Source organism: Malaclemys terrapin, chromosome 8 (genome assembly GCF_027887155.1).
Source record: "Malaclemys terrapin pileata isolate rMalTer1 chromosome 8, rMalTer1.hap1, whole genome shotgun sequence".
Lineage (NCBI taxonomy): Eukaryota > Metazoa > Chordata > Testudines > Emydidae > Malaclemys > Malaclemys terrapin.
In genome coordinates, this window is record NC_071512.1 from 11353217 (window position 1) to 11497395 (window position 144179).

The following is a 144179-nucleotide window of genomic DNA, read 5'->3' on the forward strand; positions in this document are numbered from 1 at the left end:
CATCATGCATCAAAGAGTTATTTGGCGAATAGGCTCTTTGTGTGTGGAAAGGTGTCTTTCTTGTTTTGATAAGAGAGGTTCACAAGCATACAAACAGGATAAACAAATCTACTCGTTAAATTTGCTTTGAATGTACATCATTTTAGCCCTGTTTTGCAGACTTGAGAGTGTGAATAACATTGAAATATCTTATGAGTACTATTAGTTACCAAAATTTGTATTTTTTCCATTAACTACAAACACCAGAAGCTAGGAGACCTTTTCATCCACTTCCTTTCTGCTGTAGTGGCCACTATCAGAAGAAGTCCCATATTGGATGATTATAGAATAACTTGCCGATAGTTATCTGGGGTCAGGAAGAAACCTTGCCTAACAGTTGGTTTCTAACCAGAAATGAGAAAGTTTGTCTAGTATACATTTTAAATCTTAGGTAATTGTGGGTGTTCTCATACATTCATGTTTATATGCTTTTGAATCACGCTCAGCTCTTTGCTGCCTTGCAGCAGTGAGTTCCACCAGTTAATTATACACCATGTAAAAAGTTATTTCTTTTTATTGATTTTGTTGATTAAATGCGTTGCTTTTCAACTTCTTGGGGCACCCCCTTGGATAACCATAAGTGCCTGATGTACCTTTTTTCCCCCCTCTTTTGGGAGGCAGTGTGACCTAGTGGATAAAGCACTAGGTGGAGATTCAGGAGACCTGGATTCTATTTCTAGCTCTGCTCATTGTTTTCTGGGAGCCCCTGAGCAAATCACTTCATGTAACATGGGGATAAAGATAATTACTGCTTCTGTAATGGCCTTTGAGCTCTAGGGCTCAAAGGAGCTAGGTATTATTTCTGTATACTATTTGTTGCTTTATACAACTATATCACACCCACTCTTAGACTCAGACTCATAGACTTTAAGGTCAGAAGGGACCATTATGATCATCTGGTCTGACCTCCCGCATGATGCGGGCCACAAAGCCGTCCCTACCCTTTCCCTTGACTCTGCTGTTGAAGTCCCCAAATCCTGTGGCTTAGAGACTTCAATTAGCAGAGAATCCTCCTGCCATCGATCCCTGCCCCATGCTGCGGAGGAAGGCGAAAAACCTCCAGGGCCTCAGCCAATCTACCCTGGAGGAAAATTCCTTCCCAACCCCAAATATGGCGATCAGTAAAACCCCGAGCATGTAGGCAAGATTCTCTGGCCTCACCCTCATTTGCCATTATACTCATTACCTGCCATGGCACACTGTTCCTTTGACTAAAATCACGTTATCCCCTTAAACCATTCCTTCCATAAACTTATCTAACTTAATCTTAAAACCAGACAGGTCCGTCGCCCCCACCGTTTCCCTCGGAAGGCTGTTCCAATATTTCACCCCTCTGACGGTCAGAAACCTTCGTCTAATTTCAAGCCTAAACTTCCCCACGGCCAGTTTATACCCATTTGTTCTCATGTCCACATTAGTACTGAGCTGGAATAATTCCTCTCCCTCCCTATATGCCTCCTCTCTAAGCTAAAATAGTCCTTTTCATATGGACATATTTCCAGGTCCCTAATTATTATTGTCACCTGTCTCTGAACTCCTTCTGTTTCTACTATATATTTTAATTGGGATGACCGGAATTGCATGCAGTATTCTCAGAGAGGATGCCCCTTCTATCTATATAATGGCATTGCAATATTTAAATAGTGTATAGAATATATTTTTATAGGTGTACAAAGATATTTTCTTTTGTTATTTGACCAGCTCTTGTAAGTATCCAAATGAACCCAAACCACGAAACCTTTGTGCTTCACTCATTTTTAGTATATATCAAGACTGGGCTCTTCCTTTTCCTTGCACTTCGGGAGTTCAGCAAGACCCTGGCTCTATAGTACAACGCTCTCAAACCTGTGCCCACCCCCAGTCTGCACTTGAATGGCAACTGCTCCAAGAGTGACTTATAGAGCTGAGCTGCTGAGGCCAGGCAGTGGCAGGAAACACATGTTAGAAATTAGTATGTGTCTGGTACTGTCTCCTTTCTCTGTTTCTCCAGGTGGCTGAGCAAGAATGAGAGCAAGAACATTTTCTGAGGCTGACCCTGGTTAATGTGAGCATAAATACAGGGTTAATGCCCAAAGGATGGTTGATGAAGAAAAGTAACCACGATGCGGAAAGTAATTCAAACAATTCCCTGAAAAATGTGCACCTTTGGCTTGTGTTCCGACAACAAAGAGCAAGGATTACTGTGAAATAGGAGACGAGCATGTGTTATGTTACTTATTCCTCAGGAAGTAAGTCAGCACCATCAAGATGTTAAAACTCTTAGTGAAACTAACTCTGTCACTATTTTTAATCGTACATGATGCCCAGCGTAAAAGATGGTGGGTCCAGTCCCCTCTGTTTGAGTACAAATGGCTTTCCTGAGTGGACAGATAATGGTTTCTTGAACGCTTACAGTCTGACATATCCTTAGGGCTTTCTAAACCTGCTAGAATGGAACAGAGATCCTGCTGCTAGATGTTTCTTCATAGTCAACTGCATAGTCATTGTGCCTCCGTCTTTGGCCTTTCAGTAAGAGTGCTCTCTCTCCTCCACGTGAAAGCCTTCCAGTTACAGTATATTGAACCCAATTCTTCCACGTCCAACATACATCACATCCGACTTCAAACAAATAATGACAAACATTCACGATCAATTAAATGCGGATACTATCAGTCCATGTTTCCATATTTGCTAAGCTTTCAGCTGCAGGCAGAGACACATAGGAGTTTGCACACTGTGAGTGCCCAGTAGTATTTATTAAAAAAAAAAAAAAATACATTGGCACCTTTACTCACATTGAGTAGCACCTTACTCTACAGGTGGGATTCACAAAGAGAATTTAATGGGAAGCTAGGTACTTAAATACCTTGTGAATCCCACTGTACAAGAAGCTCACTAAAGTCAAGGGGACTGGTCTCAGAGGAAGGTGCTATTCAACACCAGTAAGGCAAAGTAAGGAACATGGGGGTGGGACACAGAATCTAGTCCTCAATGGTTTGAGTGTTAGTGATAAGAAGAGTAGCCGCTAATAATGAAAAGAAACATTCACATAACATTTGGCCAAACGTAGGGAAAAAGCGGAGTTCATATTCATTCTGGCACCAGTTGTACATGACAGATTTACAGCACTGTATGTGGATGAGCATTAGGAAATGAAATCCTTTCTCCGCACAGGCGCTTTCAGCATGAACAATAGGCAAGGATATGAATACTCCTAACATTGCCTATAAATCCTTATTGAAGGTGTACCAGGCAGAGTTAAGAGAGTGCTTGCTTGGTTACTACAATAGATTTCAATTCATTTCAGGTGAAATGAAATGGAAACTAATACAACATAGGTTTCTAACCAGTCTATAATGGAATATTCTCTCTTAGAAAACACAAAAATATATCCCATGCAGCTCCGCTGTCATCTTCAGAGTGCTTTAAATGGAAATACATCTGAAAGTCTTAATGTTTTAGCGTTCCTTTGAGCAACTTACTTCTCCCATTTTAGTGTTATGTCATCAGAGTGTGATCACCAGGAGAGATAGGATTCAAAGCCAAAAAAGCATCCGGGCTATGGAGACATGTATCCTTACTGTTGGCCAGTTGTTGTGTCGAGCTTCTGCTACCCTGTGCTCCATGGGATTCTGGCATGCATGAGCAGATTTAGATACATGAAATACTGCTAGTAGACACCGACGCACTGCTCTGACTGTCCTAAATGATACTTAGAGATTGTAGATGAAGGGATTGATTTCAATCTAGAGCACCTAAAATTACACACCCCTCTGTTATCCCCTTAAACTGGGGTAGGAGACCCCCACTCCCCATCTACCCAATATCCCTAGAAAACACATGGGCTTTGCAGCATGCCTGGGAGTTGAATAAATCTGATGGTCCAAATGAGGGGAAGCACACTTCATAAACAGGGGGCTTTGATGAGAACGCCCGGCCGCCACTTCCCCCCTGTTTATTATGAATTCCAGCTTAAGCCCGTCTGACAATCACAAGTGCAGCAGTACGGCACCAGCAGAGCGGGAGTCTCTCAGCTAGTCAGGTCACACAAATAATTTAAGACGTACAGGCTACGGCCAAGGCCTTGAATTCCACCCAGAAACATCTTGGCAACCCGTGCAGATCCCAGCGCTCTGCTGTAACGTGCTCCTGGTGTGAAACGACGCTTAACAAGTGGGCAGCTGCACTCAGTTTCCAAGCAGTCTCAAGAAGCAGCCCCATGTTACAGTAATCCAGTCCGGAGATGACAGATGCATGAAGAGAGGTAGCCTCATGCACATCGGAAACAAATGGCCACATTCATATCGCCAAGCACAGATGGGAAGAAGTGATCTTGGTGATGGCTGATATATTGGCATCTAATAGCAGCCTTGGGCCTAAAAAGCACATGACAGTTCCAAATTTTTAAGCATATTTCTGGACAATAAAAATAACTTGCAGGAAATATATGTAATTTTCTTGCTTAGATTCTCTCCCAGGAGAAAAGGAAAGGGGATTCTGTTGCCCTCCCAGGAGATGAGCAGTCCCTCTTTCCAGTATCTGTGGGCGAGACATACTATAAATGTCTAACTGTCCACACAATACCATTGATGATCCACAAAAACCAGTGATGGTAACAAGTGTCTTCCTTAAAAGCAGAAGGTGGAGCATAGTTGTTTCAGACATTAGGCTTTGAGCCTAACCAATATTGTGACTCAGGGCAATGACTAAGCATTGTTTGGATTTGGATCAAAACTATGGGATGTGTTTGGATATGGGTTTTGTTCAGACTCATACCTTCTAATAATACCCAGCTTTTATGGAGCATTTTTCATCAGTACATTTCAAAGTGCTTTATCCCCATTTCACAGATGGAAAAACTGAGACAAAGAGATGAAATGATTTGCTTAAGGTCATCCAGCAGGCCAATAGCAGTGCCAGGAATAGAGCCTAACTCTCCTGAGTCCCCATTTAGTGCTCTAGCCAGGCCACCCTGCTTCTTGAACAGACTATAGATATTGGAGTTGGCTGAAAAATGGGGGGGTAAATCCAGGATTTTTTTTTAATTTGCCATCCAGCTCTAATGAACATATATACACAGGGCCCACTTTAATAATGTGGGACCCACTTTCTGGTGCTCCAGTTTAATACTATGCTGTGCTCACTTCAGGTGTCTCAGTAGCCATCTGACCCTTCAAATATTGGACAAGGATGTCTTATCAAATGCCCATGTTTTAAAATTGGGCTGCCCATATTTAATGTTCAGGGACATTAAATATCAACAAAGCTCACTTTCCTCTTTCAATCTGAAGGAGTCAAAGGAAGAAAGAACCCATCCCCGGTACCGTGCTTTACTGAGTTTGTCACCCTTATTTGAACACTGGAATATTTGAAGACATTCCTCAACCGCTGTATTACAGTGTTAATAATCTATTAATTGAAAGAGCACATAGATTCAGGCTTCACAGACTTTCTAATCATCCTGTATGCCCTGAACCATACTTGAATGAGGATAACCTTTTCCTGACGTTCTGCCTCAGGAACCGAAACAAGAGAAGTCATCTATATAAATAGAACAGATTGCTCTGATAGCAGCTAACAGACCCGTGCTTGTGGAAACCATGTGCATTGCAGACAGAACTGGATGGTTCCATAAAGGAGTCTGCACACCTCATTACTGTAAACGAGGAATAACCGGCTAGGAGGTATTACTGCTGAAAAGGATCTGGGGATTATAGAGGATCACAAATTGAATATGAGCCAACGAGGTAGTGCTGCTGTGAAAAAGGTTAATATCATGCTGGGGTGTGTTAAGAGGAGTGTCATATGTAAGACACGGGAGGCAGAGGTGCCAGAACAAGGGGGGGGCAAGGCCCTCCCACTTTTGAAAGTGGCCCTGCCCTGCCTCTTCCCGCCCGCCCCCACCCCCCAGCCAGACCAGAAGCTGGAGCCCGGCCCGGCCCAGGTAAGAGTGGCCAGGGAGCCTGGGCAGCCGTGGACCCTCCACCCGCCCTGGGCAACGGGCCTGGGGAGTGGAGAGATGGGCTAGGGGCTGCTCTCAGGGCCCCCACCCTGGCTCCAGCTTCTCTTCATGCCAAGACACCAGGGGAGGGGCAAGGGAGGGGCCATGGAGTGGGTGGGGCCTCATGGGCCCCCCACTTTTAGGAAGAATTCATCGCCCCTGATGGGAGGTAACTGTCCCACTCTGCTCGGCCCTAGTGAGACCTCTGCTGGAGCACTGTGTCCAATTCTGGGTGCCATACTTTAGGAAAGATGTGGATAAATTGATGAGAGGAGAGCAACAAAAGTAATAAAAGGTTTAGAAAACCTGACCTATGAGGAAAAGTTAAAAAGACTGAGCATGTTTAGTTTTGAGAAAAAGACTGAGACAGGACCAGATAATAGTTTTCAAATATGTTAAGGGCTGTTAAAGAGGACTATGATAAATTGTTATCCCTGTCCACAGAAGGTAGGACAAGAAGGGAGATTTAGATTAGATATTAGGAAAAGCTTTCTAACTATAAGGGTAGTTAAACTCTGGAATAGGCTTCCAAGGGAGGTTGTGGAATCCCCATCACTGGAAGTTTAAGAACAGGTTGGACGAACACCTGCCAGGGATGGTCTAGATTTACTTGGCCCAGCCCCAGCACAGAGGGCTGGACTCGATGACTTTAAGGTCCCTTCCAGCCCTATATTTTCATGATTTGCCACTGATTCTTGTAGCTAAAGCAGAGGAGATTGATGTGCAAGACAATCGTTATAAGCAGAGCTGTGAGAACCACCAATTTTTGGTTTGCTGGCTGTTCTGAACTGATTTTTTTCCCCTTCAGATCAAACCAAAACCAAAATGTTCAGCAAATCTAAAAAGTCAGAAAAATTTCATTTCGGGCAGAATAAAATATTTTGTTTTGATTTGGGGGCATTTTAACTTTTATTTATTAAAGCAAAGGAAATGAAGGGCTAAATTCAAAAATCCAAGGGAGGAAGAGGTGCCCTCCTCCAGACTTATAACCAACAGCATAGCAGGGAGGACACTCCCAAGTGGGACTTGAACGCAACTCTCTCCTTTCCCCGATAAATGCCCTAATGACAAAGCTATAGGACAGGGATCGGCAACCTTTGGCATGCGGCCTATCAGGAAATCTGCTGGCAGGCTGGGATGGTTTGTTTACCTGCAGTGTCCGCAGGTTTGGCCAATTGCAGCTCCCACTGGCCGCAGTTCGCCATTCCAGGCCAATGGGGGCTGCAGGAAGTGGTGTGAGCCGACGGATGTGCTGGGAAAGACCCACCCCAGAATCTCTCCTGTTGAAACTGTTCCATTTTGTATAAGCTACGTAAATAGTCACAGAGAGAGAGAATGAGAATGACTCTATAACCGAATGGTTATAAGGAGGCAGCAGCTCCTCCTCCTCGGTTTTATGAATGGCATCTAAATCCCCTTGTAAATCTAGCCCCTCTCCCCTGCCAAAATAAATCAAACTGTTTCTTTTCATTTCAAGTGAAACAATTTGTGGAAATTCACATGAAACCGCAAATGTTTTTGGTCAAATGAATCTGCAAATCTCAACAACAAAATATTTCTGGCTGAAAAATTTCGCCCAGCTCTAGTGATAATTTGGAATTAAAAAATGGAAAACAAGAGCTAACTTAGCTTTCTGCAATGTCTGGATTCTGCATTTTCTCTGGACTCAAGGTTCTTTTGAATCAGCGGTCAACTTTCCCAACTAAAGCAATGGAGAAAAATATAGCTACGGTTGCAAAAACTAGAAGGTACAGGAAAGGTTCATAGTTTCAACGCATTCAAGTTTTAATAGCGGAAGCTGGTGTAAAGACGACTCTGCTAATATACAGGTTTACTGAAAGAGTTTGTTTTCAGTAAACTACACTTATTTTCTGAAAATTACTAGAAAAATGCTTTTTATATAAGAATAAATTAGATTAAACCAAAGGCTTCGCAATTAGAAGTATGTAACGTGAGCTTGTCAGAGAGCACCTGGGATTTAGATGTAAATATTTCAGTTTGAAATAATTATGGAGTATTGACACAGAGAATTAGAAGTGCAATTCAGCTTGGATGAGTGCCCATCACTGAAGTCATCACTAAACACTGAGGGACTGATGCAGCTAAATTAGTATCCGAGACTGCTGGTCCAGAGAAACTCCACAGGCCTGTACTGCTATTTAATAGTACAGGACATTACTTTAAACCAGGGGTATCATTTCCTATAGGGGAAAGGGGCAGTTGCCTCCCCACAGATCTTGGTTTGCCCCCCTTCCCGACTTTTCATAGGTTTATATGTTCCCCTGACTTTGCAGGATATAATAATTTCTAAGTGAGATTTTATTTAGAAATTTAAGGTAATTAGAGTAAAAAGTATTTATATGCAAAAGGTGAAAATCTAAATGAAAAGTTTTTGGATTTTTTCTTTCTTGTCAAAAAGAACAGGAGTACTTGTGGCACCTGAGAGACTAACAAATTTATTGGAGCATAAGCTTGCATGGGCTGCAGTCCACAAAAGCTTACGCTGAAATAAATGTTAGTCTCTAAGGTGCCACAAGTACTTCTGTTCTTTTTGCGGATACAGACTAACACGGCTGCTACTCTGAAACCTACCATTTTTCTTGTCAGTTCCTGAAATGTTTTGAGATTTACTTTTCATCCCATTTCAGGACAAGCAAATTTTTTGAATTGCGTCAATTTTCCTGGGGTGAGAAAAGGATACAGCTGGGCAGCAATGGTTAAGTACAGGGGTTCTCAAACTTCCTTGCACCGTGACCCCCTTCTGACCACAAAAATCACTACACAACCCCAGGAGGAGGGATGAATCTTGAGCCCGCTTGAGCCACAGGGAGTGGGGAACCTAAGCCCAAGGGCTTCAGCCCCAGACAAGGAGCCTGTAACCTGATCCCCACCGCCCAGGGCTTTAGCAAGTCTAAGCCAGCCCTAGCAACCCCATTAAAACAGGGTCACAACCCACTTTGGGGTCTCAACCCACAGTTTGAGAACCGCTGGTTAAGTATAATAAATTGTTAACAGAGGCTTTTTCTTGGGAGCTGGATGCAATTTGTATTCTTTTTAATTCATGTAAAACGCAACAGAAGGTCCTGTGGCACCTTTGAGACTAACAGAAGTACTGGGAGCATAAGCTTTCGTGGGTAAGAACCTCACTTCTTCAGATGCAAGTAATGGAAATCTCCAGAGGCAGGTATAAATCAGTGTGGAGATAATGAGGTTATAAAAGGTGCCACAGGACCCTCTGTTGCTTTTTACAGATTCAGACTAACACGGCTACCCCTCTGATACTTTTTAATTCATGTTCATTAACTGAAAATTTACACTTTGAATTTGAAAAGTGGCCCATTTTACTTATATCACATCATCTTGCATTATTTGTAATTAATTTTGGAATGCCATTCATTTTTAAACAGAAAACCACCAGCTTTTTGAGGAAAGGGAAATTTGTTTCATTTTGGTGCCATTTTCACTTCATTATTTTATCTTTATGTAGCTACAACGTAGAGAAAAGAAAGGAATTAAAATACCTGTGCCTGAGAAAGATTGGCCTAGGGAGGTTTTAGGAACATTTAATGTTTTGAATGGTCCAAAATGTGTGAAATTCAGCCTGGTCAACGTATGGCCCTGTTTCAGCAACGTACTTAAACACGTGCCTACCTTTAAGCATTGAGTAGTGGTGTTGACCTCAGTGGAACTACTCAGGGGTTTAAAGCTCGGCATATGGTTAAGTAACTATGTAAACTGGGGCTTAAGTGGGACTTATATGGTGTCTAGACCTTGTGTGAGCCATACCATTGCTTTGATTTGCACCAAATATTCTTATAACCAACCAATAGCATCTCTCAACTTAAAGAGAAATACACTTAAAGGCAATAGATGAAAAGTTATTGTTGAGAGATTAGTTTCCTTTTCCCCTTAAAAGGAGCAGAATGCTATCTGTGAATTTTGGATACTTTCGGACAAGGGTTTGGATATGAACACTGCCACTTGCAGTGAAAATTGTACAACAAACAAAAGCTTATGGAGCTCAGTTCTGCAAAGCACTTAAGCTTGGGCTCAATTTAAGTACATGAATCATTCCACTTTCTTGGTGGAAGCCCCTTTGCAGAGTTCATTTAAAATGGCGGCTGGTCAAAGGACTAAGAAGTCTACAATAAAGAGCAATCCCTGCCATGGCAGGGAGATGGACAAGCTGATCTAATAGGCCTTTTCCATTTTTAATATTCTGTGGAGAGACTGAAGCCGTGCAGCAAGGACCTAACTTGGAGAAAGCGGAGATTTGAATTGGAATCCAGTGCTGAATTTGCTAGCTCAAAGCCATCTCAAAGGTCTGTCTTTTTGGGGGGTGGTAGATAGTTCTCATTTTGATGTAGTGGCTTTCAGCAGATAGCTCACCAAAAGGAAAAAAAGAGTGACAAATGTTAAAGCATCAGTTTAAAACTGTATTTTTCTTCTCAAGCCCTATTGCTTCACTTTCTATTTTCCTTGATGTACCGATACAGTAATTTCATGGTTCATATTGTCCTCATAAGTACTCTGCAAGCCTTTGTACAAAACTAGAGTCAGTGCTTCTTCCAAAGGAGTTGGAGCAGAGTTAATTAAATTCTACATGTTTGCAGTCCTGTGATTTCTCTTACCTTTAACGTGAACTCACATACGGATTAAAGTGAAATAAAACCTACAATTTGAGTTCAATTCAAAGCTGATTGGAAACATGTATTACCTTTCCTTGACCCGGCAGTGAGAAGGGAAGTTATTATAGTTCTTTAGTGAGCTTGTAAACTCTTTAGTGCTGTGGCAGTTTTAATCCTGCTGAGAGAAAATTTGAGCTGGAGAATAAATTGCTTCCATTTTATTTTTGTTTTTTTACAATCACAGTTTAGATAGCAAATAAGCAGCCGGTTAGTTTGGAATCAACTAACAAGAACATTGCAGAATCCAGACGGTGCTTTCAGTTTGAATACTAAATAACTATAATTAATAAATAAATGCCCCAGATCATTCAAATTACAACATACAAACATGGGCTAGAAAAACTGAGACATTAAGGGCTCAGTTACATAGTGACCATGTGGCTGTTTGTCCAGGAAAAAAAACTAACTTCGAAATGGACAAAACTTCCAGTTATCACTTTCTAATATTGTTCAAACTGCAGCTGGAATTTTTCATGCATTCTTTGGAAGTTTGCACACATTTTAGTGTCAGGAAAAAAAAGAAAAGAAAAGAAACTGACCACAAACATTGGAAGTCAAAACTTTACTGTGGAGTCAGTGAAATCCTGGCTCTACTGAAGCCAGTGGCACAATTCCTATTGACTATAATGGGGTTCACCTAGAAAGTCTGAGTCAGACTAAATATATTATAGAATGTCTCATTACATGTAACAATGTCATCACACACTCTACTGTAATAGGGTGACGAGAGAGCAAGTGTGAAAAATCGGGACGGGGGTAGGAGCTATATATAAGACAAAGCCCCAAATATCAGAACTGTCCCTATAAAAATTGGGACATCTGGTCACCTTATACTGTGATGACCCACTGGAGCACCACTGGCTGCTGCAGCTTGTCCTCACATTGGTACCCAGACCCCAGGATGGCAGCTATACCGACCAGCACATACCAGTCTTGCATGATCTCCTACATTACAGAACTTGGACTGCTCCATTGATCAATATATTAGTGTTTGTAGGCCACGATCAGCTGCTAGCGGGGCTTAAGAACAGTGTGGGAAAGTTCTTCTATGAAGCTGTGATAATTTACACCATTTGAGGATCTGACCATAACCTGTTAAAACGAAGCAGATGGTCCACTGATTAAGGTACTGGACTTGGTGTTAAGAGAGGTGGGTTCTGTTCCCAACTCTATTTTTGACACGCTGAGTGTCCTAGACAAATCACTGAAAACCAGATTTGTAAAGGTATTTAGGTGCTTAAATACCTTTACAAACCTGGCAATTAGTCTCTGGGTGCCTCAGTTTTCTTATCTGTAAAAGGGAGCTAAAGTGCTTTACAGTAAGTAATATTGAGACACATACATGAAAAGTCTTATTAGTGAGTTTCAGTCTTACAAAATAGGGATAATCTATAATGTTTCCTTTCATTCAAAATAGATTTATTGTGCTACAAAATGGAAACACAAAGTACTTCATAGGAAGAACATAATTGTATGATGCATTTTAGTATGGAGGAGAAGGAAAATATTGGCATCTAAATCAGATCAGACTGGAGATGATTCTATGTAAATAGAGCACTAAAAGAGAACTACCTGGATATGTTTTCATCTCTAACATCTGTTCCTTCTGACATGTACAGACTTCAAGGAATAATCTGCTGTCTTGGGTGCATAAAGCTCTGATAATGAAACTATAATATCAATATAAAAAAATATCAGTACTTAGTACTTTACAGAGGTTAGCTTACTAATCTGTGAGGTAGGGAGTATTATGAGCTATGTGCCTCACAGAAAAATCTGTGTGGGCAAGTGGGGAATGAAGACACCAGGAAGAGTTTTCCATTGGAGAGGCTAAGCAGGGGGGTAGAGTGGAAGTAGGTTGCCACTCTTAGAATGGGCAAGGGATTTGGCCCCCAGAGATTTCATGGAGTCTACAGGAAGCCACAGCAGTTATGTTGTGTCTCAGTGCCAGTGAGCTGGCGCCAAGATGCTTTGGTTCCCTCCAGATGGGAGCATGTCACCAGGAAATTCACTGCCTCCCGCCACTCCTACAATGTTTCTCAGTGCAAAAGTGGCAAAGCAGAAGAGTTAAATCAGACTCAGGCAGATTCATCCCTGGTTGCCAAGAGGCAACAACGTGTTTTCTCCAACCAACCCTCCTGCCCTCGCCTCACGTACAGATGGCTTTCTGTGGGGCTAGAGCTGCGTCCCTCAGGGCAGGCAAGCTAACCCAGCATTATTCCTCTCATCTTCTAAATGGAGAAACAGAAACACAGAAAGGATAAGTGACTCGCCACAAACCGTTAACCCAGAAAGCGCTGTAAAGGCTAAAGCAGATTTCAATGACCGTAACTACAGTGCATGATAAACTTGATATGGTGGAGCGGTCCCACAAAACAACATCAGCCCCAGGTTTTACTAACTTTCCAACTTGTCCCAAAAATAGATTACTGTAAATGGGGAGGGACAAATCTTTGCCTAATGAGCAATGATAATGCTCCGGCCTTTGAGAGGCATTCATCCAAGAAGCTCAGAGGGGTTTACAGACATTAAATTTCACCAAACCCTGTGAGCTAGGTAAATATTACACTCGCTTAAAAGAAAGGGAAACTGAGGCACACAGCATAATGACTGGACCAAGATCACAGCAGCAAACATAGGAACAGAACACAGGATTCCAGGCTCCTGATCTCATTTTCTAACCACTTGGTAACATCCCTTCCAATGTATTCGTGTACAATAACTTGCCAATAATCATTATTAAATGGCCTTTTCATCCATTAAATCTCGAACCATTTTAGAAGGGAGGGAGGGATCATTCTCCCCATTTATACAGGCATGCAAAATGAGGACCAGAGAGATTAACCTGTGACTCACTGAAGGTCAAACAGAAGAACTCAGAAGTCCTGAATCCCATGTTTGATCTATTCCAGCACGCTGCCTTCCTAGATGAAGGTTCTGGAATACAAATCTGCAAATGTTGATGATTCTAAAGTCCTGCTCCAGATGACTCCAAAATTTGCCAGTTGATTCAGAAACTATCACCTGGATTTTCTTGCTATTCATACTAGATAAAACACAGCTGTTGTTCTACAACGTGCTAAGTTGTTTTGTAATTGATTCTGGATCCCCATTATGCCCCCACCCCCAGGTCATGCACTGGGGTCTCATCAGCGTGAGAAAAAAGTTCTAACTACAAAACTTCAAATTCCCCCCCCCCCCCCCCCACTATATCTGCACCATTCCTAGAAGAGGACAAGGCCCAGTACAAATCCTGAAGGAACTCAATTCACAGTCTTTATAGAACAGGGTTTATTGATGCAAAGTATCTCAGGTACGGATGTTACCAGCTAACTACACTCCCACTGGCCCCAATTTTGCTTTAAATCATTAAACAAGGTCTGGCCCAGAATTCCTAACCCCTTTGATAAGTGAATGTAAACTACACCAATCCAAAGGCCCTGATACACAGCCAAAGCTAACTCGTTAGTACCAAAGAAACAGCAGTTGTAACACCAGTGTTTTTCTTGAAATGCTGACTGCAGTGGGGATATTATATGAGGAATGTTTAACTGGAATATAATTTTTACTTGGTAGGTAATAAGCCTATGAGGTCTATAATTGCTTGGGTCTTACAGATGGCAAGTTATTCAAATACACTTACTAGTTTTGCATACCTACCACTGCCTGGTGGCCCTGCAATTCTCAGAGAGACAAAGGGAACATTTCTGTGAGTGAGAGACAAATCAAAAGTGCAGCCTAGATATGCAGAATGGAATGACTAGGTCTGTGCTCATGTTATGGACTGAAGTGCTGACAGAACAATCCCTGCTGTGTCTCATCCTTACCCTGCAAAGAGAAGGATACCTCCCCCTCTCCTCAGCTAGCTCCATGCAACCCTCCCATCCCCAGAACCTGCCTGGTTCACCTCAAGACTGTTCTGTCTTTTTGTACCTTTATCAGCTGCCATCTCAGAAGTGAGCTCTGCCTTTTCTCTCCCAGTTGGAAACATGGGGGGAGGGGAAGAGTCATTTGTTGTAGATTTAAAGTTTTAAAGAATGGATTTTAGAGCAGGTGAGGATCATATGTTGACAGCATCTTCCCTGTCATGATTTCAGTTACGTTTAAAAAGCATCTCTTTCGAGAGGAATTGGGAAAGCACACTGTTAACTTGCTCCATATCATCGACACCCAGGCAAAAGACATGGAAGGCCAGGATAGCACCTGCCCTGGGTCCTGAACACACTTTGTTCAGGAAATAGAAAGTGGCCAACACTGTGAGTTGAAGTGGAAGAGTCCACCTGATCATTAAAATGCTCCCCTGCTTTGCTTGTTGTTACAGCCTTTGGTCCAGATTGCATGCAGCCCACACATAATTTCATAGGGCTGGAAGGGTGAACCAAGACACACCCCACCCTGCTCATTGCTTGCAGTTAAATGCCACAGTCTAGCCCTTAATGTTACTAACCCCCACCCCAAAGAAGGGTCCTTTAATTTAGTGATCATAAAAGTGAAGCTAATAGCACCCGCTAGAGCTAATGCTGCACTCTGAACAGAAGGGAAGGTTGGGAGGAATACACAAGTGTAGGAACATGGAGGTCACTCCAAGTGTAGGAACATGCTCACTGCTAATTCAGGCCTTGGCCTTGCCCACATAGGATGCAACATCAGTATGTGGGAGACGGGTGGAATTAATTGTCATACCCAGTGAACATAAAGGAATGAAGTTAACAATGGCACTTCAACCGGGGCAATTGGATAGGCTGATTGCCATGGTACCCAGCATTAGGGTAACCTGCGGCCGCGGGCTACATGCGGCCCATCAGGGTAATCTGACTGCAGGCCACAAGACATTTTGCTGACGTTGAACATCCGCAGGCACCGCCCCCCCGTAGCTCTCAGTGGCCGTGGTGCTCTGTTCCCGCCAATGGGAGCTGTGGGAAGCGGCGGACAGCATGTCCCTGTGGCCTGCCACTTCCCACAGCTCCCATTGGCTGGGAACAACGAACCACAGACACTGGAAGCTGTGGAGGGCCATGCCTGTGGACAGTCAATGACAGCAAAATGTCTCGCAGCCCACAATCAGATTACCCTGATAGGCTGCATGCGGCACGTGGGCTGCAGGTTGCCCACCACTGAGCTAGAGTGTCAGGCTATGAATACTGTGTGATATGTCAAGCTTTAACAAGACGTTGCCTTGGCCTAGGGACACCTTTGTACCTCTGGACACCTCCACTAGCTTCTTAATTTACATTTCTTTTCTGACCCTGCTCGTTTTCCCTTAGGATCATCATTAGAACTGTGAAATACTTTCTGGAACATTAGAAACAGACCTGATTCTTGATGTGCTTGTTTCTTTGAAGGAGGATATCTGGTTCCCATTTGTACCCTATGTGTGCAGGGATATGGTTATGGATAATATGCTGTCTAGCGATTGCAGATTGAAGTAAATAACTCTGTGATACACAGAAAATACACTGAATTCCTGCTGCATATAAGGCACATTTCATGCCTAAAATTTAGAAATGCCCCATTATTTGCTGATTGCTCTCCTATTGGATGTGAACATCTCTTGGCTGGATAAACAACTGACGTGAAAAAAGCGGATAGAAGAATGCCTCATTTGACAAAGAAATGAGACCTGCATTTTGTGGCTTTGTTACCTAATATAGAAATACAACTAAACCTGGTGAAAGATTCAGCTCCAAGTTGAGATAATTACTCTTTGGTTCCCTTCTTCTCACTACTATCTTAAAACACACACACACAAAAGTCAGTGTGGCAGACATGACTACAGTTAGGGACTTTCTCCCATGACTATTGCACATTGCAACCTCCCCCTGATGTATCCATGTCATATTTATTCACAAGGCTCATATTCTGCACTGCATTTTTTGGATGGCCAAGGTTCATGCTACAGATGGCCCAAAACCAGAACCTTGAATCTGAACCCCTTTGGATTTCCAGGGGATTGTATTAGAATCCTCAGATCCAAGCTCACTCCCACCCACACTTGGCTCTGAGCTGGAGCTAAACCACAAGTGGCCTGTTGCCACTTCCCTCTTCACATGCAGCAAAAATTAGTGAGAATGGCTCAAAAGATGTTTGGTGTCATTGAATAAAACTCAATTCTCCAAAGGCTAGCCTGAACCTCATCCACAACTGGAATCTTACTCCAGTTCTTCAGCCCATGTCTAACCCAGTTCTATGACATAACTTACATAATAACAGGATCAGTTCTGGGAAGAAATATCATAGCTTTTTAATCACACAGGGGGAAAGGTGCATCTAAAAAACCCACTATCTTCTTTTACCCCTGGACAGAGAAGAATTCTCTTCCTCTCACAGAGTATAACCTGGGTGAGGGGGACACTTAAGCCAAGCTATTACAGCTTCTTCCAAAATGGTCATCTGCCCCCCAACTGAGTAATTTCATTCCCCAACAAAGTTTTATCTATGCATGTCTTTTATGAACCAGTTGGCACTGCCACTTATCCACCTCCTCCTCACAAACCCTGCACTTAGTAGTTTACAAACAGGAGTCAGTCCACCTATCCATCAATATGCTTTTCCAGCCCCTCTCCCCCATCAATAGAGACTCTACTGCCCCCTGCAACAGAGACTAGAGCCTTTATTCAAAATATAAAAGGAATGCATCTTCACCTTTAGGGCACCTCCTCATGCCTGGATGCAGCATTGCAGGGGACTTCATCTCTCAGACCCGGCCTCCAGTAGCCACTTCCATCATCCCAATGGCCAGGCCCAGCTGGTGTCTTCTCCCAGCTTCCTCTCTGGGTTTTCTGTGGCTCAGACCTCCAGCCTTCCAAAGTACAAAAGGTCCAACTTCAAGTCTAAATCAAACACTTAAATTAATAGTCCTTTGGCTCCACTCAGGCTCCACTGAAGTCTTCTACTTCTTAGCCCCCTGCTGAGATGCTCCTCTCTTGCTTCTTCCCCAGCAGGATACCCCTATTGCTTCCCTTCACCAGGGATCCTAGCAGTTTACCTCTGAAGATCTCACTGCTCCTTTTAGCCCCTACAACAGGTTGCCCACCCCCAGGAATCTACTGTGCTCCCTGTGGGTCTCTTTCTCCTGTTGCAGGCCCTAACTCAAGGCCTGACCCTGCAGGAAACCTACCCTGTTTCCTATGGGTACCTCACCCTGACTTACTCAGGATCTTCTCCAAAGGGAACTTCCCTTGTTCCTCCCTCTGCTTCATTCCCAGCCCTAATTAAGTAACGCTGTCCTGTCCCTGCTTCACCACCACTGCTGGAGTCAGCCTTTCTAATTAAGCCCCGTTACAGCCAGCTGGGGTCACTAATTAGCCCTTATGTTCCCAGCTCATCAGTGAGGCTGAAAGATCCCTGCAGATTCTTGGGCAAGGCAAAACTCAGCTTTCTACAGAGGGCTAGCCAGCCCATGACATCAAATTTATTGCAAATCCCCTGATATGCCAGTCAGTCGTGCGGTTCTCATGTTATAAACAGAGCATGGTCAAGGATCTGTTTAACAAAACCAACTAAATATACACACACAGATGGACTCTGACAGGGAAAAGTGTATTTAATTATGGGGCATTCCTCAGTTTTTAGGCCTAATGATTGAGTGCTCCCAGAAAGAGCTAAAATATGTAAAATAGATAGAATATGTTGTTTTATGTTAAAACGCACAGAGATGGAGTGCCCTTCCTTGCATGCTGATCTAAGCGTGGTCTTCCGCACCTCAGTTTCCTGGCCGGCAGAGAGTGACACCGGACAATATGTTTCTTTCTAGCAGGTCAGTGACTAACCTCAGAAGAGCCCAAGGGCAGTTTCAACCTCCACCTGCATCATGTGTGTCACACACCCCTCTCCATCCTTTGTAGTTTAAAGAAATCCTATTTTATAGCTATCTGAAGTGTAATTTTGCTCATGTCCTACAATCTTGCCATTCGTTTTGAGTTAAATATCAAACAGATGTGCGTCCATTTTAAAAAAATGTTTAATATTCGAGAGTCTGGCCTCATAGACTAGGAATCAGAGGGGTAGCTGTGTTAGTCTGGATCTGTAAAAAGCAACAAAGAGTCCTGTGGCACCTTATAGACTAACAGATGTATTGGAGCATAAGCTTTCGTGGGTGAATATCCACTTCGTCAGACGTCTGACGAAGTGGGTATTCACCCACGGAAGCTTATGCTCCAATACATCTGTTAGTCTATACGGTGCCACAGGACTCTTTGTTGCTTTTTATAGACCAGGAAAGCCTTCAAGAAATAGATAAAAAGGTATATTAGTACATTTTAAGGTGATTTTAACTGTACATTGTTCATCATTAAAGGAAACAGATCCAGCAAGCACTAAAGTGACAAGTGGGGGTTGGGGGAAGCTATACGGTATTAGTTTGACATGGAAATTAGACCTGGGACAGGGTGGAAAAAAATCCACCTGGCAAGTTTTTTTAAAAGGCTATTCAGATTCAAAGGTCCAGGGATAGATCAATTGAAGTAACTGAAGAAACAGGCAAGAATAAAAGGCACATAGGTGTGTGGGCTCTCTCTCTCTAAGACAAACCACTGATTACCAAATATCTTCATGGAGAGAGTGGCAGCTTTCAGGCTAGTTTTATATCCCATGACTAATGAGAAAACTGCAGAGCATTCAGGTTTTTCAAAGCCAGTTCTTGGCATTTGAATAACTCATTGTGGCTCCAATGAAAGTATCAATCAATCCAGTAAAAACTTCACCTCAGCTCTCTTCCTGGCTCTGCATATATGGCTGATGGAGAAGAACTGCATTAAACATTCCAATCCCCCTAATATTTCTTGATATTGCTCACGTTTAAAGTTCAAGATTAAGTTACCCGACTCCCATAATCTATAACAGCCATCTCCTCTGTTGGTTAAGGCTGAAATTAAAGTATTTCCATGTGTCTGGTTGAATTTCTTTACATGTAGTAAAGAACATTCTTCACTGACACAGGACTTCAAATTACATTTACATTCCCAAAGGCGGTTTGCATAGCATTATTTTGAGGCTGTGTCATTTGAAGTCTGTGGCACTGGGGAAGAGAGCTGACACTGTTCGGGAGCAGCAGGGCCACTGGTCCTTTACAAAACTGGGATTGTCTGCTTGTGCAATCCATGGAGATGTAGCTAGCTATCACTCCACTGGACTGCAGCAGCAGCAGCACCTGAAACAGGGAATCATCTGAAGTCGTTTTACTTCATGAGTGCTTAAAGGAAATTATCATGATCCTATCCAATTCATTTTGATAGTTCAACCAACCACCTAGGAGGACCAGATGTCCTGATTTTATAGGGACAGTCCCGATATTCGGGGCTTTTTCTTATATAGGTACCTATTACCCCCCACCCCTGTCCCGATTTTTCACACTTGCTATCTGGTCACCCTACAAGCACCAGAATCTGTATGAATAAGAGATCTGAGAGGATCTTGCTGTGTAACTCTGGGCAAGCCACTTGGCCACAGTCTAACCCTATACAAAATACAAACAAGGCACAGCAGAGGTTCAGGTCAACTTTGCCCTTCCCAGATTATGTGCTGCACCAGAGGGCACGGCATGGCCCCAGCACAAGTTACAGCAGCTGGTACCTATGGGCTATTCTGCTTTGTATGCTGCCCACTACCACTGCCATCCCCAACATGCCTCTCCAACTGGATCAGCGCACAATGTGGGACAGGGGAGGGCTGCCTGATTTGGTCCTGCATCACCCATGCATTGAGGGAATTCCTCTGGGGGGCATTATGGTGTTCAGAGGCTGGAATCCAACCTAAGACCTTTACATGGCATTTGTGTGCCTTTTAGTAGTGGTCAGCACAAGAGTTGGCTTCCGCTCCACTTTTGGTCAGAGCCTAGTAAATGGACTTTAACGGTGTTTCTCATTTAAACAAGAGACTCCACCATGCATTGCGAGCTTCATTTTGAGAGAGAGTCTTTGCCAACAGACCAGTGGAATCACATACATCAGCTTCAGGCATGAACACAGCTTCATTATTAGCATTAAAATATTGTCACTCATTCATTTACAGTCAATACATCCCACAAAACAATAAAACAGTAGGATGAATGCTGAAGGCCCGATACGTTTTTCCTGTTTGTGTAATAAATTATTAAGCTGTTAAGAATACTTCTGTGGATACATCCGCAGGAACCACAAAAATCTGGGTGCAGCCATTCTATATCAGTGTGCCCCAGTGGGTATCTGTCCACACAGTGGGGTGAACCATCCATGCAGTGAGTAGTTGGGGATTCAGTTGTCTAATTTGCATGCTCAGCTCTGGTTACAGCTGGTGCACACGCATTTTTGTAGCTGTAACCATTGCGCATTCTTTCAAAACAATAAAACTTGGCCATGCGTTTAAGAGGGTTTTAATGAGTTTTCAAATATAATTTGAGGGAAGTTTACCTTTTAAAAAAACTCTTCCTAAAGCAATACAGCAAAACGTGTAACATGTGAACTACTTCAGTGGGGAATCAGGTGGTTTTAATTCTTCGTGAGAGTGTTGGTAAGCTTTTGGGGGGCACAGATTATGATGGATTTGGAACTGCTCTGTAACAATTTATGAAAACTGTATGTAGGCCTAGGTATTGGGATGTTTCCTCTATAAATACACTGCTTACTGCAATAGAGAGTCTGTCTGGAAAAACGGGCAGGAAGCAAAAGGATGGCCCAAAGTCAGCCACCCCTCAGGAAACAGTTATGGGCTATTAAGGGACAAAGCCAGAAGCCTTGGCTCTCGGGACTCTGGCTTGATCTGCTCCTAAGCCTACAGGACTGGTTTGGACCTGAAGGGTCACAGCATGGGAACAGAGAAACCAAAAGAACCATAGTGGGCTTTCAAAAGGGACCCTCTCTCAAGAGACAGATCGTAGTTGTTTGGGGAAACCAGACTGAGAAACAGCCACTGTCAGGGGGTTTCTGAAGAAGTTAGGCCTGCCTTGGTTACCATGGGGGTATGGTAAACCTTTAGGTATGAATGACATGTGTGTAGATTGTTTGTTGTTTTGAAATCCTTTTTTCCTCTAATGTTTTGTCCTGATTACCAAGTGCACTGATCACAGATTCCAAAAAGAAAAATCACAAGTGCCCAAACATGGTCAGACCTGCAGGAGAAGAACAGTGGACACACAGGAGATGTACATACCCCAGAGCCTAGTCTAAGAGTGGGAGAAATTCCACTTGAGGACAAGGAAGGGGATGAGGCCTAACATCTGAGGAGGTGCACTGAGAAAGACCAGAGAGGGGACAGAGGGCAGCTAGCCCTGTAACTGTGACAATTCCTGTATTCTGTTCAGTATAGAGCCCATTATTGGCACTTAGCAATAAATAATAACAGTGCATTTATCTCTATTTTCCAGCAAAAGAGTGAAAGAATAGATATATCTATATGTCTTCTGCTTTGCTTTCTCTCTGATAGATGTTAAAGGATATTTCAGAATTATCAAGTTATGTATGTGTTAGCTAAAAGTCTAGCTAGCTAGCTATTTATACCATGCTCAACACCTCGGTATCGGAGAATCTGCATTCACTGAGCCAGACATTGCACCACTCTTGATCTCCACACACCATCTCTGTTGAAGTTAATATGAATTTCCGGTGGTAATCAAGATGCCCCAGTGTAAATGTGTATACTTAGATCCATAGATTTTAAAGCCAGCAGGAACCATTATGATCAAGGAACACCTGTTTCCATGTTGATAAGTTTAGTACAAATATACTTACCGAAGCACTGGCGGTATCCACTCCATATTATCCACTGTGGGATCTTCAGTCATTATATTACTATTGTTTTTGGATATCTTCGCTTGCATAAGACCAGCTCAGCTCTTTGAAGGTCGTCTCACGTCTTTATTAGAACCCAATCCAATTCCCATTGAATAGGGTGACCAGACAGTAAGTGTGAAAAATCGGGACAGGGGGTGGGGGGTAATAGGATCCTATATAAGAAAAAGACCCAAAAATCGGGACTGTCCCTATAAAATCAGGACCATCTGGTCCACCCTACCAGTGAATAACCTAGAGTTAGATCGGACCCTTGGATATTAGGCTTGGATGTTAGCCAAAGTCAAGCAGGAAAACAGAAGAAGTGCAGTAGAGTATGCAGCCAAGTAGGGAAGCCAAAAATACAATCCACCAGGATCTAATGGTGGTTTCTAAATTCAGTTCATTAAATCAGGAGGATCCCATAAAACTAGCTTTTCACCCTTTCCCCTAACGATTGAAATAAAACAATGAAATTATCGCTGCTCGCTGTACCTGTTACTTAGCTCAGTAGGATTTTCCCATCCTCTGCCAAGAACAAACATAACAGCTGCCAGAATGTCAATGTGTGGTACTGAGCCATGAGCAATCATTGATTCCAAACCATCTCCTCGTAATCCTTGCCTCCCCACTAGAGGAGTTATTCATCGGATAACCAGAAACACCTGGGTACAAGGAATTTCCTGTTGCAATTCAGCCTTAATTTCCTCAGATAGTAAAATCCTAAGGCTCGCAAAGGTGAAAGAAACCAGCAGTCAATCAAAGTAATCACACCACCATCACCACAGCAGTGACAGTACATTCTAAATTAAATTTTAATTCCCACCTGATGGTTCACTATGAGTTACTTTTATTCAAACCATTCATCTGACCCACCTCTGTATTTCAGATGATTTGTTGGGGTCCCTTTAGTTATTAACACCATTCCAAGTACCAGAACCGCCGTCTCTGTATTTGTGATCAGAATTGAAGTGGGAACCAAAGAAGAAAATTTACGTAGACATTAGCCCTGCAGCTATGATAAGACTAGACTGACAATCTAACAATGTGGAGCAAGGAACAACAAACTATTCTTGGGCACTAAGTGGGCAGAAAAAACCATATCACCAAGGTACAAAGGTCAATCCTCCATTTAAAACATGAAATACATTGAGATAAAAATGAGAACATTTGTTTAAGTCTGGAGAAATGAGCTCCAGTCCTGAGTTAGATCATGAATGAAAATTAGTTTGGTCACATTATTCTTGTCGCTGGTAGGGTACACCATGAAAACAATCCCCTAGTTTGGCACAATTCCACTTGACTTAGTCTCTGCTTAAATGAATATCAGGATCAGGTTTGAGGTGTGTTGGCAAAGCTATCTGGAGGAACTTTGTGTAGTGCTTGTTTCAAACCAGTGGGTTTATCCTCGCATCACTTTAATAAGTAGTATAATGACTCGGACGGCTTAAAGGCCATATTGTCAAGGGGATCTCAATGTGACTTCTTGTTGTGTATGCTCATAACTGCATGCATAATCATTCACATGCACAGAATTAGAAGCTGTGTTCGGAAATTTTGTCCCTAAGAAAGTTGAAGAAAACAAAAACAAAACACTTTCAATAGGTCTGCAGGAATTCTTGAACCAAAAATTTCTATCTCTGTTTTTTATTTGATGAAAATGCCAATCTATATAGTTACAAAGTCTATCGAAAATAGATTGTTTAGCCAAGATGGTTGCTAGCAGACTATGCTTTCACCATGCAAAATTAGCAGTTTTGAAAATAATTCAATCTTTTCCCTTCGATATAATTATGGAAAATGGTACAGCTGCCGACAAATTCTGGTACCTTCACAGAGATACAAGGCAATAACCCTGTCTAGCATATTAATAGATAGCTGCCAATTATTCATCAAGACAGTGAAACACCTCCTCATTTTAAAGATATCCCTAGGTCTGATATGTAGCACCGAAAGAACAAACATTTTAACAAAATATATTGCAGTGCCAGCATACCCACAGATCAATTTAATGTGGCCTTTCTGATACAGGGGGCTTTCGTGCTTATTGGGTAGAAGGCAGGTACATAAATCTTTTAACCCTATTAAAATCACATTGGACCGAAAGATGCCTGACAAGTTAGTAGCCTGCATGTGGTACTTAAAAAAAAATCTCTTAAGAGATATTACAGTGACAAGCTTTGAAGAAAAGTGTTTTAAAGGAGCCAATATATTTACATTTGAAAATCAACTGCTGAGCAGAAGGAACAGCAATTTTCAATCACTGGTTTGATAGCTAAATTGACTTTATATCACTTGAATATGTCTTAGTGGTGTCAGTGCAAAGCAGCTGAGATAATATCCAGTATCAAGACAAAGCAATGAGAAAGGGTGCATATGGAGACAAGAAACACAGCATCATCCGAAAATATGTCTATCAAAACCACAAGAGAGAGTGTCTGAAACCAAGACAGAGGAATCAGCAACCTAAGGAAATAGCTTAAAATATTTTGCCAACAGTAAAGTTATGTTCAGAAATGAAATGAAATTCACATTGGAAAATGGAATCTGAAGCATAGAGAGAGAAAGCGATCCAATACGTAGACACAGGTCTTTTCCACTTCTGATTTCTATTGGTTACTGCAAATTAAAAATATAGGAAAGAGAGATTCTCAGGGCCATTGTGATATAAAATATGTATCCACAGGAAATCTGCCAACCCACTATACAGGGAGGGAGGGAGAAGTGTGTCATAGGTTGTGTGTTCTATGCCCATTTTTGCACTCTGAAGGCCTGATTTTCCATGGCCGTGCACCTTATGCAGTCATTTACATGAGCGCACAGTGAGTGCTACCAAGACAGAATGGGAGCATTTTAAACCTACTTAGCACACATCACTATTGGAACAAAACACATAGGAATGTTGGCTGGGTCAAGATCTGCAAAAAAAGATTTTCCTTGAAAACAAGTGCATTTCCCACAGGCCACACGTGCAACCTATATGTCAGTGATAACAAGCTGATTGCAGGGGATGTGCTTGATGGGCTGTATTGCATATCTACAACGGTGCCTTTTGTGCATTTAGCTATTTTTTCTTATTGGTGCAGTGATATGCAGTATCAGTAGGTGAGCATCTTCACCAAACAGAATGTAAAAGGGGAAAGCTTAACAGAGGGTACGAGTTGGCAAAACAAGGAGCAACGTGGTAGGAATACTAAGCACAGCAGTATGGAAATAGTTAGGGCCTTTTTAAAGGTCAGGAGATCTTTCTCCCTTCCTCAAGCTTCTCCTCCACGTCTGTTTACGTAAGGCTGAGGAGCTTTTTAAAGAAAAAATTAGCGATTCTCTGGGTGGGTTTTTCCAAGCTTCTGGATGTTTGCAGCACACTAGGTTTGCCTCCTGGCCTCTTTGAGAAATGTTTATCACTCACTATTCTAAACAAATTTCAAAGCATGTGTGAGTTGCCAAGCAACAAAAGAAAGTTGGCTGCAGTTTCTTGAGTATGAGCACAGTAAATTGGGTGTCACTCTACTTACTGATAATTTGCTTAATTACCTTCAAGGAAATGTCTGACGCTAAGACCACAACAATCACTTCTGCTTCCACAATAGAGGATCCGATCATGGTTCCTTTCTTTTCTTCTTCTCCCTCCCTGCTACCTCCTTTGTCAACCACTGTAAACAACACCAGCCTCCTGCCTGTCACTCAGGCCTGTAACCTGGGCATCACCTTTGGATATGTCTACACTGCAATTAGACACCTGCGGTGTTTAGCAGTGGTGTAGACATTCAGGTTGTAGAGTCCAGGCGCCAGCCTGAGCTCAAACGTCTACACCTGGATTAAACAGCCCCTTAGGACAAGCCCTGTGAGCCCAAGTCAGCCAGCACAGGCCAGCCACGTGTTTTTAATTGCAGTGTAGACACAATTTGCTCAGACCTCTCTCTAGGTCCTCACATCCAGGTTATGTCTAAGTCTTCCTGATTTTTCCTTTATAACAGTGGTTCTCAAAGTCAGTCTGCCACTTGTTCAGGGAAAGCCCTGGTGGGCTGGGCTGGTTTGTTTACCTGCCGTGTCCGCAGGTTCGGCCAATCGCGGCTCCCACTGGCCGCAATTCGCCGCTCCAGGCCAATGGGGGCTGCAGGAAGGGCGGCCATCACATCCCTCGGCCCACGCTGCTTCCCACAGTCCCCATTGGTCTGGAGCAATGAACTGCGGACAGTGGGAGCCGCGATCGGCCATGCTGACCAACAGAGTCTCATTGTTTTCTCATACCCCCGCCATCGGTCTGTATCCATCTTATACTGGCTTATACTTAGATTGTAAGCTCTTTGGGGCAGTGTCCATTTTTTTGTTGTGTGTTTGTACAGCGCCTAGCACAATGGGGTTCTGGTCCATAAGTAGGGCTCCTAGGTGCTGTGGGAATAATAATAATAATGTGTACGTCTAGCCAGGAGTGAAAGTAACTTAAGGGACTTACCTGTACGCAGGGCCGGGGTCCTGAGCAAGGTGTGGGGGGGGGCTTGGGGAAAAGGGTGGGGCCTTTAAATCCCTGGGCCCTTTAAATCACCGCCGTAGACCTGGAGCTCCTGGCCGCCGCTGCTACGCCGGGGCTCTGGTGGCAATTTAAAGGGCCTGGGTCTCTGGCTGCAGTAGTGGCGGCCGGGAGCCCCGGGCCCTTTAAATCACCGCTGGAGCCCCATGATAGCAGTAGCTGCAGCGGCGGCTGGGAGCCCAAGACCCTTTTAAATTGCCTGCCTGGGGAAGCTGCCCAGTGCCGGTACGGTCAGCTGTGTACTGGCTCTTGCCAGTATGCCCTACCAAACTGTACCGGCTTACTTTCACCTCTGCATATAGCATCTAGTGCAATGCAGCCTCCGATCACAGTGGGGATCTCTAGGCACTACTGTAATACAAATAATAAATAGTTTAATTAACTGGGGGATGCACAGGACTCATGGGAGCTGGAGTCAGGATGCCCACACTCAGATACCACTAGAATAAACATGAGAAAACTACACAGAGCGATGGCAATTAGGTCACCTGCCTTACCCACCACACACATCCTCACTATATATTAGTGTTGCTAATTATTAGTATTACTGTAACACCCAGAGGCTCTAACTGAGATCAGCTCACACAAGGAGTCTGTGCTAAAGCTGGAAGTTGAACCCACATCTCCTGAAGCCCAGCCCAATGCCTTAGCCACACATCCGTCCTTCCTCTTACTACAAGGACCTTTTGGAACAATTTTCTTTTGGTCTTATTGTTATGCTCTGTCTCCAGCAGTATGGGAGCTAAACCACTCAGCTTCACTTTAAGTTCCTGCGTAGCCAGCCTACTCACCAGATGGCACATCATTAATGGCATTCTAGGCCACACACCCCCGCAATGGTCCTCTTAGTTTTAATTCAAGTGGATGAATTGTGAAGTGTCATGCATGCTATTGGTGTAACACACATTAATAATAACTAGTGTTGCCTCACACGGCTTGTCCCTGCTGATAGTCCTGATGCAACCATTTCCTATGCGCTAAAGGTGGCTACTTTTGTGTCCTCCATTACCCATTGTAGAGAGGTGATGTCAGGAGCATCAAGGATGGCTTGAAATCTTTATAAAATTTAAAAAAATAATTTTAATCCCCACTAGAGGGTGCAGAGAGTCAATAAAAGTCAACCACTCTCTACCTTATCACTGGTCTCATCTTGAAAGGCATTCTCCAGAAACAGCACGGTCCAAACTGCCTAGCTTTCCTCCTGCAAATCCCTTCTTCACAGACATGTCTCTTGTAAAGCCCTACATAGATCGCCAAGATTTACTCTCTGTATTTGGGTTTGTACTATCGCCCAGTATATTAACAAGGCCTGAACTGTTTTCTCTGTGCCTCAAGTAGATTTAAAACTTTCTTAGGCAGAGACCATCTCTTCCTATATATCTGTTACAGCACGGAGCAGAGGCAACACTAGAATGACATTAATGATGCCCTTATGGAAACGTCCGACATGATTTAACAGACATTTCCTTTCTATAGGTGTCTAGAATCATGGAATTTAATAGGACATCACATCCTTTCTATATGATAGGATGGTTCAAAAACTGTATAGAAAAGAGATAATTCTCACTTCAATTTTGTTGGTTTTTAGAGTAATTTCTGCTTTGCAAAATTATGGCTTCATACCCCCCATTTCAGGTTTCTGAACCTCTAACCATAAACTAGGAGTCTCCCATTACTATGGATCAAATATCCAGTGTCAGTGAGCAAATTATTTAAAAGAGGGTACGAAGCACATGCAGCCTTGATTTCTCTAACATAAACACGACAGCATGTAAATTTAAAAACAAAACCCTACCAAAACAACACCCTCTATTGCACAATTCTCTCCCTGGGGAAAGGATGAGACAGAATGAATCATACATGATTCATGTTTAGTCACATAGCTTGATGCACTACTGAAGGCATTCAAATGCTACAGTCATGAGGGTGGTATAAGATCCTAAACAGAACAGAATGCAATTCATCCAGGAAGCTTGCAAGAAAATCAGGGGTGCAGTAACCTATTAGTGAAAAGAGTCCTAACTTGTCAGTCAGAAAACAGTGCTCCAGAATATCTACATCTAAACAGTTCTGAAGAGTTTCCAGCTCTCTAAACACAAATCAAATCCAAATAGGAATGATGAACCAAACAACAGCATTCATTATTTTTTATGTTGTCATTTATTCTGAGACATGTAATGAATGTAATAATAATAAATAATAATATACACACACACACACACACATATACATGCACACATTTTCAATAAAAATTTCAAAGTACCACAATCAAAGATCAAATTATCTTATTTTCACCAGGAAAAGTACCTGAATTCAATTTTTTTTTAAAGGATCTAGATTTATTCTAGATATAAATTTGGTGCTGGCAGCAATACTGAGAGAGGTTAAATGGTAAAGAAAACTAATCTTTTAAGGTAATATGAATCATAGAAAAAGAGGTAGTGGTACAGTGATAAAAATCACAGCTGTAATTTTTCCCCTGACAGAACTGATGCCTACAGGTTAATCTACACCACTGCTGGTGCCTCAATATTACAGTGACGGGCGTGTTATAACTGTGATTGAGTTGGAGCCTGCAATTTCTATAGGTCTTGCTTGTGAAATGAAGATGAGAGAGAATGCAATCTGCTCCACAGTAAGCAGTTTGGTATGGCCCTTGAGCTACTACCAATAGGCTTACAGCCCTAAAGTGACACCCTCCAGATAAAAATCACAGGCCAAATTGCCTACTGGTGTAAACTGGAGCAGCTCCATTATAGTTGGTGCTCCAGGGCCGGCTCCAGGCACCAGCACAGCAAGCTGGTGCTTGGGGTGGCCCATGGAAGGGGGCAGCATGTCCAGGTCTTCGGTGGCAATTCGGCGGCGGGTTCCTCAGTCCCTCTTGGATGAATGAAGTGGCGTGGGAGAGCAGCCGACGAAGTGCCGCCGATTGCAGCTTTTTTTTTTTTTTTTCCGCCACTTGGGGCAGCAAAAAAACTAGAGCCGGCCCTATATTCGATAAAAACATTTGCTTACCTATGTTTCTAAGATCACCTTAGATTAATATAGTTGAAATAATTTTAAAAATCGAATTAAACTGTAGCTATTTCTATTTATTGTATGCATTTCTGTCAGCTTGGAAAATAGTAATAGAGCAATCACATCATTTTTATTTGTAGTCAGTTGCCAGTAAACCAATCTCCCGATGCCAAATGTGAGGTGTTCAAAAGCTAGATCCAAAATGTGGGGGCTCCATCCCCTCTATATAGTTCCTGGTCACTGTGACATTCAGATTCTTATGCTTTAGTATAAGACTGCATGCATCTGACGAAGTGGGTATTCACCCACGAAAGCTTATGCTCCAATACTTCTATTAGTCTATAAGGTGCCACAGGACTGTTTGTCGCTTTTTATAAGACTGCAGTATTTCAGTTGCAAACACTTATAGGAGACCATTTGCTTCTCTAAAAAGCTGTTTCCACTGGATTTTTTTTTTCCAATGGTGTAAATATTAGTCTTAAGTTTTGTAAGAGCCAGATTTTAGGGTCAAATCTGAGCTGAAAAATATATTAGAAAATTACTAGTTTGCAAAAACTCAAATGCTCATTCTCATGCAAGATATATATAATGACAATTAAACCACTGTGGCTCATTTAAGCACAGGACGTTTTTAATCTGAATGTCTTCAAATCTATTTTAGGTACTTACTTGGCCCTCATTACCACAGCATCTGAGCAATCCGCAATCTTTTATATACTCACCCTCACCTTCACCCCCTCACTGCTACCAACACAGCACCATGTTTTTTGTCTGATAATTGTTGTGCCTTAAACTCACTTGCAATGCATGTGGAGTTTTCAACACTTTCATTATGTGGTATTGCCAGTGAGTCCTTCTCAGTCTTTTCTTTTTCTCTGGTAGGTAACCCTTTTAGGAACTAACAAGAAAACTTGCAATCAATAAGTTAGTTCAGCAGAATCAATAAGTGCTTTTTTTCCCTTTTATCTGTTCGCAGAACTATATTAATTGACCGCTCACTTTCTTTTTCATTTAGGAATACAGATAATTATTTAACCCTTCCACATGTGTCGATATTTGTGAGATTAATAAACTATACATGCCACCCTTTGAAACAACCTATCAGGCTTACAGCTAATGGAATGTAAAGTGATCTTAGGGTTCTTTAGAACTTTCAACATTTCTAAGCCATAGGAGGTACTTTTCATGATAAAATTCTGAACAAGGGCTAAAGAATATGCATGGCTCTGTCTCTCTCCTGTTTAGACTCCACCTGCTGGTTGAAACTGTTAACTTCATTTCTTTACATTAAGCAAGGACATTAGCCGAAAGAAAGGAAACTATTTCCCCTCAGTATTCCCAAAGGGTGGCTTTGTAACACATCTCATCTAAAATATATAGATCAAGATTTTATAAAGTGACTAGTGATTTTAGGTACTCAACTTGTGACACCTTAGAGGGACCCAATTCAAAACCAATAGTCACTTTTGAAAATCTTGCCCACACTATCCAGGAATATTCTCAAAATTCCATGGGGCTGAGGAGGACGAAGATAGTTATGAAAATAATCATGAATTTGCTAATGAAGTTGTGAGCTACTAGTTTGAGTAACCAGGTATTTGTATCCAAAAAACAGAATGCCATCTCTTGCCAAGTACATTTTCCCCAAATGTATTACATATAATTTCTTACTGATTTATATATACCAGATACATACATACGGAACACATGATATATACATATGTTAGTGATGGTAGCATGTTTATTTCAGGGTGTTGACACAAAGATATATATATTTGGGGTTCAACACACCTGCATTTTTTACAAGATCACACATTGAAATTAATTTGTTTGCATTCAAGATCAATTTGGATTTTCTAAAACCTTTTTTTTCCTTTCAAAAAAGGAAGTTTAGTGGAAAAATAATCTATATCAAAGTTTAAAAAATGTTAGGCATCCAAAATGCACAAGTAGGTGAATTTGTTTGCACAAATAAGCAATTTGCATGTGCAATTACGGTATTTTAGCATCCAATTGCACACCTCTCATTTCTGAAAACTGGCCCTATGTTAGAAGAACATTATCGTGCTAATGAGATATACAAGCTGACAACTTGAAACACACAAGTGTCAGGAAATTTAGAAGTTGATTTAAAGGTATTTACCAGAGCTATAGGAACTACACACAGTGAATTATTTTAGTTCTTTTTTTCTTTTAAAAAAATAGACTTTGATTTTAGTGTTACATACTCAATTATTCAATGAACAGTTTATGTGAACATTTTTCAACCTATGCATCGTTTGCAAACTATCTGCCATCATTATTACTTTGAGTATTATTTGTTTTTCATAATTCAAACTGTGGGATTGGTCACCACAATCACATGGGATTGTTTCTACTGTCTGCTTGGTTGATTTTCAAACCCTGAGAGAGCCTTCAAGATGGCCATATGAGATGTGAGATGGCCATGTAAGATAAATTGAGATACATGGTTGTTCTCATTGATATTCACATCACTTTCTGAAAATATTCTTACAAACAAAATATTCTTACAAACAAAAACTTGATCACATGCATTTGCAGAAAGCAAATAGGAGAGGCCGTATATCCCAAAGTGAATGTGAGGGGTTAATTCAAACAAGCAATCACAAATACTTTGCTGCTGCATTAACCTAGCTCTTGTATTTACACTATGTATGACATACGCCTACTCGTCCCTAATGTGCCAAAGCCATGTGATAATAAGATGTAAATTGAAAAAATATTTCTCCATCTGTCTTCAATAGCTGTTTGCACAGATTCACCCTGGTGACATTCCCCTGTCTTTGTAACAGGTAGGACAGCATAGGAGTAAGTCATGTAGGATGGTAGGGTCAAAACATAGGACAATGGGCAACTTTCCTCGATGATGGACAACAAACATACTTCAGAGTAGCAGCCGTGTTAGTCTGTATCCGCAAAAAGAACAAGAGTACTTGTGGCACCTTAGAGACTAACAAATTTCTTTGAGCAGAAGCTTTCGTGGGCTACAGCCCACTTCTTCGGATGCATAGAATGGAACACACAGAAAGAAGAAATTTATACATACAGAGAACATGAAAAGGTGGAAGTAGTCATGCCAACTGTAAGAGGCCAATCAGTTGAGATGAGCTATCATCAGCAGGAGAAAAAAAACGTTTGAAGTGATAATCGAGATGACCCATAGAAGGTGTGAGGAGAACTTAACATGGGGAAATAGATTCAATTAGTGTAATGACCCAACCATTCCCAGTCTCTGTTTAAACCTAAGTTAATTGTATCTAATTTGCATATTAATTCAAGTTCAGCAGTCTCTTTTTAGAGTCTGTTTTTGAGACTGGGAATGGTTGGGTCATCATACCAATTGAATCTATTTCCCCATGTTAAGTTCTCCTCATACCTTCTATGGGTCATCTCGGTTATCACTTCAAAAGTTTTTTTTCTCCTGCTGATGATAGCTCATCTCAACTGATTGGCCTCTTACAGTTGGCATGACTACTTCCACCTTTTCATGTTCTCTGCATGTATAAATTTCTTCTTTCTGTGTGTTCCATTCTATGCATCTGAAGAAGTGGGCTGTAGCCCACGAAAGCTTATGCTCAAATAAATTTGTTAGTTTCTAAGGTGCCACAAGTACTCCTGTTCTTTTAACAAACATACTGTGTTGCTGAAGTGTAGCACCCTGACTATCCCACCCAAAGCAGGACATATAAACACACTACTATCGATAAACCTGTGGAAGAATTAACACAGTCGTTGGATAGCCCCATGTGAGTAAACTCTTTTAAAACACAAGTTCTGAACAGGTAACAAGGCACCAAGGCTTTTATTCAGAAATAACTGGTTGTGGTTCGTACCCTGAGCCATCTGTTCGCTGTCAGTCCACACAGCATATTTTGAATTAACAGTGCAATTTACTGGGGCCTGCTGACCAGTTAATCAGCATTGCTAGAAGTTTTAGCTGGCAAGAGAGGTTGGGCAGTGCAGCACAAGTGAATTACTCAGGTAAGAGATATTTCAACCCCTGTTTCCTTTTTTTTTTATTAAACTTTTCTTATTTCCATATAATTTGGGGGGGAGGGAGGAATCTGCAATCAGGGGACAGACATTTCACGACATCCAGATTTTTGGAGACAGGCCAAGAACAGCACCAGAGCTTTTCATATAGATTACGTCATCTCATTTATATTCATTAATACAGCTCTTTCAATATGAAGTCTTTATATAGATTTTTAGCCCCATGTATAAGACATCTACATAGAGAGTGACACTGTGGATATCACTTGCACATTAAACGAAGGTAACAGCAGTGTACAGTACTGTGATGACCTCGGGTTTCTTTTGACCCAGTTTCGAATACCTTCTGCCACCACCAAGCTTCTCACTTGGAAATTTTATCTCAGAGCACTTCTCCCTCTTCTCCTTTGTTACAAGAACTCCGTGGCCAGGAGCAGGAGTCCTCTGATAGGCATGGTAGGTGTTCAAAGGCCACTGAAGAGATCCCCATTCATTCCAGCTCCACTCCAGACTGAATTAACTAACTTGTAATTTAATTTACAATTATTTACAAACCTATGAATGAACTCTGGTACTGACCATCTGGTAGTGCCCACTGGCCTTTTCAAGCCCCAGAAAGTCCCATTTCATACCTAAAGTTCAGGCTTCTCTTTCATATACAACAGAGTCCGATGTTCTCCCTACCTGGTCTCACCACTGCTGTCTCCACTATTCCTCCACTCCTCAACCCCCCAATACCATGTCCATGAAGCATTTTCCTAAATGGTGGGGTGGCGGCATGGCTCAGCACTGCTGTCAACTTGAACCTGTGTCTAACAGGCACAATTGGGACCACAATCCTTATCTCCCCATCACAAACAAGTTCACACCCCATTAAATTAATTCTTTCCATGCCCCTTCCTCTCTCCAAAGAAAAAAATACATCAAAAGAATCCTCTAGGATTTGATGAATTTATGGCACTGTGTCTAATCCCAGTACATTAGCCTTCAATAAACTCCATGTCCTTCGTTTTCTGTGCCAGTTAGTGACATTCATGTCTGCAAGAAAGGTCTTGCCTCGTTTCAAGACTGGTTTGCTAAATTCATGGGATGAATGTGAAAACCTTCCAGTTTCATTGCTAGCACTTTGTTGTGGCTTACTGCAATTATCTTGACTCTCTCGTGAGTTATGTTCTATCAAATACCTGATGTCCAGCATGGATGGGGTTTTTTTAAATTTACTATTGCTGAGAAAGGTGATCTGATTTTGCTCTTGCAGGCAAATAAATGAGTCAGTTTAAACAATACTTTTTTTATTTGAAATGAAGTAAGAGCTCACTGTGCCTTCACTAAGCTCAGGGGTTCTCAAAATATTTCATATCAGGAACCACATTTTAATACACATTGTCTCCTGGATGCCTCCCTTTGCATTTGCAATCACTGAGACTCTCTCCTCTCATTTGGAATCAGGTAAAATCCCTGTGTCAACTTCAGCTATTGCTTACATGGAAAATTAATGTCAGGAAAGTAATATATGTTAATAGGATTTAGCAGCTGAAATAAGAAGTATCAGCTAGTACCATGTGACCATCCAGCTTTCCACAGACTACCCCCAAGTGCTTGGCAGGCCACTATGGTTCCATGGGCCACAATTTGAGAACCTCTGACTTAAATTATTATTAAATGCTGGCTCTTACATTCTATACGTTTTTAGCACAACATTGGAATAGTAACGAACTTTTCCCTGCCACTTTACATTCAAAAATATTTGTATAAAGAACTGATTTTCAATACATGCCAGCACACGAATCTCTCTGCTATATGTGAAACCTGATTCAGGTCACGTATGTGTGGCTGAACATAAGAATGATAAATATGATGAGAGACAATTCTTTATTTTTTGTGCTCTGATCCCAGTAAGAACAGGCCTCTTTTGCATTGGCTATGAGGCCAGCAATTAGACTTCCTGGTGCCAGACTGTCAAACTCATTGTAATATTGCCACACAGTCAGGGCCGCCCAGAAAGGGGGGGTAAGTGGGGCAATTTGCAACAATTTTTTTGTTTAGTTCTACTCATAACTATGTCTATCTACCAGGCTGTCAGAATGAATGGGGATAGAAAAGAAAGCTGAACAAAGGTCCACAACAGTAAAGTATCTGACTTTGCTGCACCTAACCAAAGAGTGAGAACTGTGTTTTTCTCCAACAGAAGGTAATCCTCAGTGGGGAATAAGAAGGCAACAAAATAAATGTCCTCTATCACAAACTGCATCTGAACTAAATACAATATGGCAGCTCCTTCCAGCAACAGCAGGCTACTAGAAATGTAAAGTGGAGAGCACAGTAAACCTAATCATTGCACTTAGAGATTCATAGATTTTAAGGCCAGAAGTGACCATTAAGATTACCTAGTCCAGGGGTTTCCAAACTTGGTTCGTGGCTTGTTCAGGGTAAGCCCCTGGCAGGCCGTGAGATGCTTTGTTTACCCGAGCATCCGCAGGTACGGCCGCTCGCAGCTCCCAGTGGCCACGGTTCATCGTTCCGGGCCGGCCAATGGGAGCTGCGGCTCTGAACTTTGTATTTTGTGATGGCATTTGCACATTGCATTGAGGGCATTTGTACATGATATTTCAGCAGATTGTTGCAATGTAATAAAATCATATCAAAAACTCCTACATTAGTATAACAAACATACACAAAAATCCAATGATGACAAAATCCCTAAAGTTCAGAATCTGGATAAATATCCTAAAATGCAGATCCTTTTCTAAGCCTAGGGGAGCTTCCACCATACACAGCCCTTCCCCCCACTACAACCATACATCCACTGCCTTTTCTATCCCAGAGTAATGTTCCCATTTCTATCTCCCCATACAGTGTTAAAGGGCTAATGCCAATACCCTCAATTCAAGCTGAATAGCACCTTATTCCACAAATAGTCCCACTGAAGTCAACAGGAGTATTTACAGATATTGATCCTAAACTATTCATGGAGTAAAAGTTGGAGGTATGAGGGACTGTAGATTATAGACACTTTAAATTTATGTTACTGGATCTTAGAGCTTTGGATAGATGCTTTTTAGCAATATAAATCTAAATAATTACACTGCAAAATAAGCAGAGGGAATAAAACCGGTTAAGCCCTATATTTGGTTGATACTTGACGCATTGTAGTGTTTCCCAAATTTTTGAAAGCTGCGGTTAGCCTCTCCCCACTCCCTGCCCTTCAGGCAAATTAAACCCATTGTGCCCTTCATGTGTTGTTAAAAGAAATCCAAAATGAATGGTCACTTAAGTAGATTGGGTAGACCTTCAGAATATGATGATTTGTGTTTTGATGAGATAGTTAATGCTGACATTTAAATGAATATCAGTGGCCTTTGAGTTGCCATTGAAATAAATGGGGAAATTCATAACTCAGTGCTACTGTTTCAGGCTCTCTGCAAACTCAGGAAGACGTCACTGCATCGGTTACACTCAGGTTATGTTTTAAAGGTTTTCTTCACACCCATAACAGCTAGAGACTCCCTTTAAGAAAACTAAAAGATGAAAACCTACAGAACAACTGAGATGCCCATCTGCATCATCCTCCAAGCTTTGTAAAATGCTGTTGGATTGCTATCAACTCCCAACAGAAAGTCATTGTTCTGCTTTTTAAACATTGGCAATATTAGTACTGTATAACATCCTGCCAATAGCAATTTTTTAAACTAAAAGTTGTGGGTCACAACAGCAGGTTGGGATGGGCAGAGAGAGGTACTGGGAGCATGAATTCTGTTCTGTGTGAGGGAGGAGATGCTGCCTGGGTAGCATTATCAGTAACAAGGGGGATGAGATAGGTTCTGGAGTAGATAAGATGAGGGGATGGGAGGGAGGTGGTGGATGTGGATTACAGTTAGGGCAAAGTATGCTGTATTCTTGGCCATATCTGCAAAACACTACAGACAGTCTAGGGGTGTATCTGTGTCCTTATGGAAGTTAGGAGACTGAATACCTTTGTGAATCTGGGCCAACGTGCTTGGCTATGCACGATCGTGATATTTTCTTTAGCAGGGAGTCTTTGTCAAGAAAGACCGAATGTATCATTAGTGTTTGATTTACAGTAGCAGTCAGAAAGTGCAGTCGTATCAGGGTCTCCTTTGGCTGTGTTGTACATATACGCTAGAGTAGTTAATCTATGGAACTCATTGCCACAAGTTACCATTGGAGGCCAAGCACTTAGCAGGATTCAAAGAAGGACTGAATATTTACATGAGACCATCCAGAGTTATAATAGTAAAGTTTTTAAAACTCCAACAGTTTGGAAAGGATATAAACCCATACGCTTCCGGGCATAAACCAATCTTTAACTGTTGAGGGTTAGGAAGAAATTTTCTCTATGGGCAGCTATTAAGTGCCTTCTGCAGGGTTTCTTATACATTTGGTGCTGGTTAGTGTTGGATAAAGGACACTGGATTAGATGGACCATGAGTTGAAACCGGTATGAATGTTCTTGTGTGTCCTGGACCAAAGAGCTTTCTGTTGGCTGGCAGGTGGCATGTCTCTTATATGAGTCACTGAACTTTGCAGCTAGCAGTGTCTGCCTCACCTTAGTCCAGCCCCCACACCGCAGCACCATGGAGAGAAGGTGGGAGGGCTGCTCTCACAGAAGGCAGTAGGCATTTCGATGCAAAAGAGAGGAAATGCTCTGGTTAGATAGTGGCAGCAGCAGGAGGGTAAACTGTCTCAGCAGGCTGTCAAGTGTTGGGTATCTCATGTGACGGTCAAGGGGCTCCAACTCTCCTCACCTTAAAAATCGCCATTGAGGTGCCTGCTGAGCCAGCAGCCTCTTTGCTCCCTGATCCCCATAGGGCAGCAATCAGGGTGTGGGAGGGAGCACAGCCAGGAGGAGGCAGCAAGCATGGGCCCCCAGGTGCATTCAGCTCACTGCACACAAATGCCCAGCAGCCCCAGTGCCTCCCCCAGGGATGCAGCCTATTGACTCCTGCAGCCATGAAGTTATTGCTCCATCAGGGTAGCATGCGGGCCTGGCAGTGCACGGAGGGGGCAGGTCCTTTTGGGAGGCCTGTGCAAGGAAGGGGGAAGTGTTTTCCTTGTATATGGCCCTCTCCCACTGCATAAAGACCTGTCACAAGCTGGAAGGGGGGTAGGTAGCAGCAGCGGGGGCTGGGCAGGAGAGGGGCAGGTGGCATTGGGAGGGGTGCATGTCACAGGCACAGACAGGAGGGAGCTTTGCCTGAGCAGTAGGGCACAACTGCAGCCCTTGTAATCGCACACACACACACCCGCCCCTCCCCGAGTGCAGCACTTCCTGGGCTTCAGGACATCAAGCAGAGAATGAGACAGACCCACAGCCCTACCTGCCTCTCTGTGCTGACCAGTTGATGATGCAGTAGGGAGCAGGCGGCACCCCAGGAAGCGGAGCAGCAGCAGGCACGCTCCTCTTGCATGGCGACAAGGTACACGCAGACGTGTTTGCATCTCTAACGCAGAATTCCTCTTGGGAGCTGTGTGAGGAGGCAGGGGGTGCGGGGCAGTGTGGGTGGCCATCGCCACCCCGGGTGAGGGTGTGTGTATCCTGTGACTGTGTGGGAGAGAATTAGAGCCACTTTCTTCTAACACTGAACAAGGAACTTTATTCAAATACAGAAACGTTTCCCCTCAGCTTCACTGTAGCCTTCTGCTTCCAATCTCCCCAGCCTCTTTAGTAAGGAAGCCAGACAAGATTTAAAGAAACCGAGCACACTGTGCTGCAACACAAGGCGTGGGTAGCGGCAGGGAAGAGGGAGAGAGGCAGTCTTGTGGGGAGGGGTGCTGAGGCACCTTGCTGTGTGCTCCACACCATATTAGTGGGGGAATTCCTCTGCTGTGCTGACTGCCTGGCTCTAAGTGGGAGAGGTAATGAGGCGTTGTCATGAGGACTAGATTGTGCACTACATACTTTTTCAGATGATGGAGGGGAAGAGGCAGGGGGTGCTGGGCAATGCATGCTGAGTCGATCACAGCAGGAGGAGAATCCCTGCAAAGGGAGGCACGAGGTGCTGAGTTAGGCCCTGCCCCAGGGGAAGGGGTATATAGGACCGGTCTGTATTGTAGGGAGCAGCAAGTGTTGCTGTGCTCGCCCCCCTGCGTGAGAAGCAGCAGGAGTTGGCACTGGGGCTCTGTGTTTTGCCCGCAGTGCGGGTGGCAGGCAGGAAGAGAAGCAGCTAGAGAGGGTGTTGGGCTCTGCGGTGTGCTGCTGCACATTCTGTGGGTAGGGGAGCTGTGGGGGAGGGAGGGAGAGAAAAGAGGGGGGTTGGGGCCTCTAGGGTTTTGCACTGTGGGTAGGGGAGCTGCAGGGGGAGAGGGAACAGGGCTATTCCATGAATGTGATGGCTGTGCATAGGGTGTGGGGCAATGCAGGGGCAGGGGGCTCTGTGCACAGGGTGGGTGAAAAAGGAGGGTCCGGGGCGCTGTGCACAGGGGGAATGGCAGGGGGGCTGGGTGTTCAGTGCACAGGGTGGGGAAGAGAATCAGGGGGCTGGGGGCTCTGTGCACAGGGTGGGGGGGAGAATTGGAGCAGAGGGCTCTGTGCACTGGGGGGCAAAACAGGGGGGCTCTATGCACAGGGTGGAAGGGGAGAAGCGGGGGCTCTGTGCACAGGGTGGGGGGAGAAGCAGGAGGCTCTGTGCACAGGATGGGAAGGGAGAAGCAGGGGGTCTCTGGGAGAGGCGGGGGTCTCTGTGCACAGGGTGGGGGGGAGAAGCGTGAGGCTCTGTGCACAGGATGGGAGGGGAGAAGCGGGGGTCTCTGTGCACCGGGGGAAGGGGCGGGGGGCTCTCTGCACAGGGTAGGGGGAGAAGCAGGGGGCTCTGTGCACTGGGGGAGGGGCGAGGGGCTCTGTGCACTGGGGGAGAAGCAGTGGGGCTCTGTGCACAAGGTCGGGGGGAGCAGGCGGGGGGCTCTGTGCACGGGGCAGGGGGCTCTGTGCACAGGATGAGGGGGAGAAGCAGGGGGGCTGTGTGCACTGAGGGTGGGGGCATGGGGCTCTGTGCACTGGGGGAATGGGGGCTCTGTGCACAGGGTGGGGGGAGAAGCGGGGGGCTCTGTGCACTGGGAAGGGACGGGGGGCTCTGCACAGGGTGGGGAGGAAAGTGGGGGGCTCTGTGCACAGGATGGGAGAAGCAGGCGGTCTCTGGGGGAGGCAGGGGTCTCTGTGCACAGGGGGAAGGGGTCGGGGGCTCTGTGCACAGGGTGGGGGGAGAAGCAGGGGCTCTGTGCACTGGGGAAGGGGGGCTCTGTGCACAGGGTGAGGGGGAGAAGCAGGGGGGCTGTGTGCACTGAGGGTGGGGGCAGGGGGCTCTGTGCACTGAGGGTGGGGGGAGAAGCGGGGGGGCTCTGTGCACTGGGGGAGCAGGCAGGGGCTCTGAGCACTGGGGGGAGAAGTAGGGGGCTCTATGCACTGGGGGGAGGGAAGAAGCGGGGGGGCTCTGTGCATGGGGGGGGAGAAGAAGCAGGGGGTCAGCGCACTGAGGAAGGGGCGGGGGGCTCTGTGCACAGGGTGAGGGGGAGAAGCAGGGGGGCTGTGTGCACTGAGGGTGGGGGCGGGGGGCTCTGTGCACAGGGTGAGGGGGAGAAGTAGGGGGGCTCTGTGCACAGGGTGAGGGGGAGAAGCAGGGGGGCTGTGTGCACTGAGGGTGGGGGCAGGGGGCTCTGTGCACAGGGTGGGGGGAGAAGCAGGGAGGCTCTGTGCACTGGGGGAGCAGGCAGGCGCTCTGAGCACTGGGGAGAGAAGTAGGGGGCTCTGTGCACAGGGTGGGGGGAGAAGTAGGGGGTCTGTGCACAGGGTGGGGGGAGAAGTAGGGGGTCTGTGCACAGTGGGGGGAGAAGTAGGGGGGCTCTGTGCACTGGGGGGGAGAAGTAGGGAGGCTCTGTGCACAGGGTGGGGGGAGAAGTAGGGGGGCTCTGTGCACAGTGGGGGGGGAGAAGTAGGGGGGCTCTGTGCACTGGGGGGGAGAAGTAGGGAGGCTCTGTGCACAGGGTGGGGGGAGAAGTAGGGGGGCTCTGTGCACAGGGTGGGGGGAGAAGTAGGGGGCTCTGTGCACAGGGTGGGGGCAGGGGGCTCTGTGCACAGGGTGGGGGGAGAAGTAGGGGGCTCTGTGCACAGGGTGGGGGCAGGGGGCTCTGTGCACAGGGTAGGGGGAGAAGTAGGGGGGCTCTGTGCACAGGGTGGGGGGAGAAGTAGGGGGCTCTGTGCACAGGGTGGGGGCAGGGGGCTCTGTGCACAGGGTGGGGGGAGAAGTAGGGGGGCTCTGTGCACAGGGTGGGGGGAGAAGTAGGGGGCTCTGTGCACAGGGTGGGGGCAGGGGGCTCTGTGCACAGGGTGGGGGGAGAAGTAGGGGGCTCTGTGCACAGGGTGGGGGCAGGGGGCTCTGTGCACAGGGTGGGGGGAGAAGTAGGGGGCTCTGTGCACAGGGTAGGGGGAGAAGTAGGGGGGCTCTGTGCACTGAGAGGGCGGGCAGGGGGCTCTGTGCACGGGCCAGGGAGCAGCAGGCGAAGCCGCGAAGCGGGAGGCCGCGGCCCGGCAGCGAACAGGGAGGGGTGGCGGCGGGCGGCTCCGCACACTCTGGGCACCGGGCAGGGGGCGGCGGCAGCCCCAGACCAGCCGGCCCGGCCTGGCCCAGGCGGGGAGGGGATGTGACGAGGCGCTCGCGGTGCATTGTGGGAAGCCACCCGGCCGCGCTGGGGTTGACTTGTTCCAGTTCACACGGCGTCGGGCTGAGCCCAGCGAGCGGGGCGGACACACGGACCGGAGACATATCGCGGCGGCGGCGGCGGCGGCGGGGAGCTGCCCGGTAAGTGCCGGGCCGGTTCGCTGCCCGCGGGCGCGTTACCCGGGCGGGGGGCGGTTGCGCTGTAACGTTCCCGGCTCGCCCCGCACCTGGGCTGCGGGGATCTGCCCCGCGCCCTCGGGTTCCGCTCCTGGCGGCTCAGAGCGGGGGCGTCACTGAGCCCGTTGGCAGCTGGCGCTCAGGGGAAGAGCCAAGAGCCTCTTGGACCCCGTCCTGGGGGTCAGTGGAGGGGTTCCTGGCTACAGCCAACAGCCCCTTCTTCCTGGGCTGCCTTGCCTAAAACCAGGAAATCAACCCCGTTCTCCCCAGGGTGGTGGCCGTGGGATTGTATTTGTATTGGCTCCCAAGCAGGGGGATGGGAAAGGTTGGAAGGAGTCCAGATCACACCCGGAATTATACTATGTTGCACAGTGATTTCAATGCATGTGTAGATGTTGAAACAAGCTCTTCCCCCAATTTCCTCCTTCTTCTCCTTCCCACCGGGTCATGGGACAGGAGAAGATTAATGTGTAGCCGACTGCCAAAAAGAATGGCTGAAGAACAGTGGGAAGACATTTTTTGGTACATTTCACTTCAGCCCGAGGAGACAATGGCACAAAGTTGTTTATGATTGCACAATGGGAAGGATGTAGCCTAAAAAGAACAAGCTGACATTTTAAAAACCTAGAGGAACCTCGAAGTTGAAGAAGTAAATATTGTACAAGGAATGGATACTGCACCCATTATTTTAGGACTGTCACTTCTTTTAAAGCCTGTGCAAATCTTCCCGGCAAACACCTTATGATCCATGCAGTGTGCGCCTGGGTGTGGGTGTTTCTCACATGGGCTGCACCCTAACTGCATGTTCTGTATTGCATGCTGCAGGTGAATACAGGTTTCTCAGTCTTGGGAATAAGGCATAAGACAATGTACATGGATTTAACTGGAAAACTGAAGGGTATGCATGCATGTGAAGAAGAAAATAGGAGGAACAAATGCACACAAATTCTGTGTATTTAATCTCACAGTTGTCTTTTTGTTTGCAATGCAGTCTTTAAAAGTAACTTTTAGAATGCCCCCATTTATAGTTGTAGCAGACATTTGGGGCCAGATTTCGTTCAGTTAAACTGGTGTAAATCTGAAGTGACTCCATTTATATTGGGGTTTTTTTTTGAGTTATGTTTGAATGGTAGCACCTTATGATTTCATATTTTGACCATTAGAATGAGTGCAGCAATTTTTCCTAAGATTATAGTATGGCTGTCATGTAGCAACAGGTGTGTAAGGAACTTTACAGCCGAGGCACCTCCCCCATTCCTAAAGGTTTGATAGAAATAAATGAGCCAAATAGCAAGTTAGTGGGTAATTAGAGAATCAACAACTAGGTTCTTATGCACAGAATGGAAATAAGAGATTTAGGCATAAACACAGCAATTACAATTTCTCTGACAAGCCCATTTATGTTATTTTAAATGCTTGTTGGTTACTGGGAGAATTTATACTGAGTAGACATTAGACAGCATATGTAATCAATTACAGAACAATTTCCCTAGACTGTTGGTGTTTTTATTTTGATTTTTTAAGCAGTTGAAGGAATTACCTTTAAATGTTTTAGGGCCAAATTTTAATTCCAGGGCACTTTGTTGTTATGATATAACATGGCAAAAATGGTGTAAAAAAAGTGAAACCTTTTAGGCCATTTGAACTCCTAAGTGAAAACTTTATTTTAAATAAAATATGCTTTTGTCCGTTGAGTTGAATGCAAACTATACACACCAAACCAAATTCTGCTCCAGCTTTACAGTGGTGTAACAGAGGAGAATTTGACCAACTGACATTAACACTGGAAGGTACTTTCAGGTGTTCCTGATTTTAGCTTAGTGTTAGCAAAATTATAACTGCTACAAACATCAATGTTTAGAAATCAAACATTCAAACATTTATATAAAGTGAAAATAAAATTCTCTTGGTGCTGCAGGGCAAATTCCACTGAATAACAGGGAGCTCCTTAAAAAGACCCTTTCGCTGCTGGACAGTTGGAATATTAACACTCCAGAAAAGTAATTTGGATCGAAATTTCCCTCTCACACAATAAGGAAAAGGTGATGTATAGTTCACCCTACCATTTAAAGGCCCCAGTCAGTCCCCCTGCTCTGGGAGGAAAGGAGAAGGCCTCAGAATTTTAAGAGCTCTGTTGAGAAGAGAGGCACTGGCCCAGTCAGAAATCTGGGCAGCATTATGCTTGAAAGCAGGCACAATGCTTTCCAGAGGTCTAAGCTGGGGAATGGGAGCATAGCTGCTACTCCTCTTTACCCAACCATCCCTACTGGATGTTGCTGGGGTAGAATAGGAGGGAGGGATGGTACATGGTTCCATCTCCTTCTCCCTTCCCAGCCCACACTGGAGAGACTAATGCCAGCATTTGCCTTATATAGGTAGTTCTTAACAGTCAAAGGAGTTAAGAGTGAGGATCACATTGTGCCTGGCATCTACTCAGAGGCAGGTCCTTGTACCCTCTCCTCCATTTGTGCACAGGGCCAGGCAGTATTCGTGTCTATTTTTAAAACTTATTCTACCTCAGGATTTTGGCTGAGACTCATCCACATCAACTGTTTATTGCATTTTTGCCTGCTTCCAACACAGTGGTTGTGGTGAAGGAGTTTCTGAAACATTCTTTACCTGAAACACATTGTCTTTCTGGACATATATCCCCAGTTCTTAAATGGTTCAATGATTTAAAGTCCTCTCTGTCTTAATTTTATGCCTGCTCATGTACATACAGCATTTCTCTTCCAAGAGGCTTCTTTTTTCCCCGGTGTCAGCATTTCCAAGAGTGGTCAACAGAGACAACAGTATATTTACATTAGTCTAATTATTTGCAGCAAGAAATGCCCAGCTAGGAATCCTAGCACGCTGTTAATACCATTCACACAGCCTTATTTATTTATTAAAAAGGGAGCAGTTGCCTAAATATCTTGCAGCTTTGTAAAAAGCCCTTTTGTCAATATGCTAAAATTGTGTAACTATTTTTATTCTTGCACACAAACTTAGTGGAAATAAAATGACCATTAGCGTAAAAAAAAAAGTAAGTTACCTTTGTTAGAAATACTTAGACACTTTCATTTGTTATGGAACCTCAATAAAATGGACAGCCATGGAGCACTGTAGTTGAGGAGAATTTGTCTTGATAGAGTTCCTTTATAGATGAATCAATTTTTAACTGTATATTTTGGTGCAATGTTTTTAGATTAGAAATTAATGTAGTAGTAGTAGTAGTAGTGTATGGGGTTTGTGCCCATTCTTATAACTGGATTCTTCCATACTGATTGCTGCCTCTTCATAGGCCAAAAATAAAAAAGTTACTGCCTCACTAGAGCACTTAGTTTCATGTGAAATCACATTGTTATATCAAACCATTGCTTGCTTACTTGCTGATATAACCCTATTTATTATTTGTATTACTGTAGCTCCTAGAAGTCTTAGTTCGGGACCAAGAATCCTATTGTACTAGGCTCACATATTCGAGACCATTTTATTCATGCTTTTAGACACTGTGTTTTATAAAGTATTCCTAACTAGCTTCTGATAGGGTTACCATATTTTGTGCCTCCAAATGGAGGACACTCCACAGGGCCCCGGCCCCGCCCCCAACTCCGCCCCCTCCCCAAAGTCTCCGCCCCCTCCCCTGCTTCCCGCGAACATTTGATTCGCGGGAAGCCTGAAGCAGGTAAGGGGGAGTGTGGGGGGAGGAGGCGCGGCCCAGGCTGGCCCCCCCGGCAGCTCCAGCCTGGGTCGGCTCGGGCCCTGGGGTGCCAGCCCCCGCCCAGCACTGCCGGCCCCCGGCGGCCCAGCACTGCCGGCCCCGTGGCCCAGCGCACCCCCCCGCTACCCCGGACCGGCCCCGCGGCCCAGCGCACCCCCCGGCGGCCTGGACCGGCTCCCAGCCCCGCGGCCCAGCGCACCCCCCCGCTACCCCGGACCGGCCCCGCGGCCCAGCGCACCCCCCGGCGGCCCGGACCGGCTCCCGGCCCCGCGGCCCAGCGCACCCCCCTGCGGTGCCTGGACTGGCTCCTGGCCCCGTGGGCCTGGCCTGGACCCCGGCCTGGCACCGCGCCCCCGGCTCCCCGCCCGGCCCGGCACCATGCCCCCGGCCCCACACCAGCCCCGGCCAAAGAGGCCCCGGCCGAGCCCTCCCTCCCTCCCGATTTTCCCGGACATGCCCGGCTTTTGGGGATTTCCCCCCGGACGGGGATTTGAGCCCCCAAAAGCCGGACATGTCTGGGAAAATCCGGACGTATGGTAACCCTAGCTTCTGATTAGCTGAAGCACAGAGCAAATCTGCTGTCAAAGATTCAGAATGCAGCTTTTCAAGAGTAGTACAGTGAGCAATATATGGTACATCAGATGGAATGACAGCATTTACATTGTTACTCATTTGGGATGATGGAAAGAAAATGAATAGTATTGCAGCAGAATTAATCTCTGCTGGAGCAAAAAACAAACATCTCTCTTTTGCCTTGATGGTGAGAGAAGGAAGGTGGGAAAGGTAAATGCCCTGCTTCATCTTGATATGTATCCAGTTGCAGGAGAACATTATCCTGTGACAACATTCCCCTTGATATGCTTATATAAGAGCTAATGAAATCTGTCATCTTTGTTTGGTGAATGCAATTAACATGTGGATGTAAGCATCTAATCATACTAGTTACTGTCTCTGACCTGATTAGTATGAATGCTACTTGCTCGACTAAAATAGCCACTTAAGAGTCAGCACTTGGTGACTATCAGGACTGGCCTTATCATGAGGCGAACTGAGGCGGCTGCCTCGGGTGCCAGACTGTGGGGGGAAGAGGGGGTGCCACTAGGACCCAGAGTGTAGAAAATTGTGTCTGCTGCTGGTGCATATGTATTCTCTCTGCTCTAGATGCACAGAGATGGTGGAGTGCTGTGCTGGAGGAAGGAGGGCACAAGAGCCATGGCAGGCAGGAGAAAAGATGAGGATGTGAATGGTGAGGAAATGCCTAATCTTCCAGTTAGTCAGAGTGAAGGTGACCTGGCAGCTACTGCAGCATCCATATCTCCATCTCAAATGGAAGTAACCATGCACATTCCCAAAGAAAGGTGTAGATCAGAGAAGAGTGTGGTGCAGGTGCAAGAAACAACTGCTGCTGAGTTTAGTTCCTTAAGTCTAGATGATCCAGGACTGTGGACCCACTTGAGCAGTAGCCTGAGGGACTTCCTTGTACTGCATGGGCCACAGCAAGTGAAAAACTTCTATTTTCATTGTCTTTGGGGAACATGAAGTTTCCATCCAACACATTACTGGCGTGAAATCCCCAATGGTGACAAAGTGGAGAGGCCATGGCTTATGTACTCAAAAATCCAGAATGCTGCATACTGTTTTTGTTTCAAACTCTTCCAGTCTAATGTTCCAGCCACATTAGGTTCTACAGGAACAAAGGACTGGAAAAATCTGGCTAGAAATCTGGCATGCCATGAGAAGGCAGCAAATCACCAGAGAGCATTCCATAGATGAGACTAAGGTTAAAGGCCACCATAGGTTGAGATGAGACTAAGCTTAAAGGCCACCATAGATGATCAGCATCAAGATAAGATTGCATCACAGTCTCTTTACTGGCAAAATGTTCTGAAAAGGCTCATTGCCATGGTGAGAATGCTTGCTACCCAAAACCTAGCACTGCGTGGCACTTCAGATCAGCTGCATGTGCCAAACCATGGAAACGTCCTTAAAATTGTGGAGCTGATGGCTGAGTTTGATGCTATACTCCAGGAGCATCTAAGAAGAGTCACCATCCAAGAAATGTACACACACCACTATCTTGGAAAAACAATTCAAAATGAGTTCATACAGTTACTGGCAAAAAAAATCAAACAGAAGATTGTGGCAGATCTGAAGTCAGCAAGATATTACTCTGTTATTTTGGACTGCACACCTGACATCAGCCAGACGGAACAAATTACTCTAATGGTGCGTTTTGTAACAACAACAGAACCTAGTGAAAATGTCCCTGCAGTGGTGACTGTCGGAGAGCATTTTCTAGAATTTATTGACATTGATGATACTACAGGAGCTGGTATGACAAATGTGATTCTTAAAAAGCTGGAAGATACAGGAATTGTGATAGCCCTGGCCTCTCATGTCAGCTACGATAATGGTGCCAACATCAGAGGAAAGAACAGAGGAGTGCAGACACGGATCTGAGAGTTAAACCCTCGAGCCTTTTTTGCCCCATGCAGTTCTCATTCATTTAACTTGGTGGTCAGTGATGCAGCATCAGCTTCTAGTGATGCTGCTGAATTTTTTAATGTAATTCAAAGCATCTATGTATTTTTCTCTGCATCAACTCATCGATGGCAAATTTTGAAGCAACATCTGGGACTATCCTCTCTGACACTGAATGCCACACAATGGGAAAGTTGAGTGGAGATGATAAAGCCTATCAAACACCAAATTGGGAAGATAGATGATGCCCATAGTTGCCATTATGGAGGATAATGCTATGACAGGAACTGTTTATGGGAGAACAGTGGCAGAGGGAAATGGAATCACCAGAAACATACATAACTTCAAATTTTTGTGTGGCTTAGTGTTGTCTCATGACACATTGTTTGTTTGACAGAAATGTTGTAAGCAAGAGACTTCAAGGTGTTGACCTTGATATATCTGGAGCAATGGAACAACTGGACAAAGCAAAGTCATACCTGCAGTCTTACCAATCAGATGAGGGATTTAATAACGTTCTGAAGAGTGCACAGAAGTTGGCAGAGGGACTTCACACTGAAGCTATTTTGTCACCCATTCAAGAATACAAGAGTCACTGAAGAAGAAGACATTTTGATTACGAGGCATGGAGAAATCCCACAAGAGACCCCAAACAACAATTCAAAGTTGAATTCTTTAACCAGGTGCTAGATTGTGCAATACAGTCAGCTCAAGAACGTTTCATGCAGCTCAAGGAACACAGCAGTATATTTAGGATGTTGTATGATATTCCAAAACTCCTCACTATACCTGAAGAAGACCTACACCAGAAATGCAGAGCACTAGAGACAGTTGACACATGATAACATGCACGATATTGATGCGAGTGATTTAGGTAATGAACGGAAAGCCCTTTCAAGATACATTTCAGCAGGATCAACTCCAAAGGCTGTTCTGGAATATATGTGCACAAATAAGTTGACCACCCTCTTTCTAAATGCTTTTGTTGCTCTGTGCATACTTCTAACACTTCCTGTAACAGTTGGTAGCTTCTCCAAGCTGAAATTAATAAAAACACATCTGTGTTCCACAATGACACAGGAGAGGCTGGTCGGCCTTGGAACCATCTCAATAGAGCATGAGCTGGCCCAGACTGTGGACCTTCATCAAGAAGCAGTTCAAATCTTTGCAACGAAGAAGACATGGAAAGCACCACTTTGATTATTCAAACAGATAAAAATGCCAGTGTTTACTATGCAGACAAGAAAAGTTACATTTGCTGTTCAAGTGTTTGAAAGTTAAGTATTACTTAAAATTTTTGAACAAGGCATTTTAAGTTGTTAGTTCTCCTTTATTGGGGTAGGTAGCAGAGCAGTACCATGAGAGGAGTAGAACAGGAAGAAGGCAGAATTGAGATCTTTCAAAGTTTTGGACCAAGCGAAGGGGCATGCGGGCGTCATTTGAGCTCCCCGCCTCAGGTGCCAAAATGTTGTGTGCCGGCCCTGATGACTATTAATAGCAAGTTATCAGCTTGACCCTCTTACCAGACATTAAGTTAGTATTGGCTAAACTAATGTCAAATGCAGGGTATGACAGCCACCTGTTATTATGTACCGTTTTACCAAGATGTGCAATGTGTAATATGATTTGTATGAAGCTTAGGCTTTCAAACCAGGAAGACATCAGTGTGCATCTGGAGTGTGTATTAAAAGTGTGCCTTTGACTGCAATGTATACATTCTTCACATGCAGTGTTGAATTCAACCAAGAATATCCTAGACAGTTTTAAGCAGAAATTAAAGAAGTAGAGCTGAATTCTCCTGACTTGCATAGGTACACCTGCATTGAGCCTATTGACCTCAGTGAACTTAAAGCTGATTTACACTGCTGGAGGTCAGAGAAGAGTAAAGGCCATCGCTTTTGTTGTTCTTTTCTTTCTTATTAGTTATGGGGTGATGGAATCCTCCTTTAAGAGCTTGATCCACTGAAGTCAATGGGAGTCTCACTATTGCCTTTGATAGTTATTGGTGTAAACATTAAGCTTTAAGAAAATTCATGGCTGAACCACTGTCTGGTACGTTATTAGGGATCTAACTCATCTAGTCTGTTTTTATCCTTGATCCAGAAGTATCTGTAATGTAAATCTCATACTTTTGCTCTATGTCAGTGTGTCACAGTCAGAATAGAGAATTGTATTCCCCACACATTTGGGGAAGTTTGCCAAATATTGCAATAGAAAGGCAGTGGAGAAAGAAGAGGAATGGGCCTATTACATGTATTCTCTGAATTGTTTTTCAAATCTTGTAACAACTGTTGAGTGCACTGTGAAGTTCCTTTTGGTTAGCTTTACCTTGTGTGACCACTGACTAGCAGTGACTCAGCAAACTGCTGTAGGTTTCATGAAAGTTGGCAGCATTTCAGAGTTTGTAGTTTTACAGTCAAACTGTTTGTGAGCACCATGTAAAGTAAAATAGAATTTTCTTCAGCATCAGACCTATAGTCATTCTCTTAAACATACTTATTGAAAATACAGATGTAATTTTGGCCATTGCAAGTTAAATCCGTTCTCTGTCCCCTGCCCTCCAGTCTCTTCCAGTCATGTACAAGTTATACAACCTGATTAGCACAAATCCATAGTTAGAATGGAAGGGATCTTTTAAAACCTGCTTATTTTTATTCCTTTTATGTTAAGCAGATGCCAGAATAAAGGAGGGTATTAGAGCTTTAACTAGGAATTCCCTAAAACTTTTTTGCATTTACAAATTGAGTCATTCCATGTATACATAGAACAAATAAACTCTTCTTCTCTGGCTTGCACTATATTTTTCTGGTTAGGTAATCTGTGGTTGTCTGATCACCTCACTGTACGCTTATTTTTTGATTCTCAGTGTAGGTCCATGGTTACCATTAATGTTAGCAGGAGCTACTTGTGGTCATGCAGAAAGTAGTGTTAAAGCAAGCGTAACATGGTACTACCCATTGTGTATATATATCACTAGTAGCTAAGATCCCATGCTGTCACATGGATGTGGCAGTTAGGTCAAGTAATCCACCATCTGTGCATTCTCCCTCATACAGCCAATTAAACTGTTGCATGCAGACTAGCTGTAGAGTAATGGTGGTGGTTGGTTGAGTTATCTCTGATATCACAATGGTCTAGCACTCTTGGCATGGCTCAGATACTCGTCTTGCACAGGTTTACATCAAAGTTAAAATGGATCACATCTCCATCTCTCATGAGTTGAGTCATTTTCTTGGTGGTAGAAATAAAAGTGTAATGCCATGTGGTCCCATTGTACTGTACATTGCGGCACTCTACCACGACAGTCCGTGTAGGTCTTCAGTTTGTATTTTTAAAAATCAGATACGCTGTATGTAACGCCAATTCAGTCAAAATGTCAGAAAAATTCTGTTTTGCTACACACTTTACTCTTACGAACTGGGCTCCAAGTGTTAGCCACTCAGGGCTAGATCAACCCCCATTGCCCCACTCCCAGTAAAATCCACAGGGGCACTAAGGGAAGGAAACTTGAGACTCTTTCAGATTCCCCTCCAACCATTCCGAAGGAGAGACTGCCCCATGGAGTAAGTTGCCAGATTGCATAAATCTGGAGATCGGAGCCACCTGCAGAGAGGCTTTCTGGGAACTCTGGCATCTATTTCAGTGAAGCCACATTGCCAGAGAATGGGAGCCAAACTACCAGGGTTTCCATGGGCACAACTGTCCCAACATCTCCTACATGGGGGAGTTTCTCAGCTCAGACAGGACACAAAATATAGCCTGAAGTGGTGTTGGGTTTTCCTAAGAAACTCCAGGGGGCTGCTGGGAAGATGTGCTCCCCTGTCCAATACCTCATTGCTACTCACTGACCTATCCTGTTCCATGTGGTAGGGGTGAGACATGCACAGAAGTCCTACCCAAATTCTTCTGCCCATTCTCTGGGTGTCAGAGCTATAGGAACAAATATACAGACACAACCATTTGGATTGTATATTTTTCAAAAGTTTCTAGAGGTCAGAAAATAGTGTTTGAAATTAATTGTTTGGCCAAGTATAAAAATCTCCCATATACCAGCCTTTAAAGAGGTATAGCATACTTCAAACCATAAGTAGTGCCACTCTAAATTTCACTAATGAGTAAAAGGTCCATTGCAGGTTGGAGTTTTTCAAATTGATGAACAGGAGGGAAACCTTAACCTGCTAAGCCAGACTGGGCACTAAAGAGATAAAGCCCTTGGAGCCGCTCCTCGTAAACTGCTATGGAGTAGATTGGCAGAATAAACCTCAGCCCAATGGGTGAAGTAGACTCCATGGAACATTCATATACCCCTGCCAATTGGAGGGTGAGTGGAAAGGAGAATTTATTCAGCCCCAGCATTTTTACAGAACTGGGAAGTTCTGCTTCACAGGGGTCCTCTATATAGTTGTGGAGGAGCCTAGATTTGCCTCTAAATAATAACCATTTAGAAGCAAGGATAAGGCATCACAAGATGCATTTTTTCACTTATGGCCGTTAATGTTCAGTTTTCATTTATGACCATGCTTCATTATTAAATGTTATGTTCTGTTGTAGAGTTGGAAAAATGAAGTCCTGGTAGTATGACACCACACTACAGCTTCAGCTAAGAAATCCTTGCTGAGAGACTGTCAGATGTTTGCATATTTTAAATTGTGTGAATCAGCAACGTTTACCTGTATTTATAAAATAGCTGGTATTTTGTTTTCCACCAATAGCTTTGTTTGAAAACTATTTACTGAAGATTCCAGCATAGAATAGCACAAGCCTAAATGTTGCTTTAATTGAATTAGAAGTACTTCAGAACATGCCATATACTTCTGGGATTTCTTATTCATAGAATCATAGGACTGGAAAGGACCTTGAGAGGTCATCTAGTCCAGTCCCCTGCACTCATGGCAGGACTAAGTATTATCTAGACCATCCCTGACAAGTGTTTGTCTAACCTGCTCTTAAAAATCTCCAATGATGGAGATTCCACAACTTCCCTAGGCAATTTATTCCAGTGCTTAACCACCCTGACAGTTAGGAAGTTTTTGCTAATGTCCAGCCTAAACCTCCCTTGCTCCAATTTAAGCCCATTGCTTCCTGTCCTATCCTCAGAGGTTAAGAAGAACAATTTTTCTCCCTCTTCCTTGTAACAATCTTTTACGTACTTGAAAACTGTTATGTCCCCTCTCAGTCTTCTCTTTTCCGGACTAAACAAACCCAATTTTTTCACTCTTCCCTCATAGGTCATGTTTTCTAGACTTTTAATCATTCTTGTTGCTCTTCTCTGGACTTTCTCCAGTTTGTCCACATTCTTCCTGAAATGTGGCACCCAGAACTGGACACAATACTCCAGTTAAGGCTTAATCAGCGTGGCATACAGAGGAAGAATTACTTCTTGTGTCTTGCTTACAACACTCCTGCTATATACATCCCAGAATGATGTTTGCTTTTTTGCAACAGCGTTACACTGTTGACTCATATTTAACTTGTGGTCCACTATGACCCCCAGATCCCTTTCCGCAGTACTCCTTCCTAGGCAGTCATTTCCCATTTTGTATGTGTGCAACTGATTGTTCCTTCCTAGGTGGAGTACTTTGCATTTGTCCTTATTGAATTTCATCCTATTTACTCCAGACCATTTCTCCAGTTTGTCCAGATCATTTTGAATTATAATCCTGTCCTTCAAAGCACTTGCAACCCCTCCCAGCTTGGTATCATCTGCAAACTTTGTAAGTGTACTCTGTATTCCATTATCCAAATCATTGATGAAGATACTGAACAGAACTGGACCCAGAACTGATCCCTGCGGGACCCCACTCATTATGCCCTTCCAGCATCATTGTGAACCACTGATAACTACTCTCTGGGAATGGTTTTCCAACCAGTTATGCACCCACCTTATAGTAGCTCCATCTAGGTTGCATTTCCCTAGTTTGTTTATGAGTATGTCTGTTATGTTTATTCCTTGCTTTCAATAAAGGCCATCTTTTTTACACACCATAATTAGCCAGCTGGCAATGGAGACCACCTACTTCCACACACAAAAGTGCCCCTGTGGGGAAGAAAAATTATATTTCTCTACTTCTGCTTTTCAATTAGAAAATGAGAGAAACCAAAACCCACTCAGCTTTTTTTTCAACTTCCTCCCCTGCGTTTCCAATGCTTTGGTTTAGTAAAAACATGGATAATATTTTGTTAAAAGTTTGGTGGAGTTAGCATCTGTAGAATTGATGGAAACCCAAATTGAGACTATTGACTGTAAAAAAATATTTGCTAATAGGGCTCTAGTAGGTAGAAAAATGTTTTTACAATTCCAAGTTGGAGCCGACAAAGAAACCACACCATTTTGCTAAGCGCATGCAACGAGACAGCACTTAGTAGATGGTACTGTTTTAAATCCAATTTTGAAGTTGATGTTTTAAAAGGGGATGTAAACTAATTTGGTCAGTGTCCCCAAAGCAACAAGGCCAGCTTTTGCTGTCATATTCACTGAGGAGCTGTTATGGCAACTGGCTCCGTTAGGTGGGAGCTAGCAGAAGTGGTTTGATATTTTTTCCCCTTCAAGGTTGTCTGACTTTGTTTTTGAACAGTCAGTTTCATAACGCTAATATAACCTGTGTCCAAGTGAATAGTCTAGAGCTAGATTCTGTTTGCCTTCAGCAAGCAATAAAACACTCATTGATTTCACACAGTCTTTCATGCAGGTATTGAATTGTTGAGTAATAGAGCCCTCTGTGAAAGGGGGAGGGAAAGGGAATGCTCATTAGGTGTTTAAAATAAGGTCTTAGTCATAAGAAGTAATCCTGATTTGAGACTGATGCAATCTGGAGCTCAGTGACTAGTTGAGATGTGAAAGTCTGCAAGGTATGTCAGCACACATCAGAAGTCATATAGCCAAAGTTGCAGAATTTAAAAATATGGTTGCGTGAACCTATTTTGCCTAATTTTGAACTCAGTCATTGTGTGTTCACAAGTTTGACACGCATGTTATTAGGTTTGTGTTCCACTGTAAAGAGATTGCACAGAAATAAATAATCCAGCAGATTAACAGAATGAAAAATGGAGCAGAGAATTGGCAGAGTGAAAAATAAACTCAAACTGTGAAAAAAGGAGAGAAAAAATTGCACTGAAAAACCTGTCTAAAGGGTGCTCATTTGTGCCAGACTGGATTTGGGGCAGCAGATGGAAGGACTAGGGGCTCTATTGCTAATACACCATAGGTTTCCCTCTGTCTAATAAAATATTTTTTTAAAACTGAATCTCCTTTCTGAGGAAAAAAAAAATCTCATTACTATATGTATATAGTATATAGCGGGGCGGGGGGGGAGGGGGAGAAGAGAATCAGACTGATGCCTGAGCCCCACCGCCCCGTACGGTGGGGTCAAAGGCCAAGCCCTGCCGTCCTGGGGAGGGGCCAAAGCTTGAGGGTTTCAGCCCTGGGATGGGGAGTTGTAACCCGAGCCCTGCCGCCCAGGGCTGAAGCCGAAGCCTGACTCCTGCCACCCAAGGATGAAGCCCTTTGGGTGGTGAGGCGTGGACTTTGGCTTCAGACCTGGGACCCAGCAAATCTAACGCCAGCCCTGGCGACCCCATTAAAACGGGGTCGTGACCCACAGTTTGAGAACTGCTGATCTGTGCTGAGGTAGGACCCTTTATACCTAGACATCTGTTGCTTGTATATCTGGCCTTTACAATAATTTAATCTGGATAGGCATTAGTGCAGGCAGTTATCCAGTTTTGTGCACACACACACACAATTCTGGTAATTGCACCTGCACATTAGCAGCACAATTATATACTGTAGTTTGAAAATCTAGCCAATGGCTTTTTCCATCAGAGTAGAGGTTTGCTCAGTGTCTTTGATCAAAATTTTCCCTCCCTTCACTCTCAAGCCCTGTTTTACTATGACTGCCATGATCCACCTCAGAGATGGCAGCATTCAGTGATTTTTATCTATGGTAAAATCCTTTAGGATCTTCAAGGATGAGAGGACGCTCTAGATGAATGTAAATATTGATAGGTCTGATTTCTCACCAGCCAATCTCTGGATCACACATTTTGTATTATAAACAAAGTTATGGCAAGTAAACGTCACCATTTTTAAGGAGTATCCACTACAGAACAACTTGTAAAACCTTATGTGGATATGTTGTAGGCACTTCTGATACAACTTTCAAATGCCAACTTCAAAGTAACAGTTCAGCATATGACATTTTAGCAGTCAAAAAATCTGTTGATTTTGTCACTGATGGAAAAAATGAGTTATTCTGGCATCCATGGAAAGAGTACAATAGTTATCTGAAAGCACAAGTGTTGTATTCCTTACTGGTAACCTTATCTTTTCCTTTGTTTACAGTGTACTGTTCTAGACCCAATATAGACAAAATGTCCAGCAGGGGTGGAAAGAAGAAGTCAACCAAGACTTCCCGCTCAGCGAAGGCTGGCGTCATATTCCCTGTAGGAAGAATGCTACGTTACATTAAGAAAGGTCACCCGAAGTACAGAATTGGTGTTGGTGCCCCTGTGTACATGGCTGCTGTACTCGAATACCTTACTGGTAAGTTTAATAGAACAATTCAAAATAGCAGCGTTGAGAATGAATTCCTACACTATACAAGCAATCAGGAAAAAAATGGCTTTCCTGATTTATGAATGGCTAAAATAAGATCTAGTTTGGTAGTACCTATTGGCCCGAACTACCAGGTCCAGACCTAGATCAAAGTTTCCTTATTTTGATGACATTCCAATCCAGCGTTTTGGTTTAGTCTCATAGACTTTAAGGTCAGAAGGGACCATTATGATCATCTGGTCTGACCCCCTGCATGCTGCAGGCCATAAAACCGTCCCTACCTCTTCCCTGGACTCTGCTGTTGAAGTCCCCAATCCTGTTTTTAGTGACTGTTATAAAATCCTCATCTTGCGTATAGCCTTTCTAAGGGATTCTCATGGACCTCAGTGAGTGTTAATTGAACCCTCAGTGCTGTACTCCTGTTTGCTCCCACTCTTGCACCTAATCTTTTTGTTCATGTTGTATTTGTCTGTTAGAATGTAAGCTCTTTTGGGCAGAGAACTTGTCTTCTTCCATGTTTATCATAGAATATCAGGGTTGGAAGGACCTCAGGAGGTCATCCAGTCCAACCCCCTGCTCAAAGCAGGACCAATCTCCAGACAGATTTTTACCCCAGTTCCCTAAATGGCCCCCTCAAGGAGTGAACTCACAATCCTGGGTCTAGCAGGCCAGTGCTCAAACCACTGAGCTATCCCTCCCCCCGCATTGTACAAACATGAGATGTATCTTAACTTCCAAATTCAATCCTTTTTGGAGGTGAACTGCTCATTTTTGCTGATTATGAAGTTGAGACATGTGCTTTACTGTTAGACTTCATCAGCAAACTTGTGCTTGTGCACTCTGTCCAGCTGCACCAAATCTGCACAGCTTATTTTCATTTATAGTCTTTCTATTGCTCCCATCATTGGAGTTCACAAGGACCTTAGAAGCAATTAAATTATCCTCACAATGCCTTGGTGGGGTAGGGAAGTGTTATTTTCCCCATTTTACAGATTAGGATTTTGAGTTGCACAGAGATTACATAACTTTTCTGTGGTTTCATAGGATGAGGCAGAACTGGAAATAGACTCTGGATCTCCTAAATCCAAGTGCAGTTCCTTACCTACAAGACAATCCTCCCTGTCCTACAAGTCTTAGAAGTTTCACATTTGCTTCTAAAATCATTCTCCCTCTGGCATTAACTTGAAATGAATCTTAAATGTAATGGTTTCAGGTTTTTAGGGCTAATAAATTTGACGTTTTACACTGAATTTAAATAATCAGGAATAAACCACGTGCTCAGATTGGTTTATGGATCCTGTGCACATGGGTTAGAAGCTTCAACAAGAATCAAGATTCAGCAGAGCCAACTTGGTGCAAGAGCTCTGAATTACTAGCAGTAAGGGCAAATGAAAATCCTGCTTTGAGTCTCATCTCTCTCTGTCAACACTTCCACATAGTAATTGCTTTATTTGGTCCTCTGCGAGTGGTCAACGGCTGATGCTTTGGAGGAAGGTATGCCATCTCTATAATTCACTTGATCAATTGGGCAAGAGGTGGAGGAATTAATTTAACTGCCTTTTCATGAACCTTGCAGCATGCAGTAAAGCATGTGACTTAAGCCTGTTTTTTGTTTTTTTTTGTATTTTGTTTTTTAAGTTAAATTGATGTCGCTCTCACCACCAAGACTACTCCTGCTTGTGGTGATCTCAGAGCAGCTACAGACACTGCCACAGCAGATGCTGGAGGTAGGAGACAGTGAGTGAAGTCTAAAAGCATTCTACTTCAGTGTGGTTTTTCTTTTTTTAAACCTCAAAAGGAACTTACAACACATCAAATTCAAAACGTTCACTCTACATTGTTCCTCCTTTAGTAGCAGACAACCGTTCTGAGGCATGTCTGTTGACCAAAATATCAATTGTAGACCTGACTTTTCGGCCTGCCTCTTGGAGAATTCAGTCTCTCTTTAGAACATAATTTTCAAAAAAGACGCTTAGCAGATTGATGGGTGATTTTGTCAGCCAGTGGTTCATTTAATTAAATAGCTAATAGTACAGGTCTGTTAGAGTTGTAATTGTTGCTGCACTTTTAAGGATAAATTTAATGTATATTTAAAAAACTGAATAGATATCACATGGGCAATGTGTGTTAATTCATATTCAAAAGACAACATATGCTGCCAGAATCCTTCAGTTACCTCCCATTGAATGTGTGTTTATAGAATAGTTTTATAGCATTATTTTTTCTTGATTTGCCACACTTGACGCAAACTTTGCTACTGGTTACATTCCGGTTGGCACAACAGGGCTATCAGGTGTCCAAACTAAATGGGTGTGTAACACTGTATGTTCATACTATCAACTTGCTTTTATATGCTAAAAATAAACCCACTAAAATGTTATCTGGGTTTATATTTTAAGCTTTTTATAATATTTTGGACTACCTTAAGTAGTTCTGTCAATTTTCTTTTCATTCCTACTAGAATTTTATATCTCTTATTGGAATCCTCCTTCAGAGAGTATAGATATAATTGTACTAGCCCCCCCAGCTGTAAGTTCCTGACTCCTGGGAGCATTCTGGGTACTTTTTGCATCTCAGTCATTTCTTTGCAAGAATGGAGCATGATAGTACTAATGTGTCTTCTTTCTACCAGCCTTTTACGTGGTATTAGAACAATTTTCTGTGGCTTCTGTTTATTAGTACTTCCGTTTGCACAGCCCATAGTTGTTTGCCTGTTTTTTTACTGGTGAGTCATTTGGCATATTGCTTGCTAACCTCTGAGAATTGAAGACATATAAGAACTAGTAATTTAAGGAGTTATTGGTAGTCAGCCTGATTCACGTGCATAGAAACTATTTCAATTACTTTGTTTTTCTGCCAGCCACCAAACCTTCCCTGCCTTTCTATATTTTCTTGCAGATTGATTGTCTTCTTTTTTTTGCTGGATTTCTTCTTTAAAAGAGCTCTTAAACTCTGTGGATTCCCTTTGAAATGAAATCCCCCCACTCCCTCCATTGAGGCTTCACCTGAGCACCCCCAGCTGAAATGTCCCTTAAGAAGAAAGAGCTTTGAATGTTGTCCTTTTAAGCAGAGCAATACAGGTGTGCTTGAGGTAGTGCTAATGAGCAGCACATGTTACCATTTAAATGCTTGACTTAAAGGCTTTCCAGGGCAGGGATAGCTTAGGCAATGGAGAAGAGAATGGGAAAGGAAGAATGTTTCTTTAACATCTGTGCATTCTGGGAAACCTGATTGCAGGGGATAAAAGCCCAGCTCCCAAAGAAGTGATCCTAGAAGGAGGGGGGAGAGGGAAATTGAAGTATGTTGAATTTCTTGTATGCTCATGTAAATTACCTTTACATTTAAAAAACCATATAAACATATAGGAGATAGACCAGTTTATTCCAAAGCAACTATATTCTCTACACTAAGGATTGTGCAGGGAGCGTTAGAATTCTTTTGCTGTAGTTTTGTATCTCTTCTTGCTCCATGAGGTAGTTTTTGTTACCTAATCGCTAACATTTCTTCTCCCCTTTGAATTGTAACAGTCCTGTTTCTGCCATTTCTATTTGTATCAGATATGGCTGTTCTTGTACTCTGTTGGATGTTCTGAGAACTTTACAAACTTTATGATTGGTATACCCCTTCTAGGTTAAAGGTAGTTAGTGTTGTCTGCTGAAAAGTAGAAGAGAAATATAAAACAAAAAAGTTCGTTGCCACTAAAGAGCTTTTCAGTTAAATGGAATGTCTAGAAATGCCCCATTAGCTTTCAGCCAGTGGTATTGTATAAAGAGGACACGGCGACAGTCAAGAGAAAAGGCTAATGGAATTTTGAGATTAGGTTTTGTACATACAGATTACGGCTCTTATTTCAATCCTTTAGCACTCAGACTGGTTAAGAGCACAGTAGACATGGGCCCAAGCTGTGAAGTCTAATTTTGGAGTTAGATCTGAACTTGCCCAAAATTTGGATGCTCAGATCTGAGGTTTTGGTTTGGCCTACTGCAGAGAGGAGGCCTCAGCTACAAGGTTCAGTCTGTGCTTTGAATTTCCTAAAGTTCACAGCTATTTAGGTTTAGGGTTCTGATTCAGGTTCAACTCTAGTTAAGAGTTATTCTTTATCCCCTTGGCACCTTGAAGGATTTAGTTTTACCATGTTTGTATTAGCACTTCACCCCCAGACATACTGTACTGACACACTGTATTTGCATCCTTTTTTTTCTGTCCCTATCTTGATGCTTCCCAACCTATATTTTGTTTTCCGTCTTTCATTACTTACACACACAAACTTTCTGAGCATTACCACACTGCCACTAACAAGAAAGAATATGGCCCCTACTTTGAGCTGAAAAACATGTAATTTTGATATGCCATTTTTCAACTTGAGGGATAGAAAATGTACCATGAGTGTTCTAGCAGCTCCTTTGCAAAGGCTATCGGGTACATCTTCCATGCAGCCTTTATTTTTCTGCAGTAAAAAAGACAGGAAAAAGGAATGATCCCTTCACTACTCTAAAAGTTGATTCACAAAATACTTGTGCTTGTCAGCACATCCAACCTACATAGGTTTCTACGAACATCCTTAATGCACATCTTTATTGTGCATTTCTTTCAAGGAAATAATGCATAACATCTACAATGCACCAGAGGCTAAAGCATGAGTGGGAGAAGGAGGAGGTGCAGGCATATATTTATTTTGCCAAAGGGTCTGAGGCACATGGCTGTGAACACACCAGCCACACACTAAAGCTACGATATGAAATGAGTACATCAGTTCTACATGGATACTTCAGCATCTCACATCATCATTTTGTCATTCATGTTTGTGACATCCCCTCCTGCGATCCAGGCTAGTTCACACAGTGCTGCCAAATATGCCGGGGAGCTAGGTCAGGACATCCAAAATGCTTGTTCATGCTCCAGAGCCAGTTATGTGGATTACAGACTGGTTCATGTGATGGTAATAATCTTAAAATCCTTGAGGAGTCTCCTCACCTTATCGTGGCACTGGGGGTGGCATGTTGCTGGCTTCTCTCCCTTATCCTCTTTAGCAGGAAACTACAATCCACCATGCCCCCAATTTCCTCTGTAAACTAGCACACTAGTTCTGGAATACCCATGCCTCCAGTTGTCTTGGCATAAGAGATTATGGCAGTCCAAGAAGTCACATATTGAATCTTGGGTCTCTCAGGCAGGAGCCCCATTGAAATGATGATGTTCTTGAACTGGCCTAGCCTACACCCAACCACGTATTTTTCCTTCGGGCCCATAATTTGCAGGAGTTGTTACGTCTGTATATTATGAGTATTTTGACAGAAACAGAAAGACATTCCTTGACCCTCAAAAAGGAAAACAGAAATCTCCCGTGCATGCTTTAAAGGCAGCAAGAAACAGTCCTAGGTGATTTTTTTTTGTTAACTGGCTCCTCTACACAGAAAACAAATTTCAGTTGCCAAAATGTCACACCATATGAAGAGAGGGAGAAGTGTATAAAACAGCAGGAGAACAGGAATACAGAAAAAAAATCAGACCTTTAGATTTATGTTTGTTCTGCACTTACCGAAGTCAGGTAGGAGAGAACTTGAAATGTCTGTTTTTTCCATTATTTTTTTTTCTTGACTGGATTTTATTATCTGTCCATGTATTTTGTTAAAATATAAAACAAGTACCTTCTGAATTCCAGAGCTAAAATTCCATCTCTGGGGTTCTGGTGACTTGAGCTTTGTTCTCATGGTTATGACATCAGTAGAATTTCTCAGTGGAGTTTCAGGTACTCCAAGTCAGTTGCCTGCTGTGTCTTCTTGATTCATTTTAGATGTGGAAAACTATTCCAGGCCATTGACTGACTGAAAAATAAATCATGTTCAAGTCCAATACATTTAACTGCTCGCCCCAAATGAACACTTTGTATGATGTCCAAATTCATTAACTTGAACTGCTGTTCACCTCTTGTGTTCTGCTTGCTGCTCAAAAACTACACAGGCTCATAAAATAGGAATACAACTTAAATATATTTTATTTTTCAAAGCAAATGCCCCAGTGAACTTTTTTCTGGGGGTGGGGAGAGAAAGTGGGTAGCCTAGCATTCCACAATAAATAAATAAATAAATCAGCTGTTTAGAAGCAGACTGGAGTTCCAAGTTTTCTACAGGTTATTGTTAATTGTAGCACCTGAGGGGTAAAATTATCCATTGACTGTTCTTTTGAAACAGTTAAAACATTTTTATCTCTAGCATGATACATTTTCTTCCATTCAAACAGGCAACTTTTAAGAAATGATCCCATTTTTGGCTCTGCTGTGATCTGATTGATTCTGGCATAAGCCATGCACGCCAAGGCTAGACTTAAGCATGATCAACTTAAGAGACTTCTAGGGTCCGCGTGCTTCCTTCAGAATGGGAAAAACTGAGAATTCAGGGGAAACAGTGTCGCTAATCATACACTAAGTGCTGTCTAATGCACAGTGCGAACAAACTGAAAAAGAAAAATGTGTTCCTCTAGCTTCTTTGAGTTCTTTTTTGTATTGCAACTAGAAAAGCACCATTAAAGGTTGATGTCCTTTTTTGATGTTTGCCCTAAAAAGGGCCATTTTGTTTGAGATGGTTGCTTTTTAGGCCACGAGGCCACTGATCGGCATTCAGACACCACGTTGGTGACATTGGTCATGCTGAAGCACTTAACAGAGGAGTGGATGAAGGTTGCCATCTTCCTCCCTTAAGCTCTAGTAACCTTAGCTGTCCTTTGTAAACATTCACAGACAGATGTGTTTTTTTTTAAGTTGATGGTGTCTCTTACACTGAGTTGTACCAGTGCCAGCCATGGGCTCGCTAAAGAACTGTAGTGGCAAAGCTTCTTTGTAACATTCCACTTTCTGTGTTGGTTCTGTGCCATCCTCCATAGCAGAGGTGAGACTGTCACAGTTACTTTAGAAAGCTTTATACTTGTAAAATGTGCCTGTTTAACTTTAAAACTTTGTAATGTTATCAATTAAATGTTTAACAGTCTTCCCTTCCAGCCCTATAAATGCATGAATCAGAGTGCTTCCGACCTATATAAATGAAGCATTTCCTTTCTCCTATAAGCTTTGCTCACTTTGGCGCCGATCCTGTAAACACTTGTGCACATGCTTAACTTAACACACAGGAATAGTTAATTTCAGCTTCCCAGAACAGTGTGTAGTTTGGACTGTTAAGTAAAATAATGAAAACAAAACGGTTTCATGTACTAAACCGTCATAGTACACAATGGAAAATGCTAGTAAACAAAGCTATAGTTCAAAGTATTAACTTACCCATCACAAACCAGATTTTGATTTATCTTTTTGGAACAGTGTATGGGACAATACATATGGTTGGCTGCCTTCTGATTTCAATCATTGTGATTTATTTCCTCCCTTCATAAATATTAGCCTTGGTTAATATTTACCTCCTTGAGTCTATAAATCATGATATTGACAGCAGCAGAAGTTGATATTTATTTATTTTAGTGGTAGTATCACATTTATTACTTGCCTTCTCTTCCCTCCCCCCACCCCATAAAACTTCAACACAAAATGAAAACTGGTATATTTTGCTTTACATTCTTTTTTTCTGTTCTAAAACCCTGCCTGATCTTGGAAAAAGGGTATCTCTTACTATTGAGAGAAATCAAAAACCATCGTTTCGTACAGTTTGTGGTGCCTCTTTTCACCCCCTCCCCATTTGGGACTGACATCCCAGGACCGAGGAGTGGGAAGAAGGAGGCCATCCATTGTTGTGAACTGTGTAAACGTTTCCTTTATTCTACACTTCCTGCCTTTGGAGGGCAGTGCCCAGGACTAAGCCACATGCAGGCTTTGACTTGTGACTGAGGCTTGGTCTACACTACCCCCCCTAATTCGAACTAAGGTACGCAACTTCAGCTACATGAATAACGTAGCTGAAGTCGAAGTACCTTAGTTCGAACTTACCTTGGTCCACACGCGGCAGGCAGGCTCCCCCGTCGACTCCGCGGTACTCCTTTCGCCGAGCTGGAGTACCGCAGTCGACGGCAAGCACTTCCGGGTTCGACTTATCGCGTCCAGACTAGACGCGATAAGTCGAACCCAGAACTTCGATTTCCAGCCGTCGAACTAGCTGGTAAGTGTAGCCAAGGCCTGAGAGGACAAACTCTTTTTTCTGAATCTCATTTAGTATACACATATGGGATTATGCAAAGGTGTGTACACACTTCAGCTGATGGCTAGACAGCTCCTCTTCACAAGTTAAATTTGCCATCAGAATGACAGTTTATGCAAATGCAACTTCTTTTAAGTCAGCATGTCATTTTCCCAAATGAATTTGCTCTGAATGAGTCAATATTTAAACTCTGTCCGGGCAACATATTTTAATTTGTGATCTTGAACCCCACATTAGGCTGCCAGAGAGAAATGTAATCTGAACACAAGACTAGAACATCCGAGTTTTAATCTCTCTTATGGCACACATTGAATGAAGATGTTACAGTAACCCCAGCTTCCCCACCTTTTAAAATAGGGGGTAATACTCACAAAGGTCTTGTTAATGTTGATAAAGTATTTTGAAGAAGTCAAGTGAAATAAAAGTATTTCTGAATCAGTAAAGTCCAAAACCTGTTAGAGAAGCAAGCATATTTAATTCTTGTGTGTGGAAGAATTGCCTGTACTTTTGTGCAGATGAAGTTCTTCGCTGGCCCACATTGTGAAGGCTCCCAAACCTATTGCTGCATCTCCTCCACTTTCTTGAAGGTCTGTGATCATGAAAACTTTTTAATGGCAGATGGATTTGATCTGCAAAGTTGAAATCTGGTTGTGAATTTACCCAAAATTTGAGAGTGCCTTGTTCAATGGTTGGGGATCCAGATCATCATCATGATGAGAGGCCCTAACTTTGAGGTTCAGGTCAGAATGTTGGTTCAATTTCTGAATCCTCCATCAAAGTTTGAGATGTTCAGACTTGGACTTTTGGTCACATCATAGAGAAAAAGGACAGTTGCACAGTTTGTATCTGGATTTCTAGCCAAACTTTCTCAAAGTTTTCAGATCTAGGATTCTGGTCTTGAAAAAACTTCTTCTAATCATTTTCCTTCTCCAACAATGTTGTCCAAGCCCCTTTGAGCTACAGTGACCCTGGGCTTTACTCCCTCCACACTAAGAGCTGACTAGTCCCCTGAGTTTAGTCAGAAGACTCCAGTCTCTGGGCCTATCAGTCCAGCACTTGCTTACCATGAGCACCAACTTCATTTAGAAGAAAAGAAATCAAGGTGATGTACCACCAGAAGAACACCCAAAGTAGTAAAATGTGGAAGTTTGCAACTTAACTCAAATGGAGAGAGAGACCAATTGTGGCAGTGTTGGCTTAAATATGCTACATCGTCACCACTGCACTGATTGTATGAGATGAGCAGGACAAAACAATACTGTATAACCACATTAACATTCACTTTCAGAATAACATACAAAGATGTACCGAGTGCAAAAATTTGTGCTTATTATGGCCTCCAAGAAGAGTATCTTTTGATACAGAAAAGATTTGGGGCATGGAAAGGATGATGGGATAAAATCACTTTTTTATTATTAAAAATCAAAATATTCTCAATCATTAGATCTAGTTTCTTTTTAATCTTAGAGGCAATGGCTAACTGAAGTGTAGCAGATACTATGGTGTGAAGAATGGTATGAAACTCAGAGCAAAGCAGTAAAAATATTATTAGACTTAGCTAGATAAATCTTGACTTTATAGCTGTAAGAACTCTGTTAGATTAGTGAAGTCTTGAGGGTTGACTTATGATCTTACTATGCACCAATGCCTTGCTATGCCTAGCATGCTTTCACGTTATCACAGCACAGATACGCACACCCTCTGTACACACACATATTCCATGCATCCTCTCTTTCTGCTCAAACACAGAATACGGAAACTCTCCCTTTGACATAAATTGAGCCAAAAACCAGACATTCAGTATGAGGTCACCTGCTTTTCTTTCATTACTAATGCCACTGGCATTCGCTGTTTCCCCAAACTTAGGGCTTCAATGGATGATTGGCATCTACGTGTGTGTGTGTGTGTCTAAATGCAGGTTTATTACATATGCCTGCAAAGGTCAAAGGCTAAACCAAGACCAAGTCTTAAGACATTAGTAGTCCTCTGTAGTCTGAACCAGCTAGGCCAAAACATACTGCTGTACTCGATCAAGTAACGTCTGGCAGCAGTTAGGTTAATCATGTTTGAATACATTTTTTTAAACATATGTAAACTGTTGAGAGTAAGTGTAAACTACTAGGGAGAGGAAACACCACTGCAAAAAAAAATTTTTTTTTAGTTTGAGTTAAATAGGAATATGCCAAGGTGAGGGAAAGGAACTGTTCTGTAGGCAGGATCTGAACATTGCATATCAATTTGCATTTAAGCTTGAATTCGCTGTCAGAGTGCCCTAAAAGCTGAACTACTTGCACCTTTTTAAGTGATTAACCTGGAACTTTAAAAAGCCCGACAGTTGAATGATATTGATGCTTACAACGAATAATGGATAGCTTAAGAGTGTAGAAAGGAGAAAAGAGCTGAACAGAAGTTTGAGTCAGATCAGAACGGTTTAAGTGGAAGTGGCTTTTGTGGCCTCAGCTTGTATTTTATGTAAACATCAGTCTGTTATCTGCCTCACAAAACTTACAATAACTTGACAGAGTTACGTTTTTGCTCAACAGGGTCCAGTTTTGATATAGCCCAGATGCCAGTGCATGAAGGTTTTTTATCACGTTCCTAAGACTATGATTGCCTTGTTGAGGGTTGAGGTTAGTGGGTGAACACCAAGGCTTGCACAGAGTTAAAAAAAAAAAAAAAATCCCTTTAATAGATTTTTACTACATCAGATTTCTCTGACTTTGAGTCAAGGCTGAGAATTGTTGTATAGGAATGTGGGGTGGGGGTGAGGGAGAGAGTTATTAAATGATTCTACCGTTGCTGTTAAGACTAGAGGTTCCATGGGGGATTGACTGGAATATGTAGGGGGAAAGAATTCAGGAAACTCTTAACAATCATACTTGATTGGGGTTGATTGGGGTAAAACCTTCTGGAACCATGTAAAACAATTCTGAACTCAGTAAAATGCTGATGGAAGGATTAATTTACAGAAATACAATAAACAGATTCCTTGTCATGTTCTTGGCTTTGTAGCAAAGACATGTTTTCTCAATGGGATTACACCAACATTCACTTTTCTTTGATTTCTCAGTGTTGTTTTTAATTTTCCTTTGGTTAGAAGAGAAGCTTCAAACAATTTTCAAAAGTCTCTGACTTCTTTTCGTTGGAAGTCCTTTATTCAAAAATTGGCTTTGTCTCAACATGTCACCTGTTAGCTGTTACAAGCTGAATTTGCAAAACTATGATTTCATCTCCCTGAAGAGAAGGTGGACAAAAGGCTTCCATACAGCAGAAATCATTTTAAACCAAACAAAAGGAAAAATCGTTCATCCAAGGAACTTGGAGAGCAGGCCTGTCAGCCATATTCACATTCGGAAAGCAAGGCTAGAACCATGAAAGCCAGCCAAATGGAAAGGCTTTGTCATTTAGACCAGAAAAAACTTTAAAAGACTCACATTCAATAAGGAGAAATAGTATTTTTTGTTGAAGATGAAAATATAGAAACCACCCACCATCCAGAGGGAGGGGAATGGAATCAAATGGGTTTTCATCCAGGTCAAATGTTGCTACTGTGCATGTTTCATTTAGGACTTCAGTGACTTGTTTTATTTTAACCTCAGAAAGTTCAGTGCTTGTTCCTAAATTCTTTAGACCACGGCAGAACAGTGAAACACCATAGTGAAGAAAAGTGTATAAGCACACAACTGGTTTGTGGAACACACAAATTAAACTATTTCAAGAGAGAATTTTGTGAAATGCCCAAGAGGTGAGCAATGCTGAGTGTCAAAGACTCATCCCAATCCTCTAGGATGAAAATTCACTCGGAAAATCACCCTAGAATACGCTTTCTGTGAAGATTTCTAATACAACTTGATTGTGGTTCAGTAGGAAATGCTGCGAGAACAGCTTTTCCTGTGGTCTTATCTCTGACTTATGTGCAGAGGTGCCTTTTGTTTTCGCTTAAAACTTTTTTTTTTTAACTGAACTTTTAAAAACCTCAATAGCCCAAAAAAATTAGTTCAGGTTTTAGGAACAGGCTCAGACCAGTTTTTGTTACCCAAATCCGTTTGCCCAGTTCTAAATTTATAAGGGAATTTTTTTCAGCTGATACAAATGATACAGATAGTCATGGACACAGCATCTTAGCTGGATTGTATTTACGAGAAATCTTTGTAACTTGCAAGACTCCACGTTCTTCCAATTATTTTAAAAATCTTAATGGACAAAATATAAATTAAACAAACCAACATGTTCACATTACAACTTATCTCCAAAGGCACTCCACTTTTTTGTTCATAACCAACCATTAAAAACAGAGTCACATGATATCCAAACTGGTGTCTTGCATTACACTTTTCTTCCCCAACAATACACCTATCTCAGATGTTCTTTTACTGGAACAATGTTATTTTTAAATCTGCAACTACAATAACACATATTTTTTAAAAAGGGAGGGGGGGACTGATAGACCAGGTGTCTCAAAGAAAAAGGTTGAGACTCTTTCCCCCCAACACGCTATAAAAATTCCACAGCCCACAATTTTTTGTGCATATCCAGTAGATTAAAAGCCATGGCTGGCGTTGGGGGCTAGCAAGCAGGGCAGTTGCCCAGGGCCTCCTGCCGCATGGGGCCCCGCGAAGCTAATTTGCTCAGGCTTCAGCTTCGGCCCCAGGTGGTGGGGCTCAGGCTTCAGTTTTCTGTCCTGGGCTCCAGAGAGTCTAATGCTGGCCCCTCTCTGCTTTATTTTGGCAGATCCCCAAAACCTGCTCGCAGTCCCCCCCCCCCCCCCGGGTCCCCAGACCCCTGGTTGAAAACCGCTGTTCTAGAGATCTATTTTTTAACCCTTATGTTGATTAGCTCTCGATTTTCAGAGGGACGCTGGATGAGAGAGCTCTCCTAAGCTTGCTTAAGGATTGCAGAATCAGTCCCTTAAATGTTAAACACCTCCTGATACTTGTGTGTTCCTGACTGAAACCTTTTTTTCCAAAATAAATATTTTGATATGCGATCCTTTTAGAAGGTGTATCTCAGATCTACAGCATCCTATGACTCTTTACATAAGGGTTGCTATAGTAACTATCCATCTGGAAACAAAATGCTGGAGTAAATAAATGACTAGAATAAAGGTGTGGCACATCTAGCGAAAGCCTCAGTCCTGTTTATTTACCCTCGCTTTTGAAAACTGCTCTAAAATTATGTTGTTCTTCCAGTTGGGTCAATCTCTGTTTCTATGCCTTGCCTCTTCAGAGATTGGGGCCCTCTTTGATTTCTCTCTGTTGATATGCTGCCTTTTAAGGGAGTCCCACCTCTCTGACGGTAATCGTGTACCAGCCATTAGCAGGTCTGGAATCTGTGCAGGATGAGCGCTACCTATTAATCAACACACAGTAAACGACTGCCGTGATTGCACTGAAATCTGGGGATGCCGAACATATTTGGCCCTTTGTCTCATTGAAATCTATGGGGAAAAGAAGGAACTTGTTGAAAATGTTAGACTCCTTTCTAGCCTTCCCCATAAATTCTGCCTATGGCACTGTTCAGAATGACTGTATTTTTTTTTAAAATGGATATATGCTAGTGGATAGCTTAGTAGGCTGAGCATCAGGTTGGAAAGACCTAGACTCTTTGAAATACGAGGTGTGAAACTGAGCCAGCAGGGTCGACTCAGCTTTTAAGTCTTGTGAGGTATATAAATGGAGTATCCTGCAGTTTGTGTGTGGATCTTTCAGAAAAGCCTTAAAAACTAAGCACATGCCTCTTTTGCATGGACACTAAGTGCTAGATGTTCAAAAAGAGGAGGCCCATCTCTACCTGTGCAATTGCATGCTTAGATTTGCACATGCATTTACCATGCACCATGGACATGTGCAGCACATCTTGAAGAACAACAGTTACAGAAGGTTAGTAACCATTTTTTGTATGTGCAAATGGCCAGGTAGGCATCTAAAAATGCTCATTTGTATGCACAAATACCCAATTTGTGTGTGTCATCATAGCTGTGCAGTATTTTTACATCTTTTATTTTAAAAGTGTGTTGCTAAACATCTAGTGGCACTTTCTGAAAGAGCAGGGCTTTGCCCCAGCATGTCTGTTGGGAAATGTCCTACTTTGGTTGTTAATCGCCTAGTCCCAAGGTAGCAGCAGTTCAAGCAGGGCTGTATGTAGTCTGAAGTACAGTGGGTACACCTCAGGGAATTACGCAAGTATGCGCCTGTGTAATTTCACGCATAAAACGTCTGACCCTGCATTGTCACATAATATTCCTTAGCAGACAAAGACTATGAAAAATGTTGGATCACACTGAGAGTCAAGGGAGCATTGTCCGATTTTTGCCAGAAAATGCCATGACAAAGATCCCATATTGCAAATATACCCGCAAAAGAGAGAGTAAAAGATTTTCCTCGACAGGTATTGGAAGATGGAAGAAAAGTCTTTTGCAAAACATGCAATGTTGTTCTGGACCATCAGAGGAAATCGACAATTCAGACCAACTCATCCAATCACAGAAGCATTTAAATAGAAAAGCTGCATTGCATGGAGAATCACAAAAAATGCAGTGTACACTTTCAACATGTTTCAACACAACCACAATAGCACAACATGAGTGCTTAGATATTGTCCGTGACTGTATCTTAACATGAGCTGCTGCAAACATACTGTTATCTAAAGCAGACCATCCTTCAATATTCCAATTTCTAAACACTTGAGTGAAGAATGGTTGTGCAATTCCAGGATGTTCCCAGCTTCAAGAGGCAAATCTTACAGATGTCTACCACACTGAGAGAAATAAACTTAAGGACAAAGTGAAGGATAACTACGTGTCAGTTGTATTCAGTGAAATGACTGATGACGAGGGCTGCTATGTACTTAACATTTTATTCACACCAGTGGTGAAAGCCAGTGCTGGGAAGGGGTCTTCCTATCTTGCTGACATGCACTTCTTGCAGAAAACAAATCACAGCACTGTGTCTCAAGCAGTCATTCAAAACTGTGCAAAGTTATGAAATTGTATGTGGTTGTGTTTGACACGGATATGCCGCATACATGAAGAAAGCTTCTTCATGTCTGGTCTGTTTCCCGGTAGCATCCATGTAACATGCTTTGCTCACATAATCAATCTGGTGGGGGACAGTTTTTTGTAAGCCATTTGAGGATGTCAGCTCACTGGTAAAAGCTTTCTCACAAATGTTCTATGTGGCAGGGGACAGGAAAATGAGGTACTTAAATTACCTCATGCAGAAAGTTCCCAGTATAACAATGGCACCAGACCCAGTAGCAACTAGATGGAACAGCTGGTTTACTACTATTCAGTACCAAGAAAAGCACTTTCAATATCAGCACAGTTTTGTTAAAGAAGAAATGGAGGTGTATGACAACTTGGCACCATATTCATTGCAGGAACTTGAGAGTGCTGTCAGATGAAACCCAATGTTTAATGCTGAAGATTGTGTTTTATCAATGAAATGTCAAGCCAATCGTTGACCTAATGGCTATACTTGAAAGCCAGAGACTGTGCACTCTCTTTGCTTTTCAGAAAATGGACGAACTGCTGTTTTTCCTTGAGAGAGACACTCAGTTTTTAGAAGAAACCATTCAAAAGTTTCTCAGGGCCAAAGATGTTAACAATAACAACTAATCGAAGTAGCTAGTTGGTACTCCTGTTTTATTCGTCTGTTGACAATTCAGCTGAAAAGCTGAAGAAGTACATCTGTGATACTGAGAGTGGGCAACGCTCAATTAAGTTCCTAAAATGCATAAGGATTTTCAGCCCCAGAAGAGTTCCTGTAATATCTCATGTGAAGAAGGATTACACCTCAATTCCTGGCTTCAGTGACATTTCAGCAGAGGAGTTTGCTTTGTGTACCGGGAAGGTGGCACCCGACATGATCCAGAGAACTCTGAAGTCACAGAAAACTGTTATCACCATGTTTTGATCATCAACAGCCGACCGTCTTCCGAATTTGAAAACATTAGCTTTCAGATACATAAATGCTATAACAAACACAGCTGATGCTGAGTGCAGCAACTCACTGTATAATCTTGTCCTCTCCTGTCGGAGACATTCTCTTTCGGAAGACAAACTGAAAGAGCTGGTGTTCCTTTCTTTCAATCTTGGAATTAAAAAGATTTTATGTTAACAAAAAAATCCATTGGTTTAGTCTTATTAATGCTTTTATTTTATTTTATTTTTACTTACTGTGCTAATATTTTGGTAAGCAGTATGAGAGAAGAACCCAATATAACTGCACAATAATTTTGTTACATTGCACAGTACTTGAGGTACCGCAAGGACTCAAAGCATTCTCTTGTTTAATTGGTTTTTTGTATTGCACTTGGACTTGGAAAAGTTGTGAGCATTTAAAGTACTGCAGAAAAAGGGTTGTTTTGCTGAAAATTATTTAAAAAAAAAAAAAAAAAACTAACCTCAGTTTAACAAGTCCTTATTTAACAACTTCATTTAGTTTTAAAAATCACACCTTCTAGGACAATTTTCTTATTCAAGGAATGATAAAGCACTACAGTAGATTCTATGATAGTGGAATAAATCTCTTTAATTACTCAAATTTTGTAACTGACAAAAGTGCACTATCCCCAGGTTACTATGTGAGATGGGCCCGACCTAAAAGTTCAGATGCAAACTGGATAGTTAACTCCCACCCCAGAGTTCAGAGATTTGTGTAATTTTCCTATGGAGAGATTTTCATTTCACTTAAAATCGTGGAAAACGTTGAAATCTTGCAACTTACAATTGGTGTAAAACTGATGTTAGAGGAGAATGACTCTGGCCAAATTATTAGGGTCCAGGAAAGATTTTGAACCTTCTTGACCCCTAAGGTTTGGAGGAGGTGTTGATTTGGATCTGGCTTCAGTTACTATCTTTACTAGATGGGTTCTGTTGCCTGTGCTGGTTACATTTATAATATTGATAATGCTCAGATTCAATGTGGGAGGGGAGGGCAGAGAGGGCATCAGTGCTCAAGAAGGAACATGTCCTTGCAGCTTACTTTTGCTGTGCTGTGGGTTATTTCAGTGCACTTGTAGCTTGTTGGATTCTTGTTGGAGTGATGGCAGAGGAGCAGGGAGAAGCAAAAAGAAAAGATCCCCACTCCCCTCCCCCTCACCCCCCAGCCCTTTGCTCCAAAGCAAAGCTTTCTCCTTGCCTTCTGTGCCTGAAAAGGAAGTGAGTTACCTCAACTTCCCTAAAGGACCATTAGAAAACTGTAATTTCAAAATGAGTTTCCTGTCCAAGGAAGAGAGCTTAGCACTTACAAGAACAGTTCTCCACTGTAGGAGGCAGACATTTTAGTTTTATGAGGAACAAATAAAACATTCCTCCATGCTTTACAGGCATAACACTTTCTTAGGCTCTTTCGTTACAAAATGACCTGTCTACATAGTTATGCTGATCAGATGCAGAGAATAACATGGCACAAGTGTTAGCAGTGGCTGATGTCGTAAAGAGATTGGTGGGGGGGGAGGAAGGGAGGGCAAACAAAAAGTAGCATACTGTGTTATAGCCAATTTCCCCCCCTTACCTTTCAGCCAGCACTAAACCCTCACACATAAGGATCACAATGCCTGGCTTGAGGTGTTTCAGTTCTTTATTCCAGTGGTGCAGTCCTACCAAAATCAGTGGGGATGCACTAGGTGTTACTTAGAGCAGAATCTGTCCCTAGGAATTTAACACATTTCCAATATCACAATAGATGTTTGAATTCTGTATTGATGCAGCTAAGCATTGTATGTCTGAACTTTGGCTCATGGTGAGTGAATGACGAGGATTATGCAGGCTTTAGTCTACTCTATGGAGGTTTGGGAGGTGCCTTATCCTACTAGTTCTGATATTTTTTTTTAAACTGATTTGTTGTTTGTATGAAATACATTAATTCATATTGAAAGACCAAGACCAAGGACATGAATGTTCTTTCTCTGTGCCACACTCAAGTCATCTACCCTTTAAGAACATGAGGATATTGAAAGCTTGCTGAAGTCCTTGATGAAACTGAACTGTAATACAGGCAGAAGCAGCTATGAGTTTTCCAATAGGTGTCATAACTGGCTTTTTATGGGAGTCGTGATTAAAAGTAGCTGGGGAGTCGTATTAAAATCAGTATAATATAAAGTCATGGACTGTGGCTATCTAGCATTGCTTTCTCAAGATTTACAGTGTTAGAGGAAAGTGATCTGATGTGAGCTTTGATATATTTTTTTTAAATCATCTTTTATTCATTTCCAGGATACTGTCTTTATTCCCTTCCACTTGTCCATTAAAGCAAGTTTATGCTTCAGTTTTCATTGTGTATTCTGTTCATTTGTTAGCAGGGTGGAATGATTTCAGTCACCTGTTTTAATTTTGTTTTGCATTTGTATGTTTTAGTAATTTTCCTAAAAAAAGGTTGATTCTCATTATTTGGAGACCATAAAAACTTCTTGTTTGCAACTAAATATAGCCTTTATACCAAATTTGGTGCTTCTTTTTGCTAACCAGGAGGATATTTGTTTAAGCAAATGTATATCTTAACGTACCTTTATTCAGAATCTTAATTTTTACATTTCTTATTATGTTAGAAAATGGTGAGTGATGCATTATTTATTTACCAGGTGATGACTAATTTTTTTACTTGTGATTTGTGTCCAGCTCTGTGGATGAAAATTCAAATTAAATTAAAATACACAAAAACAGCATTTTAATTTTTTTATTAAATAAATCTCCCTTAAAATGCTGTATACATGAGAAAAAATTATCAAAGTTTATGAAAAAATGTTTTGTGTTTTTAAACTAACTGAATTATTAAACAAAGGAAGTATTATCTGTACTTCATGAATTGAACTAATTATTTCTGGTCACCACAATCTTCAAGATTTTAGAGCTAGTAGGTGTCATTCTCTTACACGTATTTTTTATTTATAGCTTGGAAGGGGAAAACAGCCTTCCTGCTTTTTCAACTCCCAATTGATTTCTTAACTTGTAATGAACTAGTCATTGAATCAAGCTAAGTGAATAAACTAAAATGAAGAAAATATTCTCTCTATACTGCAGAAGAGGCTACTGCTGTCAAAAACAGGTTTAGCACTTCAACAAACACTGGTTCCAGGTGCTTAGCTAGTAACTTCCACCAGTTCAGTGGTTTGACTTTATTTTACTTAAATAATTGATGTTTATCCATCTTGGTTGTTCAAGGAAAGAGTCAGATACAGGAGCCCTGATGCTCAGTATTCTTTGATATAATTGTGTGTGGTAGACTGAAAAAAGACATTTTCCTTTAATTTCTCTTCTTCAAATATTACCACTCACAGGTTTGCAAAACCAGTGATCCAAAAGCAGTAGACAAACAGTGTCTTTCGTCTCCCTCTGTACAGACAATCTAAAAGTGAGAGATAGCAATGGTATTTGAAGGTGGAGCCATAAAAAAATTTGCGTGTTGCTGTAATTTCTGTATTTGTGCCCCATACTCTCTATTTTAATTACTTCTGGTTCCCTCACATTTTTTGCTTGAGGCTTTTTGAGCTGAAGATAGATAAGTTAGTGGATAAAGCACTGGCCTTTCATGTTGTAGACAGTTACACGGAAACAAGTTAATCCCCCCTAATTCCAATCAAGAAACCATCAGACATGCAGTAGCTAAGTAGAAGAGATTTCCAATCATGTCAAATTGTAAAGAGATAATCTACTAGGAGTGAACAAACTTGACATGTCAATTACCTCTCCTCTTGGAGGAAAACCTTTCCTTGAAGAGCCAAAAATCATTAAGTCACTGCCCCAGCAAAGAGATTTTGCATTTTTGCCTGCCTGCCTATAACCTAACTTAAATGTCTGCCTGCCTGCCTAATGGCACTACAAATGAGAAACGCTGAATAAACATCTCATTCAAGTATGAAAAAAATGTAGGAGGAACAAAAGCCATCACCCAGGCTAGTGCTGAATGCAGCAAAAAGTTCTAGTTTTATGTGCACCCAGTACTTTGAAGTCTGGCAATAACAAAATCCTAGAAAATGTACAAAAAGTTTGTTCCGGGAACTCAACAAACAGTCAAGAATCAAGGTTTCTGATTTAGGAGGACATGAAACATAACTATAGTTTAGATAGTAGGACTTCAAACAGGCATTTAATCTTCACTGGCATAAATATAAAAAGAGACAGTGAGAACTGTTGCGCTCAATCTCTCATGAGACTGTATTTTAGCACAGTTTAAAACAAGTTGGGCCTGCTCTCTCTGACATTGGTGCAAATTAGGAAAAACTCCATTGCATTCAGTGGAGTTACACTAGTGTAAAATTAAGAAAAGATCTGAATCCAGCCCTTTGAGTTGCACTAATCTCAAATGTACTGCGTGCATTGCTACATCTTCACAGATCTGTAAGTGCAGTAATGAATTTTGTGAAACTTCCAGTGCTGTGCCTCCACTCCAAGATTAGAGTCCATCCTCTACCATTTATGTTGTGTTCCCTAACCAAGTGAGGCAAATAGTTCTCAAAAAGTACACCTCGATATAACGCTGTCCTCGGGAGCCAAAAAATCTTACCGCGTTATAGGTGAAACTGCGTTATATTGAACTTGCTTTGATCCACCAGAGTGCGCAGCCCCATCCCCCTGGAGCACTGCTTTACCACGTTATATCCAAATTCCTGTTATGTCGGGTCGCGTTATATTGAGGTAGCGGTGTACTACATAGTGCTTTAATGCAGTGTTGTTGTAGCCATGTTTGTCCCAGGATATTAGAGAGATAAGATGGGTCAGGTAATATCTTTTATTGGACCAACTTAGTTGTTTGACTGTTTGAGAATTGACATCTTATAGCCCTGTTCACCAAACACCCATTGAGTTTTAACTATCATATTTTAATTAAGAAGGGTTTATTTCCTCCCAGCGGAAATTCTTGAATTGGCTGGAAATGCAGCGAGGGACAACAAGAAGGGTCGAGTCACTCCTAGACACATCCTGTTGGCTGTAGCAAATGATGAAGAATTAAATCAGGTAAGAAAAGTCTCCATCATGTGAGGGCCAGGATTTCCTTTAGGGTTTCTTACATTATCCTTCCGTATTACAGAATTGTAATTCAAGACCTCTGCTTCTTGAGCAGGCCACTGGGAAGCAGTTCATTCTTTCACTATGTAACTATTTAAAGTACTCCGCTTAATTACGTTTCAGGGACTAAAACGTGCAATGCATAGGAGATACAACAGTTGTCTCCTCTGAGACACCAAGGTAAAGCCTCCTAGGAAACTGAGTCAGTCAATTCCTTTGAGTTAATATTCCTGTATGTATTCTGGTTATGTAGATCTTTCTTTTTTGTCCTAAAACTTTCTTAAACCATTGGGCCAGACTTCAGGAGTAAAAGGGCTGGATTTTTTGAGATTCTCCATTGCAATTTACAAGATAGTCAAATAAATTCAGACATAACTAGTATTTATTATTTATCATTTATTTGCATTGGAATACATCGCCCAGAGGCACTAACTAGGATCACAGTCCATTGTGTTAAATCCTGTACAAACGCATAATAAGAAAAATTCTCTGCTGCAGTCCAGTGTTCCTCTAGCTGAAAAAACAATCTACTCCAGCCATTCTCCCTAGAAATCCCCAAATCATTCCTTTTGTGGGTCAGGGGCCTTACCTTATAGATCCTGAGCTGCAATCAAGGAGCACTCAGCGCAGATCAAGATAGGGAATGCAACAGGGGCTTTAAGTTACTTTTTGCACCCTCTCTAATTCAGGAGAAATCTTGATGCTGGTCTGGTCCAGGGCACTAATTGGAGAGTAGAGTTAAGGTTGTCTTTGGAATATGCAACTGGATATATTTCCCATGTACTTTTAGTTAATAGCATGCATGGACTCTGAGTGTATTTGAATATTTATCTACCTCAGTGGTTCTCAAACTGTGGGTCAGGACCCCAAAGTGGGTCATGACCCATTTTAATGGGGCCCCCAGGGCTGCCCGGGCGGGGGGCAAGTGGGGCAATTTGCCCCGGGCCCCACAGGGGCCCCCACGAAAATATAGTATTCTACAGTATTGCATCTTTTATTTATGTAAGGGGCCCCAAAATTGCTTTGCCTCAGGCCTCCTGAATCCTCTGGGGGCCCCTCGGGCCAGCATTAATCTTGCTGGAACTTGGGGCTGAAACCCAAGCTCCATCCCCACCCAGGGAGGCGGGGCGTGGGCTGCAGCCCCCTCCACCCTCCCAGGTCATGTAGTAACTTTGTCAGAAGGGGGTCACGGTGCAAAGAAGTTTGAGAACCCCGATCTACCTTTCCTTAACTGTTCTATTGCCATGTTTTTTAAGATTTAGATTCTTTATAACGGTAACATTTCTGGATATATATATATATATATATATATATATATAACACACGTGTATGTGTATATATGTATACATACACGTTACCCTTCACTTGAAGTTTCTTGTCTGTTAATTTCTTTAGTTTTTAAAGATTCAGGGAAATGCAGAGTTTAAGGCTCCATACGCAGGCCTGCCTCTCTCCCCCCCTGCCCCGGCACTCCCTGCAATGTGAAGCTTAGGGTGCTTTGAACACGCACTGCCCTGCAATGCTCCTGAGTCCACAGATATGACTACCCTATTTTCTCTCTAACCTATAGCTGAATAATTTAGTCTTCGTTGCACACATTTGACAGCATAGATGAAAAATTAATCGTGTGTGAGCACAAAAGACATCTGGGATGCATAGCAACATGCAAGAATCTGTGCATTTTCTGACTAAATTGTTCCGTTTAAATTCATGTTGTGTGGAAAGGGTTTCTTTACTTCAGAGATATTTATTGAGATAAATAGACATAATTAGGAATAGACCACACAGAATACAGTGCATGGTAATAAACACTGCTTGCTCTTTAGCACTGTATAAATGTTAGAATTCATTATTTGCTACTTTATTTGCATTTAGCTATTGAAAGGTGTCACCATAGCCAGTGGTGGTGTATTACCAAATATTCACCCAGAGCTGCTTGCAAAGAAGCGGGGGTCTAAAGGAAAACTGGAAGCCATCATCACTCCACCCCCAGCTAAGAAGGCGAAGTCCCCGTCACAGAAGAAAACTGTATCAAAGAAAGCAGGAGGCAAGAAAGGATCAAGGAAGTCCAAGGTAGAGTAATCTCTATATATCAAACCCGAAACGTGTAATGCAGGAGCTGCTAAAAGCTGGAGAATCGGAGAGACTAGAGGTGTATTTATAGTGTGTGTGTGTGTGTGTGTGTGTGTGTACACACACACAGTATAGACCTATATAGTAAATATCCTTTAGGATATTTTCCAGTTCAGGGTGTGATCAGGGGTAGCAGTTTCAATAGTAACACAAACAAGGTCAAATAACAGCCCTCTCCCCAAGTTGTCTCAAAGCATGAAAGTCAGTCAAACTGGCACATCTGCTGTGAATATAGGCCTGAGGAGGTGGAGATTGTAGCTGTGGCATGGCAGGATTGTGGCTAGCATGTTAATGAACTAAACAAATCAAAAAATCTCATATAGCAGCTATAGTGACAACTGTGCAGTGGTTGCACAGGTGTCTGTGCTCTGCCACTGGGTGAGAGGGGCAATTTAAATTTACTTGGATTTAGCATGGGGTATCAGTATTTGGCACTGAGAAAAAGAGTATTTGGATAATTCTATCAAAACTAAAATCCCATTAGAACAATATCATTTTTTCTTCAGTTGCAAATATAAAGAAAAAGTATAACATTTTAGTTTGCTGATTTCATTAGGTACCTTATCAATAACATTGCAAAGGCAAGCATTTTTTTTTAAAAGTAGATTTAATAAGGTTCTTCTCATGTAATACATTTGCTGAAATTCAGAGATGGGTTTTGTTATCTCTTTGAAGTGGAGATAGGATTGTACCAGAGCAGGTAGTTAGATCTCTTTCTGCATGGAGAAGTCATGATATTTAGCTTGCCTAAATACAGATTCTTCAGCAGATGCAGTGCCATAAATTTGTTTTATTCCGCATTTTTAGGTTGCTGTAATGAGACTCTTCTAAATTTTGAGCTGGAGACTTCTTTAATTCCTTCTTCAAAATTTGAAGAAGAAAAAAGAAAGTGTGTGGGTGGGGGGGAGGACGGCATCCAGATCATGATAAATTTCTTGTAGTAAAATAGGGAAATTCATTTTTGAACTTTTTTACTAGAGTTTCTATTTATAGAGGTTAGGAATTTCTTTCTAATTCATATGCATACATGCAAGGTTTAGTGTGTGAAAAAAATTGTGGAAAATTACACATGAAAAATTCTGGGTGCACAAAAGTTCACAAGCATTTAATGTGCTGCATTTGAAAATGTTGCCTTCTCTGTTCAACAAAGACAATATCTTTGTCTTGAACGCTCCATTCTGAGGTCCTAATTATTTTCTTGATTTTACAGTTACTTTTTGAACTCTTGAATTTTTTCTCTCTCCTTGTAGAACACCTAGTAGTTTGCATTTGGAGCGCAGAGCTTCTAATAACCATGCACTAATAATTTCCTTAAATCTGGAATTTTTTTTCTTACTTGATTACAAAAGCAGGAAGTCTGTGGTGGGGTTCTGTTTTTCTTCCACACAATAAACTTCATTGTCTGCTTACTATACTAATATTTGGCTAATAATAAACTCCAAGGGAATTGAAATAGGAGCCATGAAAATCTAATTTTCAAAACATTTGTGTAATATTTGGTTATGGTTACACTTCCTAGAAACACAAATATACTCCTGCATCTTCACCACCTTATTTGTTTACTCGCACACTATGTTACCTATACTTTTTGGGGGAGTATAACACAACAGTAGCTTTGCTTTAATGTCCCAAGTAGAGGTTTGATTCACAGACGTATTGTTGAAGTTGTTGAGGCAATACATATTTATGCTAAATGACATTATTGTTTATTTATTTATTTATTTATTTATTTTGAATTAAAATATTCCTACCTCTCAGTTTGGCAGCAGTTGAGCTAGTTGCTACAGCAGTTGTTTCACTGCCATGATTGACATCCCTTCAAAATGATACAGTTCTAATTTATATCCAACAATTTGATGCAGGCCAAACCTAGTTAAATAATCCAGTTAAATGGATGGAATAAACCCTGTAATTTTACTGGGTAATGGAAGATGACTTGGGCCAGGTTTGAAAAACAGAATTTTTCAGCCGGTGCCTACACCACCTCTAGTCAGGCATACAGCATAATGGAATACATTATTGATGTTATTTACAATAACAGCCAAATTTTCAAATAGGTACCTAAAAACACAGCTGTGAAATTTGCAAGTGACCACTTTCATGCACAGTTACAGGATTTCATCTGTGAAGAAGGCTCTTAGGAATGCCAAGAATGTCCACTTGCAAATGGGTACATTGCCCTTTTGCATTTTGAGAAAATTGTTAAAAATATTTTGGGAAATTTTAGAAGGCTAGTGAATTCTCTAATTTGTTTCAGAGTAACAGCCGTGTTAGTCTGTATCCGCAAAAAGAAGAACAGGAGTACTTGTGGCACCTTAGAGACTAACAAATTTATTAGAGCATAAGCTTTCGTGGACTAAGAAGTGGGCTGTAGTCCACGAAAGCTTATGCTCTAATAAATTTGTTAGTCTCTAAGGTGCCACAAGTACTCCTGTTCTTCTTTTCTCTAATTTGTGTGATTTCTTAGGCAAGAGGGGACCTCGGTGGACATGCAAACATTGAGGTCATTTCTCCTCTGGATGCATATGTATAGCTTCCTTTATTAACATTAATCAGTCACATATGTGACTAAAGGACAGACTCCAATACCATTGTTTGTATTAGTTGTTTATAGCCTAATAAATATGGATGCGTGTATTGCATGTCATATTATCAGTATTATTGAACCATATTTCTCAGCCTCTGGTTAACTAATTAACTATATTTTTGCAAGAAGAAGCAGGGAGAAGTCAGCAAATCAGCAAGTGCTGATAGTACAACAGAAGGAACTCCTGCAGATGGATTCACAGTCTTGTCCACCAAAAGTCTTTTCCTTGGCCAGAAGGTATGTCTGTGCATTTTATAAGCCAATACCTATCTTGAAGTTTTGCTTAAGAGAGACACCCAAAAAAGGCCTGTGCTTGTTTAGCATTCACCCAGTCTTGTAGTTCATCTGCACATGCAGTACAGAGCTGATTTGGATAAGCATTTTTTAACAAAGAAATCCCTTGAAGCCATTTTTGAAAACTTTTTTTTTTAATAAATGGGTCTTCATGTGCGTAATTAACCAAACATTCTGATGTAGTGAAATTTTGCTTGCTATGAAACTTTCCACATTTTTTATTAGACGGCATAATTATTACTGCTAAGCTTACCCCAATGATGACATTTTGCTAAGGACAAAATGGCTTTACAAAAGAGCAGCCTGCTTTATTACCAATATAAATGATTTACAGGCGTCTATCAAAACCTATTTAAAATATTTATTTCTAATAGATTTTTTTTTTAACAAAAACTAATACTCTACAATAACGAATGAGGCTTTTACAAAAAGCTATTTATCAACAACTGTATTTACCCTGTGAGCATACTTTGAGAGTTGGGTATGTTAGGGTTTTAATGCTAAAATAGCACTTTAAAGAGACATTGTTAATTCAAGAAATGAACCTCGTCTCTTTCCTTGAAACCAGTCTTTAACTTATGTGAGATACTATTTTGAAGTAATACTGCATCTTTCTTTTATCATTCAGTGACTAAATCATTGTATTGTAAATTGTAAGTGACGAACCATTTTTGTCCCATCATGGAATGTCTCCTTTAACTCATTTTAATTTCATATAGAGACTGTACTCCATTTATTGTTGCCCAGCTTATCTGCTAAGTTCATTATGCATGCAAGTAACTTTATTTTATTTTCTGCAAATGGTTTCTGTATTTTACATGCAGTTTACACTTGCGGTCAGATTGTCATTTAAAGGGGAGAGATTGGCTGCTTCCCCTGGAATCTTTTTGAAAATATTCAAATTTTAAGATATTTTGATTCGTTAAAATCCAAAGTTTATAAACTAAATATTCTGTCTACAGAGCAACCAAGTTAAGGCTTTTGGAATTGATTTGGAATTCTTTTGTTCAAAATAGGAATTAATGTCATGGTATCACAGACCTGACCCTAATGACAACATAGTCAGTAGAATTTTGCTATCCATTTCAATGAGAGAAAGCTCTTCAGGGCAGGAACCGGTTTTGTTTGCTGTTTGTACAGCAGCCATCACAATTGAATCTGGATCAATGACTGGGTCTCTTAAGTGATAACAATAATACAAATAATTAATAAAAAGCAACTCTGGGCCCCAGTGCTCCTTTGATATGAATCACAAATATAATGGGTTTACCTTGCAGAGTTTACCTTCGTTTGTCCCCTTAACGGTGAGGGATTTCTAATCTTATACTGGTGAAAGAATGCAACCTAGCAATGCAATAGAACTCTAGACAACTGGTTCCGTATTCATGTGGAACACAGCTCCCTGAGGGGTGTCCTGCCATTCGGTCTCCATGCAGCCATGCTCCTTTCTCCCTCTGAGCAGCTTTAACTCCTCGACAGGACTGCTCACTGCTACATCTTAGATTCCCCGGCTTAGTGCTACTGGTTTTAGCTCCTTTCTGCCCATGCAAGTGAAAGGGAGCATCGGTTTCACTTTGTGTGCAAATCTAAGTGACATAAAAAAAATCATGCCTGTGTATGGTAAGCACAAATCATGTATGAAGGAGCTGTTTCCCAGTGGCTGTAATTTGATGGGGCAAATCGTGGCTCACGTTGACATTAGTGGGAAGTTGCTTGTCTCATGTTTGTAACGGGGAAAAAATGCAAACATGATGCAAATTACACCTCCTATGAAGAAAAACCCAGGTAAAATGTGCACTTCTGCTGATGTAGAGAGGATACATGTTGATATACATCACCTAGCTGTTAAAGGCCATATTCTGCTTTTGCCCCACATTAGGAACTGTTATTAAAGGCAGTGAGTGCTCAGTGCAGAAATCAAGGTTATAAAATACCATATTGTTAATGAATCTAAGAATTCCCTAAATCCTACTCTCCATTTTTATTAGGTTAAAAAATAGAGGGCATTCTTATCTTACGAAAAGTGACCAATAATAAATCTGTTACCGTGGTAACGTTTTTCCTAGAAAAAACATTTTGGGGACTTATTTGATTTTTCATGGATTCCTTTTAAGCCTGAAAACATGGAAAGCTTAAAAGGCAAAGATCTCACTGCATTGTAGTGTATAAAGAAGTGATATCTTTGAATGCATGCATTTAACAAGAACACAGGATAAAATAGTTAGTTTGTTTTGTCAGCTCATTGTTTAAGAATATTTTCAGAATCATTCTCCAGAAATTATTTTTCAGCCGCTCAACATGCCTCAGTGTATTTTCCTAATGATCCAACATAGTGTATTTTTTTCTATATTGAGAAAAAACAAGGGCAGAACATTGGGCCTGATCTGTGATTGCTGAGTACCTCAGCTGAAGCCCTGAGCACCCTCAACACTCATAGATGCAGTGGGAGTGAACAGCCCTTTTTGCCTACTAGGTTATAGGCCCATTCTGCACAGGCTCGGTTGAATAAGAAAGGCTCATGGGTGTTACAGTATGTCTGTTGCTAAGACACTTACTGCGCTAAAGAGGGCAAGCAGGTTAACAGACTGGAAGCTAATTGTTATTGTTAATGATGTTTGTCTTGACCCATTGAAATTTCAAACAAATCCTTTCATTATTCTGAAAATTTTACAGATTACTTATAAATAGTGAGTGCATTATCTTGGAATCAATTAAATGCTTCTAAGTCATTTCTACATGCAACTGCTGTTTTAAAAAGACAGTCTTGATTAAAACATTTATCTAAAGCATTAAGTCAGATACTGTGTTTCCGGAAAGAATCTAAAGTTGTATTGTTGTGGGGAGGGAGGAGTGTTTGTTTGTTTGTTTTTTAAATCAAAGTCTAATGATATTAAATTATCTAGGTCTTCTTGGCACAGCAGATATTTATTTTAAATGACTAATGCAGCCCAACAATGTGATGAGCACTGTAATTGTTAGAAATTCCCACTGTACAGTATTTTCAGAGTGTGGGGGAGGGAGAAGGTGTCTTTTTTTTTTTTTTTTTTTTCTTTTTTTAAGGCAGTTAAAAGAGTCATGGAAAGTTACTGGGAAGCAGAGAGAGAACCTGGTTTTGCTTTCTTCAGCACTACCTTGCTCTTTCAGAATTGTGGAATTTTGTGCAAAAGGTAAATTGTTCATAGCTCTCAGAATGCAGTTACCCTCATACTTAGAGGAGACAATGGGATCAAGAGGCTAGTAAAGGGGACTGAGAGTTATGATTCCTGGGTTCTAATTCTGACTGTGCCATTGACATACTGTAAAGCATTTCATCTTTCGGTATGTTTCCCCATCTCTAAAATGGAGATATATACATACATTCCTCACAGGGATGATAGCAGGCTTAATGCACTAATGATGGAGACCATTCTTCCTTAAATATTGATTGATTTTAGTTTATTTCAAGCAACCTTCCATTGTTCTGGGTGCTCTGACAAAAATTTGCAATATAAACATTCAAAGCACCAAACAGATTACTGTTATGGCCTCTTAGATATTACTTTTATTCACTGTAATAAGAACAAGCACTACAAATAATAAATAAGAATAACGGGCCCAAAAGATAACTACTCTTCCCTAAAACCTATAATCAATAACCTTCAAATGACCCTTCTCCTCCCTGAATGCCTCTACAAGCATGTTCATGAGATCAGCAAATCCGGGATGTGGCAGACTTAAGGGGAAGCAAGGAAGTAATCCTATACTTGCTACCATGTCATCCATGATGCCTTAATGGGAAAAATCCTTTTTCCTGGCTCCACATTTGGAGAACGGAAAGGGCTTACTAGCAAGAACTGGTCTCTGTCACTGCAATATCCCCCAAAGATTTAATTACTGAGAACATTGTAGCACACACAGCAGGCTTGGGTACAGTCCATTTCTAAAATGTGTTGTTGATTTTGAACAAAATCTTTAAGCAGCCGTATTAAGCTTCATTTAAATTCAGAGGTTTTCAGAAATTGTGTTGCTGCCATTTTCCATAGGGGAAACCCCCCTTCATTTATTAAAATATGTAGAAACCTCTTTATTCATGTTATTCAAACCTTAAAATAATAATCTAGTTGATTTTAAAATTACTGTCGCGTTCTACAAAAGATGCCTTTGTGGCAACCCAGAATTATTAAAATATTGTATCAATTAACTAGAGGTGCCCACACTTGTTTTTCTGGAATTGTTGACCAGTTGCTGGATTGGAAAACTTTAGTGGTAAGCATCTGGGTCTGGCTTTTCAAAGAGGCTTCAACTTGGTCTGAAATAGACATTCCAGTTTTGTGTGTGCAAATTAAATTGATAGGTAATTACTCAGTCCTTACTCAGGCAAAACAGCAAAGAATTCAAAGGAGTTTTGCCTGAAGTAAGGACTGCCAGAGTTGGTCAAATAATAATAATTAGCACTTCTGTGGCACTTAACATTTTCTAAGTAAGCTTTAACTAATTCATCTAATTAAATGTTAACTAATTAGAGGCCTACCCAGTGTTGTACATGCAAGTGCAATTTGTGTCTCTTTTTAACAATGTGACCCTTTAGGGATCACTTCTCTTCTTTTGCCTGATATACAAACTTGTATAATATGATGCGTGCTCACATATTGGACAGTAAAATCGAGCCATTAGTCATCAGGATTTAATTCTCAATGAAAGCTTTTGATTTATATTGTAAATATATGACAGATACCTAACACTGCACAATGAGTGCCTAATTCAACAAAAAGTGTCTAATTGCTTCACAGTAAAAAGGCAGCACAAGACTGGATGATGGGTCTTTCGTAGGTGGATTTTTATAGTTAAATTGGGACATACTTTAATAACTAACATAAATGCATGAATATCAAGGGGACCCCAAAACTGAAAAACCAAAATGGTCTGGAGTTAATAAAAGTGAGGGGAGAACCCACAGAAATCTGGGAACTAGGGAACAAAAAGAGTTAACTTGAAAATGAAACAAACAAATATGTTCAGGCCTCTATTACAATTTAAATCCCATATGGTCAGCTGTTTATTTCAGTGTACGCAAAGCTTTTTTCAGTATTGGTTTGATTTGATTTAAAAAGAAAAAAACAGCAGTTGCTTGTAGTCATACTCAAGACTCAAACTGGATTATGTGAAAAGTCAGTAACTAGATGTGTGAAATATTACTGGGTTCAAATTTTTCCACATTTCATTACGAAGTCAAAAATGGGCCCATATTTGCACAGATGTTCAAGTATGCTAATTTTTGGAACTAAAATGGGCCCATTTTTTGAGTGAAGATTGCTTACAGGTTAAAATCATGCAAACAATTATGCATTGGCAAGTTTTTTAAAAACAACATTTCTATGTCTGTGTGCATAATCACATGAAATGAAATGGTGACAATTTTTGTTGGAAAAGCCACAGCAAAAATTATAAATTTTGCACATCTCTAGGAATGACCTGTTGACTTTACTGGCATCTAGATCGTACATTACACAAAACCAGTTGTGCAGTATATCGACACCCTTATATTCCCTCTCAGTAAATTAACTCTCACACAGGAAGGAGATGTGCACTTAAAATTAAGGAACATGGATTAAAATGCAACAGACCAAATTCAGCAATCAGTGGAAGTAATCTCTGGGTCTCAATATACTTGATTACACTGAAATGTTATACTTCATAGGTCAGATCCAAAGTCCATTGAATTCAAAAGGAATCTTTCCATTGACTTCAGTGGCCTTTAGATCAGGATTTATATAAGTGAGTGAGAAATTTGTCTTTAGTTTTCTTTATCTATAAATATTTGATAGAAATTTAGCATTAGCTCAAATACATACTTGGGTGGCCTTCTGTACTGCATAGTCAGACACTGAAAAAGTCACTTTAGGTGCATGGATAGCACCATACTGATCACATGTATAGGCATAATTATAATGTATATATCTGCTTATTCTCACTGTTGTGCTCTACAAAAGGGATTAGAGAGATTACAAGTATAAACATTATTGAATCATCATATTTTTAAAACATTTGCGTTAGTTTGGTGCTTATGATATCAAAGACTTTACAACACTGGCTACAACTAGGGCACAGGGTAGTTAAGCACAATTTTAAACTTCTCCACAGAGTTTTGTCAAAGTGCTGTCTTCACTAGACTCTTACTGTCCCAGTGGTGGGTATGTCATGAGCAGAGTCTGACATTCCATGTTCAATTGTCCCAGACTACAGAGTAGAGACTCCCAAACTTGCGCTCAGTAATGAACAAACTGCAGTAATAGTGTGTCACTGAGCACTTTTTTACAAATATGTTCTTACTGGTATGGTATTGTAACTTTAATTCTTCTTCGAGTAGTATACCTAGGGTGCTCGACTTCAGGTGCACATGTGCCTCTCGCGCCCTTGATTGGAGATTTTCCATTAGCAGTGTCCATTTGGCCTGTGCACGCACTCTATACTACCTTGTGCTGCATACCGAGGGTTTGTAGAGTTGTGCTGGCAAACCACCCTCAGTCCCTTCTCTACCGCCTCAGCCTGAGACAAACCTGTAGCATGTCTGCCTTTTATAAGCTTAGCGTGTTCTACAGTTGTTGTTTTAGTTAGTTCAGTGTTTCTAGTTAGTGTTAGTATAGAATTAGTTAGATAGTAGTGAGGGGTTTGGGTTTTTTCACCCTTTTTTCAGAGAGCCTATTTGGCCTGGCTGGGTATGCCTGGCTCACCAGGTTTCAAATGCTGCCTCTTGTCAGGAGGCTCTCCTGGTCAGCGACAGCCACTCGAAGTGTATCCATTTGCTTTGGAGAGTCCCATATCGCCCAACCTCTCAAATTTAGCATGAAAGAATCAGGAGACCAAATGGAGGATGGAACACTCCCTTCGACCTGCTTCCAAGTCAAGTCAAAAGACACTTCCCCCACCCCCCATACATCTGTGTCCGGACAGATCCAGCACCCCTTCGACCTCAGCCCAGTTTCCCCTAAGAGGGGGAAGACAGCAGAGGACTCAGGGAATGCTCCGAAGAAGAGGAGCTCTGTCTCCCACCAGAAGGAGTCAGCTGCCAAAAGGCCCTGATCTTCCAGTCACATTATGGTGTCAGAGACCTTGACCTCTCAGCTCAGTACCCTGGTGGCAAAGGACTCTTCCTCTGGTTCTGGTGGGGTTGGGAGATCCCGGAGCGCTTCAGGGAGGCATCGCTCCAGCAGGCCCCCAGTACTGTTTGTGTAGGACAGGGAGGCCCAGGAAATACTCCTCTAGAATGGCATAGTCTACATCAGATTTACCATCAGTGCCTTCTTACTTGGCACCGTAAGGACCAGGAAAATCAAAGCACCAGACACCTTCAAGCCCAGCACCTACGTGCTCCAGATCAATGGTACTGTCTACCCCAACTGTTGCATTGGTACCAACCCACTCGAAACTGCAGGAATTTTATTACTCCAGGTACTTGTCAGTTTTAGATGAGCTGGAGTCCCCACTGCTTATGGGTGCCAAACAACTCTCGGTACTGAGATCCCGGTCTCCAGATTACCATTGTTCTTGGTATCACAAGATTCTCTGACTTTTTTCTCCTGCCCCATCCCCCGCCCCCCGGAAAACATTGAGGAGAATGAAGGAGACATTCAGTCAGTCTCCTCGTTATCAGGGCAGGGGTCTCCTCTATCTCCATGCAGGAACCCGTACTTTGACAAGGATCCTCAAGCACAACAGGAATGGTGAGATCAGCCCTGAGTGTAATCCCCTCTTCTAGATGCCCCCCACCCCCAATAGCCTTACTGGGATCTTTGGGAGGCATATTGGCAATAATTTGCCAAACCTCCAGCTTCATTGCACTGAGAGGCTGGGGTCTCCTATACCATGCCCACAACACAAGGAGACCTTTGAAGAATAGGAGACTAGGGTGGATATGGAGGCCACCCCGCAACTCCTGTTTCATCCTTGTGTCTGGAAAAGTCAATCATGCCTCCACTACCATTGATGGCTGATGATTTTCGTCAGTTCCAGGACCTTTTGAAAAGGGTGTCTGACACCCTTCAGATACCTCTTGAGGTTAAAGACTCACAACACAGGATCCTGGACATTCTGCAGTCAGCAACACCCAGCCAGGTTGCATTACCTGCTAATGGAGTGCTCCTCCATCCAATGATGACTATGTGGCAAACTCTTTTCACCATCCCTCCAACTTGCAAATAGGTGGATAAGAAATATTATGTCCCTCCCAGGGACTCAGAATTTTTGTTTTCCAACCCCTCACCTATTTCCCTGATAGTGGATGTTGTAAATTAGAGGGGCAAACTGCATTACTGTACATTACTTACAATAAGGATCAGAAGAGGTTAGATCTCTTTTGGCTGAAAGGCTTACTCATCCGTGACCCTCCAATTTCAGATCTCAAACTATCAGGTGATCATGGCCAAGTATGACTTCATGTATTACAAGAAGTTTGCTGCCTTTATTGAACATCTTACATATGAGCATAGAGAACGCTTTCAGGCCATCATCACAGAGGCTTAGTTATCAGCCAGAACCTCTCTCCAAGGGTCCTTAGATGCCGCAGACACTGCCGCCAGATCCCTCTCCACAGGGCTAAGGGTGTCATGGCTCCAGCTGTTGAAGTTCCTGAGAGAGGATCAGAATACTGTTGAGGACCTCCTGTTTGATGGTCAGAAGTGCTTCTTGGGGATTACAGATGAGTCCCGACACACACTGAAGGACCCCAGGGCCATGTTGAAGTCTTTGGATATATAAACAGCTAAGAACAAGAGGAGATTTTGCAGGTTTCTAACTGCTCAGAGATCACGTCTGGCCCAGTTGTCTGGATTTCACTGGGCCGCCAAATCCACTAGAAAGAAATAAAGATTGCAGAGGAAGAGAGCTCCTCACCCTCCTTCACTGAGTACCCAATCATCACAACAATTTTGACAGGTCGGTCAAGGGTTTGATTCCTCACCTCTAGCTGGCAAGCTGCAAACTTCACTGACCTTCCCACTTTTGGAGACTGGGTTTCCCATTTCTAACAGGCTTGTCAGTGTATTACAACAGACAAGTGGGCCCTGAAGGTTTTAACATTGGGCTACACCTTCCACTTTATGTCCCTCCCTCCCTGCCACTCCCCTTCCTCCTCCCTCTTCAACGAACCCTCTAATGAGACTATACTGAGTCAAGAAGTGCATTCTCTCCTTCATTTAGGAGCGATAGCACCTGTCCCATCCCCTCACAGGGGGGAAAAGGTTTTACTTGAAGTATTTTCTCATGCCCAAGGATGAAGGCTGGAGACCGATCTCGGATCTAAGATGACTGAACAAATTAGTGAAGTCTCAGAAGTTCAGGATGGTGACTCTGGGAGCTATAATTCCTTCTCTAGAGGCAGGAGATTTGTTTTCAGCCCTCAACATACAGGACACCTATTTCCATATAGTGATTCACCCAGCTCGCAAGAAATACAGACATTTTATCATAGGCCAGGAGCATTTTCAATACTAGGTAATTCCCTTTGCCCTCAGCTTGCCCCTTCGGCTACAAGGTGTTCTCAAAGGTTCTAGTGGTAGTAGCTGCTTTCCTTTAGTTGTTCTGTATCTCAACAGCTGGCTACTTAAGGGCCAATTTTACAAAGCAGTGCTGACCTCCACCCAGGCAGCTCTTACTCTCTTCCAGGACTTGGGTCTCCAGCTGAATGTAAAAAAAAAATCTCTTCGCTCTGGTACAGATAATGCAATTTTTACGGGTATACTTTGATTCATTGGCACCCAGACCCTTCCTTTCCATGGGCAGATTCATAACCTTGGCAAATCTGGTCGTGACAATTCAAGGAAATTCCTGATCCACAGTAAGGAACTGTTTACAGTTGACAGCTTTCACCTTTGTAACAAGATTTTGCCTTTTGCTGCTTTCAGGGCTGGTTCAGAAGGATCTATTGCTGAACTAGAGATAGCTTGGACAAACAGGTCACGGTTCCCCTCCAGAAGAACAACTCCCTAGTCTGGTGGAAAAATCAGCTCCATGTCTGCACGGCCATTGCTTTCATCCACCCAGCTCTAGCAGTAACTGTGACAGAGCACACCTCCAAACCCTCACAACTCAGGGCAGATGATCACCTAAGGAAACTGGTCTCCATATCAACCTGTTGGAACTCAAAGCAGTCAGGAATGCCTGTCTTCAGTTGCTGCCACTCATCAGGGCAAATCAATCAGGATCGTGACAGGCAATGTGGCTTGCATGTTCTGTATCAACAAACAAGGAAGAGTAAGATCTCCTTCCATGTTCATTGAAGCTATAAAGTTATGGAACTGGTTCAGATCTCAGCCATTTACCTTCCTGAAGCCCAGAATATCACAGTTGATATGCTCAGCAGGTGCTTCTCCCAGGACTATGAATGGGCATTGGACTAAAATCCTTCATGGGGTACTCCAAAGGTGGAGACTTCCAGAGGTGGACCTATTCGTCACATTCAAAAACAAGAATTGTCCCGTTCTGCTCCAGAGGAGGCCTAGGTCACCATGCTTTGGAGACTGCTTTTCTCCTTCCCTGGATGAAGAGCCTGTTCTCCAACACCACTAATACAAAAAGTGATTAACAAGATTAGACAGGGCAAAGACAGGACTATCCTTATAGTACTGACCTGGTTAAGACAGGCTTGGTATCTTTCCCTGCTTCACCCATGTGTCCAGCTGGCATTCAAGCTTCTGACCATCTCTCATCTGGTCTCTCAGGATGCAGGTCGCATGCTTCACACAAACCTAGGGGTCCTCCACCTCTGCACATGGCTTCTAGATGGTTCACAGAATTAGAATCCACCTGCTCGATAGGAGAACAACAGGTATGACTAAACATTAGAAGGGAGTCAACTTGAATTAGTTACCTTCAGAAATGGAAAAGATTCAACCACTAGTGTTACCATCACCGTCTTGTGCCTGAATTCTCTTCACTGTCAGTCATCTTGGGTTACCTGCTGGACTTGAAGAAATCAGTGTTATCAACTGGCTCTATTAGGGTTCATATTGCTGCGATATCGGCATTTCATCACCCACTAGAAGGGTTTTCCATATTTGCTCACCGTATGTCCTCAAGATTTATTAAAGGTTTAGGGAACCTGCAGCCTGCTCCTTGCTTCATTTATGAAGACAGCCTTTCTAGTAGCTATCACATCAACTAGCAGGATTGGGGAGATTGGGGCTGGCTGGCAGACCCTCCATTTATGATATTTTTTAAGGACAAGGTCTCTTTATGGCTGCACCCAAAATTCTCACCTACAGTGTTGTCAATTCACATCTTCACTGATCTCTATTCATATACCAGTATTTTTCCCAAACCACATAAAACTCAGCAGGAGACCTCCTTTCATATTTTAGATGTGAGACGGGCATTGGCCTTTTATCTAGATTGGGCCAAATAATTTCAGGAATCACCTACCCTGTTTGTCTCATCACAGAGAGACCCAACGGGTCTATGATATCTACACAGAGGCTGGATCTCTGTGTGTATTGTCACTTGCTGCGATGAAGCTGGTGCTCTACCTCCCCAATGGATAATAGTACACTCTATCAGTTCAGGCAACTTCTGCAGCTTTGGTCAACAACATTCCAGTGTCTGAAATATGCAGCGCTACTACATGGGCCTCAGTGCCTGCTTTTTCTAAACACTGTGTTTTGGTCCACATCATCAGATCTGATGTGGGGCTTGGTACTGCTGTACGTCTTCAATCTTCAACTCAATTCCTAAGCCCCCTCCTCTCTGTGGTGCTGCTGCTTGGGAGTCACCTGAGGTGGAGCAACCGTAGAGATGCTACTCGAAGAAAAAGAAGAAGAGGTTACCTTTTGCAGTAGCTGTGGTTCTTTGAGATGTGTCCGCCTCTGGGTGTTCCACTACTGACCCACCTTCCCTTCGGCTTTGTTGGACATTGAGATAGAGAAGGAACTGAGGGCTGTTCACCCACACAGCTCTGCGTACCTTTGGTGCATGGCACGAGGTTGTATCAAGCGCATATGGGGGCCGAATGGCCATTGCTAATGTAAAATCTCCAGTCAAGGCTCAAGAGGTACATTGTGCATCGGCAGTGGGGCACCCATGGGGACTCACCTCTCGAAGAACCACAGTTGTGGCACAAGGTGTATGTTTCTTATTTGAGCATGACTTATGATTTAATGAACACTTAATATGCCTTGCTCAAAACATGTTGCTAGACGTTAAAACTATATTGCCTGAGATTCACTTGATAGTTTCATTTTTAAAGAACTTAAGACATAAATGTGAGGTTAATCTCCCGATGCCTGTGCTAATTGATTTCCATCACCTTGATACATACCAATGATAAATCCTCCTAATACTGATGGCTTTGGGGATGTCTAAAATACAGCCCTGTGCGGGTATAGTTCACAGGCTGCAAGCAGTTTCTTTTTAGAAAAATATTTAACTAAAAGAAAAAGTAGAGCCCCTAAAAATATTCCACTGGATTACAGCACAAGCATGCACCATAAACACCGCAAATATACAGATAGAGTCTTACATTTACTCAGTGATGCTACTTCACCAGCCCTTCTACCAATTTAACGCAGTCCTGGACAAATAAACATTTAAGCTACTAAGGTGCAGATCATGATGTCTGCTTCTGTGACTGAAAAGGAAAGACTGGCAGTGTCATTGGAAATAAATGCCCGATTTCTCCAAAACATCTTCACACTTAATGGATTAAGCAAAGAAGGGGAGACCCATTAAAACCACCATGTACTCTGTTAAAAGTCCTGGCCTATCTAAAGAATTCCTGGCTCAACTTGATTCATAAGAAGTCGTGAGAGTATCTTTGAGCCAGGAGTTCAAGGGGGAATGGTTTATCCTTTATCATGTCAGTGCAGGAATTTCAAACAATTCTGAACATAAAACATACACTGTATAAGCTCATTAACAAGAACATTGACTTCCTTTCCATATACAGAACAATGTTTGAGTCTTGTGTTTGAAATTGATTCTTTGTTGGACCAATAACCCCTTTTATGACCTGCACTTTATTTTGCGTATTTATTTGCAGTGATGCTATCTCCATCTGTGTTGCAAAGCTTACTTTTCTGCAGCTTCTCTGATTTCCCAGCTGTCCTGTTATTTCCCACCTCATGCTTTTCTTTTCAGCTGAACCTTATTCACAGTGAAATCAGTAATTTAGCCGGCTTTGAGGTGGAGGCCATTATCAATCCTACCAATGCTGACATTGACCTTAAAGATGACCTAGGTAAATGGGGAATGGGTTGACACAACTAATGGTCACATGAAAATTATGGAACCCAGAATTTATTCTCCTGGACTTCATGCATTAAAACAAAACTTCAAATTCTTAAGTGCTCAAGAAAGTAGAACCCGGAAAATTCAGTTAAGAAGCATGATTTGCACCAAATTTAAATACTTGTATATTAATGATTAGTGATTGTCTTCAAGTTGATTGCAATTAAAATAAGAAGTCATCTAAATTCCTTTCCATAATGCTCATAATTGACTGTTAGCTACTTTGAGGGGGGGTTCTTATGTGGATTCATTAAGGATAAAAATATTCTTTGTCAGATTACTTTCAAAATAAGCAGTTTCTCCATTCTACCTGCAATCCCTTGTTTTCAAAGTAGACACAGAAATTCGTAAAGAGGGATGATCAAATAATCCCCCAAATTGGCTTTCTGCCTTGATTTCATGTTTAATTCAATCAACTGGTTTGTATGTTTTCATTAGTCTTCAATCACCCCTCTCCATCACCTTCATATTCAGTTGAAAACCAATACCGATTTTATAGCAGCATAAAACTTGAAAATATAGTACAGTGTACGGTGTATTGCTTTTATGGCTTCCACTCGGTTTCAAATAAAATATTACCCTTCAGCAGAAGTCTGTCTACTAAAAAAAAAGTACTGATCTAGATGCACTTCATGTAATACTATTTTTAATACCTGTTTTATACCTGTTCTTTTTTATTACTTTTCAGATTTCCTTAATGGAACAGTAAATTTGATTCCATTTTCACTGCATTTTATACATGAATATATCTGTGTAAATTACCAAGACAAAGATACAAGGAAGCTGAGTCTAAGTCAGTGTTCATCTAATTATATAAAAGTGTGTGTGTGTATATATAATATTTATACTTCACTTGTTCAAAAAAACCACACAAATAAATGGACTACCAGAGGGAAAATATTACATCACGCACGTATTTTTAAAAATGTAAAAAAAGCTTTAAAATCTAACTTAATTAGATGGATAAAATGTGGATTTTCAAAAAAATTACTCAGCTCTATTTTTAAAAGGACAACTCTGCCTGAAAATATTTTCCCCCCACATGAAGGTTACTTTCTTTTTAAAAGCTGACAACATGATGAAAATTGCAAATTTAGAAGTGACAGCAATGGTGGCAAAAAATGGAGAAACTAATTATTTTGTTTGACTTGATGATCCAGCATTTCTTTTTAAACAGATACCATATTTTAGTGTCATGCTCTGTGGGGTGCTGGTATTAGAGGTTTCTGCAAAGTGAAATGGGGTTTTAGATGGTTTTAAAACTTTCAAAATGATCTCATGTAATTGCTCTGACTTGTCATCCAAACATTTATTTAACCATGTCATACTCAACATTCCTCCTCCTCTTCTCCACACACCCTTCTTTACACAGACTTGCACACACTACTACTCAGAATACTCTCTTGGCCCGAGGTTTGGAGATGTAAAGGTAGGAAAACATGGACGTTGGTACATGTGTAAATGTAGAGCCTGTCCTCGGTCTCTGTCCAACGTGGTTGATATACATTTGTTTACCTGTTGTAGTTGCAAGTTGTACAGGCTGACATTGCCACGATCGACAGTGATGCTGTCGTTCACCCGACAAACTCTGACTTCTACACCGGTGGTGAAGTAGGTAATGGAAAGTTCAGTGCTGCAGAGTTTGTATGTGTGTGCATGGTCAATCAGCAGCAACAAGCTTGTCCAAGCTATGCAGATCTGCATTCCTTTCTCGCTTCCAGCAGTCCTGACTGATCGTAAAAACAAGCGAGTAAATGCAAAGTCATTGGACAGCTCTGACTTGCATAGTCAGATCAGACTTTTAAAAGCAAAGTTATAGAACGCACAACCAAAACCAAAGTGCAAGAAACAGAGGCGCAGTGCTCATGTGTGCCCAATTAAAGAGTACTAGAGGATTGTTTGTTTTGGCTATGTAAATGCCTAGACTTGAATAAAGTTGGGCCAGACCCCTCAGATTTCTGACTTAGATCCAGTTTCCCCACTCCTCACCAAGTGTGAGGTGTTCATATCTGACATCCTGGGGGTAGCCTGTCTGGAATTTCTAAACTCAGACGCTCAGTCATCTGGTCACATTTTACATATAGCCCAATTGTATTTGTGGCTCTCATAAGCTGTTTCTGTATTCTCATGTACACTTGAATAGACATGCTAGACCAAAGAGAGAATGCAGGGGGGCAGAATGACTCAAGGAGTTCCATTTAATTTTTTATTTTTAAGATTCATTAAGATGTGTAACTCATTATTTTTAATCACATAATTCCCTGAGAAGCACCTTGTATCTCAATGATTTTAAAGCATTTCTCAAATTTTAGAATAGAAATGTAGACAGAGGAGGGAGCAAAAAAGTATTAGGTCATACTGAAACTGCCTGGAAAACTTAAGGTAGAATGGAATTATCCAAACTGGAACTTGGAGTGAACATTAAGATTGCTGCTAAGAGTAGCAACCTACTCTTATAGTAAGATGTGACAACAGGGATCACAGCCTCATTTTACCACTGAACTTAACTGCACAGGGCCCCTTAATGCCTGGGATGTTATTTCATTATTGGCTTCAAGGGAAGAGTGGCTCCTACAGGATCAGCCCTTCCTACAACACCTTGGGTTTTCCTGAAAGACCTCTCTTCCAAGCAACATCCAGACAAACCCAATTCTTCATAGCTTATTAGAGCAGCAGAGACAACACCCTGAACTGGTGCAGCTGTAGACGAGCTGGCTAAAGGAAATTACACAGAAGCCTCAAAAATAAAATACAAGAATATTCTGTATTTGAATAATATGCTTCTAAAGTCTATAAGGTTCAGCTAGCTAATGTACTCGTCTCTTACTTTTTGAAGAGATGCTTTTGAAACTAGTGGACAAAGAAACTTCTATGAAAAATGCACTGATCATGCTTTCATGTATGTTCTAATTACATCTGACTGCTGGAAGAAAGAATAAAAATGCACAAATGCTTAGCTTCCGATTATTAACTTTTACCATCCTTCTAACAATTAAATGTACTGTGGGTTTATCCTGAACATTTTACAAGCCTAAATTTCTGCTTAGGCTGTTTTTCAACACTGATACCCATGCCTGCTTGAAAAGCATGAGATAATGACCTTACTCTCATGGAAGTAACACATATTTATGCCTGTGAGTAAATAAATTCCACTAATCTTGAAGCTGTGAAGCAAGACTTTCACCAAGAACCTTACTAATGTAGTGGTAAATATGCCCTTTTCTAGATACAGCTCATAATTGCACAAGAAGGTAGTGAAGTATAATGCAAAAATTAAAACTTCACTATCAGTTAAAGAAGCTAAATTTAATTTAGGAATAAATACAGAAATTAGTGTTGATCTGTATGAAATACTTTTTCTTTTCACCACATCTGCAAGAAGATAAGTATTTGGATTGTTACATGAAAAGTGAAACCCCGATTTTAAAAAAATTGATTTTATAGATTTTGTTTTCCACAGTAAATGAATCTTCATCAGAAGGGGTGGAAGCTCCATTTCTTGACGCAATTAAAACTAATCTAGGCAAAATGCCATTACGTATACAACAATGCTATAATGGCCGAGTGCTGTCACTCAGTGACAGCATATCCCTTTTCTCTCTGTAGATTCTCTGTGGTTGTGCTAGAGGGTACATGGTCCCTGCACAGTGTGTGCCCCACTTCTGGTCAAATTCACTAGCAGCCCCAAATGGGGTATTTCTGGGTGGAGTGAAAGCTCATTTTCCTTCATCCCTTTACGCTCTAGAGTGGCTGCACAGTGGGCAGCGCTAGCTAGGCCTGTTAAATAGCAAATGGCACCCCCTCCATCCTTACAGCCCTATCAAGATATGTTTTTCAAAGGCATAATACTTCTAAGCACCTCTACTCAGGTGGTACAACTCTCCCTTATCCCCCGTTGGCTCAGACTTAAGACTTCTCCTGATTCTCCAACTATAGCTATAAAAATGTGCCATTGGGAACATAGCTAATGGATGTGCAGGTAACTTCTGAGCTATCATGGAGGTAATCAGGAAAGTTGCACTCCTTTGTGAAAACGACCCTAGATTAAAATATTTAGGTGTAAAGTTGAGATGTTTACTGTGAAGAATTTAAACCCTGAACTGATTTGGGGTTCATACTAGGACAAAATGCCAAAGGTCTGATTTTGCAGTCCGTACTTGGACAAAATGCCCAGCGTCCATCAGTGATGGCGCAAGAGCATAGGATGCATACTTTCTAAAATTATTAGCATCCAAATGCAGTAGAATAAACTGCATTTAACAAAAGCAGAGTCGAAACGTCAGTAGACAACAGTTACTTAACAAACTTTTAATATTAATTTTGGAAGACCTCTAATGATGTCCAAGAAAAGCAGAGTGCTGCAGTGCTGTTAGCTCTTAGAATTGTAGCCCTGTTTAGCAAAATGAATCTTGTCGGAGGGTCTCTGCTTCACCGAGCATACAATATGTGCATTTCCATCAGAAAATGCAGTTTTCCCCTCCCAGTCAGTAACCTGAATGGGCTTCACCAAATAAATGTGTAACTCTACTACAGTTTCCAATTCTGATTGATTTATGTTTTTAAATCCGTTTTCAAAGTAATATCACAAATCAGAAACTTGGATACCACTTCTTCCTTTGCCTATCTTCTAATAAATGTGCACAGTGCTAAATGGTTGGGGGTGCTTACGTAGTTAGGGAAATGTTTTCTTGGGCTATTTTTATATGAATATATGAAACTAGAGCTGCAAAATAAGATCTAAACCATTTCGTGTTGGACTGCCTTTGTAGACTGCACCTTTTGTTGCCCTGAAACACGGCACAGCTCTCTTCCTCCCAGAGCGGCCGTGTCCAGCTCCTTAGCAGTAGTTAGCGAAGTTCATTGGAGGAGTATGTTCCTTAGAGATTCTCCTTATTTCTGAGGCTCTTCCTCTTGGTTAAAGGTGGCTCTACAAGCTGGGCAGTTGCCAAGTAAAGCAGCCCGCTGCACTCACGAGACTGTTTCATTCCTGGTGCCACCTGTTGGGGTCAGGGATCAAGATCAGGTGAGTTTCAAGTTCTTATTGTGGCAAATTGCTCTTTAAAACAAGTTATAAGAGAAAGGGGAACTGAGTCCCAGGGGAAGAATTATGAACCATCAGTCACCATTAAACTAGCCCATGAAACACAGCACGGTACCAGGAACTATGTGGTATGGAGGCAACTAGGAATGTCACCACACATGTTGACATTGAAATCAGAATAGGAGTGTTAGAGAAGGGATACAAATGCGAGGTCCTGGTGGGATTTATTTTTAAATGACTAGTTAACTCCAAAGTCCCAAAAGGTTTAGATCTTACTTTGCAGTCCCCAAAAAGATGTTTGGGCAGTAAAATCTAGGCTATATGACCACCTAAAACAATGAATGACATGTCTGCTTTAGCAACTCAGGGACAGACGGATAAACTAAAACATGTCTTTGTTCAGGGAGCACTTTGGAGAAGAAAGGTGGCAAAGAATTTGTGGAGGCCATCATTGAACTTCGCAAAAAGAATGGGCCATTGGACGTAGCAGGAGGTGAGGCTTAAATCTCTGAAAATGGACAAATAGAACGTCTGCATGTGTTGTGATTTCTAGTTGACTTTCGTTTTGGTTTTATTGTATATTGTGTATAAATCAGTCACAAACAGACCTATTTGAACATAACACTTGCATGGGTTTCTCTCGTATATTGATGTGTGTGATTGATAGCGTATGCCTGTATACATGTGTATCTATATACTTAAAGATAGTATTCTTGCTCTTTAAGGCCTCAGTCCAGCAAAGCACTTAAGCATGTGATAAGCACATGCTTAACTTTAAACACATTTTCAATTCCATCCTTATTCATCAAAGCACATACTTACATCCGATTGACCTTAACGAGACTTGAGCACATGCTTAAAGTTAAGCATCTGCTTAAGGGTGGTGTTGACTCGGGACCGAAGTCATCTGTATAAATGTGATTCTTTCAAACAGTTTATGAATTTTTCATGCCCAGTTATCAATATCTCAGTAATAGGAAAAAATCTCGCATATGGGCAATAAAGTTTGATGAATTGCAAAATGTAATATTAGGCCATCTGTAAAATTGTTGATCTATGTTGTGAATAAAGAATTCTGATTCTGCCATCTGTGTTTACACTGTAAAAATAAATACAGTGCATGCCGTTTACTAGATGAATACTGACTACAACTAGGACAGAATTTATGACTTGGGGTATGACAGGAAAAATTATCACTGTTTATGTCTGCTGTTTATCTTCAGTTTTTTTCTTTCAAGTTGCTCAGTTTTTATCAGGTCACACTCACTGCTCTGTCCTCATTTGTCCAAACTTGAAAATGGAGACGTACATTTAAACATAATGCTCACTTTGTTACTAATGGTTCTTGTTTCATGAAAATTATAGAATGAACTGTTCCCATATTCTTGATTGACTACAGTACTCTAGAGTATTCCTTATTGCTGTATAAACCCAGCCACACTGGGCTCAGCATAGTATCTGAGACTGAAGGGAAAAGTGGCTCTCAGTCACAAATCCACTTCCCCAATCCTGGGACCAGCTGGGCAGCCTGGGCTCTGTGAGGCCAGCAAAAACTGCCGCCTCCAGTTTATGACCACTGGAGAATAGTGGGCTCCAGTCATGCCCCCAGCATCCCCTGGGCATTTCCCCTATCTTTGGGGATTCCTGTTCCATAGTGGAGACTAAACCATGGTTATCTTCCTGGAGCGTAGCTGTAACCGTAGCAGAATTCTGCACACAGACCTTGTATGTTTTATAGAAAACTGTAAAATACTTCCTCTTTCAAAGCACTTTAATTTGAAATAAGTGACAATTGCTTTGAATAATTAACAGTTGTCCTCCAGAGTCCCCATAGTTCCATCAGAAGGCTCTCTCCATTTCAGAGACAGTAAAACTAGTGAGGCATGTCGGCACAGTATTTTCCTCTTGCAGTTTGAAGGTATTACAAGTGAAGAGAGGTACTGAACTGGTCACATCAGAGTCGCACGATACATAAAATTCCACTGACTAGAGATGTGTCAGCTGGCTTTATTAGATTTTTCTTGGATTTATGATGTATTCTGAATCTGCCAACTTTTTAGAGCTAATTATGACAAAATTGCCTCGCACTGAGGTTATTCAATATGTTGAGCATCTGCAGGCCCCAAAGTGCACAAATGCTTGTGCTTCCATTGCCCCTTAGAATTTACCCTGCTGCAGTCCGAATTCCACATGCCAAGGTCTATTTTCTCTTTTTTTGCGGCACCTACAGGATAATATCCATATGTGATAACATGGCTCCAGGAATTATTGTATGGAGTTGTTTTTACAATATGGCCACCATATTGTAATAACAGAGTGCTCCATAAACATTCCAGCATGGAAGAGAGAATTTCTTGCCAAGAGGAGCATTTGCAGGTCTGATAGTTAGAAGCAAGCTCCCATTTCGTACCCACAATTTCGTGGGCACAGATAGCTTCAGCCACAGATGCAATTAGATGTCTGTCTGACTGTGAACTGCTATTCAAGTTTGTATTGTGTGACTAACTTTGTACTTGAGCCTATGAATAGGCATTTTTTTAATGAACCAAAGTAAGTAACATTAAATTCTTGTATTTTCCATCACTGAACTGCGGGTGCAGAATAGAGACACAATCTGACCCTGAGCTCCCTGGTATGCACGTAGTCTGCTCCCTTCTCTGCACCCAATCAGCTGTGCAGAGGAAGGTGAGAGGTGGTGAGGCTATGGCCCTGCCCTGCCCTCTTGGGAGATTTATGTTCCCAAGTCACAGAAACCATCTCTGCACTCGCAGAGCCTGGAGACTGATTGTCACTAGTCCATTTGTGGGGTGTCCTTGTGTCCCTTGCACATCAGTGCCAGGGTTGAGGTGCCATGATATAATTAGCATATAAAATGCCCTCTTCCATTCCCTGGCACACACAAGATCATGTCTTCTGATATATAAAAACAATACATCAAATGCTGTAAATCCATAAATCCGTACTGGACAGTTGTCTCATTAAATAATGAAAGAGGTAAACTAGAAAACAGCATTGTATCAGTCATCAAGGGTGAGGTGATGCATGCGACCAAGAAATTTTAAAGTAACATCAATCCAAAACTCTCTCTTGAAATTAGACAAAATAGACTCACTCATACTAAATCAGAAACAGAGTGCCGCATTGGCAGGGGATAAAAGAAAACAGTTGTATAATTACTGTAGCTTTTCCTGTCGATTTATAGATGCATCATAATCTTTGCATTTGATGTCATTTGGGCTGCAGTCTAATCAAAAGCTGGCTCAACAAATTGTATATTAACACCAAACCTCTAAAGATCACAGAGGTAGTTAATCTGAGACTGGAACAACATCCTGGCACATACTGTAACTTGACAGTAACATTACAATAAAACTACAGCGGCCCTGTAACAGTTTTATACTCCAACAGACAACCCAACTTTGTAACATATTATCTGATAAAATGAGAAGAAAGTTGCAATAAAGTGCCCACTTCAAATTTATGTCTCCTCTAAATTGCCAGTGATAGATTTTGTTCTCTATTCATTGAGGTCTATTATAGTTGTAATTTACAAATTACTCCAACAAAACGTAGTAGCAAATGTAAAACAGTCTATGTAATCATGTTATCTCTTCAGGCTATTTGATTTGTATGATAAAGGATCCACTGGGATTATAGCAGTGACTGTCAGCTGTTTACAGTTTTAATCACACTTCCACATATGTACTTTTTTAATCCTGACAAGATGAAAGCAATTAAATTTCCCTTTCTGTTTCTTACTAGCTGTTGTCAGTGCAGGCCATGGACTGCCTGCTAAATTTGTGATTCACTGTAATAGCCCGGGTTGGGGTTCAGACAAATGTGAGGAGCTGCTGGAAAAGACAGTGAAGAACTGCTTGGCTCTGGCAGATGAAAAGAAGCTGAAGTCAATTGCATTTCCTTCAATTGGCAGTGGCAGGTAAGGTTGTCATGCAAACCTATTACCTAACTTGGTGTGGGTCAGATTTTCTAATGCAACCCTACGTCCTTCAGTCCTTACTTGGGCATAACTCCCATTGCGGCAATATTGATTTATTCTTGTTCACCCACTCAATTCAGATCTCTTTAATGAAATTGCCCCTTGCTTGTAGACTAGTTCAACCAGTAAATCCCAATTGAAATACTCTAGTGAATCATAGTTCAGACTTGAGCAGGTTTAACAATAATCCCTGCAGAATCATAAAGTACACAAATACGTTCAAGTGAATAAAATGCATTTTTATGAGTGCATTCAAATATTTTAAATTAACACATTTTAATAATCTAACAAAAACTTGAAAAATAAACATGAAGAAAAGGAATCTATCTTACCAAGATTTAGTGTGTAGTTAGCCCCACTGCGAATATGTCGTATGATAGCAACAAGACTTGGCTTAGTGTTAGTCTAAGTATCGGCGGTTAAACACTTAGGGTATGTCTACATGGCAATAAAACACCGGAGGCCAGCCCATGCCAGCTGATTCGTGCTCCTGGGCTCAGGATGTGAGGCTATACAATTTCATCGTAGATTTTTGGGGTGGGCTGGAGCCCAGGCTCTGGGACTCTCCCCCTTAGCCCCCCACCCCCCAAAGGGGCTCTATTTCAGTGGGGAATTGATTCCTGTATATCCTTCATACAGTGTAAAGCACTGTTGGATCCTTTGGAATAATTTGCACTATAAAATGTAAATTTTCCCTATCATTTTTATTGAAACAGAAGGGATATACGTCATACCAGGTTTAAAAATACAAGTTAATAGCGCATACAGAAAGAATGTTGGCATATGTCACTTTAAGAGCATGTAACATTATGCAGCTTCAAGGAGACTTTTTGTGGAGAACAATGTTTATGCAAAGTGTACTGCTCGACATGGTATATTTTTTTCTCAACTGGATGACTTACAGAAGCTGTTGTTACAAGGAGTGTATTGCTGTTGAATAGAATGAAATCCCAAATAATCATTCCATTCACATTCAATTGTGAGCCAGTCTGACTGATGGACAAGATTTTGGGGTATATTCTCTTGGTATGGGCATGTAATTCTCACTGAAGCCAATGAGAATGTTGGGGATTGCAGCCTTCAGAACATGGAAGATATAAATACTTAGGTGTTTTCTTTAATTCAAGTGGGTAACAAGCGGAATGTAATTAATTTCGATGAAGGAGAATATATTCATTCTGTCTCTACTGTTGTTTTATAAAGTAAAAAGTTTTTTTTTTTTTTTTTTAAATAAATAAAGCTTTTAAGGACAACAGACGCCAAAGGCCGCACATGCACACAGCTGTTCTGGTAGGGACATCTGCCAAACAGACATCACCCAATAAACCCACGTAAACGGCCTCATTCTCTTTTATGGCTGAGGAATGGGATTCTGTGAGGGCAGTTACAATAAATCATTTTGTACTTCAGGGGGGAAATAAAATCGCTTGCTTGTAGCAGTCAGATGCTCAGCTAGGGCCAACCTCCAGAGAGCACAAGTCAGGGGGTGCTGTGCAAAGGTGGCTTAAAGCTCACTGGAGCATGGCCCTGGGGAGAACCACGAGGGAGAGAAGTTCACTAGAGGTTCAGGGTGAATACAAAGTCACCCCCTCTGAATGGGGTTTTATTTCAGGGGCTCTGACTTTAATCTGTATTGACACCAGTTTGGCCAAAATCTCAAACTGCAGTTTTACAAGAATTAAGCTCAAAATAAAATAATGCAATGCTATACAAGTAATTCCTGTTTTCCCTGCTGAAAGCCCTTAAGCTGGTCTCTGGTCAGCACCTCACTCCCCAGGTCTCTCTTTGCTCTTTCTAACATGTTGACCCTAAATAAACTCCCTCGCATCTAGTCAGCTTGCAGACGTGAATGCCTCCCTGGTTATTATTTTTATTTGTATTACCCTAGCTCTTACAAGCTCCAGTCATGGATCGGGACCCATAGTGCTAGGCACCGTACAAACACCAAACAAAACAACAGTCCCTGCCCCCAAGAATTTAAGTCTAAGTAGAGTTTACAATCTAATCCTGGAGCTCTCTTAATCCTGGGAATTAAGCCCCCAGAGCCCTGCCTGTATTCTCTCTTGGCATCTAATTGGGACACCATTGCGGTGGGGTGCAGCAGGATCCCTGGGGCGTGCCAAAAATTGTACACCCTATCACACTCCTTTGCTCCTGGGACTAGACTGCATAAGTCCCCCTACTGTACTCCTGTAGTAGAAACAGCCTGAAGTTCCCTCTAATTTATATCCGGCTGAAACATCCACAAGGGACCAGAGAGGGAGCTGGGGAATGGTGGAGTACAGAGGCCTACTGGCCGCATGCCCTGTTCTTTCCTAAGCCAGCAGCTGGTGAGGGTATAAGAGCTCCTATGACAGCTGTGCACCACCATTGGGTTGTTCCTACATAGGGATGCGCCTCACTAGGACAGCTAAACTAGCTTAGGAAACCTGTTCTGATAAGAGGGGAAGCATGTGCAATTTCATGTCCTCAGTTTTGAAATATCCCAGGCTTACTACAGGCAGCTTGTCCAATATCCCATTATATAGAGTACAACCACACAGTGTCAGAATATATTTTATGATAAGGTGTTGTGTGTAATATGTGGTACATGGCACAAGCAATTACCTTTGTCTTCTGGCTTTCCTACTTCTTCCAGTATATAATAAGAGGAAGAATAAAACAGTGTTTATTGGCCAGATTCAGTGTAGGTATAATCCAATGCTAAATGATGTAATACCTGTTAATGCCACGGGTGAATATGGCCCTATATCTTCAAAGTGCTGGACAAACACTAACTAATTCCCAACACTGTTGTGCAGTTTGTAAGTAAGGAGTAGTATTCCCTTGTATTACTAGTAGGTGAGTATCTCAGTAACGCCAATACTACAATTAGGCTTGGAAGGATTAGATTTTTATCGGTAAATATCGATAACCTTCGATTTCACCCTAGACACACAAACCGACAAAAATAATTTGCATTGATGGTAATTGAAATTTATAGATAAGTGGAATAAGAAAAATGCTGCTTGAGAACTTCTTAGAGTTTGATTTAAGGCTAGTTACTGGGTATATTTTGACAAAATATACAAAATCTAATTCTGCCAAGCCTAACTATAACATAAGCATTCTCTTTGCTTAAATGCAAGAGTGGCTTTAAAAAAAAAAAAAAAAACACCTTTCCTTTGCTATGTAAAACTTCTTGGTGGGAAAAAAACAACCTTGTTTCCTTAGAGCCTGATCCTATTCTCATTAAAGTCAGTGGCAAAATTTTTAATGGTGCAGGTTTTTGACCCTTTCCTAATATTTTCCAAAAGGCAAAAGTAATTTAAGAGCCTAAATCATTGAAAGTCAGTGGGCAATTTTGAAAATTTTAGCCATTGTCTTTTTTCCATGTACCAAGTACTGTTGTTCCCTATAATGCACGTCTTGTACAACAGAAAGCAGGCTCTGTGACTACTAGTCACTGACGTTCCACAGACTTCTTATTTTTATTCCAGTGCCGCTTAGCGGCCCCAGCCAGTGTCCATGTTCCAAAGCTCTGATGTACTAGGCACTATGCAGACACAGAGCAAGAGACAAAACCCTTGTCTAAATAGACCACGGTGGCCAAAGGCAGGGAAGAGAAGTGGGTACAGAGAGGTGAAATGATTTGCCCAGTGGGCACCCAGCGACTCAGTGGCAGAGCCACCCCTGACTCTCAGTTCAGTGACCTGTCCACTAAATATGCTGCCTCCCCACAATTCATCTACCCTCTCTTTAGCAACCACAGTAAATGAGGGCCTTATAACTACCTAAGTGCCTCAATCTTTAATCTGCCTGTCAGGAAACGAAGTAATGCAGCTGTAGATGCTTTTCCCAGAAGTGGCAATAACTTCATGGTGGCAGCTGTGGGGCTGACGGTTAGGAATGAGAGGAGGCCCAGATGTTTCTCTGAAACCAAACCGTCAGAATGAAGGAACCCTAACTTTTGTGCTCAAAGGCCCCTGCTCCCTCCAGCAATGTTGTGGGCCCACCCACACCTCTCCAGTAATCAGGATAGGACAGATACCCTCATAATCACCAAGGCCCATGGCCTGCCATAATCTGTACTGCCTCCCCCTTTTGTGGCCATGAATGGGGTTCCTTTGGCTTTACAGTCTCTCTGGTTCCAGCGAGGAAGGGCAAAAAGATGCTGAGATAGGAGGTGGAGAGTTCTTTTTGCAAGCTCTCATTCCTCCAGCGCTGTACCCCAGCTCGATGGTATGCAAGGATGAGAGGTGGGTAGTTGGCTCTTTGCAACAGATCAGTGTTTCTACATAGTGCGTTGAGCTGTTGTGTAGGCAGCCTATGTGGCCTTCCAAGTCTGCAGAGCCCAGAAGGTCACAGAGACATTCTCCTGGGTTGGGCCAATTGTTTCCAGTGGAGCTTAAAATGTGAGTGGCTTTTTGTGTATATTTCCCAATACAAGATATGCAAAAGACTTGTCACATATTATCAGTTCAGCCAACATTCAGATCTGTTATCCGACTGCTGAAATGTAACTAGATGGTTGCATTTTTATTGTATTTTATTTTTTGAGACAGGAGATTTTACAAGATTTTTATAGAGCCAAATGGCTGTGATAAAATAGATTGGGTTGAACTGGAATCCAGATATATGGAAGAGGATGTGACCTGGAGTGGGGCAAAACATTTGTTTGAAATCTGTAGGAAAATTCTAGTGTAAAAGTATTGAACACCTGTGGCTGGTCAGTATAATTTTTTACAGTTTCCTGTGTCGTGTAAATCTTTAAAAATACTTCCTCCGTTCCATTCAGCTCCTTTCTTTACTTCTTCATTTCTTCTGTCACCTGTCTCATCTGATTAATCCAGCTGCTGCATAGTTACTATGCACAACTGTTTACATTAGGAGACTGTGGACCAAATTCAACAAACTTGATGCAGAAGGTTCAAATTACCTTGGCTTCAGCCAGCCAAGCCCCTTTTGCCTATCAGAGAGTCACCCAAGTAGAGAAAAGTTTTGCTGCTGCTTTCCATGAGTTTTCTGAAAACTGGGCATTTTCAGCCCTGCTACTACTGTAAGTATAGAATTTAGGAGACGAGATAAGGGGTAATGTTTAATTTAGGTGAACAAGTCTCTCACATTTATGCCCTTCTCCCATTGTGTAACTTACCTGGCCTTATCTCTGAATTTCAGAGAGGCCTCATTAGGCCTCCTATTTGGCAAGCAAAAATATAGTAAGTATCCTTTATACCACTTAAAATCACTCTGTGAAATTCTCACAAGGGACTGGGAGTCACAACTACAGGGTTCTATTCCTGGGCCTGCAAATATCTTTATACACGAACAGCTTTGCTCAAGTCCTTTGGTGTCTGTGTGACTCAGTGTACCCATCTGTTAAATGGAGATAATAAATAACTTCACTGGGGTCTTGTGAGGCTTAATTCATTAACGTGTGTAGAGAGATTCAAGATCTTTGGATGAAAGTTCAAAGGATTATTGTTTTATGAGTATTTTCCTCCACAAACGTGTTTTTAATTACCGGTGCATTTGAGCTCTATGTCTCAATAGCTAAAAAACTGTTAAAACCTGAATTCCATTTGGAACTCACACACTGTTACTTTGGAGGTTTAATTACCACACTACATACAAGAGATTTCCCAGATATTGTTTGCAAGCTGCATGGCTAGTCTATCGAAAGCTTTCTGTGCAAGTCCTTCTTTTCTTTTCTTTTCTTTCTTTCTCTCCCCTAGAAATGGCTTCCCGAAGCAAACTGCTGCCCAGCTGATCCTGAAAGCCATCTCCAGCTACTTTGTGTCGACAATGTCCTCTTCAATCAAGACAGTGTACTTTGTGCTCTTTGACAGTGAGAGTATAGGGATTTATGTGCAGGAAATGGCCAAACTAGATGCTAACTAAGCCTAGAAAGCTACAATACCAGCCCTCCTACCTATTCTCCCCACCCCCCGTCCCCAGTCCTTAACTCATTGTGAGGCAGAGCACCCCTTATTTTAAATTTTGCTCATATAGGGGAATAAAGGTTTTTTTTGTTGTTGTTGGTTTTCTTTGGTTGGTTTTTTACTTTCTAAAATGTTTTTATGTTGGCACTGATGATAGTTGGCATTACTGCTGTTAATGCACTGTATTCCAGGCATCGTCTGATTTTTAGTGTAATCTAGGAGATTTTATAATTTTATTTTAATGAAGTATGGATTGATGCAGAAAGTTGTTAGCAGTCTGTAGTCTTTTACTTGTGGAAGAAACCGGCAGATCCTATTTTGTAACTGTGTTGTGGTGCTTTATCAATACATCGCGTGGCGTTCCTTTCATTTAAAAAAAAAAAGAACACATGCTACAAAACTAATTTGTTTGTTTATTGTCTTAATGATGAATCTGGGGGGAAAAACAAAACAAAAAAACTCTGTTGTCCTTAATTATATTTGCAATTTGGAATTTGTGTGAATTGATTTAGTAAAATGTTTGAACTGTTACGGTTGGTGTGTTTGAATTATTTTTTAATCCTTTGTTTGATACACCTCGACGGTTTGGGGGGATGGAATGGGTGATAAAATGCACTGGACTTCCATCCAGAATCCAAACCAGAATACTTCAAACCTGGTGCCCAGAGGTGCTGCATTCCTGCAGTTCCCATTGACTTAACTGCACCTTGGAAAATGAGGCCTTTGTCAACTGAAATAAGGGATCTCATTTTCTGGTAGGTGCTTCAAAAGTCACCCATGCAGTACCTGACTTCATTGTTTTTTAGCTTAAAAGTCAATAGATGTTTAGTTATCAATAATATTTCATCCAAGGCATGCTGTTACAATTTTTTTGAAGCCTCCACACTGTTCCCATGTGTTTTGAAGGTAGGTGGGTAATTTGTTAATCATTGGTACTGGATTATAAAAATCAATATATAGGATCCAGATTAGCCCCCGAGAGCTAATACTAGCCTGTTTTATGTTTTGTGTTTCCCAAATACAAATGAATCCTTGTATTATTAGTCCAGTTTGCATTTGGTTGCCATACTGTTAACACAGCCCAAATCGGATCCTGTAAATACAGTCTTACTTTACAGCAGTCACTTGTGTGTACTTTGGGGGTGGGGGGAAGTTTCAAAAGTTATAGGAAACCTACACTATATTTCATAGGACTGCTAGCCCTTGTTCAGAAGTTTTGCCTTTGAAACCTTGTGCTCATTCCATCTATCTTCTAGACAGAAAATGCATGTTTACTCTTGTTCAGAGAATTATATTTGCTGATGAATCCGATTCCTTCAAATTCATTCTGGTGTGATCCAAAAGCCCATTGATAGAATGAGTGTTACTGACTTCAGCAAACTCAGAATCCAATCCTGTTCAGAATCTGATTTTGTGTAATTATCAGATACGTCTGATTTATGGTCACGTGACCTCTGTTGAGATTGTTTGTCACTGTGTGCTTGTAATTCTGATTATATAGAAGTGTTACAAGGTGCAGGAAGAATAGGTAAGTTTTCAAATAAGAAATTATTAAGCAATAACAGCCTCAGTGGGGCTGTTTGTGATTTTTTTGAGGGAAGGGGGGTGGAGGGAGGGAATAAAGTAGATAATAATTTGAGCCAGAGAGAGAGAGAGTTGAAAGTTTAGTTGTCTTTTATCTTTCCTTAAGAGTGTCATGCCACACATTCTTAAAGGAAAAAGATTGAATGTGGAAGTGAAAAAATCACTTAGAATGGTATAGGATTTAAATAAAATGTTTTACTTACTGCAGTCACATTAGAATCTAATCACTATGAATTCTAGAACTGCATTTTGCACAGACTCCACTAGATGTCACTAAAAGGATTGACAAATAAGTAAAAGCATAAAATACATTTGATTTAGATGTTTTGCTGCAGAGAAATAAGCTGAATTTGTCAATGCAGCTTGCATGGAATTTATGTACATTTGTGACTTCCCTTAACACAGATGAGATGTATATATCAAAACGTGTGTGTACCGTGCTATTTACAACATCCACAGTCTTTTCTTTGCAGTTTATAATATAGTGTAATGTTTAACACCAGAATTGTTGATTGATTTTAGAGCAAATGTCATTTCCAAAGAGTCACTGAAAAACACAAATGTTTTCATTCAGCACATCCAACTTCAATTACAATTCAGAGAGTTTCAAAACTGCTTAAAATACCTCTCTCCCTGCCCCCCCTCCTCCCCGCCAAAGTGTTGAACCAATATATAGTGTTACTTCTACAGCATCAAGGCAAATACATGTTCTTCTCTTTGAAGAACAAACTGGAATTCAAATTAAAAAGGCTAGTTTGTCTTTGGCTTAGAGTCTAATACACTTACATTGGGTACTCCACAAGCAATCCTGTCGATTTCAGTGCAACTGTTTGTGAAGTCAGGTAGTCATCATCATGAGAATGGGAATCATAATCTGGCCCATTGTCAATTACACAGGATGTTAGTGAATCACAGTGGAAAAAGTCCTAATAGGCAAATGGCCCATCTCCATGTGAACAGAAGGTTTCTCCCTTGAAAAACATTTTTTCATTGTTTTGTCTGCTTTAAAAAAAGTCCCAGATAACATGTCTTCCACTACTTTCCTTGGCAGACAATTCCACAGGTGGATAGATTTCCCGTCACAGGAGGTTTCTTTAGCCTAAATTTTCCCTTTTTTTAAATTCCGTCCAACTAATCCTAATTATGGAACCTGATGTTGCACTCATTGAAGTCATTAGGAATTTAGACATTGATTTCAGAGGGGCAGTACTGAACTGTATGCTCCTTTGTATCAACCTAGATCTTTCCTCTTCCATGAATTTATTCTAAGTCATGCCAATAAAAATGATCAGCCCATTTGAAATAGGCCCAACAAACTCTAAATAGTTGAAACTGATTTGGTAATTTTATTACTTAATATTTTAAAGGGACAGTTCTTAACCCCGCATACATCTGAGTTGCTGCCTTCAAGCCTCCACACAGTTGGTGTCCAGTGCATTCCCACTCTGTGGATGCAAATGGATTAAAAACTGGCCAACTGATGGGACTCAATGTCATTGTAAATGGGAAATCATCATTGCATGGATGTGTTTCCAGTGGGATCCCACAGGGACGGGTACTCTATTTAATATTGTTATCAGTGACCTGGAAGAAAACATAAAATCATCGCTGATAAAGTTTGCAGGTGACGCAAAAATTGAAGGAGTGGTAAATAACGAAGAGGACAGGTTACTGATTCAGAGCGATCTGGAACACTTGGTAAACTGGGCACAAGCAAGTAAGTATGCATTGTAATATGGCTAAGTATAAATGAATACATTTAGGAACAAAGAATGTAGGCCATGCTTACAGGATGGGGGCCTGAGAAGCAGTGACCCAACAGATTCAGGCAGTCCTGGTGGATAATCAGCAGAAAACATGAGCTCCCAGTGCAATGCTGTGTCCAAAAGAGCTAACGTAATCCTGGGATGTATAAACAGTGGAATCTCAAGTAGGAGTAGAGCGGTTATCTTACCTCTATATTCACTTGGTGCAATGGCTGTTGGAATACTATGTTCAGCTCTGGTGCCCACAATTCAAGAAGGATGTCGATAAATTGAAGAGGGTTCAAAGAAGAGCCATGATAATTATTAAAGGATTAGAAAACGTGCCTTATAGTGATAGACTGAAAGAGCTCAATCTATTTAGTTGAACAAAGAGAAGATTGAGTGACTGGATAACAATCTATAGCTATCAACATGGGGAACAAATATTTCACAATGGGCTCTACGATCTAGCAGAGACAGGTATAATACAATCCAATGGCTGGAAGTTGAAGCTAAACAAATTCAGACTGGAAATAAGGTGTAAATTTTTAAGGGTGAGTGTAATTAACCATTGGAACAATTTACCAAAAGTTGTGGTGGATTCTCCCATCAGTGACTATATTTTTAAATCGAGATTGGATGTTTTTCTAAAGAACTGCTCGAAGAATGATTTGGGGGAAGTTCTATAGCCTGTGTTACACAGGAGCTCAGGCTAAATAATCACTGTGGCCCTGTGACGGGCAGAGCGGCCCCGCACTGGTACCACAGGGGTTAATCCTTCCTTCCTAGCAGAGGAAGCCAGGCCCATGAGGCTCTGCTGGGCATGCTCCAACTGGAGAACCAGTATAAAAGCCTGCAGAGCTGCTCACTGGGCTGACTGCTGGAGGGGACGGAGGCATGCCGCGAGCTCCTGAGGAGGGACAGCCTGCGCTCCGGGATCCGGAGCCAGCCAAGCCGGGCCGCACCCTGATGCCCAGACAGAATACATCACAGGAGGGGAACAGACCAGAGGAACCCCCCGAAGCAGAGAACCTGGAGTTTATGGTAGGAAGTGACCCAGAGGAACTTCAGAGGAAAACGGCATTAGAGCCTCACAGACGCTCGGCGTGTTTCGGGTGGATCCCCACTGAGCTGGTGGCAAGGGGAACTTGCCACTGCAAGGGGAACTTGCCACTACCAGGGACCTGGGTCGGGACACGGGGGAGAGGGTGGGTCCAGGTCCCCCTACCACCCACCCACCATGGGAATCATACAGATTCTGGACGCTAGGCCACGCTACCCTGCCTGCGAGAGAAGAGTTATATGGACTGTGGCCATTGGGCTACACTGCTGCAACGCTGGGAGCGATTTATATGGACTCTGGCCGTTAGGGCACACTAGCCCGCCCAACGGGTGATTGCGTGGAGAGAGGCCATTCGGCCTCATTGGGGCTCCGACAGAGAGGCGAGCACGCAAACTTGGGAGTGGTGAGGTTCCGACATCCCATCCCACCCCTGCCACAAAGAGGCGGTGTGCCCTTTCTGGCCTTGAAATCTATGAATTTGTAGGTGAATATAATCCTAGATACACCTGCTCCTTCCTTGACCTGGTGTTGCCTCAAGCCAGAAAACAACAAAGCTCCAAACTGTGCAGAACAGCTCTGTAAGGTTCCCAAATCCGGCCTCCTCTATCAGCAAGGAATTCGGAAGTTAAGGATCCAGCAGCATCATTAATTCAGCCATGCTACACAAGCTGCAATACGACATACATTTTCAGACCACAACAATCCTGTAGCAGGGGACACATTTACAGTAGAAAAATAGAAAAAGAAAGTGCTACTACTATGTATGTTGTGGCCAGGTTATTCTTGCTTCCAGAACCTTAACTTTTGCATTTTGTTTTTCAAATTTAAATGGGTAAGTTCCATTTGCCCCTTCTGCCGCGTCCCCCTCCCCCCCCCCCCCAAAAAAAAACCACATTCAGGCAGGACCAAGTATGGAAAGCGTCAGACCCAAAAGTGACTGTTTTCATAAGATTGTTTTTAATGTGCCTGTCACGTGAATGTTTCAAACCAGGTTAAAAGAAAACTGTTTTGCAACCTTAACTATGGCACTTACTATTAATTCTGTCTGAAACCCTTTTATGATCGGTCTGATTCTTCACTCTGTTTTTACTCTGGTGTAACTCCGTTAACTTTCTACATTGTGCAAGAGAGAACTAAGTTTACTGCTGTCCTTAGCATGCATCAAACTACGTGACTTTTGATATTCCCTGTGCATATTACAGCCTACTATCCTCCCAAAGGCTCACTCGTTCTACGCTGTAAGCCCATATGATTTGTTTATACGATCAAACGACTCTATTGCATTCATGGTCAGGTTGCCATGCTAGGTCACCGCAGCAATTAGCCGTTGACAGCAGTGTTATTTTACCTTCCAAGAGGAAGTAAGTGAAAATACAGTTTTTTCAAGAGGAAGAGTTCACAAGCATTGTGCAGATCTTCTGCCACTGGAATTTTTGTTTCCTGAAGTCCCATGTTATTCACCTGAGGGATGGAAGCAATGAATAATAAATAACATTTATATAACCCTTTTTTGCTAAAACAATTTAGGAATAGAAGATTCTTTGGAAACAGAACTGTGAATGTGTCTCATATATGACTGACAAGTATTCTCCTGCATTCTCTCTGCCTATGAACTGCAGCCCTCCATATCTCATGATTAATTTAGAATTCAGTAACACATCACACTCTTCTTACTTATGATTACAGATAGGCTTGATACATTTTGGCAAATTACAGAGATGTGGGCCAGCCCCCCCAATGTTCACATCTGGATCTAGACTGAAATTTTCTCAATGTTGGGGCATGCTTTGTGCTAGAGATTTGGCATGAGCCCATATCTACTTCCTGCTCAGATGTGACATTGGGCATCCTACCCCGAGAGAGACCGGGGCATGGAAGAAGGTAAGGGGGCTGAGAACCGATCCAGATAAAACAGGTGATGCTAGAGTTGAAAAAGCAGATGGAAAATATGGTGGAGACTCTACCTGTTCTGACATAGCATGTTTGTTTGCCACCTAGAGATCTGGTTGGATTTCCAACTGCTTTCAGAAGACCTGCTATCAGCAGTGGACAGGATGGCTTTTAGTCACTTTGTTCTGGAAGTTGTTGCCTTCTCTTTTGGATGCAAACCTCGCCACCATGATTCGTGCCTCTGTGCAGGTTTTAAACCATGGTAACAAGTTCCATTTGGGGGGCTACATCCTAAACCCACTTGGAAGCTGACACTAGTGCACTGTATAGTAGCCCACTTGTTAAAACATTCACCCACGAAAGCTTATGCTCCAATACATCTGTTAGTCTTTAAGGTGCCATAGGACTCTTTGTTGCTTGTTAAAACATGTATCTCACCATTAGCCTACTACACTGATGCTTTGTGATCTGCACTGGCCACCTCTGGGTATCCTGGGGGGAGTTTAAGGTGTAGTTTTAAAACCTAGGAAGCCCTAAATAACCTGCGGCCTTCCTGCCTGAAAGGTCACTTCTGTCCTTGTGCCGTACTGATCAGATTTGGTCCAAAAGGTAGAGCCCCTCTCGATGTGATAAAGAAAAATCTGCTGGCACAGTGATCTGGGCAGAAACCCTCTCTTTCACCCCAGCCTTTCTGGTTTGACATAGCTGGGATTTGTTGACCGTGCTACCATGATGAACCTTTTTAATGGGCTTGCAAGGAGAGGGTTGATATCTGGGGAGAATGATGGGTTTTCTTTTAATTTTTTGCTTAGCTGATTATTTCCGGACTGTGTTAGATTTCTGTTGGTTGTCGTGTGTGTTTTTTAAAGAAACATGACAGGCCCAAGAGCCTACCATTGGCATCTTTTTAACAGTGATATTATAAATTGAACCTCATGATACATCATAATGATGATATTTTCAAAGTACTGAGCTATTTCAACTGTTTCCCTCCTCTCTACTCGCTGTCACCAAGCATTGATCTCTATTAATCTCTAGACTAGAGTAATTAGGATTGTTGATTATACATGAGATAATTAATTGACAAATAATTGAGACAATTGACAAATTGAGGACATACTGCAGAGGCTCCTTAGTTATTTATTACGTTGTGTTTATATGGTCCAGCATACCCATAACCAACATGCCAATTAAGTGCCATGAGATAAGAAAACATCTCTCTGGGGAAGGTTTCACAGAATATATTGTTTGAAATTTCATAATTATAATAAATTAACCCTCAAGAAGCTCACATTAGGGCTCAGTTACCATGCTATATTAAAACTATAAATAGTCTCTCGCTCGGTCTATAAATACTTAGGTATTTAGGAGAAAGCATGTTTCAGTCTACAGACAAACTAGGTAGAAATCAATAAAATTACTCTGTATTCACAGAAGCGTGACTGAGATTGGAATCTGACCCATTGTTTTGGCGCAAAGCATGTTGGGATATGCTTAGCTGGTCCTAAGCACCCAAAGAAGAACATAATTTCTTTGTTTGTAAACTTCCCATAACCACGGTATGTGTGTAGTGAGCCTGGGAATTATTTTAGGAACTCAGAAGAATTCCTCCTGAAGAATAACAGGTGAGACAAAATAAAGGAACCTGGGATTCACTGAAACGCTGTGGGGCTTCCTTTGTAAGCCAACTATCTAAAGATTTCAGAAAGAAGAGTTTCCATTTTCTTGCATTTGTTAATAATAGCTGATGTTGTGGAGCCCCAGATTCTAGAAGCAATAGGAGCGAGAGAGCTCTGCTAGCCTGAAATACGACGTTCAGGGGAGTTGTGGGTACTGAGTACTTCTGAGGATCAGGGCCATAGTCTGCAGCAACTAGTCAGATACTATTTCTTTACAGACGGCAACAGCTAAAGTTGTAACAGCAAGTCAGAGGAAACAGCATAATTGATAGGCCTGAAGAGTGCAGGTAAGTAGAAGGATTGCATTTATATCCTGGTATGAAACCCAATGGGAACCAGACTAGTACACACTGACTAAAAGACTTGAAAATTGCCACCAATTCCTTTTTTGTGTTCTGCTCTTCAGAGATTTAGTTCATTCCTCCTAGAATCCAACTTAATGCCTCCACAACTCATGTTTAACCATTATCACTAGCGACCGGCTCATCAATGCCTTTGCTCTCTACTGGATTTCACAAATAGGAATCAAGGGGAGATGATATTGCTGTTTTCTAAAACAAATAGTGACAACATTTCACACTGGAGCCTAAGAAATCCCAACTCTTCCACACTTTTGCACCAGCCTGGTTAAGAGAGGAAATTTGATATTTTTGTACCTTGAAATGACTAGCCTTCTTAGGCTTAGGAGAATAAATTAAAGTTGAGCCAAGGTATGTCTCAGCTGCAGTGGATGGGCAGATTGATTTGCTTTCCATCTGGGAGATTAAATTCCACTTTCAAAAAAAATGGCACCAGCATAATTAGCTGTCAGTCAAGTTGCAAAGAGACAGACTAGATGGGATAATTGAAAGCCCTGCAGCTTCTCATTACAATTCTACAGTAGCACTATTTGCAAATTTCCACCTTGAGGTGCTTCTCAGAACATTGTCAGAAATTGTATGTATCCCTGCTGGCACATTCTTCTGAAGTGAAACAGGAGTGTTGCGCAAAGATTGGATTTATTTTAAGTAACTTTCACTTAACCTAACTTTGTTGTAATATATTTGTCAACAGTCATTGACAGCTTCACCAGGCTCTAATTACCAGCGATCCAAACAACTGGAAGGACAGGGTAGTTTTTCATCTATGGTTGTGTTCAGGAGGCATTCTATAGGCATAAAAATCTTCTCTCTTTTTTTTTTAAAGCAGCCTAGAAGTACCACTCCTTAATAGATTCACTTCTTTAGCAAAATGCAATTCACAGTGAACCTGTCAGCATGTATGTTTCATGTAAAATAATCAGTCCTCACATTTTGTGTTTTATTTCATGAAGCTAGAGCACATTTTAGATACCCCTGGTAGTAAAGAAAAGTTCAGGTGAACAATACTATTCTGATGACCAAGAACCTGATGCAAATCCGACTGAAGTCTATGGGGTATCTCCATTGATTTCGTTGGAGTTGAATCAGGTCCTGATAGAATAAAACACATTGAAATCATCTTCCTCCTTAAACCATGGGGAGTAAGGGCCAGGCATATTTTATATGGAAGATATCTCAAATATGTGATTATGTCTGAATTGATGTGTGTAAATAATGTAGATGAGCCCGAAGAGATTTTTAAGTACGTTTGCCCACTCCTGGAAGCGCCAAAGTTCTCCAAACCAGAAAAGTTACTGCTTCTCACAGAAGCGGGGCTAGCATCACAGCTTCCATGCAGGAAACCTCCCCCTAAATTAGCTTGACACTCTCCGTTAATAAAGCCTAGCGGGATACATGAATAACTCTTTTAAAATTGAAGCTTCCATTATAAAGTACTAATTTATAACTTATATTCACCCTCAAGAGCACCAGAGTCCTGGATCCTCTTACAGGCATGGATTTTCCTCTCTTCCACTGGTGTACCCATGGAGTTTCCAGTGTACGCATGGATTTTCCTCTCTTCCGCTGGTGTACACACACACACTTACTCACCCCCCCAAAATCTATGGGGATAATGGAGCAGAATCAGGTGTGTACCAGGTGGTTTATAAAATTATTAAAGCGGGACAATTACCATGGTGGGATGAAATGGTACAGAAGTAACATGATGAGGAACACAATGTGATGACAGAAAATGCAAAATAAGCTGTTAGAGGCCTGTTTGATTATTGATGACACTCAGGCTGTGTCCACGCTTCACACTATAAGCACCCAAAGCTACTTTTGAATCCAGCCAGAGTTTTGGGTAATCCATCACTTCAGGTTTGGGCCTAGTGTGTTCATGTATGTTGGGAAAGGGAAAATTGCCCTCTTTGTCCACATACAATGTCCCTTTATGATTTATTATACAGTCCTCATTTTTTGCCTCAATTACTTCAAACCTGGGTGGAAATGGCACATTCCTCGCCTTAATGCTAAATGCATGTAGTCAGTAAAAAAGAAAAAAAATGCTGAAAAATGTTTAAAAGGGACAGTGCTTAAGTTATTGCAGCCCATGGGAGCATTAACATATGTGCCAACAAGTTACTGTATGCGGCTTCAACATGCTTATTTATTCTGCTGTGCAATAAAACTTTGTCTTAAATAGAGCCAAAAACCATTTGCCATGGCAACCCCTCATCACATATGTGCTCCAGGACAACTTCTGAGCTCCTTCTTAAAGAGAAATATATGGGATCAAATTGCCTGTGACCTTTGTGGCATTTTAAGCACCCAAAAATATTACCATGGACTGAAATATTTCCCCTAGATTTTTGAGAATAATTTTAAATAGCAGGCCGAAGCTGTTTGCTGTTTTCTTGCTCATTTCCCCTTAAGTGGCTTTCTAAAGAATCGAGAAAAAGACAGAATGATTATACCTGGCAGGTCTCTGAGTTGTTGCCATTCTCTTTTGAAACATAGCAAGAATTGGCTGGTTGTCTTTAGTTTCAAGTGCACTGATGTTATTTCTTGTGTCATCAGTCCTCCTTTGTATTGGCACAAGGAAATCGGTGTTTTCTTCCTCCCTCCCACCTGTGCTTAGCCTTTGTTCAGACCAGCCACTTGCCTTAAATTCGGAGTGTGCACGTGTCCACCATAAATCCACATAAGTTTAACATTACTATTATGATATACATTAACAAAATTACAAGTATCGAGTACTGTGCAGTGTTGATTCTGGATGCTCATTCCAGTGCTTGTTTGCCTTTTTACTTAATGAAACCTTAGCCATTACTTTGTTTCTCACAATGAGGAAGTGGAGGTGTTAACTTATACCTCAAGAATATATACAGTTGTTCTGAGATCAGAACAAGGTGAGAAGCAGATCTGTTGAAGGTCTCTGGGTAAAGATCAAAGGGGGGAAATTAGGGTGACATCATGGTAGATGTCTATTAGAGACCACCAAATCAGGAAGAGGAGGTACATGAGGCATTTCTATAACAAACACAAATATCCAAAACAAAAAATAGAAATGGGGGACTTTACCCAGATATCTGTTGGCAAGTAATATGGCCCAACACAAATTTCCAGTAAGTTCTTGGAATGTACTGGGGATAACTGTTTTTGTTTTTTGTTTTTTTTTCCAAAAAGTGGAGGAAGTAACCAAGGAAACAGCCATTTTAGAGTTGATTCTGACCAACAGGGAGGAATTGGTTGTGAATCTTAAGGTGGAAGACAGTTTGGGTGAAAGTAGTCATGAAAGGACAGATTTCATGATTCTAAGCAAAGGAATGAGAGCAGTGGAATAAGGACAATGGATTTCAAAAGAACAGACTTTTACAAACTCCGAGAACTGGTAGGCAAGGTCTCCTGGGAAGAAAATCTAGGGGATAAAGTTGTTCAGAAGACCTGGCAAATTCTCAAGGACACAATATTACAGGCACAACTGCGAACTATCCCCATGTGAAAGAAAGATGAGAAGAATAGTAAGAGGCCAATATGGCTCCACCAGGAGCTCTTTAATGACCCGAAAATTGAAAAGGAATCTAAAAGTGGAAACAAGGATGAATTGTTAAGGAGTACAAAAGAATAGCACAAGCATGTAGGGAAAAATCAGAAAGGCTAAGGGAAAAAATGAATTGCATCTAGCAAGGGATATAAAAGGCTATAAGAAGAGGGTCTATAAATATATCAGGAGGAAGAGAAAGATGAAGGAAAGTGTAGGCCCTCTACTTAGTGGAGAAGGAGAACTAATAACAGATTGCATCAAGTAAGCTGAGGTGTTTAAGGCTTATTTTGCTTCAATCTTCACTAAAAAAGGTTAATGGTGAGCAGATACTCAACACAATTAATATTAACAATAAGGAGGAAGGAATACAAGCCAAAATAGGGAGAGAACAAGTTAAATAATATTTAGATAAGTTAGATGTATTCAAAGCAGCGGGGCCTGATGAAAATCATCCTAAAGTACTTGAGGAACTAGCTGAAGCAATCTTGGAACCATTAGCAATTATTTTTGAGAACATATGGAAGACAGGTGAGGTCCCAGAGGGCTAGAGAAGGGCAAACATTGCACCAATCTTTAAAAAGGGAACAAAGAGGACCCGGGGAATTGCAGACCAGTCAGCCTAACTTTGATACCTGGAACAAATTATTGAACAATCCATTTGGAAGCACCTAAAGGAAAATATAAGGAATAGTCATCATGGATTTGTCAAGATCAAATTATGCCAAACCAGCCTAATTTCCTTCTTTGGCAGGATTACTGGCCTAGTGGGTAGGGGAGAAGCAGTAGATGTGATATATCTTGACTTTTAGTAAGGCTTTTGACACCAAGCCCCCTTTGTTCTGGAGAACTCCCCATTGGAGCCACACTGCCAGGCAGCCAGTGGAGACAAGAAGCCTTGGAGTCAGAACATTCTCATAAGCCAACTTGGGAAATGTGGTCTAGATGAAATTTCCATAAGGCGGGTGCACAACTGACTGAAAGACTGTACTCAAAGAGTAGTTCTCAACGGTTTGCTGTGCAAATGCCGAGGATGTATGTAATAGGGTCCTGCAAGGGTCAGTCCTGGGTCCAGTACTATTCAGTATTTTCATTAATGAATTGGATAATGGAGTGGAGAGTATGCTTTTAAAATTCATGGATGACACCGAGCTGGGAGGGGTTGCAAGCACTTTGGAGGACAGGATTTAGAATTCAAAACTATCTCGACAAATTAGAGAATTGCTCTGAAATCCACAAGATGAAATTCAGTAAAGACAAGTGCAAAGTGTCACCTGCAGGAAGAAAAATTCAAATGCACAACTTCAAAGTGGGCAATAACTGGCTCGGTGATAGTACTGCTGAAAAGGATCTGGGAATTATAGTGGATGGTAGATTAAATAGGAATATTAATGTGATGCATTTGCAAAAAGGGCTAATATTCTGGCATGTATTAACAGAAGTGTGGTAAGTAAGACACAGGAGGTAATTGTCCCACTCAACACGGCATTGGTGATCCCTCATCTAGAGTACTGTATTCAATTCTGCATGCCACACTTTAGGAAAGATGTGGATAAATTGGTGTTTCCAGAGGAGGGCAACAAAAATGATAAAAGACTAAGAAAACTTGTCCTATGAGGAAAGGTTAAAAATACTGGGTGTGTTTAGTTGTGAGAAAAGAAGACTGAGGTGGGGGCTGATAATCTTCTGATAGGGTAAGGGGTGTTATAAAGAGGATGGTGGTCAATTGTTCTCCATGTCCACTGAAGGTAGGACAAGAAATAATGGGCTTATTCTGCAACAAGGGAGATATAGGTTTGATATTAGGGAAAAGTTTCTAATTATAAGGATAGTTAAGTACTGGAACAGGCTACCAAGGGAGGCTGTGGGATCCCCATCACTGGAGGGTTTTAAGAACTGGTTGGACAAACACCTGTCAGAGATGGTCTAAGTATATTTGGACCTGCCTCAGCTCAGGGTCTGGACTAGATGACCTCTCAAAGTCCCTGCCAGCCCTACATGTCGATGATTCTGTGATTCTATAATGCAATAGAGGAAAGTCACCATAGATCTCAGCAAACATTTTGTTAAACAGACACAATACAAGTTTGACAAATACTTCGTGATAAAACTGCCTCGAACTGTGATTTTCCATAATGAGAGAATCCCTGCTGCTCTTGGATCATGTTTGTTCCTAATTGGATGCCCATGTTTTTCTTCATATTTTGTAACGACAAACAAGATGGTCCTTATTTTACCAACAAAGGCCCAATCCCGCAGTGCTTTCAGACAGAAAACTCCCGTTGACTTCAATAAACTAGGCTAGTATGAGGGCTACAGGATGATAGCTGACCCTCATTTATAGGCCCGTATTTTTTTAACCCTATCTTTCCTGGTGTTTGTTCTAACAATGAATCTGTTACTGATGTTTGTAAACTCACTGGGATACCATGGGTCAGATCTTCAGCTGGTGTCAATCAGATTAGCTTCACTGGTGCTACATGGATTTACACCAGCTGAGAATCTGGCCCTATACAATTTTCCTTTCTCCTCTTCACCCACTCACCCCATTTTAAAATTATTTTTAGATTTCTACACCGCATCCATCAACCCTTTGAGTGCATGTCCATAATTCTGGGCCTAATCTCCCCACCCTAGAGCCATATGCAGAGAACACCACTCTGCATCTGAATCCCCCCTAGAAGGAAGAAGGAAAGAGTCTGGTACCTCTGTCATACTATCTCCTTCTCCCAGGGTGCCCATCTGTGTGTGGGGAGAGGGGACTGAAACATGGTAGGAATGATGCTAGCGGGTACTCACATATCACCCTTAGCCATCAAGTAGTACGGCCCCAGAAAGCTAAAACAGACGGAGATTTCATTACCTTGGACACAGAGCCCCCTCTGTTCTGGAGAACTCCCCATTGAAGCCACGCTGCCAGGCAGCCAGCGGAGGCAAGAGGTCTTGGAGTCTGAACAGGAGAGCATGGGCCTGCATGGATCTCAGGGGACCCCACTCCTTTGATTAAATTATTTGAGAGGAAAACAGTGAGGGGAACGATGGAGTTTTGAATCCCCCATGGCTCCTGTCATGAATTTCTCCACAGGAAAAATCAATCTGGCCTTTAGAAATGAAACATCTCAGCCTCTAACAGACTGTGCACGCACACACACATCTAACACATTCACCAGCCTTCCCACCTTCCAGCAAATGCCGGAGAATATAAGCTTGATGCTGTGCTGTGCTGAATCAATGGGGCTGGTGGGGGAAGGGAGTTCCAAAAGCAAGGGCCCTTCATTGAGAAAAAGTCCTGTCTTCAGTCACATTTAAGGATTGTTAGCAAGGGTGCCCCAGGTGACTTCCAATCTCAGGGCCATGCATAGAAGAAGAGGTGATCCCTGGGGTAACTAGGAGCCAGACCACAGAAAACACAAAATATTTGTGTTTGAGAGAGAAAGAGAGAGAGAGTTAAGCAAGACAATAAAACAGCCTGTTCATAATATCCGGTATAAATAGTACTAAATATGCTGATTACTGGTTTGCTGGGGCACAAAACAGGTCTGTTCTTTAAGCCTATCAGAATGTAATTCAATAATAGTTCAGGGAGCAATTATGCTGATATTACAGTGTCTCTGTAACTAAGACACTCAAAGCTGCATCTTAGTAACTGACAGTGTTTGTGATTTCAGTGACATGGTTGCATATATACACAGGTACTAGGGTGACCAGATGTCCTGATTTTATAGGGACAGTCCTGATTTTTGGGTCTTTTTCTTATATAGGCTCCTATCACACACCCCACCCCCTTGTCCCGATTTTTCACATTTGCTGTCTGGTCACCCTAACAGGTACACCCCTGAAATTGCATAATCTACAGAAATCAGATGTTACATCTCTGTTCCTTGAAATGATTCCTTCGTGTAATTTGCAGCCTGATTCTGGACCATCAAGGTTATTGGATATTTTACTTCAATGGCAGCAGGATCAGGCCCTTGTAGAGTAACCCTGTCAAACATGTAATATCCCTGCACCAAAAATGATTTTTGAGTAATTGTGTGTGGGTTAGAATTAATGCTGAAATGTCTGATTGTGAATATTTTTGCCCATGTCTTACTATAACTGGGCACAGAATCTTTCCTGGCTGGAGACTTCTGAAAATGTAGCCCTAACTGGTATCAGTGAATGGTACCTATTAGTGCATCCTAGCAGTCTAGCCTATCATGAGGCATCACATGACTTCATGGCATTATTATTGCTTGAAAATGGCATGAAAGTCAAGTAAACTTCCCAGACTGAATTAGCATCTGACAATTTCTCACACCTAAGTGACTAATCCATAGGAAAGGACTGTTCTGTCCAGGGTGATCATTCATTTGTCTCACCGAAACCCTATGACTCCAGTTTAAGAGCTTTTTTATAGACTCGTATAAAGGAGAAAGTGAACGTTTTAACATGTTTGCACTCTACTAAAGCAATACACATAAAAAGAAGTACAACTGGGGTTCCTACCTACATATATAGCAAGTGCTAAGGCAGTAAAGAATACAGTTAAGCAAGAGATGGGCCTTGAATTGCCTTTTCTTCACTTAGGGAGTGTCCTGTGCTGAGTTCCAGCAGCCATTGTAGTAATAACGGGCCAGATCTTGTATGTCCCACTAACTTCAAAGGGAGTTCCACCCTGTACTAAATCTTTGTTCAAGCAAGGGAGGAGGGTCTAAATGACATAAATCTCAGACATGTACCGCGCATTGCAGCCGATAGAAGGCTGGTATCTGTAATGACGGAACAACTAAGCCCTATTTCCATGCCATCCGAAATGATGTTTATAAAACAATCCCAAAGCACAGGTAATGCGCAGAGATCATATTTCCCAGCATGTTGTAAGGTCCTTTAGTCCAGCTTTAAATAAACCACAGGGAGTCCAATAAAATCCAGGATAGACTGTATTCTGAAAAGAAAGACAAAAACCCCCAGAAAAACATGGCTTTTGTTAAAAAAGAACTTTGTATTTCTCCAGCATTATCATAATTTACTGAAAGAAAGGAGGATAATATTGACAGGCTTTAGATTTATATAGGTGCCTCCACAAGATTAACTCCTAATATACTAACAAGCAAGGCCTAACACTGAAACTGTGACTCATATAAGTAATTCTCACGTGTGTAGTACATTTGGATTTAATGGGACTATGTGCATCAGGGATGACCTGAATTAAGTAAGCAGCAAATACAGGGCCGGCTCCAGGCACCAGTGAAGGAAGCAGGTGCTTAGGGCGGCCAATGGAAAGGGGCAGCACGTCCAGGTCTTCAGCGGCAATTCAGCAGCGGGTCCCTCAGTCCCTCTCGGCGGGAAGGATCCGCCGCCGAAGAATGAAGCGGCGCAGTAGAGCTGCCACTGAAGTGCCGCCGACCTTTTTTTTTTTTCGCTTTGCCGCTTGGGGAGGCAAAAAAGCTGGAGCCGGCCCTGAGCAAATATAATGGCTGGTGCTTTGCATTGTGTAGGATGATTGAGGGGAAATAATCAAATTATTACCTCCCTGAACATTATCTAAGTTTTGAAAGAGCTGGTTGGTGACTGAAAATAATAATGTATTTGAGGAAAAATTCCCAAATTCACTGGATGAATTATTCACACAAAATAATCTGACCAGTTGTAGTTACTAACGTTTGGAGACTGTGTTGATGGTACTTTTTGCATAGGTGTCTCCAGGCCAAATTCTGTGGTAAGACGAGCAGGATCTAGGGCCTTGTGCAAGGGTACATCGCAGATGTTACTTTATGTTGTAACATGTTTGGATGGGTACATATATTCTGTGTATGAATCCATATAGCCCTACATTTATTATTATTACTTATTTTTACTAATAATTGTTTGTACAAGCCTAGAGGCCACAACCAAGATTTAAGTCCCCACAGTGCTAGGGGATTTATTTTGTTCAAACTCAACATAAGAGTCAGTCCCTGATCCAAAGAGCTTATGTTGTACATAAATAATGGACAACGGGTAGAAACAGACTTCCCCAATGTCAAACAGCAGGTGGGGATTACAACCCAAGTCTCCTGAATTTGTGCCCTATCCACTTGGGCAAACTCCTTCCTCCTGGTCTGGATCATTTTATAAATGATATATGTATGTGTGGAAGTGGAAAAAGGAATAAAGGGAATTTGGACGCAGACATCTTAGTTTTCAACAGAATAGAGCAAGAGTCAAGCTAATTCTAACTCTAATAACGCGAGACTTTAAGGCAGGGCCTAAGCGAGTGGGAAAACTGTAAGAGATGCTGTTTGATCTTGTGTTAGATAAGAATGGAACACAGACTGTAGCAGGAACTATTGAGAAAAGTAAGCTATCAGGAAGGAATATGTATAAACAAGATGCGGTTGTTGATCATTATTGTATGCAACAAAAGGTATAAATGCTTGCTTTAATTGTTTATCTGGCGGAGACCTGCCTAGGAAGGGGGAATCCCTGTCCGTGCGCACTCTCCCCCTTGCAATTGCTGGAGAATAAACTGTCTCTGACATGTTGCAAACAACTTAAGAGTGAAGACTGCGTTTTCTTCCACATACGTCACACAGGAGTCTGTGACCATTTTCAACTACCCTGCAGATTAGGGGACATTCTCATCTGAGAAGTGAGAATTATGCACTTGACTGCTCTCACCACCACCACCATCATGCGGGTCTGGGAGTACAGAAACTCAGAACAGTCGCAGAAAAGACAAAGTGCTGGGTTAAGTGACATCTCTCTTTATGGAAAGAAAAATAACCTCTTTATTTTATTGTTTTAAAATGCAAATATATACGTTGCAAAGCCTCCTCCCAGATAGGGGCTACGTGGCAAGTCCGAGTCAGAAGAAGCATGTCCGAAAATTGCAGCAGCAGCAAGAAAGAGTGAAAAGGAAGAGGCATGTTTTTAACTAGAAGCCATCAGTTTCATTTAATGAAACTCTGTAAAAGCCTCTAGACCAGGAACATTCCAAACATTTTTTGTTTAAAGTGAAAGTTCAAAATGGGGGAGCCTTATTGAGGGCCAATGTTAGAGCAGGAGCTTGGGCTGAGGAACAGGTGAGATGTGATTAATTATCGTAAACATTTCCGTCCTTGACAGATGCTTACCGGCTTCAGTTTTGAACTGTCTGGATAAAGAAGAGCAATTAGGGTCCTATATCTAAGGAAAGAATAGTAGCCACCCTTCCTCCAGCTCATTTATTTTTCTCCATACTGAGGTGTATATGAAACCAAAACATACATTTTGATATTGATTGAGTCTGTTACCAAGTTTAACAAAGACAGCTTAATCCCAGACAGTGCTATTGTTATAAATGCCATCGGGAGCCAGGACAGTTTTTGAACAATCAGATTGCAGAGAATTTGAATGGCACTTTAAGAATCAATGAAAGCAATAGGAAAAAGTCTTACAGCTGTTCTTTATGGGCTATGTAAATCAGCTTAGTTCAATAGACTTCAGTGGATCTGGCTCCTGGAGAGCAATTTATTCAAAGCCATCTGATGGGACTGTGCTGAAACCTGCCTATGCCTAGCCGGTAACTGGAGGTGACAATTGGAGTGATGGGTTATCAGGATAATGTAGTAAAATGATGGGTTCAGGTGGAAGTTGAGGATGCAGCAGAGGCATTTTACAAATATTAGAGCCTTTATCAGCCTTCACAGCCCCTATCCCACTGCTGTCATAAGGTCGCTTGGGCACTTCCTTGTCATTGATGTGATGGTGGCCTGCACCCAGAGATAATTTTTGGAGGGGGAAGTTGAGACGAGATCACTGATAGTGCACTGCAGGAGTGTATATATTCAGCAACTGTCAAAACAACGACACACTCTACAAGCCAGATTTGGATGCGGAAGGGGACTAGCTGGAAACTGCCCTTGTCAGAAAGATGCAGGTGATACCCATTCCAGATTAACTAACCGGACACTTTTCTATAAGGACCTCTTAATAATTATTGACTTTGCAGATGTTCATTTCCCAACTCACCCCCAGAAGTTCTGTTATAAATTGAACTACTAAAATTCAGGCCATGAGCTGTTACATCTCAAGGGGTCATCAGGGTGGTGTTTAGGGTTCCATCTTCCAATTCAGGCCCATCTCCACATGGCCACAAAATAGGAGGAGGGTTTTGTTTCAGTATGAGATAGAAGAACGGATGCATAGAATAATATTAGCTGAACAATGCCAGGGCACATAGAGTATTGCTATAGATACTGGCATGTCTAAGGTGTTCAGGCAGCATGAGGTGAAGTCGAGATGTTGCCTGAACACCTTAGACATGCCAGTATCTATAGCAATACTCTATGTGCCCTGGCATTGTTCAGCTAATATTATTCTATGCATCCGTTCTTCTATCTCATACTGAAACAAAACCCTCCTCCTATTTTGTGGCCATGTGGAGATGGGCCTGAATTGGAAGATGGAACCCTAAACACCACCCTGATGCTGGCACCTGACTTCATAATTCTGGCTTTTCTGTGGAATGGGCCAAGTCAGAGCCTGACTTTCAAACACGCCCCGAACTCCTGGATGTGGATCTGACTGTGTGAGTAGAGATCCTTTCTAAATGGAATTCCTTCCATCAGAGCTAGTTGGTACGGATTGCTCTAGCTAAGATAATTCAGAGCTCTGGGAGCAAGGGAAGGTAGAGGACATGAAGGAATTGAAAATCAATGGGAGAAACAAGTGGATGGATGAAACACGGAGAGGAAGGGTAAAAAGGGGATATGACAGGAGTGGGGCAAGGAGGAAGAGAGGTGAAAATGTCAGGAGTAAAAACAGAGAGGAAAGAATAAAAAAGCAAATGAGATGAGAAAAAATAGAGGAGATAAATAGAGACTGAGAAAATCCAGCCATCCAGAAAAAAGCCCTTCATGTCAGCTCACGGAGTCAGAGGAAGTGTTCGCTGTGACTCTTGCAAAGTATGGCTTGGCTGGAGTTTCGGTGAAAACCTTCCTTTGTGTTGCCTCATTTTTCATTTGCTTGAAATGTGCAGGTATTAGTCAAAGCTCTCCGAAGAGTGGGGAAAGGCTCTGAATCCCCAGCCATAGCTTCAAATGCCAAGCTAGCTGCTTTAATTCAAAGCATCGTCTTTTCTGTAAAACATTGTCCCAGGCTGTTACTTTATTTGACCAAAAAATCAAGATGACATTTAAACCAGTGAAAAATACAGGCTAGAGAAAACTTTTATTACATGTTTTGTTCACAGAGATGTTTATTTAGCTACACGACAATAATTCATGTCTTCATAGAGATTCAGGTTATACAACCTGGCAGCGCATACGGAACATATGAAATGTTTTCATACCATGAAGTTTTCTTTTCTCTCTCTTCTCCCCCCCCACCCCCGCCCGCCATTGGGCTCTATAAGCATGATTTTAATTTTGTGTGTGCTAAAATAAGTCTTACTCCATTCAGAAAGGGGTCAGAATTCTAACATTCTATCTAGGTACCTGCAAGAAATTGAGTATCCTGATTAGCCTGCTTCCCCAAAAAGTAAAAAAATGGTTGTCCTTTATTCTTCAGGCAATAGTTAGTGCCTGTCTGCAGGAGGACAGGATGGCAGCAGTTCCTAGAGAAGCATTCGTGAAGCTTATGCTCACAAAATGTGGGAGCAGGAGGCAGTGGAACCATTGTGATTCCACTGGAAGTAGAATTGCATGCTGTGGGGGTCCCACTCTGAACACTGCAGAGATGTGCTCTCTGGAAGCTCCTTCCAGGTCATGAGGAAGAAAGAGTTTCCAGGTAGGGTAGGAGGTATGGGCTGGGACCAGTGGGTCTGAACGACATGGATTCATGTATACAGCAGCAGACGGATGGTCCTGAGAGTATAGAGGCCCAGGTTCAATTTCTGGCTCCTCCACAGACTTGCTGTGTGACCTTAGCCTAGTCATTTGTACCCAGACCCACAAAGGTATGAATATCTTTGTGAATCTGGGCCTTAATCTCTCCGTGCCTCAGTTTCCATTGGTAAAATGGGGACAATAGCACTTCCCTACCTCACAGGAGTGTTGTGAGGATAAATACATTAAAGCCTGTGAGATGCTCAGATATTACGGTAATGGGGGATAAGTGCCTGAAATAAATAGATCCACCGTCTGTCCCTCTCTCTGGGAGAACTACAGGCCACAGGGGCTATTGCAGCTCTGAGGTTGCAGTCCAAGCTGCTTCCCAGAGTAGTTACTCAGGTTATATGCTGAGCAGCGAATTTGTTGTGGAAGATGTTAGGTGGAGAACCCAGGAGACGACAGACCTGTCCATAGGACAGATGTCACATGAGCAGGGGCAATGCAATCTTATCACTCTGACACAATTAACAGTATCAAAAGCAGCTGCCCAGTGTAAAGGGATCTTCATCCAGGCTCAGGACTAGTTCATCAGCCAACATAAGTAGCACAGTTTCTGTATTAAACCAGGCTGACAGATGTCAAGGGAATCTCAGGAAACCAGACATTGCCAAAGTTGCATTATCACCAACCTTCTCGCCCATCTTTACCAAAAAGAAAGAAGTTTAAAACTGGTCAATGATGTGGCAAGATTGTCATGGTCAGGGATGGTTTTGTGTGCAAATGCCTCCTTAAGGACAGCTGTCAGCATGCCCTCCTGCGGGGGCACTAGCAATCGCTACCAGCAGCTGGCTCGGTACCTCACTGGCTTTCAGTTCACAGCTTCTTGAGAAAGGATTTGCAGGAGGTGAGGACAGAGGCCGTGGGGATCAGTCAGGACGGGCAATCCACATGTGAGCAAATTGCTTAACTTGTTCTGCTGTTATACCGCCTTTGTCCAACACCCAGTGATGGGCACTTTTGCACCAGTTTGAACTATGCAATATCAAAAATAAAATCTCGGGTAGCCAGGGAGCAGTCTGTGCAACAGATGATATTTGGCTCAGATGTTATCAGCTGAGAATATTGTGAAGCAGCAAAAAATAGAAGTTTGAAAAGCTTGAAAATTGTGCTTCGTTGCCTCACATCAGCCCCTTATTAATTAGGCCTAATTTTAATCATCATCCACCTCGCCTTATTTAGCTGCAGGAGATATTATCTTCTCACACAAGACTGCTCATGTCAGGGAGAACTGCACGAGGTTTAATCAAGGAGCAGCATTCCTGGAGTGTTCGCCATTCTTAGTTTCAGCAACAACAGTGAGTATTAATTTTATCCAGCCCTGCTGGTGGCCTTGTGATCATCTTTACCACCACAGCAGGTTTCTAGCATTACAGTGTTCTCCATGCAGCCCAGAGGGAATCCCAACACCATGGATTTTCAAGCTGTGTGCTTTGGTAGAAATACTATTACTCAAACCCTAAAGTGAGGCCAGAAAAGATGGTAAGTCATCGTGAGGATAATACTTCAAATAGGTCGTCCAATGGGGATCCCTTATGTTATGACAGTGCGTCAAACTGGAGTGGAAAGAAACTATAACCATCCTAAAATTCTAACTGGCAAAGTTTTCAAGCACCCTGTCTTATTTACTTTCCTTTGTGAAGATGACCTGTTAAAGAAAAAAGTCAATGCCCTGCTGAGAGAGAAACGAAAGAGAGGGGGAACCAAGGCAAAGTGTCTAGGATCCACCCTCTGATATGCCGTTCGTGCATGGTTAATGGATGCTGGGCATTAATATTTCTTACCCTTTTGTCTGTGTTCACTGTAATAGAAACCCCTGTCTAGACTGAGTGGCTACTGCAAGTAATCCCAGTAATATCCAGTAAAATCACTCTGAAATGTGATAGCCATAGTTATCAAGGAGCACCAGGATTAACTTGATTGATTGAACAATGGACTTCTGGTTTTTAACATGATCTATATGTGTCTCAGAATCAAAAAAATATAGATGGTTTGTAAACCCTTCCTTGCAGGGTAACTTATCATAGTCAATAAATGTACTGACACACCCTAAAAGGAGACAGCTTAGCAATGTTGCCTAAGTGAAAGGATAAATGGCAATAGCCATAAAGAAATACTTACATTTAATCAGCCACTGCTTCTGCAAGAACAACATCCAGCAACATACTTGTTGTTGGCCAGATAGCACAAAATACACAGTTGGTCAAGCTTCCTGTAACAGCTCTTGTTTTGAAACGTCTCATTGATGAAGATATTTGCAGTAGGCCCCCATCAGGGCTGCCATATTCCTTCCACAAAGATCAGAGACTCAACAAATTGCTGGCACACCTTATATTTAGCAAGAGTATACTAAGCAGTACAGATATACACGGAATGCACTTGCCCAATTTTTAAATGGATTATTAAATCAGCTAGGCATAGGTGTATCCGAATCCGGAGCATCGCAATTACATGCCCCATTCCTGTTTATGTTGACTGGAAGTGTGCACCTGACACGTGCATTGAGATGACCGACATTCTCTGTTGGTCCATTTTTACCATCTGGAAAACAGGCATAATGTTTCTTTTCATGACAGAGGCCTGGTCTACACTGGGGGGAAGAGGGGGCGGAATCGATCTAAGATACGCAACTTCAGCTACGAGAATAGTGTAGCTGAAGTCGATGTATCTTAGATCGACTTAGAATCACTTACTTTGCGTCCTCGCGGTGCGGGATCGACGGCTGCCTCTCTCCCATCAACTTTGCTTCCGGCTCTCGCCAAGCTGGAGTTCAGCAGTCAACGGGAGAGCAATCGGGGATCGATTTATCGTGTCTACGCTACATGTGATAAATCGATCCCCAATAGATAGATCGCTACCCGCCGATCCGATGGATAGTGTAGACGTACCCAGAGTGTTGTTAGGTTTGGTTAATTAACATTACCAAAGAGTTTCAAGCTCTTCAGACAAAAAGAACAAGTGCAAAGTGTTACGACTTGATAGTGTAATTTTGTAGAGGACGAGTTTTCTCACTTTAGGGTTAAGATGAAAAAAATGTATCCTGTAAAAGGACTTTCTTCCCAGAGAAAAACATTTATGCCCAAACCCAGCTGCCCTTAACTTCAATGGAAACCATCCTGACACAAGAGCAGATTTTGGCTCTAAAGTTGGTGACAAGGGGATAAATTCTTGATTATCATGAAAATACCCTGGGTGAGATTCTTCCCTTAGACAGTGTCCGTTGCAGTCACACTACACTGGAATGTATCATATCCCGAGACAGGGGGTTCTTTTCACCCAAGACATATGGCAAAATATGAGGAAAGTAATGCAGATGCATGGTGGACACCACATTGGAATTAAGTGGGACATCACTTGACTTGGACAAAACATTGATTACGATGGATTCTTCCAATATTCACATTATTCATATGACACCGCATGGCACCATATAATATCCAATGTAACTTAGCATGAGCTAATGGTCCATTTATTTTAAGCTTTGTCACATTTCGCAGCCAAGCAAACAAGTTCTATATTTGCGTTTAAATAATTCTGTCTTATTTTTTATGATGCACCTGTGAATTGTGTTCCCTTTTGCCCTTGCGATCCAAAGACTGAACAGATGGTGAAGGCTTTATTTAAAGTGTTGGGTCTATTAAAATAACCCTCAGTGTGTTGCCTATTGGGTTGCTCATTATGACAATGGATTCGTCCACTATGACAGGGAACACTTCGACAGGGTGTCTCGTTACTTTTGTCTTTTTAATACATACACCGCAGGGCCTACATTTTACGAGGGAGGCAGAACCAAAATGAAAAATCCCCAGGAAAATCCCTTTTACCTTTCTTGTGATAGAAACAGGAGTTAATTTTTCAGGGTGGGACTGTAGTCCCGAGCAAGACCTTTCAATTGCTGATAAAATTCATGAGCCCAATCACCTTTTATTTTAGAACTAAAGAAACTACCTTCTCAGAGGGACAGATTCTCGTCAGATATACATCAACCTAGCTCCATTGACATCAATAGATCTGCATCAATTTACACCAGCTGAGATGTGGCTCTTGGCATGGTTGTATATACTATAGCTTGGCAGAAGAATTCTCTTGCGTTGACCTGATATTGACCTTTCGCCCAGCCTTCCACAGCACAGGAAAACATTTCTTCTGTTACAGCCCTGCAGAACTCATCCAAAGCACAGATTTCCAGATTAACAGCAAACATGTTGAGCTCCTGTTAGGCTAAATTACATGAGACCTAGGCTCAGGATTTTATCTAACTTTTTTAACTGCTAGTGATGCTGAAATGGCACAAGAGTCTGAGGCGGGAAATGGTTGTAACTTAAATAGTTTGTGGCATTTTGCAACTTTAGTGGGGGATTCTGTGTAAAGGGGAGTAACCCTATCATGTGTAAAATGCATATTTGCAGAGAATTATGGAACATAAGCTCTCAGCATCCTGAGAATACTTTTTTACAAGAAAATTCATAGGAGCTTCCTGGCAGACAAAGCATCTTTGAGTCCCTCAACTTCTGGATATGTACTCTGTGGTCACAATGCAGGGCCTGTGGGAATGAATGGCAAAACTAGAGAGGTGCTGAAAGGGGTAGAAGAGGAAAAAGGGATGTCGGCAGTCAAGCTGCGGAGAGGAGTTCATACTAGATTGGTGTTTCTAGGCACAATACAGCCCCTAGGAGTTTAGATCTGACTCTGGGAGTCCCGAAATTTGATACATGGATCTTTCTGACCTATATTGTGTCCGGACCATGCAATGGCCAATAGACATATGAAATCAACTCATACATTTCTGTTTTTCATTGCATTAACATTTATTTCATTGCCTTTAGGGCTGAAAGAATTGTAACCCCCAAGGATTCAATATCATTGCAAGTTTTTCTCACCCAAATTTCCAAGTTATCTAACTGCAAAGAAAGTTGCAAATATCCTGTTTCCTTTCAGTGCTGGGCTGATATATCAGAACTTGGAAGTGAGGTGTGTGATATTTCCATTACAATCCTTATGTCTTGTTGGGAGCTATACAGTGTCATTGAATATTGTACTCTGTAAGCAATCACTTAGGAAGTTAAATACTAAAAATACTGCATAAAACAGTTCCTGAATCACCAAATTTGAGACAAAGATAATGAAAAATAATGTATAACAAAAATCTAGCCTCAGAATATTTTCCTGTGGATGTACTGATCAAAGTTAGATAACATTGTGGTGGGAAAACCATAGGGGAAAACACAAAAGATTATAAAATCCTATTATCTTGATGTGGTCCCAAGAGAAACAAATAGCAAAATGAAGTATATGAAGTGTGATTAGTGTATTTTGCCTTGTTCTCATGAGAACATGGGAGACAATCTTATGTATGGAGGTACTGTCTGAAGACACCCTGAAAGTTCACATGTTGTAGTTAAAGCATAACAGAATATCATGGATGTTTCACCTGGGCTCCACCTCGCTATTGTCAGGTGGATCCAATCCTGTTTCGAAATTGCTTGAAATACAAGGAAGTGTAGAATCAAGCAGACATTGTAAATTACCAAAAGTTAACCAGCTATTTTGGAACCACTACTATTATTCTAGTTCAAAAGGCAGATTGAGTGTGGGATGGATACTTAGCTGTCCCACATAAGTGTCCATCTTCTGAGTGCACTGGTAGGTGGCTACTCAATACAGAGTTGTTAAATCCCAGTCCTGAGAACTTGAGTCTCCCCAGAGAATTCCACAGGCAAGAGTAATCCAGGACATACTCACCTCAGGGGTATAAACTATGACTAAAATACAGCAGGTCCAGCATAACACACCCTGGAAAGAAGTGATAGGGAAAAAATGGCAAAAACATTGGGGAAAATAAGATCATGTGAGTTGCCACTAAAGAAATACAGAAGAATTGACAAAAATCAAGGCAAAGTTAAAACAAAAGTCTGCAAAAAGTGACCAGCCTGGAAAGGGAATTTGATACGTATAATTCTGCTTTAATAGCCTAAGGTTAACCTGTGACGTCTGCTGTGTGCCCTTGCTAGGAGCCAGAACCTCCCCCCTTATGTCAAATTTGGGTCTGGATGCATGGGATGCAAGTGGGGTTATGTAACCACCTACTGCCTCTCTGGACTATGTGGACTATGTGATTCCCTGGCCAGAGTAGCTCAGCCAGTGTGTTTGTGTGAGGGTAGGGGGAGTTGTAATTTGCTGCTGGTCTGAGCCAGCAGGTATAGGGAGCACTGGGCAGATGAAGAGACGCGCACCTCCTCCTCCAACAGCTGGCAGCCTTTCCAGTCTCTCCCGCCTTGACTCAGCTCTTGCAGCCTCTCCCTGTCTTAGCAGGCCCGTTATGCCCAGGTAGAGCCAGGTATCATGAACAAGCCTGGGAGAGTGTCTGATAATGCACACAGTTATGCCTGATCGCTGTTTTGGGGGGTCTTCCTCTGAGAACCTTGCAAGTTTCAAGGAGAAATGTGACTGTCCTCATTCCTAGAAACTAGACATGTAGTCAAAGGCGGAGGGCACAGATGCTGGGTGGTTAAGGCACCTTCAACAAAAGCAGTGCAAACGGACTGTTTGTGACAGCTTTGAGCAATGTCCTTGCAGGAGGATTATAGATATCTTAACCTATTGTCCCAAACTACAAGGTAGTGCCTGGGAAACACGGAAGTTAAAGGTAAATTAAAGTTTGCACACTAAGGCCAGCAATAATGTCAATGGTCCAGGACTTCACCCAAGAGTTTACTGTCATGCACAGGCAAGAAGATACCCTTACAGATGAGCTGCAGGCTCCATATGGGAGGAGAGCTACCCGGGGTTTGTGGGTATCAGGGCTGTTTGGATTATGATGACAGGAAACTGGCAGAGTGAGGGCCACCAAATAATGATGTGTGTTAATTTTATTAAGGCCTTTAAATGTGATTAAGTGGTTCAAGAAAGGTGAAGCCAGAGGCCTTTAAACCAAACCATGGTGCCAAGAGGGTTGTAGGTGCTGCCTACAAACAGCCCCGACAATGAAAATTGTTGTTTACTGACACCTAAATAATGAAAAGAAATTGCATCAAAGCTGACATACCATGTAATGTGTTGATGCGCTCTGAAATAACATTTTGGGGAGGGATTTTACCCCTCTAGCCTTGCCCAAAGATTCTACCCCTCTTGCCTGCAGCTTTGTGCGGTGAGGTGTGCACCAGTTGGCTTCCACCCCAGAAGCTGCTGCATTTCAACAATGCTTGATTGTGATCTCACCAATTGCGGTCTGAGATAAATTAAAACTAGCTTCCCTGGTTTCGCTGGGGTTGCACAGTGTAAAACCATTTTAAGCAGGAACTGAATCAGGTAGTGCTGAAATGCAGCCACCTCTGGGGTGCTGTGAGGCAGCCAACAGGAGCGAAGTTCTCTACACAACAGCTGTGGAGGAGAGCAGTGGAATGGCCGAAGACATATTTTGTGAAACGGGGTAAGGTCCTCAGTCAATGGGATTTGGGATATGCAAGGAATGCAAGATCATGCCATTTATAAATGTAAAATAATATGAATATTTTATTAATAAAGATAGAGGACTGAATATCATGGGAAACACTCCAAGCCCTTAATTATGTCAGGGGAGGCATCACTTCAATGCAGCATGTGACTTGTACTCCTGGTTTACAGATTTATTTTCACTTTTCTTATGATTTGTCAAGCCAAACAGCCAGCCAGGGGGAAAAAATCACTCTAGTTCTCATTTCTCAAGCACTGTATCTGTTTTAAATCAAGGAGAAGGGAGACTTCTAATGAGGCTGATTCAAAATAATGTGTTTTACAAGCGATTCCCAGCAGATTTGCTGTAATATGTCACTCTTTATGCCTCATGAGAGACACATGAACAAACAAGAGTTTCGAGAGGAAAAGGGGACTGAGATGGGGGAAAATCTGCATTCCTGACCAACTAGTGTGTTGGAAGAGAGAGAAAACTGGAAGATCATCTAGAATTGTGCTTCTAAAACATCAGGGCCCAGAGGTCAGCTGCAAACTCTACTCTAGTAAATATGAACATTATAAGACTTAAGTGTCTTAAAACTTATTTCCAAGGAAGTGTCTCATTTTATTACAACGTGAATAAGAGGCTCTAAGGTAATATTGACTTTGGTTTACATTTCAGAAAAAAGGAAGACTGTAATTTCATGGAGGCTATAGCAGGAATTCCTCTTTCCATCCAAGCGGAAGAAATCATGTTCAGGACCTTTCCCTGAGGGCTCCAGGGGAAAGCACATTAACATGGAAACTCCCACTCTACTTTATTTGTGGAGCTAGACTTTCAGGCGGATAAGGCTGGAATTGAGAGAAGCTATAACTGGACTAACTGGCCAAAGCCTGTGACATTAAGTGGTAGGCAAGGGGAAAGGATGCAACGCTGAAAGGATAATCCCAAAGATCCAGCACTCCAGCGGATGAAAATCAGAAGAGCCATATAATCAATGAGAGAGATTCCTACCTAGAAAGAAGATAATTGCAGAGACTTGAAGAGGTTGGTGCAGTAGTTTAGTCCAATTCAACCTGTCACGTCTTTCACAACTGAGTAGCCCAGCAATGTCTTTAAGATGCTAGAGGAGTCACTGAGGCCCTTAACAAAGGTGAAGGGCTGAGCGGGAGGCTTGTGAAGAACAGGAGTGGAGAGAGAGAAAGAGGAAAGACATCTGCAAAGAGCCCAGTGCATGGGGGAAATAGTGCAGGAGCCCATTCCCGATGCAGGAGCATCTGAAGCACAGATGTCTTTAGGCTGCACCCCATGGAATTTTGGCCAGATGAATGAGTCACTTCTACATGTAGCTGACAGGTGAGGCAGTGTGGTCCCTGAGGCAGCACCAGGACAGAGGTCTGAAGAAAGCAAACCAGCCTGGAATTATAACAGCATCCTCACCCTCTGATTTCTTGATGAAGCCTGGCTCAGACATATCTCCTATCTCAGCTGTGACTGGTGAGTCTAGTCTTTCCTTGGCTGTTGAAACTGTCTTTGATTATGGCATGGTTGCTAATCTTTCAGAAGCATGTTTCCTTGCAAGTTGTAGTCCTTCTGTCTTGATAGGGGCCTCTGTTTATCCCCTTTCTCACCCCACTGTAGCAACCTGCCTTCTGGCAAGGACAATTGGCTGCAGTTCCCTCGTGCAACATAACTCCTTCTGTTGGCCAGAGGGGATCAGTGGAGATTGGTACGTGCTACTTCCAACTCTGTCTGTCTGGAAATGAGAGACTAAGCTTGGAACTCAAACCCAGATCCTAGCGTTTTGCTGCCATTAGTCCACAGGCTGGCCCTTTTGGTTTTCTTAAAGGCCGTCTGACTTCTTTGTGGCCTCATCAGTGATCCAGTCATAACACCACCATCAGCCACCAGCTGCTGTCTATTCCCACGGTATAACCTATCCACTTCAGGGTCTTTCCCTGAATGTAATACTTGGTGCATTTTTGTCTGGTCCTGTCTTTCATTTCTGCAGTGGAAATTCTATCTCTGCATGGAGAGTGCCCCAAATTCTGCAGAGGCACTTGTTCTTGAGTACACATTTCATTGCTGAAAGCCAATACTGCTTTAACAGATGCAATAAACTTGTGTACATCTAAAGTTCATTCTGCTGCCACAACTACTACAACTGGGAAAAGTCTCCTCCCGTTAGCACAATTCTTCTCTTACTTGCAAACACTTTAGAAGTAAAGGCCCTGATTGACGCCGCTATGTATATTTTTGTGTATATATATTTTTATATAGTTACGTGTGTAAAGTAATCATCAGGCTTCCTCAAATCAATCCCACATTACTTGGGCTCCATGGTGGCAATTTCAAAAGCAATGTCATATGATGCCATTCGTGATGCTTCCACACCCCACGAAGCATGTCCCCAGGCTGTGTAGGCTCCCGTCCAGACTGTCAGTGGCAAACACCCGGCCTGCAGTTGGAGCCACTCTGATAAAGTTTCATTCATCCTTAGACGTGTTTAACTTCTTGTATAATGATTGTGTTGCCTGGTACATTTTAAATGGGATGTCACAATGGAACAGATTATACTGACAAGTTTCCTTGAAATAATTTTTAAAATACAGAATCTGTTATTCCTGCATCTCTGCAAAAACCTTGGCAACATGCCCTTTGTCTAAACAAAATCCATTCAGATTCTCCTTTAATGTCACTTACACCTCTGATTTAGACTAACTTGCAGTAATACTCTTCCTGCCTCAGCGAAGATAAGCACTATATTCCTAGGAGCTGTTCAATATAGAAGAATCATGGTCCTGTGCTATAAGATGGGATACTAAGGTGGACCAGTGCCCTGAGGTGGCACTGAGCATTCTCTCTCTCGGGTGCTTGGCTGGCTGGTTCTTGCTCACATGCTCAGAGTCTAACTGATCACCGTATGTGGGATCGGGAAGGAATTTGTCCCCAAGTCAGATTGGCAGCAACACTGGGGCAGAGGGATTCACCTTCCTTTGCAGCATGTGGGTGCAGATTATCTTGCTATATCTCATTTAATATTTCCCTGCCATTGCAGGAGGCTTGAGCACCGGTGCACCTCGGGCCCTCCTATTCTCTGCC

The 144179-nt window shown here is 42.0% G+C and overlaps 1 protein-coding gene across 5 annotated transcripts; it reads left to right on the plus strand.

The window, feature by feature from the left end:
• Positions 1 to 39428: 39428 nt before the first annotated feature.
• On the plus strand, positions 39429 to 112497 carry LOC128842392 (core histone macro-H2A.1). Of its 5 annotated transcripts, none has more exons than XM_054038368.1 (9): positions 39429 to 39449; positions 57386 to 57586; positions 78582 to 78688; positions 80615 to 80812; positions 83586 to 83696; positions 96858 to 96957; positions 102452 to 102541; positions 105811 to 105985; positions 111760 to 112497. In XM_054038368.1, the coding sequence occupies exons 2-9, from the start codon at positions 57415 to 57417 to the stop codon at positions 111923 to 111925; spliced, it is 1119 nt and encodes a 372-aa protein (XP_053894343.1). In that variant the 5' UTR covers positions 39429 to 39449; positions 57386 to 57414; the 3' UTR covers positions 111926 to 112497. The 5 variants fall into 5 exon arrangements, with proteins under 5 accessions (XP_053894343.1, XP_053894342.1, XP_053894345.1 ...); XM_054038367.1 differs by lacking the exon at positions 39429 to 39449 and adding an exon at positions 42804 to 42824; XM_054038370.1 differs by lacking the exons at positions 39429 to 39449; positions 96858 to 96957 and adding exons at positions 42804 to 42824; positions 98532 to 98622.
• The last annotated feature ends 31682 nt before the right edge of the window (positions 112498 to 144179 follow it).

What these genes read in the sequence shown, in the direction of transcription:
- LOC128842392 (XM_054038368.1), top strand. Translation starts at nt 57,415, where the DNA reads ATGTCCAGCAGGGGTGGAAAGAAGAAGTCAACCAAGACTTCCCGCTCA. An exon ending in GTCTTTTCCTTGGCCAGAAG is followed by an intron (nt 83,697 to 96,857) that starts GTATGTCTGTGC and finishes TTTTCTTTTCAG; the next exon opens with CTGAACCTTATTCACAGTGA. An exon ending in CCTTCAATTGGCAGTGGCAG is followed by an intron (nt 105,986 to 111,759) that starts GTAAGGTTGTCA and finishes TCTCTCCCCTAG; the next exon opens with AAATGGCTTCCCGAAGCAAA.